Source organism: Phodopus roborovskii, unplaced genomic scaffold (assembly GCF_943737965.1).
Source record: "Phodopus roborovskii unplaced genomic scaffold, PHOROB, whole genome shotgun sequence".
Lineage (NCBI taxonomy): Eukaryota > Metazoa > Chordata > Mammalia > Rodentia > Cricetidae > Phodopus > Phodopus roborovskii.
The window spans coordinates 1-112,202 of NW_026126029.1; the positions used below are offsets into that span (position 1 = coordinate 1).

General features: G+C 40.2%; 1 pseudogene; it reads left to right on the forward strand.

Moving 5' to 3' along the window:
* Window positions 1–20,837: 20,837 nt before the first annotated feature.
* On the forward strand, window positions 20,838–83,478 carry LOC127218313 (E3 ubiquitin-protein ligase MSL2-like; annotated as a pseudogene).
* Window positions 83,479–112,202: the final 28,724 nt, after the last annotated feature.

Below are 112,202 nucleotides of genomic sequence, written 5' to 3' on the forward strand. Positions count from 1 at the left end.
TTAAACCCTTTTTGTATTCCTTATTCTTGTAATAAAACTTAGGTTTATAACAGGAATTACAGATAGAACTTTTTTCAGTCCTTTAACATTTAGTAATATTTAAAAAAATATTCTTTTATCTATCCTATCTTTATGAGTCTAAAGTCCTATATGTAACTTTTAATTCTAACTAAGGAAAACTATAACCTTAACTATCAGTCTTCAAGTCCATCAAAGACATAGAAGGATAATATATAAACTCTAGAATTGAAAGGAATAACTCACCGGGTCAGTTCCAACATTCTTCTGTGATATTCAATCTCCAGTCTATAGGTCATAGTGTGTCTGGCAGACTTCTCAGCAAAGCAAAACATTTAAAAATGTCCCATCTGGGTTGTAGGTTGTCAGTCACTTTTCTCTATCCTGCAGAATGTCTAGCAGACTCTTTGCCTTGAAGAAGGAACTCTGTAGCAATGTCCATCTTGTATCAGAGTCACTTTCCTGTAGGTCCTGCCTGTCCAGTTCTTAAAGCATAAAGTCAAACAGTACAGACAAGAACAGTATTTTGCCCAAATGGCTGGTCTTACTATATTAGAGGCAAACTCTAGAACTTTTTAACAAGTACCTATAGTTTTCTTTAGAGAAATAAAAGGAACATTTAAACAATTAACCTGGCATGGTCTAAATTTTTAACATATTACCTAATCTTAAATTTATATTTGTAGATATCAGAGCACACAACAAGTTTACATCTTCCTATGAACTTTCTACTACTTTTCTTTGAACCTCTATATCTTTTTACATTACCTTTAGTGTCTTTCTCTGATTTCTCAAACATAAAATTTATCATAGACAATACTCTCCTTTTCTATTTTCTTCTTTTCCTCTTATCAGTGACTCTTACTCTGAGGTGTGTGGCTGAAGTGAACATCTTATTTATTTATTTAAATCCTGAGTGTACCTTCTCAGTGTGGTGCCTTCCCCTGATTTCTCTGCGCCCTCTGCACTCTTAACTCTTGGTTCCTGTTTCTGCTCATGTGTGTACACCAGCTCTCCTTTATTGCTGTTTAATAATGATCCAGGAGAAACAACTAGGCTGAATAGATGTTTATTCTGAAGAAATATCGTACAATATAGAAAGAGGAATATGAGCAGGTTCCTTCCTGGTCCCAAGGATACCTCCAGATGTACTCCTGTCCCCATGCTGCAAGCAATGAGAGCTCCTCTGAGCCCCCTCCTCAGACTTAGTTCCCCCAGGTAATCTCCTGCCCTGTCTCCACAAAAATGTGCATGTGAACAAAGTGAATATCTCACTACAGTTCCCCTTTTAGTCCTAAGAAAAGATTTAGGCTTGATACAAAACTATAAAAACAGTGAATAACAATTGTGCTCCTAACTGACTGAGAACTGGAAGCCAGCATAGGACTGACTCAAGGACCACTAAATATGAGTCTCTGCCAGAAGGACTGAGCAGTCTAAGAGACCTCAGGCAGTGGAGCCAGGATATATCCCTAGTGCACACAAGGACCTTGCGAACACATCCCCATGGAGGGATAACTGCCTTAACCTAGATATGGGTGAAAGCCCTAGTTCCTATTTCAAATAACCTGTCAGATCCACATGATTCCAACTGGATGCCATTGCTCTACATATGGAATTGTGGTTGGGGATAGAGGGAGGGTGGTTAGGGTGCTGTAAGGCAGAGCCAAGGAAGGGAGAGAGGGGAGGAGGGAGAAGAGGGAAGAAAAGGGAACTGAGATCAACATGTAAAATAATAAATTAAATAAAAAGAAATTGTGCTCTAACAAAGAGAGAAAATTGAGAATATACAATCTTAAGACCTAACTATCCAGTCCTAGGGTGAAGTCAAAACAGTGTTTACAATAGAGTTGTCCTAAGCTGGAAAGAATAAGTCTAGAACCTGTTATATCTAACTAGGAAGAAAAATAATAGTTTTAATAATTTAATCTTCAACCTCATCAAAGACCTCAGAGGGAAAATAACAATACTAGGAGGCAGGAAGTGTGTATGGGCAACTTCCAAATGGTGCAGCAAGGACAGAAACAGCATGCTACCTGGACAGTCACCAAGGTCTCACAGCAAGGTTGGGCCTCCAGCCAGTTTTGGCTAAGGCCTGAGTACCCTGGACAGACCACAGCAAAAGGCAGGGAGGTAAAAAGGCTGTCTTACCCTGATTTGTCAGGGCTCATGAGCAGTCTTCTAAGGCCTGAAATCTATTCAGCATTTTGTCTTTGAGTGTATGATAATAGATCACATAACTTTCAGAGACTTCATTGAATCAGTAAGTCCCTTGCTTTCTCCAACTACTAAGATTCCATATTTTTAATATTCTCATTCTTTAGAAAAATCTGAATGAAATGTAAAGCTGCCTTCCAGACACAAAAGTTCTATCTGCTAGCTTTCAATTAATCCTGAGACATGGAACAGATTCTGCTAGTCTTTGCATCTGATGTTCCAGGTTTTAACTGTATTAGCAGCTCTGTTCAACCAGGAATCAGCTGTTCCTGTCAGCATGTTAATGCATTGCATTGTTTCTGTTTTGATTTTGGAAACGTGGGCATAAAAAAAAATTCTGTTTTCTAGTTGGTCATTTTTTTATGTTCCATGTTTTGTATTCTGTCAGCTCTCTATTTGCATGTCTAATATTCTGAATCTTTTTCTCTAAGTATTCTATGTTTGTCTTCTATTTTTAAGCTCTCCATTTTCATTTTCAATATTCTAAACAATTGTTTCCAAACATTGTTTTCTGTTCTTTTTCATCCTTCTATTATCATTTTCAATAGACTGAACTGTTTTTTCTAAGCATTGTATGTTTGCCTTCTAATATTGTCATTTTCAATATTCTAAACCTTTTTCACCTTCTATGTTTTCATTCTAATTGTCAGCTCTCCATTGTCATTTTCAATATTCTGCCATTTGGTTTTTTAGCTCTCTATTGTTATTTTTCCATATTTTGAACCCCTGTTACTAAGTCTCTGTTGGTTTTTTTAAAATTTTCTTATTGTTTGCTTTAAGCTCAAACCATTTAGAATATCTTAATGTTTATACCCATTGCTATTACAAAAACAAAATGTATATATTGGTTACGCCATGATTTTTCTTATGTTAAAATTCCTTCTATATTTGAAGTAAAAGAATTTCTAAAGTCTTGAATCATAAGATTATCCACCCTAGGTATGGAACAATTGATCTCATATTATATCATCTTAAATGGTGAAGAAGTTTGCAATTACTTAGGTATAATTCTGCTGTCCTCGGACTTTGATGGTTTTAGTTGTTGATCTCAATTTGTGGTGGAAGTGCCTGGCGGTGTCCCACCAAATTGCATCTGGCAGCAGACAATCCTTCTGATCGTTGTCCCTGTAGAATAGCTCTTAACAAACTAAGGCAAGCAAAATTTTGTTAAACTCATGAGTGAAAGGGAGCTTTGTGCAAATTTCTAGACCCCCAGGGCTAACAGGTGTTGCCACTTACTGGCACCTTTGGGCCACAGAAAACACACAAGCTGGGCAGGCACCATGTGCACCACAGCTGCAAATGCAAAGTGAGGAATAGACAAAAAATGAGAAGCAGTGAGTGCTTTCTCAGTGCCACAGTGGATGTAAAGTTTTAGGGCAGTGGCAAATGTTCCACATGCTGTGGTGTTTCCACCTGGTTACTCAAGGGACCCCTGCCCATTCGGGGATGGTGTGAGAAGTGAGCGGAGTCTGCCACCTTGGTGTAAACCAGGTCCGGTAAAAATCCGGATTCCGCTTCTGACACCAGATATTGATGTTCGATAAGGATCAGGAGAAAAAAAATAGGCTGACTAGATGTTTATTCAGGGAGACATAACTTACAACATATACAGATGAACTCCAGCAGGTTCCTGGTTCCAGAAAGCTGTTCCTGTGCTGCCGGAAAGAGAGCTCTCTCAGTATCCTCCTCAAAATCAGTTCCCCCGGGTCACATCCGGCCCTGTCTCCACCCCCCAATGGGCGTGGTCTATGCCACAGGCTGGGACAAGGTGAATATCTCACTATGAATACTGAATGCTGCGTTTAATTCATATGTCAAAATTTAGTCAACCAATGGTGGGGCAATGGCAGAGGTGTTCTATTAATATGTACAAAGAGTAAATAGGAATTGCTTCCCCTAATACTAAAGACACTCCATAACTGCACATATTATCTGCCTTAAGGAATCACATATTTGCATATATTCTCTGCCTGAAGGGTGTCTATAAGCCTGTATGTGCCCACATATATTGCTTTTAGATAGGAGATATTCACCAAAAAAAGGCCCAGACAACCTATGGTAAGAAAGGTAATATATTAGGGACAATAGATGTTATTTGTGCTCTCTCTGTACCCATGACAAGTTGGAATGGGTTCCCATATAGGATTTCAGACAGGACAGGCAGGCAGAGTGTGTTCCAGAACTGTCATAGCCACTAAGAGAAGCTTTACATGGAATTAGATGATGAGATCCATCTTTAACTACTTGGTGGCAGTGCACATGTTTAATATCAGAACTAAGGAGGCTGTCAGTAATCAAAAATGAAATACAATAATAAAACAAAACACATAAGGAAGAATTAGATTCACCTTAATATGAGTCACACCATCTGGTGGTATCCTGCATGTATAAAGGGAATTGAATGAGTAGGCTCTCCTTCAGTTGCTCCTTGCCCTATCTATGACTACCAAGTTTATAACTTTACTAGCTTTAGAGCTTTCTTCTTTGGACTTTAAGAGTATAACGATGACCAGGTGAGACATGCACCCTGGTGATTTAATCAACTGCTGTGGTCTTCAGATTCCCATTGCTGGCAGCCATTTTTGGACTACCTGGACCACAGCCTCTGAGACATTATAATAAATCCACATTATACATATATGGAGAGATTCATCCTACCATGCCTGTTCAAGCAGAGAACCTCGAAAAATGAAGTTACTTTTTGCTTTCTTTTGATTTTAACCTGCTACTGAACATGTGTCAACTAACAATATTGCTCACAAATGCAAACTTCCCTAGTTCTGTTCCTCTCCAAGTATTCAATTTTCTAGGAAGACTACTTTTTCCATTACTATGCATTTTCCAAGCATTTACTCTGATTTTCAGTGATAAAACTCCTTCATTCGTAGAGCCATCATCCAGCTTTCTAGGAGGAAAAGGTGATACTATCTTGTTTGTCATCTGAATGCAGCTTCTCTTTCCTGATTTAAGTGCCAGTGGTGGTCCAGTTTTCTTCTAGAGAAACACATAGTTCAGCCAGTTGGGCAAGATTAGCCCAGATGACAACTGTTTGAAAAGGTAAACACTGTTGTGTTGAGAGGTTGACTGAGCAAGCAAGACATCTGTTTAGGTCCTGACTCATAAAGAAGGAACATAGCTCCTTCTCAAACAAATCAATGAGCTTAGGAGATTCATTATCAGCCTGGTGACCTAGACTTAGACCCTCAGGTATTGACAATGAAATAGATTCAGTCCTTTAACATAATGAAGATGCTTAGGAGAAAATGCAATTGTTTAAATCCAGGGCCTTGGTGGAGGTGTTGCTTCATATCTTGTGAACACTACTTTTCCCACCACATGGAGCTGGGGTTATCGGTCCCAAGGGCACTGAGGGCTTATTCAGTAAAGTTCCTCAGATGCACTGTGTTCTCCTCATGATACAATGCATGAGGAGCCTTCGCATGAGCTGGTCAAATTGAAAGATGACTCCTACTGACTTCCTAAAAGTCTCCCATTTCTTCCAGCTCCCCCTCAAAGTAGGCAACTGGAAGATATTCCTGATAAGAAGCTTACTTAGAATAAGACATAAGTCAAGCAAGACATCCCTTCCCCAGGTTTAATCTTTTCTTTCTTCTGCCTTTCCTCTTTCACTCATCTTCACACACCTCTACCCCAAGACCTGTCAGTGAAGTGTGAACATCTCTTTCATGTTACTCATATACTATTAAATAATTATGGTACTAATTTTCTGTTGAAGAATTTAATTGCCTTCCTGGCCTTACTTGCTGTTTCTTATTAATATTTAAATTCTTCAAAGTTTCAGTTGTAATCTGACCCTGGAAAGAATTTTAAAATGGCATTACCTATGTAATGCAAAAGTCTGCTTTATAAGCCAGGTTTGTGGCTGTGCTTTCCTTTAACCCCAGTACTCAGGAGACCCAGGCAGCCGATTTCTGTGAGATTGACACAAGTGTCATAAACACAGCTAGTCTCACTACAAACAGCCAGTTCATGCATCTGGGATAGCTCCTGGTTGCACTGCCAGGGTTCCTTGAACGGATCAATTCAAATAATTATCACAGACATTCACAGGGTTTAGTCTGATGAAAGGAAAGTCCTCCAACTCTCAGTCCACAGTCTGTGAGTGCTACTAAAAGAGGATTAGGGGATGGGGGATTGTGGGAGTGGGCTTTTCTAGTTAGAAGAAGTATGTCACTGGATGTGGGCAGAGACAGGCATTGATGTTTCTTATATACAGGATGCTGGCCAGTGTGTTGGTGAACATTCTGTTAGCTCTGAGTGAAGATTTAAGGACACTAACCCCCAGTACCACATTCACCTGAAGGCTGCCTTGCTCCACCCATAATGATTATTAACTGAATCTTTGAAATATTAAGTGAGACAACTCAAATAAATGTTTTCTTTTTAAGAGTTCCCATGGTATGTAGTATCTCTTCACAGCAATAAAATCCTAACAAAGACAGATGTGGGTACCAGGGGCTAGGATATTTCTGTGAGAGGCTGGCCCTATCATAAAATTTCTTTGATTATTTTTTTATGAGTATAGTTGATCTGCTAGCTTGTGTCTCCCGTTATGTCTATTCATTTTGATTTTTTTTTCCGTCAGTGCTATAGGCTTTTTAAAGGGCCAAGGAAATGTCTATGTGAACTTCCAATTCAGTTTCCTTCTAAGGAAACTTGATGAATACATTATAATGTCCATGCAATGAAATAATGTGGGAAGCACCAGAATGATATGACTATATTGTCAAAGAAGCAGACATTTACAATGTGTTTATCACACTTCCTGTTTAACACAGTTATGATGGAGGACTCTGCATCGACCCCTGAGAGAACATGAGCAAGCCTGAAGCTGTTGGCTAGAACTCCTTGCCCCAAGGCTGTTTTGGTACTCCTCCTGTTTTGATAGCACACCTCATGACAGCACACCTCATGACAACACACAGCTCGTAGGGAGGAGCTAAGCCTAAAATTCCTGTAATTTTCCACTGTGCTATAAGTCAGTATTTAAGACCATTCTTTCCCCTCAGTAAACTGCATTTGGCATTTGGTGTTCCGTCATTGCCATTGAATGAATGACCCTCTGTCTTGTCTTTATTTCAATCTCTAGGCCTTCGCCCTATTTGTGGAACACTTCCTGGCACAGGTGCTACAAGTGTAGGTCCAACCAAGATTGGGAAAGAAAGGATCATCTATGAGATCACCCTTGAAGGCTGGCCTGCAAAAGTAAGTGAATGAGGGTGTATTGAAGGATGAGTGCCAGTAACTGTAAGGAAATGCTCAGTGGACTATGAGTGGCCCTATTGAAAAGACAGGGCAATAGGACTAAAACAAGACAGGTAAACAATTCATTGCAACAATTTAAAAGAAAAAAATGGCAGAGATGAATAGGACTTTTGAGGAATTACAAGATTTAGAATCTGAACAATCTCTCAGGGGAAAAGAGGGATCCCAACTAAGAGATGATAGTCATGTTGTAACTGATGAAGGGGATACTTTGGAATCAGAAACTGAAGCTGGTGAGCGCATATGCCAACCACCAAGACACAACCCCTTTTGTGATTCTGATTCTTTTGTAGGTCCTCTGTACCTCGAGTGTTAGAGGAAGAGGCCAAAAATTTAATAACCAAGGTAGAAGCATAAGAATAGGAAAGAAAAGTGTTTCCAGTGATTGAGACACTGAATCTGGAGGATACTATGGTAAGGGAGCACAGCCCATTAAATTTTAAGGATATAAAACAGGTTAAAGAGGCTTTCACTGTTTATGGGCCCCATGCTCCTTTTACTCAGAGAATTTTTGATTCTTTTGCAGCATTAAATTGCACCCTTAGTGATTGGATGCAGTTCTATAGACTTGTGCTGAGTGGGGGTGACTATTTGCTCTGGAGAGGCAAATTTCAAGAATTTTGCAAGGAAACCACACAAAGTAATGCTGCTACTGGATTTCCTGCTAGGAATTTAGATATGCTCACACGCACTAGGCAATATTCTACACTTGCAGCTCAAATTCTTTTTGACCCAAAAGTCCATGCACAAAATGCTGTTGCTGCTACTCGACCTTGCAAAGCCCTGCCTAATAAGGCTGCAGGAGATCAACTATCTAAGGTATGGCAGGGACTGTCTGAGCCCTATTCAGATTTTTCAGACCACCTCCTACAGCTGTCAGGCCACATATTTGGTGATGTTGGAAATGCCATGCCCATTGTTAAACAATTCACATTTGAAAATGCAAACAAGTTTTGTAAAGAGGCTTTAAGTCCCCCATAAGGCCAAAAGTCTTAATGAGTATGTATGCATATGTTGGGACATAGATCGTCATCACATTATGGGCCAGGTTATAGCTTCAGTCATGCAAATAGGTGGGAAGGATGGAGGAGCCAGACAAAAGAATTGCTTTGTGTGTGGACAACCAGGAAGTTTCAGAAGGAATTGCTGTGGCTCCAGCATGTAGTACTCAGTTTCCTAAATGGTCAGCTGATAGACATACAAGTCTTTTTTCAACTTTTGTAATAACTCATAACTCTGTTAATCTTTGGGGAAGAGATGTGCTTTGGCCATGGGAGCAGTTCTTACTACTGAGCCTGTGAAAAATATGCTGGCTGACCAAGGTTATATACAAGGAGGAGGACTGGGTAAATTCCCCCAAGGTGACCCTCAGTCTGTTGTATCTAAAAATTTAATTATCAAAAGCGTGTGAGATCACTCTGAGCTGGGAAATTTTCCCTAGGGCCTATTGCTATGCAGCCTGGTCCCATTTCTATCATCTGAAAAACTGATGACCCAGTATGGGTGGAGCAATGGCCACTATCTATTGAGAAATTACAGGCTGCACATCAATTTCTAAAGGAACAATTAGAGGCAGGACATATTGTTCCTTCTACTTCCCCATTGAATACTCCAATCTTTGTTATAAAGAAATAAATCTGGAAAATGGAGACTCCTACAAGATTTCTGAGCTGTTAATGATTGCATGCAAATTATGGGAGCCACATACCTGGCTTACCATCCCCTGTAGGTATCCTCAAGGTTATCATTTGTTATTTGTAGACCTAATAGATTACATTTTTAGCTTTGCCTTGCATCCTGAGGGTAGTTAGCGATTTGCATCTGGCATACCTTCTATTAATTTTAAAAAGCCTTATAAGAGATATCAATGGGTGGTGTTGCTTCAAGGAATGGCCAATGACCCACAATTTGTCAAATTTATGTATCATTGCCCATTGCCTCCATTACAGAGAAATTTCAATCCCTGTATATTTTACATTATATGGATGATATTCTTTTAGCCAGCCCGGATTCTAAGGAAATGAAAGAGGCTTTTGGAGAAATACAACATAATCTTCAACTAGCTGGCTTAAGAATAGCCCCAGAATTTCCCTATCAATACCTGGGTCACCAATTGTTATATTCTGGTATCAGTCCTCAAAAGATTACTTTAAGCCTGGATAAACTGACCAAAATTAATGATTTTCAAAAATTATTGGTAGATACAAATTGGGTTTGATCTAGTTTGGCCCTAACCACTGGACAGCTTAGACCCTTATCTGATATTTCACAAGGAGATTCTGATCCCACTTCTCCTCACTCCTGCTGCCTGCTGCATGAGAATACATACAATATTTGGCAATGGATGTCACTCATCTGCCTTAAGCTAGAAAATTAAAATATATGCAAGTTTCTGTGGATACATATTTTAAGGTGGTTTTTTGCATCTCTAACCTGGGGAGAAAAGATTAAAGATGTCATGTCTCATTGTTTACAGGCCTTTGCCGATATGGTGTTCCTGATATCTTAAAAACAGACAATGGTTCCACATATGCTAGTCATCGCTTCTTGGCCTTTTGCAAGGAACATCACATCAATCATGCATTTGGCATCCCACACAACTCTATGGGACAAGCCATCGTGAAAGACACTCATGCCACACTTAAACAATATTTTAATAAAATAAAAAAGGGGGAATATAGGCTCTCCCCCAATTCTCAGTTATCCACTATACTTTTTAATTTAAATTTTTTGACTGTAGATAAAATTAACATGCCTGCCATGGAGAAACATTGGAACAAACCCTCCCAACATTGGGATGGGTCAGATGGAAAGACATAATTACACGACTATGGCAACCGCCCACCCCCACTATTAGCTAGGGCCTGAGGGGCTGTTTGTGTTTTTCCCCCAGAAACAGAGAAACCTATTTGGATACCAGAACAACATGTTCGTCCTGTGGATCCTAATCAGGAACCTAATCCTGCTGTACTGGAATCCCTGGCCCATGGAGGAACAAGTGGTTTGGGCCTTGGTGAGGAAGCCCACATCCTGATGCCAGTTAGTCAGGAGAGAACATTCCGGGTGACTACTGGTTGCCAATGTGCCAATAGAAACTTCATTACTGAGTAATTTGACCTTCCTGACTCAGGGGAGCCTTGGCTTCCAAGAGAGTGCTTAATTTTTCTCAATTGCCCAATGGGTGATTCTTGGTTTTATGCATAGCTTTGAGTAATGACTCCCTTGCTGATTTTCACCCCAATGCAAGCATGAGCAATTGCTGGGGACTCAGAGAGGTCCTATAACATAAACTTCCAGCAGGAACAGGAAAATGCTGCTATGTGGCCCCTATATCAGGGCCCCTATGCTGAAAGCACCCCAGGAAGTTATGACTTGCATAGGCACTTGTCTTGGAGACACTGTGCTCCACCTTTAAAGGATCCTTGGGGGAGGGAAAATCTTTCAATAGTTCTTCCACAACCTTCTTCCTGAGCAATTTATGGCCCCCATGAGACACCAGTGACCTCGTAGTTCGAGTTGCTGACCTCGCCCCAATGATAATGGAAGACCGAGTTGGGGGAGAAGAAATTATCCTCTACAGCCAAGAAGGGACTTTGATTTCACTGCTGCCATCATTCCTGTCATTGCTGTGTAGGTGACTGTCGCTGTCATTGCAGGGATTGCTGTCGCTCAGTTCGCTGCCAATGTAGAGACTGTTAACCAGCTGGCGGGCAGAATCAGTGAAGCCCTAACTGCAGAGAATGTCCTGCTTGAAAGCTCGTATTGGATTTGGACTCTCATATTCAGTTTTGACTTAAATCACCAAACTGCCCCACTTCAGGAACAATTAGGGAATTTGGGTTGGTATAGCAGGCCTCCTGCTTTCATTCTGTCATTCCTCTTGTATCACCTTGATAGGAATGCAAATGTCTCTGTAGGGGTCAACAGCCTCAGTGCTGGCAGGGCCTTGTCTTTTGTAAATTTTACCAGTATTTTGGCTGACCAGAGAGTAGAGGTCAATAAGACCTGAATTACTCCTATTTCAGCAGATGGCAGGTGGAATGCCATGGCCCAGATTGGAGGTTGGTCACAGGTTTTGAATGGCACATTGTCTCTCAGCAAGTTGGAGCCAGTATTGGTTGGGGTAGGGATTCTTGTGCTATGCATGGTCTGACAGTTCTTTTCACAAAAGAAACACAGTCTGGCCCATGGCTCTCCCAATAATCATGAGGTCTGTTAACAGATGCTGCAGAAATGAGGTACCCCCTTGACGGGCAACTTGCAGTGAAGCCCCCAGCCTAAAACATGAGGTTGCTGGGGCCCCTGAAGACCGGTAAGGGGTGCCACACTCTGCGAGACCTAAGCTAGGGGTCTCTCATAGAAAATAAAAAAGGGGGAATTGTAAGAATTAAGACCTAGACTAAGAATTTACTCCCCCTCCTTCTGCCCTCAGGGCAGGCATCTGTAACAGCTGGAAAACAGGAGACATGTTTTGTAATGCAAAATGCTATTGTTCCTTTGGCTTCTGCAACCCTGAATGCACACTAACCTGTTCTTGGAACCTGAGATGACTAACCAAAGGTCTGGTTCCCCCTCCTCCATCTAGTGCTGTGGTATATAAGCTAGCCCCCCCCCAGACTAAAAGGGAAATACTGAAGAACCTTCTTAATATAAAGCAAGAGTCCTGTGTTCTTAACATCTACACAATCCCCAGCTTCTCGGGCTTTGACAGCAGCGCAGGCGCCACACAGAGGTGTGTCATTAGATAGCTACACACGTGGTTAAGCGCCAAGTCACACAAATAAGCCTTTACTTAGCCCACCCACACAAAGCCACTAGTTACTACATACACTCAATCACAAGTTAGTCACACACCTAAGACATTAGTTAGCCATACAGGCAGGAAATGAAGTATGCAAGGTCATCCATAAACAGGCAGCAGTGGGACACAGATTTAATCCCACCTTTTAGGAGAAAGATACATGTATCTATTAGCTCAGTGCCACTTTGGCCTATTAGAGAAAGAGTGATTGGAGAAAAAGGGAGAGAGTTAGTGAGATATCTACAGAGAAACATAGGGAGAGGAAGAGGGAAAGCCATTAATAAGGGGAGAGAGGGAGGGAGAGAGAAAGACTCCACCTAAAAGAGAAACTGCTAACAGAAATGTTATCCCAGCATTGAGATGGCATGCCTTTAATCCCAGCACTGTCTATGGTGAGATAGGAGGGATATGGCTGGACAGAGGGGAATATAATGTGGTAGGAGACAAGAGGGCTTGCAGTGAGGGTGTTCAGTCTGAGCAGTCATTCTGAGCTTTCATAAAGACAGCAGTCAATCGAGAAGGCCTTGTGACAACAGGATCGGTCCTTTGGTCTGAACACTGGTAGAGGTAAGAACTCTAGAGGCTCACATGGCTGTGCTTCTGAGATCCATCAGCTTTCACCATCTGAGAGCTGACTCCAAATTTTATTATTAATATCTATCAGAACTTGTGCTGCAAATGTTGTTCTCTCTAGGGAAGTGTGAAGTTTTTTGAAGTCAGTATAGGCAAGTTTTCAACATATTAAAAATATGTTATTTTGATTTTCAAAACTATCAATTATCAGTATCGTTTTAATATCTGATTTAAGTGCATTATTGCTTTTATCTGTGATTGTTTAATGCTGTCCAATATTTGTAGGTTTTACGTGTTTCATTTCCTTTCTCTAATGTGATGTTGGTTATTTATTTCTGTGTAGAAAATTCTCCTGTAGTTTAGACTTGCCTCATTAATGTAATTGATAATTGCATTAAACTTTTTTTTTTATTTTGGCAGAAAATTTTTTCTACAGATACTCAACCATTTATAGAATGTAACAAATAAGGATGATAAATATTGTATTCTCAAAGTAAGCTGCTTCCCTTTTTTAGAGAAATCTTGATCAAATATCAGTTCCCTTTAAGTTGGTTGCACTTTTTTGTGGGGGGAATATATGACAAGGGCAGGCAATAATTTTAGTCAATAGAAATGTAACATCTCAAGGGCAACAATTGAGGGAAATGCCATATATATATATATATTACATGTTGATACCAGTTCCCACTCCCCTCCCTCCCGCTGACACCCCCCCAACTTGTACCCTGACCTCCCTCCCCTCCCATCGCACAATGCACATTCCAAAGGTAGGGCTATGCTATCCAGGTGGGGTCATGTAGATCTGTCAAGTAATTTGAAGTAGGGACTAGGACTTCTCTCTCTAGGTTAAGGCCATATTGCTCCATGTGGGATGTGTCTGCAAGGTCATTTTGTGTACCATGAATACATCCTGGGCCCACTCTATCAGGTCCCTTAGACTGCTCAGTCCTTCTAGCTGAGAACCATATTCAGGGGGTTCTGAGTCAGTCCCATGCTGTATTCCCAGCTATAAATCTGGGGGGCCAATTAGCTCCTCCTAGTTCAGGTCAGCTGTCTCTAGGTGTTTGTGTAATCTGGTCTTGTTGTCACTCTCTGCATCTGGATTCTAGTATAACTCACTGTTTAGTTATGGGTGTTTTTTTCTGTTTCAAACAGTGTCTAGAGCAGGACCCCATGATGGTGGATAAGTCAGTTGTTGATCACACTATTAGGGAAGGACATTTATGGTGGCCTTTTCATGGTTGCTCTAATTATTAGTTGGAATCAGCCTTGTAGGTCTCTAGAACTTTATTTTGGTTCAGTTTTCTCTTCAAACCAATAATGGCTGCCTCTTTTATGTTCCCTCTGTCTCTCTGTCTCACTGTCTCTCTCACTCTCTCTCTCTCTTCTGTCTTTATTCCTATGCAGACTGAATTTTCCTAGTCACACATGCTTTCCTCTCTTCCCTTTCACTTTCTCCTATTTCTTTCTCCATTCACTGCCCCCTACCAATTCCCATGTGCTCTGGGGGATCTTCTCCCTTTCCCCCATGTGCGAGGGACCTTATAGGAATCTCTGTAGTCTTCTACACACAGTCATCCAATTGTTCCAGCACCGTTTGTTGAAGATGCTGTCCTCGCCCCCATTGTATAATTTTAGCTGTTTTGTCAAAAATCAGGTGTTCATGGGTGTGTGGGTAAATATCAGGATTTAAATTTGATTTCATTGGTCTACCTGTCTATTTTTTGCCAATACCAGGCTGTTTTCAGAACTATAGCTCTGTAGTAGAGCTTAAAGTCAGGAATGGTGATGCCTCCTGAAGTTCTTTTATTGTAAAGGGTTGTTTTGGCTATCCTGGGTCTTTTGTTTTTCCATACAAAGTTGATTATTATCCTTTCAAGGTCAGTGAAGAATTGTGGTGGGATTTTAATGGGGATTGCATTGAATCTGTAGATTGCTTTGGCAAGATTGCCATTTTTATTATGTTTATTCTACCTATCCAAGAACATGGGACATTTTTCCATTTTCTGGTATCTTCTTTAATTTCTTTCTTTAGAGCCACAACGTTCTTATTATATATGTCTTTTACTTGTTTTGTAAGCATTACACCAAGATACACCATTGTCCCATATATTAAGGGAGCATAGTTTAGTCTTATGTAGTTCCCCCATTATCAAATCAGATTCTGTGATCTCTCACTAGCTTGGGTCAGCTTATTTGGCAGGTTTTGCCATCATAGTCTTGAGTGCTTTGTTTTTATTATTGCTCCTTCCTCCCTGTGATTGTACTCCAGGAGCTTGGCCAAATGATTACCTGTGCATTTATTCATATGTTTCTATCTGTTTCTGCAAGAGTGTAATTGATTCTCAGCGGTTTTAGATTGGTGGTTGGGTATTATCTACTTTATATCTTCTACACACTTATGATTACTGTATATATTATGTATCTTTCTGAATTTTGGGTACTTCTCTTGGTAGTTATTTTGGTTCTGTCCATGTACCTAGAAATTTTAGGATGTTACTGTTTTTGATCACTAAAGAGTATGCCATTGTGTACATACTCTACATTCTCTTTATCTGTTTTTCATTTGATAGTCATATAGGTTGTTTCCAAGATCTGGCTATTATGAAAAATGTGGCTATGAACATAGATAATCTGTGGTATAGTTGAGCATGCTTTGGGTATACTACTTCACATCCATATATTGTTTACCTAGTCTTGTCCCATTGCCACACAAGCCCCAAATAACACACAGAGACTTTGTATTTTATATAATACGGTTGGCCTGTTACTTGTTTTTTCTTGGCTAGCTCTGTCTTAATTATTAACCCATTTCTGTTTATTTAAATATTTCCACATGGTTATCTTACTGAGAGCCGGCTGGCGTCCTGCTCTCTCCCAACTCCATCTTGACTCCTCCTTCCTCCTTCCTCTTTCCTCTTTGTCTCCTAGTCCCGCCTCTCTTGCTTTCCTATTGGCCAACAGTGCTTGATTACTTAACCAGTATGAGAAACATGTTTACAGCATGACAGGTCCCATCACTGTTGATGCTTTATCTATGTCGAAAACCCATATATGAGTGAGTACATACCATGTTCCTCATTTTTTTTACAGGGTTACCTCATTCTGGATGGTTTTTTCAAATTCCCTCCATTTGCCTGTGAACTTCAAGCTTCCAATTTTTTCCCACACAGAGTAGTATTTCATTGTGTTAATGTGCCACGACTTTGTAATCCATTCTTCAGTTGACGGGCATCTAGGCTGTTTTCAGGTTCTTGCTACAAACATAGTTTAACAGATCTTTTTGTTGAATGGATGTGGTTCATTTAGATATATGCCAACTAGTGGGATTTCCTGATCCAGTAATTGACTGATTTTGATTTTACTGAGCAACCACCATAATTCTCTCCAAAATGGCTGTACAAGTTTGCACCCCAACAGCATTCAAGGAGGGTTCCCCTTTCTCCACATCCTCTCCATCATAAGTTGTCATTGGTGTTAATAATTTTAGCAATTCTACCAGGAGTAAGACATTATCTAAGAGTTGTTTTTATTTGCATTTCCCCGGATAGCTAAGGATGATGAGCACTGTCTTAAGTGTCTTTCAGCCTTTTCTATTTCCTCTATTGATAATTTTTTATTCAGTTCTGTACCCCATTTTTTTTAAATGGTGATTTGGTGTTTTGGTGACTAGCTTCTTGTTTTCTCTATATATTTTTGAGATCATCTCTCTGTCAGATATAGGGTAATAGAAGACTATTTGCCAGTCTCTGGGCTGCTGTGTGATCTTACCAACTGTGTCCTTTGCCTTACATACGCTTCTCAGTCTTTCTGCAGTCTTATATACACACCAACAGCCAGTTATGCCAGCAAAAATTGTTAAAGATGTGATCCTCTTCCCATTGTATACTTTTAGCTGTATTGTTTTGTCAAAAATCAGATGATCGTAGGTGGGAGGGATATTATCAGGGTTTTTGATTTAATTCCTTTTGTCTACCTATATATTTTTGTGTCAATACAAAGCTGTTTTCAGAACTATAGTTCTATAGTACAGCTTCAAGTTGACAATGGTGATGCATCATGAAATTTGTTTATTGTACTTGGTTCTTTTGGCTATTCTCAGTCTTTTGTTTTTCCATTTAATATAGGTTATTATACTTTCAAGGTAAGTGGATAATTCTGCTGGGATTTTGGTGGGGATTGCAATGAATTTTTAGATTTCTTTTGGCAAGATTTCTATCTTTACTATATTTATCCTACATATCCATATGCATGGTAGATCTTTCTGTTTTATGGTATCTTCTTTAATTTACTTCTTTAAAGTGAAAGACCTAAAAAGTAATGTTAATGATGGACTAACCTAGAAACCAATATCTGTTCCTTGGAATTTGCTAGCTTCCTCTCACAAGGCACTGAGATAAGAAGAATTCACACTGCCCCTCCTTTCCTGTGAGTCAACAGGTGGTAAATAGTGTCAAGAGATAGCTGTAACTCTGGTTTGCCCAGATAAGATTAATTAGCACACCTGAGGCCCTAAGGTCTGCTGACCCTAATAGCACACCATCCGGCCTCCAAGGGTCAGGTACTCAATGGACAGAGGGTCCCACCCCCTCCCTAAGCTTGTGGGGTTGCTTTTAAAAACACCTGGGCCCAGGGGAGGGGGCTTCTCTCTAGCCTGCATGCTGGAGGAGCCCGTTTGTGCAAACGTTTCCTGTTCATTAAAGCCTCTTGCGTTTTGCAGCAACTGGACGGACATTGACTTCTTGGGGTATCGACCGAACCTGGAAGACTCCTCATTCTGAGGGTCTTACAAAAGACCCAATATTCTTGCTATATAAATCTTTCACATGTTTGGTAAGCATTAGTCAAACATAATTTATGTTGTTTGTGGCTATTGTAATGGGTAATATTTCTCTGATTTCTATCTGAGCCCCTTTGTCATCTGTATATTGTAGTATATTGTAGGGCTACTGATTTTTTTGATCTTCTCTTGTATCTTGCTCGTTTGCAGAATGTTTATGTCAGCTGTAGCAGTTCCCTGGTAGAGCTTTTTGTGTCCTTTATGTAAACTATCATATCATGTGCAAATAATGATAGTTTGACTCTTACTTTCCAATTTGCATCCAGTTGATCTCTTATTGTTGTTTTACTCCTTTTGCAAGAACTTCAAGGACAATATTGAAGAACTATGGACAGAGAACAGACTTATCTTGTTCCTGATTTTAGAGGAATCACCTTAAGTTTCTCTGCATTCTGTTTGATGTTGGCTGTTGGTTTACTGATTATCCCTGTCTCTCCAAGACCTTTATCATGAAATGGGGTTGAACTTTATCAAAGGCTTTTTCAGCATCCAGTAAGATGATCACATGGTTTTTCTTTTTCAGTTTGTTTATATGGTTGATCACATTGATAGATTTTCAAATGATAATGTAGAGAGCTGCGAAGTGCCATGCTTTAAAGATGGCACTGGCTTCCCCTTCCAACTTCCAGATGGTGAGCGCTCTCTGTCATAAACAAGTCCTTATTTGTCTAAGCCTGTTCAGCATGCCTGCTTCCCTATAAGAGCATCCTATCTGCAGGGTCCACATTGCTCACTAGCGTTGGTCTGCACAAGGGGATTTAACTCTGTTTCCCTGGAGTTAGAAGAAGAAGCATGTTCAAGGATCATGATTAAACTGCTAGAAGATCTCCCCTGAGTTGTGTCTTCCTTGTTGATTGAGGTTGGGTGTGACATGATAAACCATCCCTGCAATGCAGGAATGAAGCCTCCTTTGTCATTGTGGATGACTTCCCTCATGTGTGCCTGGATTTGATTTGCTAGTGTTTTATTGAGGCCTTTTTCATTCGTGTTCATGAGGGATATTAGTCTGTAGTTCTCTTTCTCGTTTGTATCTTTTTGTATCTTTGGTACCTAGGTACTTGTGGCCTCATACAGTGTGGTAATATGCCTTCTGTTCCTATTGTGTGGAACTATTGAGGAATATTGGTATTTGCTTTTCTTTGGATTTCTAGTAGAAGTCTGCACTGCAGCCATCTTGCCCTGGGATTCTTTTGGTTGGGAGGGTTTTGATGACTTCCTCAATTGTGTTAGAGTCTATTGGTCTATTATCCAGAGGTTCCGCCTCCCACATCAGTTGGTGAGACATGGGGAGGCCTGGCTGGGACCCCAGGCCTTGTACCATAGTGCACTACAGGACAGCCCAATAGAAGGGACAATATGCCTTCTATCCAATCCACCAAAACCTTGGAGAAAGAGAATTTGAGAGAACGTGTGGGAGGGGCATAGAGAGCTTGAAGATTGCACTGAGCATGCCCTGTTCTAGGAGCCAGAAGTGGAGAGCAGGTCATGAGCAGTGTGCTCATGTTTGATTGGGGGTGGTACGTGGGGGAAGGGGTTGCAGCTAGGCAGGCGGGGATGGTGTGCATGGGCTAATGTGTTTATAGGGTTTTCTAAATGGCCTGTCAAAGTGCACTATTAATGGCGAAAGGCTACATTTTCGGGCAGGGGAATATGATCTGTGAGGTGTGTTGCACATGGCATGGGCCAGTCGGTAGCTCCAGGAGGGCATAAAGGGGGCTTTTAGAGACAAATCAGGTGAAAGGGGAAGCGGATGGAAAGGAAGATGCAGGGATGGGGGGGGGAGCGATTGAAAGCATGCTTTGCCCATGCTAGCTAGGGCTAGCCACATCAGAGTCTCAAGGATGACAGTGTCTCTGCCCCTTGACATAATGATCTCAAGGCAGCTAGATATGGGGAGGCCCCCCCTGGGACCCTGGGCCCTGCACCACAGTGCACTACAGGGACAGCCCAAGTGAAGTGACAATGTGCCTTCTAACCAATCCACCAGAACCCATACAACCTAGGAGAGAGAGAATTTGAGAGCTCCTGGGGAAGGGGCAGAGAGAGCATGAGGCTTGCACTAAGCATGCTCTGTTCTAGGATACCAGGTGGGCCTGAAGCACTGCACCATCCACCACAACCAGAGCAGTATGTGCCCAAATGAGGTAGAGCTGTGCATGAAGTGAAGGTGAGGGCAGCCAGGCCCAAGGGAGGGGACTGCAGAAGGCCTGTTTGCTGGGCTGTGGTGGTGGCCTGGTGTGGTGAACTCACCTAAGCCATGGCTCAGCAGGCAGTGACAGTGGCAGTAGAGCTGGGATGAGTCATCAGTGCTGTGCTGAAAAGATGGCAGGGCTGTGAGTGGGCTGGGCTGTGAATGGCCTGCAATTGTGATGGTGATCCTGAGTTTGGAACCTAGGAATAAGCGGTGGAGCCACTGCTAGCTGGGCCTGTTTTCTGCCCACTCATAGAACCTTGGGCCTGCACATTTTCTTCCTGGTCTCTCTTTTGGGCAGGGGCCTCTTTCCTCCTGCTTGAGGCACAGAATGGACCCAATATCTAGTATTGCAAGATTACAGCAGCCACACCCACCACTGCCTAAGCTTCTGGCACTCCACTCCTGCATGGTAGTCCTTGTCATACCACTGCCCCTTCACAGGCACTGCAATGGAGTAAGGGCCCCTGGCTGAAGATATGGGTGTTCACCTGGAACCCATCAGGTCCATACTGATGCTCTGCAGCTCCATCCAGAGGTAAATCTGCTGCCAGATATGCTGCTCGAGCCCAGGCCACCAGGAGAGCTACAGGGCTAAACCAAGTGCCATTCCAGGCCAGATCATACAATCTGTGGCCACCTTGGTTGAACTTGAAAGCTGGTTGCTCACTAGTTTCCTCTCTCTTTGGTCTGCAGGACTAAGAGACAGAGGAGGGGCACCGAGGCCCCATGTGTGGGAGGAAGCTTTAGCTTTGCACACTTGCATGGATTTTAGTTGTTTTTTTGGCCTGTGGTTCGGCTCAGATTTCTCCTAATAGTTGTAAACTCGCCATTGTTCCCTGGCTGCTTAGAAACTTGCATCCGGATTTTTTTTTCAACTGAGAGCCATTGGTGTTCAAGTTTTGGCAATGAACCCCGTGAATGCTACTGCTCTCTACATTTCCACCAACCGCCTAGTGCTCAACCATGACCCTGGAGACCCCAAGGCATTTCAAAAGATTATCAGGATCCTGCCTTACTTGCGACAGTCCCTCTCTTGCTGTGTTTGTGGACATTTGCTACAAGATCCTATTGCACCCACCAAATCTACCTGCCAACACTATGTCTGCAAAACTTGTAAAGGCAAGAAAATGATGTTGAAAACTTCATGTAGCTGGTGCATAGACTATGAGCACTTTGAGGAAAACAAGCAGTTAAGCATCCTAGTAAACTGCTATAAGAAACTATGTGAATATATAACCCAGACAAGACTGGCACAGGACATAAGAGAAGCAGTTGACTGTTCTTCTTATATTTTAGCTTTACTCAATGAAGGATCATTGTTTTGTGAGGACACAGAGAAACCTTCAGACTCATCCTTCACTCTGTGTTTGACACATTCCCCTTTACCTTCAACCCTATAACCCACAGCAGATCCCCATGCTAATTTATCTCCAAAGTCTGAAATTGCCCTCAGCATTGCTATTGGCAGTTCTGTTGTCAATGATTTGCCTAATTACAAAGGAGTTTCAATAGATAGATTTGGTATAAATATCTCCTCACCCAAACATCCAAATATGATTGACATGTGTAATACTGTTGACATAAAAACTGAGGACCTGTCTGAGAGCCTGTCACCTGTCTGTGACATGGTAACCACTGACTTGTGCTCCACAGGTATTGATATCTGGAGTTTGAGTGAAGAGACAAAACCTGGTGACTCTTTTTTTGCTGAGTGATGAGGAAGTAATCTGCAGTTTGGATGTCCTAATTTGTATACAAAATTGGAAGCCACTGTATCCAATGAAACTTTTTTGAAGCTTTCTTGCAAGTCTCTTAACCATAATATTTTTATGTCTACCAGCCCTACACCTCATGTGTTAGCAAGTACAGCAGCAACTCCAAAGGTAGCAAAGTTGAATCGAAAAAGAACCAGATCTGAAATTGACAGTGAAAAAGTTCAGCCACTTCCAATTTCTACCATTATCAGAGGGACAACACTTGGGGCTTCTGCTCTTGTGATGGTGAAGCATGAAAGGAAAATCATCCTTCAACTTATAGCTACAGTTTCCAATGGAGGCATAACAACCAAGACCACCAAAAGTGTACTTTTATCTACTAAAAGCATGAAAAATAGTCATGAACATGGATCCTAGAAATCCCACTCTAAACCCAAGCCGGGAATTCTTAAAAAAGACAAGGCAGGAAAGGCAAAGATTCTTAGTCATCATGTCATGCCAGGAAGTCCTACCATGACTGTGTACAAAAAGCCTCAGGGAAAGAAAGGATGTAAATGTGGGCATGATATGCAAAATCCAAGTAATTTTACATGCAGCAGACAGTGCTGCCATTGTTACTCTAACCAGAGAGCCTGCGTACATTGCAGATGTTGTGTCTGTCAGAACTCCTACATGGCCAATGGGGAGAAGAAGCTGGAGGCATTTGCTGTGCCAGCAAAGGCCTTGGAGCAGAGCAGACTCACATTGGGCGTTAATGTGACCAGCAATGCTGTGCGCAACACAAGTACCAGTACCAGTGTACCAATGTCACAGGGACCCCAGTAATCACATTTGATGGGAGATGCCATTATGTAAATATGTTTCTCATACTGGTTAATGAATAAAGCACTGTTGGCCAATAGGGAAGGAAGATAGGAGGGACTAGGAGACAAGGAGGATAGAAGAAGTAGGAAGGAGGAGTCAAGATGGAGACTCTGGAGAGAACAGAACCGCAGTTCCTCTGCTCTTGGTAAGACGACATGGAAATACATAGAAATGGGTTAATACTTAAGACAGAGCTAGCTGATAAGTAACTAGTAACTGGCCAACAACATAATATCAAATACCGAGTCTCAGTGTGTTAATTGGGGCTGGTGCGGCTGCAGGACAAGACTGGCAGCAGGAGAAAAAAAAACACACTCCTTACGTATGGTGCCCATTTAAAATTTAACAAAAGCTTAAAAAGGTTTTAGAACAGAGACAAGCAAGGTTTTTTGGTAGCAGTGTTTTTCTCGGTTGGACTCTGCTTTGTGAGAGACAATTAGATATTTGCGCGGCTCCTTTAAGGGACGGTTCCTGACTCAGCAAAAGCTGCAAAAAACTGCATGGCTTTGTAGAATCACAGCTAACAATGTATTGGTGTGTATGAGAGATGCCAATGGCAGCGACCACATCTCCAAGCCGGCAGCATGCTTGCTGAATGGCAGTGCAGACCAAGGCCGTGGGCACAACTTTCAGTGCTGGCGGTAAAAACACCTGCCGCAATCTTTGGTAAACCACAGCAAGAACAAATATCACTTTCATTTCAGCAATATTGTTGTTTACCAGATAAAAGACTCATGGCCAGAAAAATATAAACATTTACAGTAAAGACAAAATCATATTAAGAAAAACCTCTAAAGGTTTTCATTGTGTTTTAAAATATACATAGACATAGTGAAAAAATTAAATGGTTTTAAAAAGACAAAGAGGAACTGGGTGTGGTGGCACACAACTTAAATCCCAGAATTTGAGAGACAGAGGCAAGCAGATCTCTTGTGATTTCAAAGTAAACCTGGTATGCAGAGTAAATTCCAGGACAGATAAGAGTTACATAGAGAAACCCTTTCTCAAAAAATAAAATGTAAAACAAACAGAGTAATAATAAAGCCACGTAAAGATGAAAAGCTCAGAGAGAATCTGGTTAGTATATGGTGTTATATTGTCTTTGTATCTTTTGACTGCTTAGGAAATAACAACTGTTAAAACAAATGGTGCTGGATCAATTCAATTTATATATTTTAAAAATGCTTTGACTCAAAAATTTAAGTTCATGTACAAGTTACTGGGGAAAAGGATTTCTATTTTTGTTTCCACAGAAAATGAAAAGCTGTGGATTCCTTCCAGACTAATGTGGTTTGAGCAAGCCAGACCCCCTGAAACAGCGTACCAGATGATCCTTCATTTAAAACAGCTTGAACAAGCCAGCCTTGCAGACTACAGCCAGGATTTCTGTGTCTTCTTAGGATCCCTATGACAGTGCCCCCTATCAGCAGGAAGTAGTTTGGAAAGAACAACGCCCAAATTCCAAAATATTGTTTATAAATGTTTGTTTTCATTTTAATGGGGTTGGTCATAAATGGTTAATGATCACAACCAATATGTCTTTAAAGGCAAAAAGGGGATTATGGTATAGATATGATTACTTTGCTTTGGAATGTATTTTCATTTATTGATACAAATTTAAGGTCAATTTTGTGATATGTATATTTCTCCTCTTGTTTAGGTATTGTGTTTATATAGCTCATTTATAAATGTAATGTATAATGTATGTATAATGTATTACAGATTATAAATAATTTCCTAGGATAGTCAAAGCTTAGAGTTAAGTTAGTTAGGTTTTTCAAGATACACAGAGATGTATTTGAGAGAGATAGGAATTCTTCAAACCTTTCAAAGACCTGCAGAATATGGCATTTAAAATGGTTTAGGGTTAAAGGCAAGCACCACCACAACCTGGATCCTAAAACAGACTTTAGCATTACAAAGTTACTGCCATTTTTAAGTTCTTTCAGGGTCAGATTAAAACTGACACTTTGAAGAATTTAAGTAGTAATAAGAAACAGCAAGTAAGGCCAGGAATGCCATTAAAGTTTTCAACAGAAAAATTAGTATAATAATTATTTAATAGTACATGAGTAATAATAAACAGAGGTTCACAATTCACTGACAGTACTTCGAGTATTGGTCCAGAACATGAGGAATAGAGGAAAGGCTGAAAAAAGAAAAGATAAAACTTGGGGAAGGGACATCTTGCTTATCCTTTGATATATTCTTAGTAAGCTTCTTATGAGGAATAGATTCCTGTTCCCTCCTTTTGGGGGTAGATGGAAGAAATGGGAGGCTTTTAGGAATTCAGTAGGAGTTATCTTTCAATGTGACCAGCTCATGAGCAGCCTACTCAAGCATTGCATCAAGAGGAGAAAACAGTTCATCTGGGGAACTTCAGTGATTAAGCCCACAGTGCCCTTGGGACCGATAACCCCAGCTCCATGTGGTGGGAGTAGTAGTGTGCACAGGACATGAAGCAACCTTGACATGAACCACAAATGCCCTGGATTTAGACAATTGCATTTTCTCCAAAGCATCTTCATTATGTTAAAGGAGGGGATCTATTTCATTCTCAATACCTGAGGGTCGAAGTCTAGGTCGCCAGGCTGATAATGGCTGTACTATGTTCATTTGTGGGTTTGAGAAAGAGCTATGTTCCTTCTTTGTGAGTCAGGACCTAAACACATGTCTTGCTTGCTCAGTCAACCCCTCAACAAAACAGTGTTTACCTTTTCCAACAGTTCTCCTCTGGGCTCATCTTGCCCTTCTGACTGAACTATGATTTTCTCTAGAAGAAAACTTGACCATCTGGCAGACCACTCCAATAATTCCCCCATAAGCAGCCTGAGAGTGACCTCTTCTATGATATGAGGATGGGCCAAGGGGCTGTTTGTAAATCAGGAGTTTCTCCTTTGACATGATTTGCAGCCAAACTCCTACAGAGGCATATGCAGATACAAAAAGAGATAATTGTTACATGGCTTAACATTGTGTTTAGGTCAACTGCATTTGCTTTTTACCTGGTTGTCACAGGCACTTAAAATCAAGAAAGAGAAGCAGGATCCAGATGACAAACAAGATATTAGCTTTTTCCCCTCCTAGAAAGCTAGATGATGGCTCTAAGAATGTAGGAGTTTTACCCTGAAACTCAGAGCAAGTGCTTCGAAAATGCATAGTAATGAAAACAGTAGACTTCCTAGAAGGTTTACTATTTGGAGAGAAATGAAACTAGGAAGTTTGTATTTGTGAGCAATATTGTTAGTCAACACATGTTCAATAGCAGGTTAAAATCAAAAGAAAGCAAAAACTAACTGCATTATTCGAGGTTCTCTGCATGAACAAGGATGGTAGGATGAATCTCTCCATGAATGTAATGCATGGATTTATTATAATGTCTCATAGGCTGTGGTTCAGGTAGTGCAAAAATGGCTGCCTAACAATGGGCATCTGAAGACTATAGCAGTTGTTTAGTTCATCAGGGTACATGTCTCAGCTGGTCATCATTATACTCTTAAAGTCCAAAGGAGAAAGCTCTAAAGCTTGTAAAGTAATAAACTTGGTAGCGGTAGCTAGAGCAAGCAGCAACAGAAGGAGAGCCTCCTCCTTCAATACCCTTTATACATGAAGAATACCACCAGATGGTACAACTCATATTAAGGTGAATCTGATTCTTCCTTATGTGTTTTGTTTTATTATTGTATTTAATTTTTGATTGCTGACAGCCTCCTTAGTTCTGATATTAAACATGTGCACTGCCATCAAGTAGTTAAAGATGGATCTCATCATCTAATTCCACATAAAGCTTCCCTGAGTGGCTTTGACAGTTCTGTAACACATTCTGCCTTTCTGAAATACTATATGGGAACCCATTCCAACTTGTCATGGATACAGAGAGCTCAAATAACAACTATTTTCCCTAAGATATTATCTTTCCTACCATAGGTTGTCTGGGCCTTCTTGGTGAATATCTCCTATCTAAAAGCAATATATCTGGGCATATACAGGCTTATAGACACCCTTCAAGCAGGGAATATGTGAAAGTATGCCATTCTTTAAGGCAGATAATATGTGCAGTTATGGAGTGTCTTTAGTATTAGGGGGAAGCAATTCCTATTTGCTCTTTATACATATTAAAAGAACACCTCTGCCATTGCCCTACCATTGGTTGACTAATGTTTGACAAATGAATTAAATGGAGCATTCAGTATTTGTAGTGAGATAATTGCCTTGTCCCTGCCTGCAGCACAGACCACGCCCATTGGGGGGTGGAGACAGGGCTGGATGTGACCCAGGGGAAATAATTTTGAGGAGCATACTGGGAGAGCTCTCTTCCCTGCAGCACAGGAACAGATTCCTGGGAACAGGAACCTGCTGGAGTTCATCTGTCTATGTTGTAAGTTATTTCTCCCTGAATAAACATCTATTCAGCCTATTTTCTTCTCCTGATCCTTACCAAACATCAATATCTGGTGTCAGAAGTGGAATTCGGATTTTTACCGGACCTGGTTTTCACCAAGGCAGCAGATGCTGCTCACTTCCCACACCAACCCCAAATGGGCAGGGTTCCTTGCCTAACCAGGTGGATATACCACAGCTTGTGGGACATTTGCCTCTGCCCTACAACTTTATCTCCACAGCGGCCCTGAGAAAGCTTGCACTGCTTCTCATCTTTTACCATTTCCCCACTTTGCATTTGCAGCTGTGGCGCACATGGCACCTGCCCAGCTGGTGTGTTTCCTGCAGCCCAAAGGTGCCAGTAAGAGGCAACACCTGTTAGCCCTGGGGTCCCCGAAATTTGCACAAGGCTCCTTTCACTTATTCATTTAACAAAATTTTGCTTGCCTTAGTTTGTTAAGGGATATTCTACAGGGAACAAGATCAGAAGGATTATCTGCTGCTGGATCCTATTTGGTGGGTCTCCTCCAGGCATTACCACCACAAGTTGAGATCAACAACTAAAACCATCAAAGTTCAAGGATAGCAGAATTACACCTAAGGTAAATGCAATAGTCTTCACAATTTAAGAAGATATAATATATGAGATCATTTGTTCCATACCTAGGGTGGATAATCTTATGATGCAAGACTTTAGAAATCCTTTTACTTCATATATACAAGGAATTTTAAGAGAAGAATATCATGGTTTAAAAAATATATACTTTTTTTGGTAGTAGAATGGGTATCAATGTTATGATAGTATAAATGGTTTGATATTAGTGCAAACAATAAGGAAATTTTACAAACCATAAGAGTCTTAGTAACAGGGGTTCAAAATATGGAAAATGACAATAGAGAGCTTAAAAACAAAATGCATAATATTGAAAATAACAGTGAAGAGCTCAAAATTAGAAGGGAAAATACAGAATGCTTAGAGAAAAATTCAGAATATTAGAGAGGCAAATAAAGAGCTTACAGGTAGAATACAAAACATGGAACATAAAAATGACCAACTAGAAAACAGAATTTGTTATATGTTAAATGCTTCAATAACCAAAGCAGAAACAGTGCAATGCAATAACATGCTGGCAGAAACAGCTCGTTCCTTATTGAATGAAGCTGCTAATAAGGTTAAAAAACAGGAACACCAGATGGAAAGTATAGCAGAAGCTGTTCCATGTCTGAGGATAATCAAAACCTAGCAGAAAGAACATTGTTTCTGGAAGGCTGTTTACATGCCATTCAGATAATATATTAGAATGGGAATATGTAGAATATGGAATCATTTGTAGATGGAGCAAGCAAGAGACTTATAGATTCATGAAGTCTCTAGAAAGTTATGTGGCTCAAGATCAGACACTCAAAGAAACAATGCTAAATAGATTTTAGACCTTTGAAGACTGCTGAACCCTGCCAAATCAGAGTAAGACAGGCTTCTTACCTTCCTGCTTTTGTTGTGGTCTGCCAGGTATTCTAGGCCTTAGCCAAAACTGGCTGTACCAACCTTGCTGTGAGACCTTGGGTGACTGCCTAGGTAACATGCTGTTTCAGTCCTTGCTGCACCATTTGGAAGTTGACCATCTACACTTCCTGCCTACCCTAGTATTGTTATTTTCCTTCTCAGGTCTTTCATGAGGTTGAATATTAAATTGTCACAACTATTATTCTGTCTTCCTAGTTAGATATATTACTTACTACACTTAAGCTTTCCAGCTTTGGAAAGCACTATTGTAAACCCTGTTTTGTCTTTATGCTAGTACTAGATAGTTAGGTCATAAGTTTATATTTACTCAATTTTCCTTTTCTTAGAGCACACTTCTTATTCATTGTTTTGTATATAGTTTTTGTATCATGCCTAAATAAATCTTTTCTTAGACTTAAAGGGGAACTGTAGTGAGATATTCACTTTTTTTCACACCTGCGGCATAGACCAGGGCAATTGGGCTGGAGACAGAGCAGGAGTTACCTGGGGGAACTAAGTCTGAAGAGGGGGCTCTGAGATCTATATTGCTTGCAGCATATAGAATCTCAAGGGAAAGCATCACAGTAAGATTTAAATAAATAAGCAAGATGTTAACTTTAGCCACAAAACCTCTGAGTAAGAGTGATTGATAAGAGAAAAAAATAAAAATAGAAAAGGAGAGAGTTGTTTATGATAAGGATGTCTGATAAAATGAGGGAGAGAATAAAGGTAATATAAAAGGATATAGAGGTTCAAAGAAATTTTGTAAAAAGTTCAGTGAAAGATGTAAACTGTTGGTTGTGGACTCTCATATCTATAAACATAAATTTAAGATTAGTAATATGCATCAAAAATTTTGACCATACCATTCTAATTGTTTAAAAGTTCCATTTATTTCTCTAAAGAAAATTTTATGTACTTGTTAAAAAGTTCTGGAGATTGCCTCCAATATGGCAAGACCAGCCATTTGTGCAAAATACTGTTCTTGTGTGGACTGTTTGACTTTGTGCTGTATGAACTGGATATGCAGAACCCACAGGAAAGTGACTGCTGTTACAACATACACATTGCTACAAGATTCCTGCTTCATGGAAGAGTCTGCTAGACAGTCTAACCAAAAGTTAAGATGCTCATTTTTTATGATACAAAAGGCAATGCGTCCTTGTTTTAGCTACATTTGGTAAGCGTAAGCTATTTAGGTAAATTGAGTCACATAGATGTTTCATATTTCCCTAAAAGGAGATTCAAATTAATATCAGTATTTTTAAAGCTAAAATGGGCAATACAAAGTTTTCGTTTTATAAAAGCTGTTTCACCTATTATAAAATGATATGAAACACAAGATACTGGCCATCCTTATAAATTAACTGTTGGCTATAATCAAACTAAGTATTAATGATTAATAACAGGGATAAACATCACTCTGTCTCCCATACATGTTCTAAAAGTTTAAGCTTAAAACAAGTAACTCATACAAAGTTGTCTATTTAGATATACCTAGACAGACTTCTAATACTACAGAGATCTGTATAGATAAGGTATTTGAATGTTAACTAAAAAGCTGTAATAATATCAGACAAAGAATCACTGGTAATAAAAATTAACCTAGGCCTGTAAAGAAGATTATGAGGCAGCATGGATTGTTAGGACACTGACCAGGGTGCAAGATGCTCAACTACAATGACTGCTGCCAGGTAGGACCAAGCTTAGGCATTGTAGAGTCTATAGGGTATTGAAAAATTGCTTGTACCAACTTTGCCTAGACAAAATAAGGTCAGAAATTTCCATGTCCCTCTTCCATAGAGGAAAGACAAAAAAAAAAAAAAAAAAAAAAAAAAAAAAAAAAAAACCCTCACATTATGTCCTTGGTGAAGAACTTCTGCCCTCAATGCCATAGACAATTGGTTATGGCTAGGAGTATATTGACTGGTCCCTGTCTTTTTTTTTTTTTTTTTTTACTATATTGAACAGTTAATTAAATATATCCTTCTCAGATCTGATAGTATTAATGGCTGGGCTAACCATAACATTGTCAGCTTGGCAGTATTAGGCAGCCTTAATATGGCTCCTCAATAAGGATCTAAAAATATAAAGACATATATGTCGTTTTTGAACATTTATTTATTAATTATGCATACAGTGTTCAGCCTGCATATATCAATGGCATAAGTACATTCCTTCTCTTTTACAGATACCCAATATCTACTTTTTCTACAATATGGATTTCAGCTAAGATCGGTAATAGTAATATATCTGAATCTTTTATGTCCTTTTATATAACACAGTTCATATTGGCTTCAGAGGATAAAATGTCATAAAGCTTGGATCCACTTCTTACATGTTAACAGGATTGCAGATAAGTACAGCCTTCCTGAGGATGGAATTTTCTCCCCGGTCTTCCTGTTCTTCACTAAAGGTAAGGAACTAAGATTTCCAATTAAATATATACATTTTAACTTCTGTTCCCACTTTGACCATGTCTCAGCCGATTTGTGCTTCTGGCAGATGAGCATCAGTTGCTGACTACAGCCTGCTCCTCAATATTGCTCTCCCTGGACTTAAGGTGAACCACTCCAGCGGTTGTGAATCTTCAACAGGGTGTAAAAACTAATGCCTTTGATAAATGTTTGATTTTTCTTAATTCCCTTTCCTTTTGATGGTATTGCCAACATTTTAGCATACTTGCCGCTCAGAAAACACTGCAAAAGTAAGCAGGAAGTAATATAGGCATATCTCTGACACATCAGTGTTTTGATTTTCAAACACCTGTCACCTGGAGTTCTGTTGACTATAAAGCCTCCTTGAGCAGATTATTACTATTATGCCTATGGGTTTCATCAACCTCCAAGGAAACGACTACTGACTGCAAAAGCAAAAGGTTTTTATTGCTAAAAAACAAGCCAGCTGGGACCTCACTCTGTCAGAAAAGTAAGGTAGTGGTTTAAATTTGTGAAGGGTTTTTAGCAGGGTAAACAGAAAGGGAAGGTTGAGACCACTAGTCTCATTTCACAAGGTTTCCAAGATCAGGCAGTTCATAGAGTACAAAGTTCATTTGCAAGGTCATCATGGATCTAAGTTAATAGTATCTCTCACTTGTTTATGTAAGATTGATAAGCACACCTGAAATGTTGTGGGTCTTCCTATGTTTTTACTTCTTCTGAGAACAGGGTGTGGGCTCTGTACTCTGTAGTCAGGGATTTATCTACTGGTAGAAATTATTTTTCTGTTTATTTTTTCCTTCTTGCAATAAGCCCTAATTTTATACCTTTTAGTTATGAATTTTTCCATCATATTCCCTCTTTGCTATGGACATTAGAGGCCCAATTTTTGTGCCTCCAATAGATAAAAGACTTCTGGTGTTTTTTTGGTGTACAGGTTAGTCACCTAGCCCCCTATGTATAGGAGTTTCCTTTTGATATAGCATCTCAAGCAGGGAAAAGGTGAAATGTATTCTTTCATGTACTACTTCCTGCTTACTTTTGCAGTGTGTTTTCTTGGGCAAGAGAAGGGTAAAATTCTATTCAAAACCAAAATAAAATAAAATAAAATAAAATAAAATGGGTGGGGGATTCAGGAAATGGAAGATTTATCAGAGGCATTAGTTTATAGACCCTGTTGAAGATTCACATTGGCTGTGCTGGTTCACACTAAGTCCAGAGCAGCATTTAGGAACAGGATGTAATCAGTAACTGATGCTCATTTTCCACAAGCAGAGATCTGCTGAGACATGTTTAGACTTGGGAACATAAGTTAAAACATATATATTAAATTGGATCTCTTTAATGATCAAGAAGGATAGCAAAGCCAATCTATACATGGATCTCTCGTGACAGAAGAAAAATGTAGAAGCTTCTAACCCAAATCTGTAGTTTTTTGCTAGGACTCAAAGGCATAAGTACATTCCTGCTGTTTTACAGATAACAAATATCTATGTTTTCGATACAGATTGGTGATGATAATATATCTAAAACTTTTATGTCCTTTTATACAACACAGTTTATATAGGATTCAGAGGATCAAATGTCATACAGCTTGGATCCACTTCTTACCGGTAAAAAGGACTGCAGACAAGTATAACTTTCCTGAGGATGGAATTTTCTCCCTGGTCTTGTTGTCCTTCTTGATCACTAAAGGTAAGGAATTAAGAGTTCCAATTAAATGTATATGTTTTAACTTATATTTCCAATTTAACCATGTCTCAGCAGATTTGTGCTTCTGGCAGATGAGCATCAGTTACTGACTCCAGCCTGCACATAAATACTTCTCTGGACTTTCTGTGAACCATCAGAGCCAATGTGATTCTTCAACAGGGTCTATAAACTAATGCCTCTGATAAATGTGCATTTTGCTGAATCCCTCCTCCTTTTTCTCCATTTCCTTTTCTTTTCTTTTTTTTTTTTTTTTTTTTTTTTTTTTGGTTTTGAATATCATCTGCAAATAGAGTTTAGTTCTTCCTTTCCAATATGGATCCCCTTGATCTCCTTTTGTTGTGGAAGTGTGTAGGGGAGAGTCCACCTGAATTGGTCCCAGAATCTCCTCTAGCTGAGGCCTGGCTATAGGGGACAAAGCCTGGGCTGATACTCAGGATGTTTCTGCATGGATAGCTGGGAATTTTCCCTTTCCGGCTGTTGAATAAGTTAATTATTCTAGTCTGCATTGTGTAATTGTATCTGCAACATCTGCATATTTTGTGGAAGAGGCAGATGATGATCTCACACACTGTAGGAAGAGATTGGGGTTGTCTATTTTAGACAGGGGTAAGTGACATTGAGATTTGCGTCTCTACAGGTATCTACAACGTCTGAGTCTTGAGTAGAAGCCAGGGCCTAGAAACCCTTTGGTGTGTCTTTAAGCACACTCTAACCCTTGAGGAAGTGCTCTTGCTGTTCAAGCTTAACCAGCCAATCAACAAGAGCTGGCCAACCTGACAGCCACAGGCATTGCAGAACACTTCCTGTAAATACACTGTAACCTTTTACTCTTGCTTCAGGCTTCGTTAAGCAGAACAAGTGCCAGTGCATTGATTTCTGTTCTGGGAGTGCTACTGTAGTAAATTGTGAGTGGACCATGGATGAACACAGAAGCCACAATATGGTGAGTGAGGAGATGCTATCCTCAGATAGGGAGGATGGGATGGGGAGGCCTGGGAGTTGGTGTGGCAGGCCCTCCAGGTTGCTTGGTGGGAAACTTTGGCCACATTCAGTGTTCTGTGAGGTACCATATGGTCCTAGCAACTCCCCAGACCTGGGTGCTGGAGTATGAATACTTCACTCAGTAGAAAGCATTTCATTTCCATCAGAGAGCTTTCTGTAGAAAGGCTTGTATAGTCAGCACCAGAGTTCTTTTTGTGCACAGTAAGACAAAGAGACAAACCTAGAGAGGCCTAATTTCTCCAGTGTCTTCTACAACTTCTGCAGTACACATTTAATGTTTAGGTACAAGATTCATGTTAAATTAATTGTGTGTATCGTGTAAAATACATTTTCTTTATTTCTTTACATACTTATATTTATTTATTTTTGATTTTTGAGATAGCTTTTTTCTTTTATTTTTACATATTTATTTTTTTTTTCTTATTTTACATATTGATCGAAGGTCCCTCTCCCTCCCTGCCATGCCTCCCAATTCGGCTCCTGTCCTATTTCTGTCCCCACTCCACAGGGAGGGTGATGTCTTCCAGGAGGAGTCAAAAATCTGTCAAATCATTTGGATTAGGGACTATGTCCTCCCTCCTGCCTCTAGGCTAAGGGAGTATCCCTCCATTTGACATGTGCTCCCAAAGTCATTTCATGATCCAGGAATGCATCCTGTTTCCAGGGAGACAACTTTTTTCTATGTATAGCACTGGAGCATGACATGAAAGTTGCACTGTAGAGCAGGCTAGTCCCAAACTCATAGTGACGTACATACTTCTGAATCCTCAGAGTGATATTATAGGCTTGAGACACTGAACATATCCATACATCCATACATGGCATTCTTGTGTTGGATTGCACTCCAATACTAAACTGTGATGTGGAAGAGTAGAATTGTTCATATAAAAGACGTACCAATTCATAGGGATATTGAGACCCACAAAATATGATTTAGCTGAGGGAGTGCTGCCTATAAAATTACACAAAGATGAGTAGTGTGCTAATAAGGCATGTTAGAGATTAGGATGCTAAAATATACATTTGATCTCTAAGATTGTCCCGGACATTTGGCTCCAAACCATGAAAAGGACAAACTCCTAATTCACAGAGAGCCCCCAGGCCCATCTCCTTCTACCAAAACAAGACTGTTAAAATCTGATCAGCAGACATTGCTTGGGCACATTGAACATTAGTGCCTGGTGTTCCAGAAAGGGCCAGTTTTCTACAGAAAATCATAGTCATCCCAGATGGGCAAGATAAACTCAAGTGACAACTGTTTGAAAGGGAAAACCCTTTTGTTTTGAGGGTTGGACTGAGCAAGCAAGACTCTCAATCATGGAGATGGATCAATGCTCATTCTCAAAACTTGAAAATTTATTGGCAGAAACAGTAACAACCTGGAATCTTTGCCTTAGGACTGTTCCATCATGCCCTGAGATATGCAGAATAAAATAGAGCTCCTCCTTTAAAACAAGGAAGATGCTTATGAGGGAATGCCATTGTCTGCGGCCAGAGCTTTTGTGTAGGTGTTATTTCAAATACTGAGAACACAACTCTTAGTTCTGCTGACTTTCTAGAATTCTCCCATTTCCTTCCATTTCCCCCTGGAAATCATAAAGAGGAGGCAATTCTTCATAAGATGATTACATAGAATAAGACATAAGTTAAGCAAGACCTCCCTGCCATAGGTTTTATCTTTTCTTTGTTCTGCCTTTCCTATCTTCCCCATCTTCTGGCACATCTGTGTTCAAAACTGTCATTAAAGTGTGACATGAGAGCATGTCACTAGTGTACTCTGAAATAATTATGGTACTATCTTTTCTGTTGAAATCTTTCATTGGCTTACTGGACCGACTTGCAGTTCCCTGACCCTTTTTAAATTTTTCAAAGTCTCAGCTGTCAGGTGACCCTGGAAGAACTTAAAAATGGCAGCATTAATGGAATGCAAATTATGTTTAAGAGCCAGACAATGATGATAAATGTGTTTAAACCCAGCTATCAGATTGCACATACAGGCATATTTCTGTGAGTTTGAGACTAGTGTGCTCTATAGAGCTAGCCCACTACAACTAAGGCTATAGCACAGGGAAACCAAGAAACACTGTCTCAAAAAAATATCTGTTGTAGGCTTTCTCCTATGTGTACATTAGTGAGAGATAGTTAAATGTTATCATTACAGAGACTATTTTTTTTTTCTTTTCTTTATTTACCTCTTTTGTCTATGGAGTTATTTGTTCACTGGAAAGACAAAATCTAGAACAGCTTTACTCCCAGCATTTTAGAATTAATTTTCTGAGACATGCTTTCTCAATTACAATGGTTGCTTTGATCTCAGCTCGTTGCTTTCCAGGGCAATTTACTTTCTTTCCTCTTAAATACACCTCATTAAATTAAGTGACTGTATGCCCTCAGAAGGGAGAAGGATGATTTTTTTTGTTTGTTTGTTTTGTTTTGTTTTTTGGACCAAGCATCTTAAGCACCTAATTTGAGGATACCAATTTCTTTTAAGGAAATATTTAATAAACAGAATCTGTAACACTGCACATTCATTTAAAATATAATCCACATCTACATCATAAACGATCTCAGTGAGAACAAGGTAAGAAAGTATGACCCCAGTGTTTTAAAATTGTCCATATGAGTCATGAAGTTGACTGTCCATTACACTTGCAACAAAAAGATTTGCATACTTTCATGTTGAGCATGTATGCTGCCTTCAGACCAGAGTAGAAAGAAGAGTTTATTGCGTGCACTGTAAGGAGAACCAGGGTAGGATATCAGCTGCTGTGTCCATCATTAAAAAGGCTGTGATTGCTGCATTGTGATGGTTTGAATGTGATTGCACCTATAATCTCATAGGGAATGGCAGTAGTAGAAGGAGGAGATTTGTTGCAGTGACTTTGGCATTTTGAGAAGAAGAGTATCATTGGTGATGGGTTTTGGGGTTTCCTATGCTTTGGATATGGAAAGTATATAAGATGTCTTACTGAGGCCTGCATATCAAGATGTAGCCAGCACCATATTTTTCTTCAAATCATGCTCCTTGCTATGATGAAAATAGATGGAATTTCTGAAACTGTGAGTCAATCCAATTACAACTTTTCTTTATAAAATTTGTGGGGGATCTCTTCCTTGCAAGTAGAGTGATGAGTATTCCACCCCTGATTGTCACTGGGGAGACTAGGGTTGGAATCCCTGATAGGGGGAGCTTTACCCAGGAGGCAGAGACAGGTTGACCTCTGTGAGTTAGGGTCCAGGCTGTTCTACAAGAGCTAGTTCCAGGACCACCTTAATGTCACAGAGAAACCCTATCTAAAGAACATCAACAAAAAGATTTGTGGTGGTCTTAGAACTTATACACAGCAATAAAAATCCTAACTAATGTAGGTTCAGTGATTTTCTTCTTTAGATACTCAGGGTGTATTGATTCATGTCATGTGAATGAAGACAGACTAGATTTGTTGGATAAAATTTGGAAGTTATATTGAGCTGGGTATAGCCAATGGTGTGATGTCATTGAGATTTGCATTGATCACAGCTACTCCAGATTTTGCTACCTAGTGCTGGGAAGAAACTGCTGCAATTTCTTTAGGGAAAGGCTTTGAGTGCTCATTAAGAAGGAAATAAATGTTACTTATTTACTCTTTTCCAATTCCCCTGGCTGGTATTGGGAATGCAAATGACTACAAGGATATGGTAGAATGGAGTTCATTTAAGATCTTTGAAGCTGGTGTAGGCACAGTGCAGAAAGAGGTGGGAGAAGGAAGGAACAGGAGCAATTTCTTGCTTTCCCTTGGTGGAAATATCAGTGTGGAGCCTATAATCAATTGTAGATGGTTTACAAAATGTCTGACTGGCCATTTCTTGGTGTCCATAGACAAGGACAATCAATAATCTTGATAAAGTACTGATGTGATAATGAAACCAAATTGCTGACTTTTGTGTAGAAGGTGCAATGAAATCAGCCCCACAGCATGGTCAGTGTGTAAGCTTCAGAGCAGGAGGAGCAGACCTGCCTAACTGTCATTGCTGCAGGGACAGGAAGGGAACATGTGCCCTGTGCTGACCTGGGCACTGGCCCTTTTCCTCTGAGCCTCTCTGTGTGTAGGTTCTCTTTGGGGAGTGAAATCTTTGTGTCCACACTGGGCTGTGGTGGGGCACAAGTTTTATTCAAGCACTTGATAGGCAGAGGCAAGAAGCTCTATGTGAGTTTGAGGCCAGTATGATTTTCAAAGAGAGTTCTAGTGTAGGTCCCAAACATAAAGAGACAGCCTGCCTTAAAAACCAAAAGAAAAACTAAAGGAAATAAAACAAAACAAACAAACCAAAACGAAACTAATATTGGTGTTCAATATGAAAGACAAAGTTTCTTTTAGTATGAGTTGGGAGCATCCAAGGGAAAAACTGAATGTTTGCTTCTGGAATTTATGAATATTGCAATCCACAATCAGACTTTTCTTACATTTGCCACACACAGTTTAGAAAACAGTGGAAAATGGTCATGAGAATCATCTTTCAGCAATACAAGATCACAGCTCTTTTAACTTTCCACACTCACTAGCTACAATAGCATGTCTCAGGAACGTTGAGCTCCTGGAGAAAAAAAGGAATTTCTTATCCGCTCTTTTCTCAAGTGTGCATGGTGTTTAGTGGGTGGACAGGGCAGTTTCCACATGCTGTGGCATTATACATGTGGTTGGAAGTAGAAATTAAATCATTGTTCTGTATTAAATTTTGTGTGGGCATGATGGGGCTGGTTTTGTCTTAAACCACAAGGAGCCTTGAGAGTTTGCAGAAACATAGAAAAAGATTACCACCATTTTTAGAGAGAACTCTAAACCATGAGGCATTTCTGTTGGGCAGAATGCCAGTACCTGGAGTGTCAGAAGAAGACAGCGAGCATTCTTCTGAGTTAATTTTGTGGGAGTTGTGAATTCTTTTTATGTAAGATCTAAATAACTAGCACGATGGGTAGCTGGTTAACATTGGTAAAGATCTCGGTTTTCCTGCCTGAATTTCCTCTGGTGTTTCGATAAAAATTTGATTATATTTTCCAGCTTTTGTTCTTGTCACTGTCTCTGCATCTTGGCTTTATCCTTTCCCAAACATTGTACACCTTCTTGATTACCATATATTTGTTTTAAATATAAAGGTCACAATATGTCAAAGTATAACCTGAACGTTTCCTGGATTTCCTCTGTGTCCATTGTTATGTCCTCCTTTTCATTTCTGATTTTGTGAATTTGCATGTTCTCTCTCTGCTTTTTCATTAGTTTGGATAGAGGTTTGTCTATCTTGTTGATGTTCTTGAAAACCCAACTCTTTGTTATATTGATTTTTTTGTATTGTTTCCCTAGTTTCTGTTTTATTGATTTCAGCCCTCAAATTGTTTATTTTCTGGCATCTACTCCTCCAGGGTGAGTTTGGTTCTCTCTGTTCTAAGGCTTTCAGTTGCACTGTTAATTCTCTATTGTGACTATTCTCTGTTTATGTTCATATGGGCACATAGTGCAATGAACTTCTCTGGTACCACTGCTTTCAAGGTGTCCCATTAGTTTTGGTATGTTGTGTCCTCATTCTTGTTGAATTTTAGGATGTCCTTAATTTCTTTTTTTTCTTCTTTGACACAGGTATGGTGCAATTGAACATTGTTGAGTTTGCATGAGTTTGTAGTGTTTCTTCATTTTGTGTTGTTGTATTCCAATTTTAAAGCATGCTGGTCATTTAAGATACAGGGGACTCTTCCAATTCTCTTGTAACTCTTGAAGTTTGTTATACCACCTACTATTTGGTTGATTTTAGAGAAGGTTTCATGTGGAGCAGAGAAGAAGTTTGTTCTTTTGTGTTTGGATGGAAAGTTCTATAGATGTCTGTTAAACCCAATTGAAACAAAACTTCTGTTAATTCTTTTCTTACTTTGTTAAGTTTATGACTGGTGGTCTTGCCTATTGATGACATTGGCATGTTGAAGTCTGCCACTATAAGTGTGTGAGGCTTTAGGTGACATTTGAATTTTAGTAGCATATCTTTTATGAATGTAGTTGCCTTTATATTTGGAGCACAGTTAGTCAGAATTGATACTTTGTGTTGATGGATTTCTCTTGTGATGAATATGGAATGACTGTTTTCATCTCTTTTGATTAATTTTGGTTTGAATTCTAACTTGTTAGATATTAGGACAAACACACCTGCTTGTGTTTTGGACCCATTTGATTTGAAGATCTTTTCTTATCCCTTTACCCTGAGTTTATGTCTATCTTTGAAGCTTAGATGCATTTCTTGTATGCAGTAGTGAGATGGATTCTGTCCTCATATCTACTCTGTTAACCTGTGTCTTTTTACAAGCAAGTTAAGACCATTAATGTTGAGGGAGTGTAAGGAGCATGGAATGTTAATGCTTGTTTGTTTTAGATTTGAATTTGGAAGTGGTATTGTGAATTTATTAGTCTTGCTTTACTCTTGATTTGTGGTGAAGTGGATTATCTGTTGCCTACATATTTGTGAGTATAGTTAACTTCCTTGGCTTGGAGTTTTCCTTCCAAATCTTTTTTATGGCTGGATTTGTAGATACATATTGTGAAAATCTGTCTTTGTCGTTAAATATCTTGTTTTCTCCATCTATAGTGATTAAGAGTTTGCTGGGTATAGTAGCCTGGGCGGACATCTGTGGACTCTTTCTCCTCGTAGGACATCAAAGCCAGGACCTTCTGGCTTTGAGGCTTTCCATGGAGTAGTCAGGTGTAATTTTGATAGGTCTGCCTTTATATGTTACCTGGTATTTTTCCTTTGTTGCTCGTAATGTAATTTCTTTATTTGTATGTTAGATATTTTGGTTATTATATGTCAAATGGGTCTTTGTTCTTTGGTCCAGTCTATTTGGTGTTTGATATGCTCATTGTACTTTCATGGGCATGTCCTTCTTCAGAGTGGGAATGTTTTCCTCCATGATTTTGTTGAATATGTTTTCAGTACCTTTGAGCTATGCTTCCTTACTTTCCTATATGCCTACTATTCTTATGATTGGCCTTTTCACTTCCCACACTTCCTTTTTTTGTTAAGAATTTGTAGGATTTATGATTTTCTTTGGCTGATGAATCTATTTCCTTTACTTTGTCTTCTGCACCTGAGATTATCTCTTCCATCTCTTAAATTCTGTTGGTTATGCTTTCATTTGCAGTTCCTGATCATTTGCCCAGTTTTTCTATTTCCAGCATTCCTTCATATTACATTTTATTTATTGTTTCCATTTCAGTTTTCAAGTCTTGAACTGTTTCCTCCACCTGCTTAATAGTTTTTTCTGGGTTTCTGTACTTGCTTCAGGATATTTCTTCAGTTCTTCTATTTTTTGTATGTTTTTTCTTCCACTTCTTTAAGGGATTTTCTGATATCCTCTTTGAGGGCCTCTATCATTTTTATGGCTATAATTTTTAATTCATTCTCTTGTACTTTATCTGCTTTGTTGTGTCCATTCGATTTGGTGTAGCTTCCATAGATTCTGGTGCTGTTATTCTTGTCGTTCTGTTGTTAGATGTTTTATTGTATTGCCATCTTCCCATAGCTTCTACCCTGGTGTGTTTTGGTGGGTGAGAAGTTTGATGTTTATAGCTCTGGGTTGTACAAGCTCTCTAGGATGTCTCACCAACAGGCAGGGGCCCAGCAGTTGGGCTAAAAGTTCAGACTCCAGCAGAAGACTGGCGATGCAAGTCAAAGATTTTGAAGGTTGGGACTCAGGATGTCCCTTAAGCCGATAGGCAGATCTAGCCTGGGCCTGGCACTCTCCAGCTGTGTCCTCTTTGGCATAGGCCCTACAATGGGGGTCAACGATCTACCCAGCAGAAACTCAGAGTGCTCATATGGACACAGGTGATTCTCAGGGAGGGGTCTGTAAATCCAGTAGAGGACTCTAGCCTAGGCCTGGCAATGAACGGCATATACTGGGCTGATACTCTGGATGTTTCTGCACCAATAGGCAGACCTAGCTGGGACCTGGCACTCTCCACCTGAGGCCCCTTTATCTGATGCCCTGAGATGGGGACCACTTCACTCATTACCTTAACAACATAGAAAGCCTCATTGAGATGATTGATTTATCTAAATCCAATCCTACACATTTGCTTTGTATTACATAAACCAATTCAAATTGGAGGAAACTCTTAATACTTTAAACACCTAAGTACCTGGGTTACAGGAATGAGTGCTCAAAATATTAAATATTCACAGGTAAAAATATGTTTGGTTAAAGATTTGATTTAATTTTAATTATGTAATGCCAGTGCATGGATTTGTGTCTGCTCACACTTGTTCCCAGGAATGTTAGCCTTTTGAGTTATTCTTGTAGCAGGAACTATAGAATGTTCTCAAAATCCTGACATAGGTCCTGGCAATGAATGTCCCATAATTTTTCTCATCCATATCTTTAACCTTGTCTCTATTCTTCTTCTATCATCTTTATATGAATTGATAGGGAAGAGCTCTTGAAAGAGGAAATTGAAGATTTTAGCCATCATACTTTTCTTTAATTTCAATAATCAAAATGGATTTTTGTGGAGCATGGTTCTTACTAAGTTCATTACAACCAAGATAAGTGACAAACTGGTCAGCCCTTCTGATGTAATCTGCAACCCAAGAGAGAGAGAGAGAGAGAGAGAGAGAGAGAGAGAGAGAGAGAGAGAGAGATGCAGAGAGAGAGAAATAGAGAGAGACAGAGACACAGAGCAAGAAAGAAAGCATGAGATGGAGAGGGAGAGGAAAGAGAGATAATGGGAGCAAGAGAGACATCAACCAAAGTTTCTCCACCTTCTGGTTTCATACTCTGTACACCCAGTCACAAAAAGAGGAACATGTTATGTACTCCTTAATATATGGATTTTAGACCTAGAGCAAATGATCACCAGCCTATAATTCATACCACCAGAGGAACTAGGATACAAGGTGTATTCTAAGAGATTCATCTAAAGTCACTCACAGAAGGGGGAAGGGACAAGGCCCCCAGATCACATGGGAAGTGGGGGAGCAGTGCCTGGAGAGGGAACTAGGAGAAAGAGAAGGGAAGGAGAGGAAAGCTAGTGTGACTAGGAAGATTGAGTCAGAGTAGGAATAGAAGACAAGAGGGGGGGGAGAGAAAGAAAGAAAGCATGAGAGAGAAAGAGAGAGGGAGAGGAAAGAGAGATAATGGGAGTAAGAGCATCATCAACCCAAGCTTCTCTGCCTTCTGGTTTCATAATGTACCAAAGGCACCACATATAAGACTGGTAAGAAACCTCCCCTATGACTGTTGGCTATGCTTGAAGCTCTGATGGGCGATGGAAGCCTGAGTTACAGGACTAAATAAGCAGAAAAGACACAGAACTTGAGGGCAGGTTTGGATCAGGGCTACCAAACATTCTAAACTCTTTGTATAGATACAGAAGCCATTAGGGTTTCCACGCAACAACCCAGCTTCCTTGGGTATGAAGGTGTTGGTTTAAGTATGGCTTCTTCCTTCTTGCCAGGAATGATATGGAGAGGAAGGACTCAAGAGTTGGTGGGATCACTTTTTGCGGGAGGTGTGGTTTACAAGGTTTCCCTTAGCTGCCATCCTGTAGCCCATCGGCACCTGTATCTTGAGATGGACAAAGCAGGTTGTGTAAAGCTTCAACCTTAATATTGAGCTGCAATTGGAGAGAGGATGGTTTGACTCCTGGCAGTGTTTGGTAGCACCATTACAAGCCCTGCCCTCATGGTGTCAAGGGGGGCCCTGCCCTGGATTAACCTCACTTCAGACTTCACCCTTAAAAGGACTGCTATTGTGTTTCCAGAGTAGTGGAAAGGGACAAGGTCTCCTGAGAAAACTGGGATCATTGTCTGCAGTGAGGGAGAGTTGGGAGAAAGAGAATGGGAGAAGCAGATGGGAGAGGAGGAAAAGAGGAATCAAGAAGACTGAATTTTGGAAAGAATAGAGGAGAGCAACAAAAGAGATACCATACTAGATAGAGATATTATAGGTTGTAAAAGAAATCTGGCATTAGGAAAATGTCCAGAGATCTACAAGGATGGCCACAAATAAGAATATAAGCAATAGTGGAGAGGTTACCTTAAATGCCCTTCTGTATAATGAGATTGATATCTACTTTATAGGATATTCTAGAGCCTTCATCCATTAGTTGACAGAAACTGAAGCAGAAACCCACAGCTAAGCACTAAGTAAAACTTCTGGAATCCAGTTGCAGAGAGGGAGGAGTGATAAGTACAGGGGCCAAGACCAGGTTGGAGATGCCCACAGAATCACCTAAGAAAAACAAGGGGGAGCTCATGCATACCAGTCTGATAGTTGGGAAACCATAATATGACTGACCTAAAACCCCTACAAGTGCATCTCATTTAGAAGGCCTGGTAAGTCTAAGGGACCTCTGGCAGTGGAATCAGGATGTATCACTGGTGTATGAAAGACTTCAGGAGCCCATTCCCCATGGACAGATATATCCATCCACACTGAATCGCTTAAAAAGAAAATGGGAGGTACTCTTGAACAAATTGGTACAGGAGACCACATGTAGACATAACTCCAGGAGCACAGACACTGAGATCAACAATTAATGAATGGGACCTCTTCAAACTTAGAAGCTTATGTAAGGCAAAGGACACAGTAGACAAGACCAAACCGCAGCCCACAGACTGTTTTGTGCATGGCAATAGACACAGGTCTAATTTTGGTCTTCTACACTCCCATCGTCCAGTTGTACCAGCACCATTTTGATGGGAGATGTCATTCTGAAAATATGTTTCTCATACTGGTTAATGAATAAAGCACTGTTGGACAATAGGACAGATAGATAGGCGGGACTAGGAGATAAGGAGGAAAGAGGAAGGAGGAAGGAGGAGTCAAGATGGAGAGACTGGGGAAACGAGATGCCTGCCCTATTCCCCGGCAAGAAGAGACACCGTGAAAATACATAGATCAACAGAAATGGGCTGATACTTATGACAGAGTTAGCCGACAAGAAACTAGTACCTGGCCAATAGCATTATATCAAATACAGAGTCTCTGTATATTAATTGTTGCTGGTGCGGTGGCGGGACAAGACCAGCCCTGGGCGGAAAACCTTACTCACCATTTGTTGAAGATGCTTTCGTCATTCCATTGTACACTTTTAGCTGTTTTGTAAAAAGTCAGGTGTTCCCTATGTGTGTGGGTTAATATCAGGATTTTCTATTCGATATCCTTGAGCTACTTGTCTATTTTTGTGCTAATACCAGGCTGTTTTCAGGACTATAACTCTCTAGTAGATCTTAAAGTCAGGGATAAAGATGCCTCCTGAAATTCCTTTATTATACAGGTTGTTTTGGCTCTTCTGGTTCTTTGGTTTTTCAATATAAAGTAGATTATTACCCTTTCAAGGTCAGTGAAGAATTGTGCTGGGATTTTAATGGAGATTGCATTGAACATGTAGATTGCTATTGGTAAGATTGCCAATTTTACTATGTTTTTTCTACCTATCCATGAGATTGGGAGATATTTACATTTTCTGGTATTTTCTTTAAAGACATATATTTTTATTATGTAGGTCTTTCACTTGTTTGGTAATTGTTACCCCAAGATACTTTATGATGTTTGTTGCTATTGTGCAGGGTGATATTTCTCTGATTTCTTTATCAGCCCCTTTGTTGACTGAATATGGAATGGCTACAGATTTTTTTTATTATTTAATCTTGTATCCTCATACTTTGCTGAAGGTGTTTTTCAGATGTAGGAGAACCTGGTAGAGTTTTTTGGTTGCTTATGTAAACTATCATATCATCTGAAAATAAAGTTTGAGTTCTTCCTTACCAATTTGTATCCCTCTTGATCTTTATTTCTTGTCTTATTTCTTTAGCTAGCCCTTCAAGTAAAATAATGAAGAGATATGGAGAGATAAGGCAGCCTAGTCTTTTTCCTGATTTTAGAGGAATCGCCTTAATCTTCTCTACATTCAGCTTTATATTTGCTCTGGGTTTACTATATATTGCTTTTATTATGTTTACGTAAATTCCTGTTATCCCTGATCTCCCCAAGACCTTTAACATAAAGGATGTTGAATATGTCAAAGGGTTTTTCTGCATCTAGGGAGATGATCATGTGACTTTTCATTTTCAGTTTGTTTATGTAGTGGTATATTTGATGTATTTTAATATGTGAAACCATCTCTACAACCCAAGGATGAAACCTTCTTCATCATGGTCCGTGATTTCCCTGATATAATCTTGGATTCGGTTTTCCTATATTTTCTTGAGTATTTTTGCATCAATATGCATGAGGGATATTGGTCTGTAATTTTATCTCTTATTTGTGTCTTTGTGTGGATAGGTATTAAGGTGATTGTAGCCTCATAAAAAGAGTTTGGTAATGAACCTTCTATTGTGTGGAACAATTTCAGGAGTATTAATATAGATCTTCCATGAATTTTTGGTAGAATTCTTCACTGAAGAAGACATCTGGCTCTGGGATTTTTTATGTTGGAAGGCTTTTCTTTATTACTTCTACTATGTTAGTTGTTATAGGTCAAATTAAGTTGCTTGTCTATTCTTGATTTAATTTTGGTAAGTAATAGTTATCCAGAAATTTGTTCATATACTTTGAATTTTCAAAGCTTGGATAATATAGGTTTTCAAAATATGACCTTAAAATTGTTTGGATTTACTCATTATGTACCACTTTTTGTTTCTGATTTTGTTAATGTCCATGTTCTCTCTATGCTTTTTCGTTAGTTTGGATAAAGGTTCGACTTCCTTGATAATTTTCTTGAAAAACCAACTCTTTCTGGCATTGAATTTTTGGATTGTTTTCCTGTGTTCTACTTTATTGTTTTTTGGAGACCCCATTTCTTTTTGGCTCTGCCGCCTGTGCTACAACTATATCTTGTAGACCAGGCTGGTCTTTAACTCACAGAGATAAGCTTCCATCTGCCTCCTGAGCTCCAGCATTAAATGCATTTGCTACCACCACCCAGCTATTGGTATCTTTTTAAATATCTTCTTTAAACACATTACTGCTTTTATCTCTATTTTGCTGCTCTCCTATGTTTCTTAGATTTTACTTATTTCATTAGTTTTCTCAAGTGATGCTGATTATTGATTTCTGTGTAGAGCAAAGTGTCTTCTAACTGTGGCTTGTCTTATGCTGTGTAATTGAGAATTGTTTTGAACTCCTAATCCTGCTTCTCCTGTACAGTGCTGGGAAGAAAATCTTACACTTCGTTCCACTCAGGCCCTTGCCTTGTCAGTGAGAAGGAAAATAGACCAGAAAATGAATGAACTCCCAAGATCTCTGATTATTTTGGTGTCTTATAAATGGAGAGGGATTTGTGCAATGATTGAGTTCATGTCCCACTTGGATACAGCTGGAGTCACAGTGCAGAAAGATAGAGGCAGGATGGAAGCTGAGATTTCCTCCTTCAACAGTAGTTGAGGTAAGCAATGTGGAATTACGTAATCATTCCTAGATAATCCATAATTGTGGATTGTATACATCCATAGATCCATAATTGTGGGCTGTATCTTGGAATCCACAGATGAGGGCTATCAAGATTCTGGATAGAGGAGAGACCTTATCATGTATCCAAATTGTGTTAATTACATTATTCAGCCAAAACCGGTCTGGGTGTACTCTTGTCGACTATGTAACAGGACTTTTATGTTTACTGGGTTTGGATGTACAATCTGAGAGAAAAGGTTTGAGGAATACTTGGTGTGCTCTAATTGAAACCCCTAGTCTCTGGAGCACATGGCCATGGAGCTATTTTCAGCTTTTCAAAATATTTTTTTTTATTTTAGATCATAACTACATCATATCCACTTACACTTTTCTGCCCACAAGCCCTGCTATGATTACTCAATGTTCTCTAATTCACAGCCTGCTTTTCTTAAACAGGAGTTTCACATTAAACACAGTGAATATTGGAAGGTGGCATACATTTGGCTGCAGTATTTCCTAGCTATTAGGTCAAAGGTTGCTGACCAGGAACAATGAGTATGTAACAATATGTGCACAGAAAGGTCACTGTGATTTTCATAATGAGCTGCTTGACTTACAGGATAGTAGAAGAATGTATACTAAAACACAAACTTTCTGGAATAGGCCACTATCTGCAGGGTGGGTTGTGCAGAGCTACAAGGACTATAAAATCTGAGTCATTGATTTCTGATTCCCTGGTAGTGGGCTGCAAAATTTTAGGTCCAACAGAGTGGTCCCAGACAATGCTGGACTCTGAGAAGGCTTCTTTCCATGATTCTCTTGTCCTTCTGCTCTATCGAGTTGTAAGGAAGAACACAGGTTGCACCATTCTGAATGTACGGTTTTCAAAGCAGGTCTGCTCAGATGTCATTTCTGCAAAATTTGTATGGACCATGAGACAGACTGGGGTTCTTTTGGTCCATGTGGTAACCTGGGCAGTTACCCTTGTCCTCTGAGCCTTCCTCTCCATGTGTTTCTTGGTTTGGGGGAGACTCCACATCTCTGGCATGGGTGGGTGTGTTGCTTATTATATAACTGTCCAGTGTGCATATTCATGTAATGCTGTTGGTGTGCAGTGGGGGCTGACGCTGGATAACTGAAGGTCTGATTTCTTGATGTTCTGAATATTCCACTCCACTTTCAGGTTTGCCTTATAAATATTTTAGAAAGTAGTAAAAAGTGGTGATGTGGATGTCTATCAGCAATACAAGATTATAGTGTTTTTAACTCTCTGCTACCAAGAGTTACAATACTGTACTGAGTGAAGATTAATTCCAGTGTACAAATTGTGTCTTTGTTCTACAGAGATTTCTCTGGTGTGTATGGTTTGGGACAGGGAGTTAGGTCAGGGTCTTCATCTTGGGCTTAAATCTCTTGGCAGGAAGCAGATTTTATTCTCCCATGTTGTTTGTGGAATGGGCATCAGTGGGGCTTAGTTTACCTGAATCCATAAAGAGGCATAAAGGTCTGCAGAGCCATAGCAGAAGATCAGCTCCATTTGCATAGAGAGCTCTAGAGCAGGGACATCCTGTCTTTGGAATAGATATCCATAGCTGCAGGGTCAAATTTTTGAAGGGTCACTTTGAATCGATTTATTTGGAGTGTTGAAGTCTGTGTTTATTTAATCTCTTTACACTTGGATGCATAGGTATTTGGATAACATTGGTCATGATCACACTTTTCATGGCTAAATTTCTTTTGTACTTTATATTAATAGTTGATATATTTTGACCTTTGTTCTTGGGTTATTCTCTCTATCTCTCTTATTCTTTTACAAAGAATATACATATTTTGATTGTTGTTACCTTGTGGTAAGTATAAAAGTCATATTATATCAGTTTGTGTATCTTGTTTTCCTAATTCCATTGAGCATTCTGGGTATTTCCAAAATAAAATGTTAATGTGCCTTTGTAATGTCCATTTTGTTATTAATTGTTGTTCATTGTCATTGGATTGTATTCATTTCATGTTACAAACTTAACATGTATAGGATCTTAAATTATGATACTTCATGTTCCTAAAGACCATTATTTAGTTCTTTATTTATTTTGGTTTTATTGTTAATCCACGGAAGAGTTTTGGCTCATCAGAAAAAAACATGTTGTGTATCTTGGCAAGAGACGCAGCACATCTTTTGGGGGATGACCAGAGTTCAGATACTGACATTCAACTTCACATAATTATCTACATCCCGTAACCTATATACTTATACAAACCATTTTCTCTCAAACTCATACATACAAAATATAGCAAGAAACTTGATAAAATGGTAAAGACTAGTACCATGAATATTATTGCCATAAATTCTAATCTTATACACTATAATTTAGCTTTGACACACTGCACTGGAAATTGTAAAGCTACTTCTAGTTGTTCTTTTTTTTTAATTTTATTTAATTTTATATAACAGTCCAATTAAATGAAAACAAACATTTACACACAATATTTGGGAATTTGGGCGTCGTTCTTTCCAAACTACTTCCTGCTGGTAAGGGGCGCTGTCTTGGGGGATTCGAAGAAGATTCAGATATCCTGGCTGTAGTCTGTAGGGCTGTTTTGTCCAGCTGTTTTGAATGTAGGATCAGCTTGTACTCTGTTTCAGGCAGTCTGGTGTGATCAAGCCACATTAGTCTGGAAGGAATGCACATCTTTTCATTTTCTGTGGAAACAAAAATAGAAATCCATTTCCCCAGTAACTTGTCCTTCAACTTAAATTTTGGAGTCAAAGCATTTTTTTTTTTTTTTTAGTTTAATATTTTAAATGTCAATCCCAGTTCCCTCTCCCTCCCTCCCTCCCTCCCTCGTTCCCTCCCCTTAGCTTTACCTCCCTCCTTCCCTCCCTTTTTACTCTCTCTGCCCTCTCACATGCACTCTAAACACCCTCCCCTCCCATCCCCCCACCCCAATTCCATATGTAGGGGAGTGCTATCCAGTTGGGGTCATGTAGATCTGACAGGTCCTGTGAAGTAGGGACTAGGGCTTCTCTCCTGTCTCTAGATTAAGGCAGTTATCCCTCCATGGGGGATATGTTCGCAAAGTCCTTTTGTGCACCAGGGATACATCCTGGCTCCACTGTCTGAGGTCTCTTTGACTGCTCAGACCTTCTGGCTGAGACACATAATCAGGGGGGCCTGAGTCAGTCCCATGCTGGCTTCCCAGCTATCAGTCTAGTGGCCATTAGCTCCTCCTTGTTCAGGTAAGCTGTGTCTATGTGTTTCTGCAGCATGGTCTTGTCCTCTCCATCTGCATCTGGGTTCTAGTTCGACTCAGTGTTTATGTATGGGTGTTTGATCCTGTTTTCAACAGGCATTTGTTGAGGGCTCCATGGAGAAGTTAGTTGTTGATCTCACTCTCCAGGAAGGACATTTATGATAGCCTTTCCACGTGAGCTCAACTTGTTAGTTGGGAGCAGTCTTATAGTTCTCTCGGCCTTTCTTTGTGTTCAATTTTATCTTCAAACAAATATTGGCTCCCTCTTTTATGTTCTCTCTCTCTCTGTCTCTGTCTCTCTCTCTTTCCTATCTACTAGTCCTAACCAGGCTCAATATTCCTGGTCGCACATGTTTTCCTTTCCTTCCCCTCATTTTCTCCTACTTCACTCTCCATTCGCTGTCCTCCCTCACTTCACCTGAGCTCTGGTGACTTGTTCCTTGCCAGTTCTGTGAGGGACTTTATATGAATCTCTTAGAATACACCTTGTAGCCTAGTTCATCTGGTGATGTGAATTATAGGCTGGTGATCATTTGATCTAGGTCTAAAATCCATATATGAGTGAGTACATACTGTGTTCCTCTTTTTGTGACTGGGTTACCTCATTCAGGATGGTTTCTTCAAGTGCCATCCACTTGCCTGCGAATTTCAAGATACCATTATTTTTTACTGCAGAGTAGTATTCCATTGTGTAGATGTGCCACATCTTCATTAACCACTCTTCAATTGAGGGGCATCTAGGTTGCTTCCAGGTTTTTGCTATTACAAATAGTGCTGCTATGAACATGGTTGAACAGATGTCTTTGTTGCATGGATGTGAATCCTTTGGGTATATGCCTAAGACGGGGATTGCCGGGTCCTGTGGTAAACTAATTCCCATTTTCCTGAGGAACCGCCATACTGATCTCCAAAATGGCTGTATGAGTTTGCACTCCCACCAGCAGTGGAGGAGTGTTCCACTTTCTCCACATCCTCTCCAACATAAGTCATCATTGGTGTTTCTAATTTTAGCCATTCTGGCAGGGGTAAGATGGTATCTCAAAGTTGTTTTGATTTGCATTTCCCTGATAGCTAAGGATGTGGAGCATTTTCTTAAGTGTCTTTCAGCCTTTTTGATTTCCTCTATTGAGAATTCTTTCTTCAGTTCTGTACCCCATTTTTTTAATAGGGTTATTTGGTGTTTTGTTGACTAGTTTCTTGAGTTCTTTGTATATTTTGGAGATCAGCCCTTTGTCGGATATACGATTGGTGAAAATCTTTTCCCAGTCTGTGAGCTGCTGTTTGGTCTTGTCGACTGTGTCCTTTGCCTTACAGAAGCTTCTAAGTTTGAAGAGGTCCCATTTATTAATTGTTGCTTTCAGTTTCTGTGCCCCTGGGGTTAATGTTCAGGAAGCAGTCTCATATACCAATTTGTTCAAGAGGACCTCCTACTTTCTCTACTAAGAAGTTCAATGTGGCTAGTTTGCTGTTGAGGTCTGTGATCCATTTGGACTTGAGTTTTGTGCATGGAAATGGACAGGGGTCTATCTGCAGCCTTCTACACACCCTCATCCAGTTGTGCCAGCACCATTTGTTGAAGATGCTGTCCTCGCGCCATTGTATAATTTTGTTTTGTCGAAAATCAGGTGTTCATAGGTGCGTGGATTGATATCAGGATTTTCAATTCGATTCCATTGTTCTACCTGTCTATTTTTATGCCAATACCAGGCTGTTTTCAGAACTATAGTTCTGTAATAGATCTTAAAGTCAGGAATGGTGATGCCTCCTGATGTTATTTTATTGTATAGGGTTGTTTTGGCTATCCTGGGTCTTTTGTTTTGCCATATAAAGTTGATTATTATCCTTCCAAGGTCGTTGAAGAATTGTGCTGGGATTTTAATGGGGATTGCATTGAATCTGTAGATTACTTTCGGTAAGATTGCCATTTTTACTATGTTAATCCTACCTAACCAAGAGCATGGGAAATCTTTCCAATTTCTGGTATCTTCTTTAATTTCTTTCCTTAGAGTCAGAAAATTCTTATTATATAGGTCTTTTATTTGTTTGGTAAGTGTTACACCAAGATACTTTCCAATCAAATGGAAATAAGAAGCAAGCAGGCGTAGCTATCCTAATATCTAACAAGTTACACTTCAAACCAAAATTAGTCAAAAGAGATGAAGACGGTCATTTCATATTCATATCAGGAGAAATCCATCAACACTAAGTCTCAGTTCTGAACATCTATGCCCCTAATACTTCTAGTTGTTCTTAATAATCAAAACCTGGATTCAGATATGTGATTAATGATGAAAGATCAGAGAAGCAGAGCAGCCAAGCCCTAGCTCTCACTTCTAATGAATCCTCAGACCAAAGGGGCGGGCTATTTTGACTCTAGGATTCTTCCCTCAGAAAACAATGAACTTTTGTCTTCTTCCCCTTATATTTCTCTTTCCTCCAACCATAACTACCTCCCAAGTTCAGGAATAAAGGAATGAAGCAACACTTGTCTCTCTCTTTTAGACTGGATCAATCTGGTGTACCTTGGGACAGCCATGAAATCCACCTGATTATGTCTCCCAACTGCTGGGATGAAAGGGTCCACCATGGCCTGTCATCTATGCCTAACTACTGCATAGCTCCACACTCTATTCTTAAAGCAAGTTTGTTTTTGTTTAGATGTGTTTATGGTTGAAGAAGAGAATCGTTTCAGTCTGCATCGTGTAATGATGGGTGCAAGCTCTGCACATTGCATGGAGTGAGAAAGAGAGTTTGTACTTGTGCACTGCAGGAAGAGAGCTAGGTCGTCTATTGGTGACATTGGTAACTGACATTGAAATCTGTGTCTGACTAGGCTGTGGTGGCTTTTGCCTTTGATTGCAGCACTGAGGAAGTAGAGACAAGTGGATCTCTCTGAGTTTGAGGACAGCGTGGTCTACAGAGTAAGTTCCAGGACAGCAGGGCCACAAAGGGAAACTCCGTTTCAAAGACCTAAATAAATAAATAAATAAATAAATAAACAATAGACAGTTAATGAAAAAAAAAATTTACTAGAAAACAAGAACAAGATTAATATTAATATTTAGGAAGGAATTCACCGGCACAGTTTAGTGATCAAGGCACAGGATGACAGGAGCCACACAGGGAAATTCTGTCTAAAAAAAAAAAAAAAAAAAAAAAAAACAAAAACCAAATAAGTTCCTATTTGTGCAGATCTCTAAAATGTCTAGGTCTAGAGTAAAATCCAGGGCCAAAGGAGGTGCTGGGCTTGCTGTGTCTTTAAGCACACTCTAACCCTTGAGGAAGAGCTCTTGTCACTCAAGCCTCATTAGCCAATCAGGGACATTGAGCCAACCCTCCAGTCTGAGGTCTGGAAGGAAACTTCCTGGAGCCATGCTGCAGGCTTGCTTTTATATCAGAACAGGCACCAGAGGATTGACTGCTGCTCTGTGAGTGCTGCTGTGGGGAATGTAGGAGAACAGAAGCTGCAGGATGGTGAGTGACAGGATTGGGGGGGGGGGTAGAATGGGGAGTCATGAAAGCGTGTTCCTCAGGCCCTCCAGGAGGAGGCTGGTTTGGAATGTGCTGCCACATTCAGTGTTCTGTTAGGCCCATTGTGGTTCTTGCAGCTTCCCCAACCAGGGTGTGGCCTGGGAATATTTTTCCATGTGGGCTGCTTCTGAGGAAAGGATTTCGATTATGCAGCATGGTGAATAAACTTCTTTGTAGTCAGCTCCATTATGCTTTTGGTGCAAGGGTTAGCAAGTTACCAAAAAGTTTGTCCAGTGCCTTCCAGAAGTTCTGCCCTTCACATCTAACATTTGTGGGTCAGATCCATGCAGAGTTATTATCATTTATTTTTTGCCATCAAAATAACTTTTCTTCTGTTGTTAAAAAATAAATAAAAAGATCTTATTTTACATATCGATCCCAGTTCCCTCTCCCATCCTCCTATTTCCCCCAGCGACCTCACCATCCCATCCCCCACACATTCCTCTGGGAAGCTGAGTTCTTTAGGAGGATTCATCAAAATCTGTCAAGTCATTTGGATTAGGCCCAGGCCCTCCTCCTTGTCTCTAGGCTAAGGGAGTATCCACATTTGGAGTTAATTTTGTGTATGTTCTAAATGGCATTTTTTTTCTTAATTAACATATATATGGAGTCTCATTTATAGCATGATCTGGAATTTTCTATGTGGAGCAAGCTAGCCCCAATCTCATAGTTAACTGCCTGCCTGTTTCCTAAGGGATAGTTTAAAACAAAGGGAAAATACACACATCTGTAAATGGCATTCTTGTGTTGGATTACATTCTCCCACTGAGCTGTGATGTAGAGGAGTGGAATTATTGATATAAAGGATTTACCAATTCTTGCAATATAGAGAGTCATAAAAAAATATTTAGCTGAGATAGTGCTGCCCCTAAATTAAAAAATAAAAAAGTGAGTTGTGTGCTAACCAGGCATGTTACAGAATAGGATGGAAAAATAGAAATTTATTCAACAGGATACTCCAGACATTTGGCTCCAAACAATGGCAATGGAGAAACCAACGATTTACAAACCCCCAAGAACCACCTCCATAACATTGAGTAGGGCTTTTACAAGTTGTACAAGGTTGCATTACTGGGTTCCAAAGAGCATTATGTGCTGATGTGCCATAAACATCCATTTTATTCTAGAGAAAATCATAGCTCTGTCATATGGGCAAGATGAGCACAGGTGACAACTTTTTGAAAAGAAAACAGAGATGTGTTGAGAGCTGGGCAGATCAAGCAAGACTTGCTGTTTAGGTCTTTGCTCATGGAGAAGGAACATAGATCCTTCTGAAAACCAGAGCCAATAACACCCATGGTTTCTAGAATTAGCATTTTTCCATCAGATCTTGAGCCACCAAGAATAAAGTAGAACTCTACCTTTAAAACAAGGAAGATGCTTGGCAGAAAATTCAATTTTCTGGCACCAGGTTCTTTGTGGAGGGGTTGCTTCAAATCATGAGAACAAAACTCTTCCCACCACATGAAGCTGTGTTTTTAGGCCCATGGCCACTGGGAGGCTTAGTTGGTAAAGTTTTTGGGAATCCCTGTGTTCCTCTTATACTGCACTTTTTGGGTATCCTTCTCCTGAGTTTGTCCCATTGAATGGTAACTCCTGCTGACTTCCTAGAGTCTACCATTTCCTTCCATTTTCCCATAGAAGTAGTATGCAAGAAGCTATTCCTCATAAGAAACATACTTAGAATATGGCATAGCTTAAGCAATAACTCCCTATCCCAGCTTTCAACATTTCTTTGTTCTGCCTTTCCTTCTTTTCTAATGTTCTGACACTTCTCCCTTAGGACCTGCCAGTAAAATGTGACCTGCTGTTTCACGTTACTCCTGTACTATGAAATAATTATGGTGCTATCTTAACTATTGAAAGCTTATATTGCTTACTGGCCCAACTTGCAGTATCCTGTCACTTTATAAATTTCTCAACGAATAAGCTGGAGTCAGAATTTGAAAGAACTTAAGGCAACATACATGGAATGTAAAATCTGTATTAGGAATGAGATTTTGGTGGTTAACACCTTTAATCCCAGCACTCAGGAGGCACAGGAAAGTAGATCTATGTGAGACCAAGGCCAGCATGGTCTACCAAGATATTCCTAAGACAACTAAGGCTATTTATTGCACAGAGAATCTCTGTCTCAAAACAAACAAACAAAACCAACAATAACACCAATGCCCCGACCAGCGGGGCCTAGTTATTCGTGGGTCGAGGTGGGCTAGAACCTGAAAATAATGGGAGAGAAAGAAGGAACGAGACCATGCAATCTTTGTCAAGGTCTAACTTTATTAGACACAAAGAGGGGTTTTTAAAGCAAAGCAGGGAGGAAATGGGAAGGGGTAGCTGTGCTGACTCTGGGGCTCTGGTATTTTCCCAGGCCAAAAATATCAGACCCTAGATGTCTGCCTATCTCAGTTCCTGGTGTCTTATTTCATCTCAGTTCCTGGGTTGAATGGGACATAAATATTAGACCATAAGTGTCTGTTACTGGTAAATAATGTGGGCACATATCACAGTGTTTGACAATCTGTTGAGCAGTCTCTGTAGTTAAACCAAACACTTTTCTTAGACTATTCCTATTTTGATGATGACGCCACCTTCTTAGGGGAGGCTGGAAATGAATCCAATATATAAGGCCATTTTTGCAAAAACTGGAGGAAAGTATAACTACAACAAGAAGCTGTTCATAATCTAGGTGCCAAAGATGGTCTTTTTCAATGCTTTTTAATAGAATTGGATGGCCTCTTTGGCCTTGGTGTAATTTGTCTGGGAGAGGTCTGAGCTGGATCCCCTGGAAGAATATTATATATTGGTCTAAGCTCCCCGTTTTAATGGAGAGAGAGGTGGATCCATTGAACATCTACCAAAAACTTTTTTGCCAATTGTGAAGAGTTTTTAAATTTGAACAATCAATTTGGAGTCTTTGAAGGTGGAGGACAGTCTGTTGGATTCGATAGCCTAGGTATGTGTAAGGAGGTTTCTTTTGAATATTCTCTCGAGCCAAAGTAAATCCATGAGCCTTCAGGTGTAGCACTGACCACGCCCATTGGGGGTTGGAGCGATGGGCGGAGGTGACCTGAGGAAGGAGGTTGGAGGGGGCCAGGAAGGCGCTCTCTCTTTCTGGCATGACTCGGACAGGAGAGGATCGGGTTGAATTTCCTGGTCTTCATCTGTCTAGGTTCTAAGTTATTTCTCCCTGAATAAACATCTATTCGGCCTATTTGTTTATCCTGATCCTTATTTACCGCAATATTCAGGAGTTCCTGTCATGTAGCAAACACTTTAAGACATCTCTCCTTAGCAGGCGCTTCCAGCAGAATATCATCCATATAATGGATAATGTAAAGATTAGAAAACCTCTACCTGATAGGATCCAGGCAAGCAGCCACATAAGCCTGGCATATTGTAGGACTTTAGCCATTCCTTGGGAGAGCACCACCCATTGAATGTGACGGGTGTGTTTCCCATTAGAAATTGAATCGAAGGAAGGCTAAATGCAAACCTGGGGCTAACTTGGGAGTGCAGAAGAATGGAAAAGAAGCAATCCTTTAAATTAATAACAATTAGATGCAGGGAGGAATTGGGGAGGGGTAACTTTGCTGACTTTGGTGCTCTGGTACATAAATGTCTGTTTATCTCAGTTCCTGGCGTCTTGGCTCATCTCAGTTCCTGGGTTGAATGGAACAGACTGCTTTTTTTAAGCAGTTTTCTGTTTTACCAAGATAAGGTTCAATTAGAGTTTTAATGTGTAAGTAATTCTGCAAGAGGATGTGACTCAAGGCCAGCTCCCAACAGAGTAGGACTTCTATCTTGTCTCTAGGTTAAGGCAGAATGCTCCATGGGGGATTTGTCCAAGGTCCTTTTGTGCACCAGGGATACATCCTGGTTACACTGTCTGAGGTCTCTTATACTGCTCAGGCCTTCTGTCTGAGACTCATATTCAGGGGGTCTGAGTTAGTTCCATTCTGGATATCCAGCTATCAGTCTAGGGGCCCCTTATCACCTCCTTGTTCAGGGCAGCTGTCTCTATGTGTTTATGCAACCTGGTATTGTCCTCTCCCTCTTTATCGGATTCTAGTTTGACTCAGTGTTTAGTTATGGGTGTTTGCTTCTGTTTTCAACAGGTACTAGATGAGGGCTCCATGATGGTGGATAAGTTAGTTGTTGATTTCACTATCTGGGAAGTGCATTCATGGTAGCCTTTGAGGAAAGGATTTCCATCACAGAGCATTGTGTAGAAACTTTTCTGTAGTCAGGTCCATTATTCTATTGGAGCACAGGGATGGCAATTTACCAAACAAGAAGAGGTTCTGTTTGTCCAGAACCTTCTAGAAGTTCTGCCCTTCACATCTAAAGTTTAGGGGTCAGATCCATGAGGAGTTACTATCATTTTTTTTTTTTTATCTTTTGCCATCAAAATTGCTTTTCTTCTGTTTTTAAAACAAAATAAATAAAAGATCTTATTTTACATATATCCCAGTTCCATCTCATCATCCCATTCCCCCAAGCGACCTTCCCATCCTATCCTCCATGCATTACTCAGGGAGGCTGAGGTCTTCCAGAAGGGATCATCAAAATCTGTCAAGTCATTTGAGCATTACCCCAGGCTCTCCCCCTTGTGTCTAGGCTAAGGGAATATCCATACTTAGAGTTAATTTTGGGCATGATCTAAATGATATTCTTTAATTCTTCTTTAATGTGTGTGTGTGTGTGTGTGTGTGTGTGTGTGTGTAATTTTTTGAAATAGGATTTCTCCTTGTAGCTTTGCAGCCTGATTTAGAATTTTCTATGTAGTGCAGGGTAGCCCCAAACTTACAGAGATCTGTGTGTCTCTGCCTCCCTAGTGCTAGGTTAAAGTCAAGTGCCAATAAAGACATGTATATTTGATATTCTTGTGTTGGAACACACTCCACCGTTGAGCTCTTTTGTGGCAGATGGGAATTGTTGATATAAAGGTTTACCAATTCTTGGTGGATAGTTAGTCTCTCAAGGGAATTTAGCTGAGGTAGTGCTGCCACTAAAATAAAAAAAAAAATGAGTTTCATGCTAACCAGTCATGTTAGAGATTAGGATGCTAAAATATGCATTTGCTCTCCAGGATATTCCAGATATTTTGCTCCAAATCATGGCAATGGACTAAGCACTGATTTACAAACAGCCCCAATGCCCATCTCCTTTCCATGGAGGAAGGCTTTTACAAGCTGTTCAAGGGTGCATTACTGGGTCACAATGAACATTAGGACCTCGTGTGCCATAAACATCCATTTTCTTCTTGAGAAAATCATGGCTGTCATATGAGCAAGATGAGCCCATGTGACAAGTGTTTGAAAAGGAAAATAGTGATGTGTTGTTGGCTGCTCTGAGCAAGCGAGAATTTTTGTCTAGGGCCTCACTCATGAAGAAATAACATAGCTCCATCTGAAACACAGGAAAGTGCTTGTCAGAGCAAACAGCCTCAGGGTTCTAGTCTTAGGTGTTCATCCTTTGAAACAAGGAAGATGCTTGGGAGAGAGTGCAATTGTGTATGACCAGGGCCTTTGTGGAGGCTTGCTTCAGATCCCAAGAACACAACTCTTCCCACTACATTGAGCTCTGGTTATTGGGCCCATCACAACTGAGGTCTTAGCTAGTAATGTCATTGGGATTCCCTTTGTTCCCCCTGCACTGCATTATTTGAGTAGCATTCTCTTTGTCCCTTTGAATGGTAACTCCTGTTGACTTCCTAGAAGCCCCCTACTTCCTTCCATTTCCACATGGGAGTAGTATACAAGACACTATTCCTCACAATAAGCTTACTCAGAATAAGACACAGCTTCAGGAAAACCTCCCTGACCAAGCTTGCATCTTTTCTTTGTTCTGCCTTCCCTACTTTTCTCATCTTCTGGCACTTCTTCCTAAGGACCTGTCAGTAAAGTGTGATCTGCTGTTTCATGTTCCTCCTGTACTATGAAATAATTATGGTGCTATCTTTTGTGTTGAAGGATTATATTGCCTTACTAGCCCAACGAGCAGTAACCTGTCACTATTTAAATTCCTGAAATTATAAGCTGGAGTCAGTCATTGAAAGAACTTAAAGATGGCAAAACATGTCGAATGCAAAATCTGTTTTAGGAGTCAGGTTGTGGTGGTCCACGCCTTTAATCACAGCACTCAGGAGGCACAGGCAAGTACATCAATGTGAATCAAGTTTAGCATGTTCTACACAGGTACGCCTGAGATTCTCTCTTCCATCTCTTGAATTCTATTGGTTATGCTTGTGTCCGTAGTTCCCGATTTTTTGCCCAGCTTTTCAATTTTCAGCATTCCTTCCGTTTGTGTTGCCTTTACTTTCTCAATTTCAGTTTTCAAGTCTTGAACTGTTTCCTTCACCTGGTTAATTGTTTTTTTCTTGGCTTTCTGTCCTTTCCATAAGAAATTTGTTCATTTCTTCCACTTTTTTTGGTTGTTTTTTCCTCCATTTCTTTAAGGGATTTTCTCACATCTTCTTTGAGGGCCTCTATCATTTTTATGATGGTAATTTTTAAGTCGTACCCTTCTGCTTCTTCTGCTTTGTTGTTGTGTTCCATTCTAGTTGGTGTAGATTCCCTAGATTCTGGTGGTGTCATGTTTGTCTTTCTGTTGTTAGGTGTTCTCTTGTATTGCCTTCTTCCCATAGCTTCTTCCAGTAGGTGTTGGTGGTGTCTCCCCCCCTCTCTCTATGGTACTTCCCCGATGGGCTTATGTGGGTCTGAGATTCAATATCTGTAGCTCTGTGTGGTCCAAGCTCTCTAGGAGGTTTCTCCACAGACCGGGATCCAGGGATGGGGTCAAGGATGAGGATCCAGAAGAAGATGCCAGCAGGTACTCACAGTGGTCCTCTGGCCAATAGCTCTGGCCAATAGCTCTGGCCAATAGCTGGCGGAAGAGGGCAAGGGCTGAGCTGGAACTTGAGAAGGTTTTGCAGGATGGTGGGATCTCCCTGGAAACTGGCGCTCTCCAGCTGAGACCTCATTCTTTGGCAGAGGCCAGGATTTGGTGGTCAAGGATCTTGCCTGCAGGAACTCTGAGTGGACCCACAGAGATAGGCAGATATCTGGGAGGGCCCCGGGACTCCAGCAGAGGACTGGAGGCGGGGTCAGAGACCAAGCCAGTGGAAATTACGGGTGGTCCCGCATGGATAGTCAGGTCTCCTTTGTTCAGAGTTGCTCCTAGAAGTCTCCGAAGTAGGGTGGACTGTTGGCTCCACCCTCTGTCCCAGTGCTTAAACCCTGGTATCATTTTTATAGATTTCTTTTATTTATTTATTTATTTATTTATTTATTTATTTATTTATTTATTTTTGAGACCCAATTTCTTTGTGGCTCTGGAGCCTGCCCCAGACTAGATCTTGTAGCCCGGGCTGATCTTGAACTTACAGAGATAGGCTTCCCTCTGCCTCCTGAGCACTAGCATTAAATACATGTGCCACCACCACCCAGATATTGGTATCTTTTTAAATGTCTTTTTTAAACATATTAATGCTTTTATCTCTATTTTGCTGTACTCCTCTTTCTTAGATTTTACTTATTTAATTCCTTTTCTCAAGTGATGTTGATGATTGATTTCTGATTAGAGCAAAGTCTCTTGTAACTTTGGCTTTTCATATGCTGAGCTATTGAGAATTGCTTTGAACTCCTCATCCCGCTTCTCCTTGACAGTGCTGGGAAGAAAATCCTACATGTCCTTCTAGTCTGGCCTTTGACTTGTCACTGAGAAGTAAAATAGACCAGAAAATGAGTGAACTCCTTACATGTCTGATTATTGTGGCAACATATAAATGAAGCGGGATTTATGCAAGAATTGAGTACATGACCCACTTTGATACTGGTGGAGTCACAGTGCAGAATGTGACAGGCAGGGTGGAGGCTGAGATTTCCTCCTTTATCAGTAGTCGAGGTGAGCAATGTAGAATTAGATAATCATTCCTAGATAATCCATAATTGTCCCAGTGGGTAGTTTCTTGGAATCCATGGATAAGGGCTATCAAGAATCTGGATGGAGAGAGACCGTAACGTGAATACAAATTGCTATAGTTACAGTATTCAGCCAAAACAGGTCCGGGTGAACTGTTGTGGACTAGGTAACAGGACTGTTACTTTTTGTGGTTGTAGATGTACAGTCTGAGAGAAAAGGTTTGAGAAATCCTTGTTGTGCTCTAAGAGAAACCCCTAGTCTCTGGAGCACATGACCATGAAGCGATTTCCAGCTTTTCAAAATATTTTTTTTTTTAGAACATAACTGCATCATATCCACATACTCTTTTCTGCCCCCAAGCCCTAGCATGATTCCTCATTATTTTCCAATTCACAGCCTGCTTTTCTTAAACAGGATTTACACACTGAAAACAGTGAACATTTGAAGTTTTCATGCCCAACTATGTGGTCAAGAGTTAAAAGCCATGAACAATAAGTGTGTAATAGAATGTGCACACAAAAGACACTGTGATTTTCCCAATGAGCAGTTTGTGTTCCAGGACAGTAGAAGAATGTATACTAAAACACAAACTTTCTTGACTAGGCCCCTGTCTCCTGGGTAGGTAGTGCAGAGCTACAAGGACTGTGCAACATGAGTCATTGACTTCTGATCCCCTGGTAGGGGGGCTGCAAAAATTATAGGTCAAACTGTGTGGTCCCAGCCAATTTGGGACTCTGAAAAGGCTTCTTTCCAGGACTCCCTTTTCCTTCTGCCCTATTGAGATTTAAGGAAGAACACAGGTTACACCATTTTAAGTGTAGGATTTTTAAAGCAGGTATGCTCAGCTGCCATTTCTGGAATAATTTGTATGGACTCTGAGACAGACTGGTTCTTTTCATCCATGAGGTAACCTGGGCAATTGCCCCTGTCTTCTGAGTCTTCCCATTCATGTGCTTCTTGGTTTGCTAGAGACTCTGTAGCCCTGGCATGGGAGGATGTGCTGCATATTATGTAACTGTCCAGTATGCACATGCATGCAATGCCGTTTGTGTGCAGTGGTGGCTGACACTGGAAAACTGAAGTCTTATTTCTTGAAGTTCTGTATATTCCATTCCACTTTCAGGTTTGTCTTCTAAATATTTTAGAAAGCATTAAAAAAATGATGATCTGTATGTCTATAAGCCATACAAGATCATAATGTTTTTAAATCTATGCTACCTCCCCTTATAAGACATGTTACATGAAATTTAATTCCAGGGGACAAAAGGAGTCCCTGTTCTGCAGAGATTTCTCAGGTGGGTATGGTTTTGGGTAGCGAGTTAGGTCAGGGTCCTAATGTTTGGCCATCTAACATGTGGCAGGAAAGCAGATTTTAAAATATTCTTCCATGTTATTTGTGGAATGGGCATCAGTGGGGATGGCTCCAGAGTCATAGCAGAAGATGAGCTCCTTTTGCATAGAGAGCTCTAGAGCAGGGACCTCCTGTCTTTGGAATAGATATCCATAGCTGCAGGGTCAAAAGTGTTGAATGGTTACTTTGGGTTGATTTAATTGGGGTGTTGAAGTCTGATTATTTAATCTCTGTACACAAGGTTTCATAGGTATTTGGATAACATTGATCAAGATCAAACTTTTCCTAGCAAACTTTCTTTTGTACTTTATATTAATAGTTGATGATATTTTCTGGCCTTTGTTCTTGGGTTATTCTATTTCTTTTATTCTTTTACAAATATTGTTCATATTTTTATTGTTGTAACTTTGTGGTAAGTATAAAAGTCATATTGTGTCAGTTTTTGTACTGTGTTTTCATAATTACATTGAGCATCCTGTGTATTTTCGAAGAAAAATGTTAATCTGCGTTTGTAATAAGCATTTTGTTATAAATTGTTGTTCATTGTCATTGGATTGTATTCATTTTATGTTGCAAACTTACCATGTATAGGATCTTAATTCTGATGCTTCATATTCCCAAAGACCATTATTTAGTTCTTTATTTATTTTGGTTTTATTGTTAATATGTGGAAGAGTGTTGGCTCATCAGATAAAATATGTTGTGTATCTTGGCAAGGGACTCAGCATATATTCTTTTGGGGGATGACCAAAGGTCAGATACTAACACTCAACTTCACATAATTATCTACATCCGATAACCTGTATATTCCTACAAACCATTTTCTCTCATGCTCAAACACACAAAATGTAGCAATAAACTTTATAAATTGATAAAGATTTATACCCTCAATCCTTGTCTTGTACACCATAGTTCAGCTTTGACACACTACACTGGAAACTGTAAAGCTAATTCTAGTTAGTCTTAATAGTCAAAATATGGACTCAGATATGTGGTTAATGATGAACGATCAGAGAAGCAGAGCAGTGATCCCCTAGTTCTTACTTCTACTCTATCTTCAGACCAAAGGGTCTGGCGATTTTGATCCTAGGAGTCTTCCATTAGAACACAATGAGCTTCTGTCTTCTTCACCCTTATATTTCTCTCTCCTCCCAGCCATATCTACCTCCAAAGTACAGGAATAAAGGAATGAGCCATGACCTGTCTCTCTTTCTCTTTTAGACAGGATAAATCCAGTGTAACCTGGGGTGGCCATGAAATTATATAGATCCCCCTGATCCAAACTTCTTTGATTAAAGGTGTGTTCCTCCATGGCCTGTCCTCTATGGCTAACTACGGCCTAGCTACACATTCTGTTCCTAAAGTTAATTTTTTTTTTTTTTTTTTTGATAGATTTATTTATTTTTTGTTTTTTTGGTGTTGTTTTGAGACAGGGTTTCTCTGTGTACATTTGGAACTCTACCGAAGACACAGAGATTCACCAGCCTCTGCCTCTCAAGAACTGGAAGTTAAGGCCTGTGCCACCACCATCTGGCAGGCTTCATTTGCTAAAGCACAAACAAAATACAACAACACTTGGAGTAAAATTTTACAGTCTCCACAAATACAATTCCATGTGGATCCTTCTGAGTCTACCCCTTTATAGCACTGAAGCGTATTTCTTTGAAATACTTGTGTATACTGAAGACCAGCTGGAAGATCCACACCCATAAACCAAACAAATACCGAATTCTTCAAATGTACATTGGTCAGCATGATTGATGTACTATCTCTCCCAGAGCCTGTAAGACATTCCAATAAAGCCACTTTCTACAGACATAGAGAGATATGTTCTACCAATCCTGCTCTAATGGAAAACATTGAGTAATGCAGCTGTTTCCTCACCTTCCTACTGAGGAACCTGTGCTGGTTCACCATAGTGCTCATAGATAAAGACATTTTTCTCAGCCACACTCTTTGAGTATTCAGCTTATCATGCAGATGACACTTGTTATTATTATTCACTTCTCAAGAATTTGACTCTAATTTCAGGAATAACACTCCAATATAATTGACCAATATCCCTGGCGTCTGTCAGGAGAAAGTTGTATCATCTTGTTTGTAATATTGCTTATGCCTTTCTCTCATGGTTTTCTGAGGGACCTGTAACAACCAGGTAAAGAGTCCCCTCAGGTCTCCTGACCTCAGCCAGATGGCACAGAACAAACATCACTTGTGTCCTAAAAAATTTCCCTATATTTTAATATTCTAGGGAGTCTTCCATCTGTTTAATAAGAGAATCATTTCAGTCAGCATTGTACAATGGTCTGAGCAGCTCTGCACATTATGTGGAGGAAGAAAGAGAGATTGAGTCTGTGCATGCAGGAAGAGAGCTGGACCGTTTAATGGTGACATGAGGAAGCGACATTGAAATTTGTGTCTGACTATGCAGTGGTGGCTGTCGTCTTTGATTCCAGCTCTCAGGAAGTAGAGAAAAGTAGATTTCTGTGAGTTTGAAGATAGTCTGGTCTACAGAGTATGTTCCAGAACAGCAGGGTCACACAGGGAAACTGTGTATCAAACACCAAAAGAAATGAATGAATGAATGAATTAATTAATTAATATTGAACAAGTAATGAGAAAAATCTACTAGAATGTAACAAAAACAAGATTAATAATAATAATTAGGAAGGAATTGACCAGCACAGTTTACTGAGTGAGTTCTTACACATCAGGGACCAACAGGGAAATTCTCAAAAAAAAAAAAAAAAATCAAAAAACAAAACAAAACAAACAAATAAGTTCCTGTTTGTGCAGCTCTCTGAAATGTCTAGGTCTAGCCAGGGCCAAAGGAGGTTCGGGGCTTGCTGTGTCTATAAGAACACTCTTCCCTTGAGAAAGAGCTCTTGTCACTCAAGCCTCACTAGACAACCAGGGACACTAAGCCAACCTGCCAGTTTCAGGTCTTGAAGGAGACTTCCTGGAGCCATGCTGCAAGCTTGGTTTTATATCAGAACAGGTGCCAGAGGACTGATTACTGCTCTGTGAGTGCTGCTGTGGGGAATTGGAAGGAGAGCATGGATAAGCACAGAACATGAGGTATGGTAAACAAGGGGCTGGGGAGGGTGGGGTGGGTAGTCATGAAAGTCGGTTTGGCAGGCCCTCCAGGAGGAGGCTAGACTGGAGTATGCTGCCACATTCAGTGTTCTGCTAGGCCATTATGGTCCTAGCAGCTTCCCTGACCAGGGTATTGCCTATGAATACTTCTCCATGTGGGCTGCCTGAGGAAAGGAATTCAATCAGGTAACATTGTGAATAATCTTCTTTGTAGTCAGCTCCATTATGGTTTTGGTGCACAGGGATGGCTATTTATAAAGAAGGAGAGGTTCACTTAGTTCAGTGCCTTCCAGAAGTTCTGCTCTTCACATGTAACATTTAGGGGTCACATCCATTCAGAGTTATCATGTTCTTTTTTTGCCATCAAAATAATTTTTCTTCTGTTGTTAAAAAATAAATATAAAGATATTATTTTACATATCGATCCCAGTTCCCTCTCCCTCCCATCCTCCTATTTCCCCCAGGGACCTCCCCATCCCATGGGCCATGCATTCCCCTGGGAGGCTGAGGTCTTTAGGAGGGATCATAAAAATCTGTCAAGTCAGTTGAGTTTTGGCCCAGGCCCTCCCCCTTGTCTCTAGGCTAAGGGAGTATCCACATTTGGAGTTAACTTTGTGCATGTTCTAAATGGCATTATTTTCTTCATTTCTCTGTGTAGCTTTGCAGCATGATCTAGAATTTTCTATGTGGAGCAAGCTAGACCCAATCTCGGGGAAAACTTCTTGCCTCTGTTTCTGAATTGCTAGGTTAAAGCAAAGGGAAAATACAAATATCTGTATATGGCATTCTTGTGTTGGATTACATTCTACCACTGAGCTGTGACATAGCGGAGGAGAATTGTTTCTATAAAGGATTTACCAATATTTGGGAGATAGGGAGTTGCAAAAAACTTATTTAGCTGAGATATTGCTACCCCCAAATTTAAAAAAAAAAAAATAGAAAAAAGTTAAGTTGTGTGCTAACCAGGCATGTTACAGAATAGGATGATATAATATACACTTGTTCCCCAGGATACTCCAAATATTTGGATCCAATCCATGTCAATTAGCAAAGCAATGATTTACAAACCCCCAAGGCCCACCTCCATACCATTGATTATGTCTTTTACAAGCTTTACAAGGGTTTATTACATGGTTCCAATGAACATTAGGTGCTGGTGTGCCATAAACATCCAGTTTTCTTCTAGATAAAATCATGGCTCTGTCATATGGGCAAGATGAGCCCAGGTGACAACTGTTTGAAAAGAAAACAGTGATGAGTTGAGGGCTAGACAAAGCAAGCAAGACTTTCTCTTTAGGTCTTCACTCATGGAGAATGAACAGAGTTCCTTCTGAAACCCAGGGCCAATAACACCCAAGGTTTATATAATTATGATGTTTCCATCAGGTCCTGAGCTATCGAGAATAAAGTAGAACTCCACCTTTAACACAAGGAAGATTCTTGGGAGAAAATTCAATTGTCTTGGGCCAGTGTCTTGTTGAGGGGTTGCTTCAGACTCTGAGAAGACAACTATCCCCACCACATGGAGCTGTGTTTATTAGACCCATGGCTACTGTGGACTTAGTTGGTGATGTTTTTGGAGATCCCTGTGTTCCCCTTGTACTGCACTTTTTGAGTATCCTTATCCTGAGTTTGTCCCATTGAATGATAACTCCCACTGACTTCCTAGAGTCTCAAATTTCCTTCCGTTTCCTCATGGAAGTAGTATACAAGAAGCTATTCCTTATAAGAAATGTACCTAGAATATGGCATGGCTTAAGCAATACCTCCCTACCTTACCTTTCATCTTTTCTTTTTCTGCCTTCCGTTCTTTTCTCATCTTCTGACACTTCTCCCTCATGACTTGCCAGTAAAATGTGACCTGCTGTTTCATGTTACTCCTGTACTATGAAATACTTATGGTGTTATCTTTTCTCTTGAATGCTTATATTGCCTTACTGGCATAACTTGCAATATCCTGTCACTAGTCAGACATTGAAAGTACTTAAAGAAGGCAACATATGTTGAATGCAAAATTTGTTTTAGGAGCGAGATTGTGGTGGTTCACGCCTTTAATCCCAGCATTCAGGAGGCACAGGAAAGTTGATCTGTGTGAGATCAAGGCCAGCAACGTCTAGCAAGATATTCCTAAAACAACTAAGGCTTTTTGTTGCAAAGAGAATCTCTGTCTCAAAAAAAAATCCCAACAATAACAACAAAAGTAACCATCTGTTGTAGGTTCTTTCCTCTTTGCTCATTAGCCAGAAATGAACGCAATTTGTCATTGCACACATATTTCTTTATTTATTTCTTATGTCTGTGGGTAATGTCCTTCTATCCTCTTGATTACTCCTTCTTACACTAAGTGACTGTATGTCCTCAGTCAGTTTTTGGGACCAAGCTTCTTAAAAAATTATTTGTGGATACCAATTATATTTACGGATATATTTAAAAAACAGAACACATTAATTTGTAACACTGTTCATTAAATTAAAATATAATTCTCTGAATCATAGCAGGAGATTACCCCATACGTATAGAAAGCTCTAGACTGTGGGGTGTCTCTATTAGCAACAAGTATCAATAGCTGGAATGTCAGAAACCGAACAGTGTAAATATCCTTTTGAGTTTTGTATGAGTCTATGTATTTAAGTTCTGAACACATAGAATCATGGGTAGCTGAGTAACATTGCTCAAGATCTAAGTTTATCTGGATGAGTTTCCCTTGTATTTTTGAGAGTAAAGTTGGCAGTATTTACCTCTTATTGTTCTTTTCTTTTTCACTTCCTCTCTTTGTTCTTTCCCAAATATTGTACACCTCTCAATCACTGCATGTTTATATTAGGTATAGAAGCCATGCTGTGTCAATATATGTACTATGTTTTTCGTAATCCTCCAGATATTCTAACTGTTTCCCATTTTCCTGAATCTTTCGAATCAGATATACTCTTATAAAGTGTCAGGAATATAATTTGCACTGTATTCAATTTATGTTGCAAATTTATCTCATACAGAATATAAATATTAACTCACCAAGTTCTCATTGATCATTTACTTTTCTATTCATGTACTCTCTTTTATTCTTATTGTTTTCAATCTGGAAATGATATTTACTGTTTTTCCTAAAAAGTTCAATGGGTCTTGGATGGTGGCACAGCACATATTCTACTTGGGGATGACCTGAGTTCATACCCCCAAACCCAAAATTCTAGGCTCAATACAACCTCACCTCCAGATGCAGTGTTTCTGACAACCTCTACTATGGTATGTAATAAGTACACATGGGAAATATCTCTCACACACAATCTGAATATAAAAAAACTAGGAATGAATTTGTTTTCAAAATCTTTGTTACTTAAAAAACAATGAGTGCAAAACCAGTCACATTTAGTACAAGATTCTAATAATATATTGTTTCATTTTTTAAATTTCATTTAAACTTTTATTTTTCATTTTACATACCATACACTCCCTTCTTCCCCATCTTCTTCTCCAATTTCCCTCCCTTCCCTTCCTCCCTTTAGTAGTCAGAGAGGGTAATGCCCTCATTCAGGACTCACCAAAGTCTGGCATACAAAGCAGAGGAAGGACCAAATCACTCTATTTTTTATCAAGACTGAGTAAAGTATCTCACTATAGGGTGCGGATTCCAAAAACACAGTTCAAGCAACTGGGATGGATGATGGTTTCACTTTCAGAGGCCCCCTAACACATCAAGTCACCTAAGTGTTTACTACTTTCAGAGGGTCCAGTTTGTTGACATGAAGGTCCTCCAGCTGTAAGTCAATATTCTATGAGTTCCCACTAGTGAAAGAAGATGTGTTGTGGCTTTGTTGGAGTGGCCTTCTCCCTGTTAGAAGAATCACATCATTGTAGGATCAGACATGAGGTTTCTTATTCGCAGAATACTGCCCAGTGTGTCAGACAACTCCCTGTTGCCTCTGAGTCATGCTGTAAGGACTATAACATCAAGGACTGCAGCAGCATATATGCTGACATGCCTGCTGCCATGATGATTAACTGAAGCTTGGAAATTTTAAGCGTGACACCTCTTTTCTTTGTAAGAGTTGCTCTGGTCCATGGTATCTCTTAACAGCAATGAAAACCTAACAAAGACAGATGTTGTTTCAAGGGCCTTCAGTATTTCTGTGATAGGCTGTTCCTATTGTACAATTTATTTCTGATGTGTTCTCAGTAGTGTTGTTCTTGTAGCTTGACACTTCCTTTATGTCTGTTTATAGGGATTTCTTTCTCAGGGCTATATGCTAATTAAAGGGCCAAGAAATGTTGCATGTGAACCTCCTATTCAGTTTCCTTCTAAATGGTTCATGTGAATGCATTATAATGTCCATGTCATGAAATAAGTGTGCAAGGCTCCAGACTTACATGAGTATGTTGTCAAAGTTGTTTATATTTACATTGTGAGTATCATATTTCTTTGTCAAACATGTTTGCGTTATTGTAGGATGCAGTGACCTATGACGATGTGTACATCCATTTCACTCAGGAAGAGTGGGCTTTGTTAAATCCTTCTCAGAAATGTCTCTACAGAGATGTGATGCTGGACACGTACAGGAACCTCACTGATACAGGTAAGATTGAAATTTCCTTCATGTTTTAAAATAAGGGACCAAATATTTCTTGGTTATTGATACTATTCTGTAATTTTGATTGAGAAAAAGGAAACTTGGTTGAATGAGGCATGGTTCTAAGGTTCATTAAAGTTATTAATTTAAGTTTTGTACAATTTACAATAATACATTGTATATTTTCTGTTATTTCAGGCTACATTTGGGATGACCATACCATGGAAGATCATTGTCCAAATTCTAGAAGACATAGAAGGTAAATTTTCACATGTAAATTTATGCAAATTTGGCTCTGAAGATATTTTAATGTATTCTGGAAATTTTATTGAAGAGACACACAAAAAGAATTACAAAAAATTAAGAAGATCAAAGTTGAAAAAGGTGCAGCTTAAAGTATAGTGATGGTTCTCATTTTCTAACAAAACCATGTACCTCAGTGAACGGTAGCTCTTCTGTGTTTGCAAGGTATTCATGTAAAAAGAGAAGGAAACAATGCCTTCACAGATACCACCATTTGAATTATAGCACCTGGAGATCTATGATATAGATATGCCAGTTTGTTGAGTTTAATAATATTCAGATATTTTAAACAATATATTTCTTGTATAGGTGATAATTATATGTCCAAGACTTTCTAAGAAAAATGTGTATAGTTAATCAGGCATTGCTTATATATTTGTGACTTTGCTATGTATATAGAAAGGGTCAGTTCATGAGTACCAAGAAGGTTTTTGTGGAGAAACATTAATCCCTGACACACATGTCTGTGAGCAAAAGAAAATCAAATTGCATGAGTGCAAAGTGGAAACCTTTTCTTTGTTATTCTTACTTTAATAAGTATATCATATGTTGAGTTAGGTAGTTGTGACCCATGCCCTTAATTCCAGCATTAATGACGAAGAACAAGGTGGATCTCTTAAGTTTCTGATCAGCCTGACCTACAAAGTGAGTTCGAGGCTAGCCGGGTCTACACAGAGATATTCTGTATCAGAAAACCTAGGGAAAAATAAAAACTATATGATACTCTAAATGCAAGCCATGTGAATTTAGAATGTGGACAGAAGCAACATACGTCTCTCTCTTAGGACATTGAGAAGAAAGGAAAGATGATTACTAGCCCCCACTTTGAGGATATTTGTTGAGTGTGAAAGAAGTTTAAAATTTATCAGTATTCCAACATCATCTGAAAGATATGAACAAACTCACACTGAAGTAAATCCCAATGAACATTGGAATGGGTGAATGCTTCCATTTTTACTGGTATATTTGGCCAATGAAGTATAATTTATACTGTGGAAAAACTGATAAATGCAATAAGTATGGAAAAGCTCTGAGTTGTTTTCAGTCTTTTTCAATTATGTGAGAATTCTCATGTAAATAAATGCCATAAATGAGGCCCGTGAAATAAAACCTCTTACTCTGAATCACAAGTATCTTCAAAGAAAACAAAACAACACCTCATGAGGGAAGCATTATAAATGTAAAACTTAAGATCGGATTCTTGTTCACAATTGGCCAAGTTATAAATTTATTTTATAAATATACTGTTTCTTTAGTATCATGCATGTGGTAAAGTTTTACATGTGCTAATTATCTTTGCTGGAATGCAAGAAGCCATAAGGTTTTGAATCCTGTGAATATACGCAATGAATGTGTAAAAAACTTTTTATGTTACAGGCATCTTCAAAGGCTTGAAAAATTTCATACTGGAGAGATACCATATAGATGTCTTCAATATGGTGAAGTCTCTGAATGCCACAGTTTCCTCCAACTCTGTGAAAGAACTCAAATGGTAGAGAAAACCTATGAATGTAGTCAATGTGGTAAATTATTTGCAAGACATACTATGCTTAAAAGACATATTAGAACACATACTGGACAGAAAACACAAGACTGTAATCAATGTGGTAAAGTCTTTTCCCTATGCAATAATCTCAGAAAACATAAAAGAACACATACTGGAGAGAAGCTGTATGAATGTAATCAATGTGGTAAAGCATTTGCAAGTAATGGTCAGCTTAAAATACATATAAGAACACATACTGGAGAGAAACCCTATGCATGCAATCAATGTGGTAAAGCTTTTTCACAAAACAGCAATCTGGTGTGTCATAAAAGAACCCATACTGGAGAGAAACCCTATGAATGTAATCAATGTAGTAAAGCTTTCACAACACATGGGTGGCTTAAAAGTCATATATTAACACATACTGGAGAGAAACCCTATGAATGTAATCAATGTGGTAAAGCATTTGCAAGTAATGGTCAGCTTAAAAGACATATAAGAACACATACTGGAGAGAAACCCTATGCATGTAATCAATGTGGTAAAGCTTTTTCACAAAACAGCAATCTGGTGTGTCATAAAAGAACCCATACTGGAGAGAAACCCTATGAATGTAATCAATGTAGTAAAGCTTTCACAACACATGGGTGGCTTAAAAGTCATATATTAACACATACTGGACAGAAACCCTATGAGTGTAATCAATGTGGTAAAGCATTTACAAGTAATGGTCAGCTTAAAATACATATAAGAGCACATACTGGAGAGAAACCCTATGCATGTAATCAATGTGGTAAAGCTTTTTCACAAAACAGCACTCTGGTGTGTCATAAAAGAACCCATACTGGAGAGAAACCCTATGAATGTAATCTATGTAGTAAAGCTTTCACAACACATGGGTGCCTTAAAAGTCATATATTAACACATACTGGAGAGAAACCCTATGAGTGTAATCAATGTGGTAAAGCATTTGCAAGTAATTGTCAGCTTAAAAGACATATAAGAACACATACTGGACAGAAACCCTATGAAAGTAATGAATGTGGTAAAGCATTTGGAAGAAATAGTCAGCTTAAAACACATATAAGAACACATACTGGAGAGAAACCCTATGTATGTAATCAATGATGTAAAGCATTTGGAAGGAATGCTCAGCTTAAAATACATATAAGAACATATACTGGAGAAAAACACTACGTATGTAATCGATGTGGTAAAGCTTTTTCACATCACAGCACTCTAGTATGTCATAAATGAACACATACTGGAGAGAAACCCTATTATGTAATCAATGTGGTAGATCATATTCCCGTGTCAGTACTCTCTAGTTTCATCATAGAACACATCGTGGGCAGAAACCCTATGGATGTAAGCAATGTGGTAAATCTTTTACATGACACAGCCATCTGGTACATCATAAAAGAACACATACTGTAGAGAGACCCTATGATTATAATCAAAGTAGTAAAATTTTTGCAACACATGTGCTTAAAAGTCCTACAAGAACACATACTGGAGAGAAGCCTTATGAATGCCATCAGTATGGTAAAGCATTTGCACATCCCAGCCATCTCTTAAGTCATAAGAAATGCATACTTGAAAGACACTGAATGTATCCCATGTGGTGAATCCTTTCTATGTATCATTAGTCTTTATAATCACACACAAAAAAATCATAGTGTATGGAAACCCTGTACATGTAATCATTGTGGTAAAGTTGTGCACTTTACTTATTGCAATAATCTTTGTGGTCCAAAGAAAACTCTTATAGAAAGGAATCTTACTAGAAAGGATGTTGTATGATCATCAGCCAACACACATTGAGTTACATAGGATTCTGGAAAGAACAATATTGGAAAAGTTTGAACAGTCAGTTCAAACATTGCAATATCTCTGTTTTGCTCTTAAAAGCAAAGTCACGTGGACAAAAGCCCTAGGAATTCACTGATAAGGGAACCCTGTTTCATTGTAATACTTGTCTTTATTTAAACAAAAACCTCATTCAGATTGATTGACTTCCATAAGCCCAATCCTTCATGCTTGCTTTCTTTTACATGAAGCAAATCATGTTGTAGGAAAACTTTGAAGACTTTAAGACCATAAACATGTGGGTTACACAAATGAGTCCTCTTAAGAGAAAATATTCGCACTTTGAAATCTGTTCAGAGATTCCATTTAATTTTAATCATGTGATGTCAGTGTGTGAGTTTCTGTCTGTTCATGGTTTTTTAAAAGCAGGTTATACCCTTGAGTATTCCTGTAGGAGGAACTACAGTATGTTCTCAGAAAACTGATATAGGTCAAGCAATGAACTTTTCATAATTTTGTTCATCTGTATTTCTTACCCTGTATATATTTAAATCCTTTTTTATCATCTTGATATAAGGTAATAGGGAAGCAATCTTGGAAGAGAAAACCCACATCATGCGTATAATTTTGTGAACATGTGAGACGTCACACTTGACTTTATTCTTAATAAATAAAATTGATTCATGTAGAGATGGTGTGTTACTGAGTTCAATAGAATGAAGACAAATGATAAATGAGTTTATTATTTGGGAACAACATAAACAGATGATAATAAAGAACTGTGGAGTTGATCCTGCTCAGGAGGATGCAGTCCCTGCCTTTCTGATTTGATCTGCAACATGGGAGAGAGAAGTGAGAGACAGAGAGATGGAAAGGAAGTGAAAATTGAGGGAGGGGGATTAAGAGTTACAGACAGATTGGGAATGACTGAGGGTCCACCCCAGTGTTCTCCATCTTCTCTTCATGTACACACAACCAAAGGCACTGCATAAGAAATAACTTTTAACTGTATGAGATGATCTTGAAAGACAAAAAAATGTAATGTTAAACCTGGAAACCAATATCTGTTCCTTGGAATTTGCTAACTTCCTCTCACAAGGCCCTGAGATAACATGAATTCACACTGCTCCTGCTTTCCTGTGAGTCAGAAGGTGGTGAATAGTGTCCTTAGGAAACAAAGAGATAGCTTTAACTCTGGTTTGCCCAGACAAAATTAATTAGCACACCCTGAGGCCCTAAGGTCTGTTGACCCTAATAGCAGACCGTCCGGCCTCCAAGGGTTGCATACTCAATGGACAAAGGGTCTCACCCCCTCCCTAAGATTGTGAGTTTGCCTTTAAAAAACACCTGGGCCCAGGGGAGGGGGCTTCTCTCTAGCCTGCATGTCAGAGGAGCCAAGTTGCACAAATGTTTCCTGTAAATTAAAGCCTCTTGTGTGTTGCAGTAACTGGACTGGACATTGAGTTCTTGGGGTACCGACCGAAACTGGAAGACTCCTTATTCCGAGGGTCTTACATTTTGGAAGTTCCACCAAGATCTGGTCAACCCCCAGACTCAATTCCATTGCCAGTTGGAGGTAAGAAAGAGCTCGCAACCTATATGTTTGATGTATGCCTGATGCATCTGATGTTACATGTTTTTGACTCAAGTACTTGACTCTGTGCCTAGCCTTCACAAGACTTGTATGTTATGTGTTTTTGACTCGAGTATTTGAATCTTTCCCTGGCCTGCACAGGACTTGTATAGGACTACAGGGGGAAGCAGTCGTATCCTGAGACCCTTGGTCCCGCCCTGAACGAAGTCCCGGGTTGTTTGGAGGAGGGAAAGAGACGAAGTTTCTTTTCTCCAGGGGACAGCAGGCCTCTGGACTTTCTTCCCTCCTGCTTTGTAACTTTGGTTTGGGCGCCATTTGTCTGCCGTGTGGATTTGTCCTCTTTGTTGGATTGTTCTGGTTTTTTTTTTTTTTTTTTTTTTTTTTTTTTTGTGTGTGTGTGTCCTTCTGTTCATAGTGTTTGTGTCCATTTCTATTCTCCCCATGGGTCAAAAACTAACTAACCTATTTAAGTTTGACTTTAGATCCACAGGAGAGCTGGAGACCCAGCTAGACAATGAGCATGCTCATCCCCTGCCCTCAGGAATGTGGCAGGGCAGCCAGAGCCACTGGGGCTGAGCTTCAGCAGAATGGCTAAACAGCCATGGGCCGCACATGGCCTGGGCAGATCCATGCTGGAATGGAGGGACAGGGATATGACTTATGACCCTGCCACCACACATGTTTCATTCCCAACATCAGCCTCCAGGGCTGACCCTTCTCCCCAGATCTTTGTAATTGGAAAAACTAATCACCCCCTTTTTTGAGTTCCTTATGTTCTATCTCTAGGCTATTTGAGATGATTATCAACAGTTTTTGCTTGAGGCTAGAAAAATATCCCTGGGGCCGATGGGCGGCCAGCACAGCTGAAAAAAAAAAAAAAAAAAAAAAAAAACAAGATTGACTTGGGATTCCTTTTGATGCGCCCCAGTTGGGACTTCAACACTGCTGAAGGTAGGGAGACCTTAAAAATCTATCGCCAGGCTCTGGTGGCAGGTCTCTGAGTTGCCGTGACATGGCCCACCAATTTGGCTAAGTTAAAGAAAACACTTTTTGACCCTAGTTCAGAAGCCCAGAGAGCTTCGGTGGCTCTGGTCTTCATGGGGAAATTGGGCCCCAGATATTAGGAAGGAACTCCATAGACTGGAAGAGTTAAGAGACAGAGAAAGTGTATTGAAGGGACAGAGAAGGGAAGGAGAGAAACAAAAGACAGTAGAGAGACAGAGAGCAGAGAAAAAGCATGACAGAAGACAGGAAAAGAATTTCACTAAAATACCTTGGCTGCAGTGGTTAAAGGAAAGTTAGGAAATTTAAAACAGGCTAGGAAACCTGGGCAACAGGACCCCACTTGACAAGGAGGAACAGTGTGCATATTATAAAGAAAAAGGACACTTGGCAAATGACTGTCCCAAGAAGACAAGGTATCGAAGGTCCTAGCCCTAAGAACGGATAAAATTAAAGGGAAACGGGGTTTGGCACCCCTCCCAAAGCCCAAGGTAATTCATGGACTACCCGAAGAACAGTGGACCTCGGCGTGGGCCGGGTAACCCACTCGTTCGAGGTTACATCCCACCAGCCAACTGCTTTTTGCCTTTGAATGGAAGGACCCTGACACGTGTAGAACTAGGCAGCTCATCTGGAGCTGACTGTCCCAAGGGTTTAAAATTCCCCAACGATGGCCAGACAAGTAGGAGAATTTCTGGGGACATCTGGGTTTTGCAGGCTGACTAAGGAAAAAATTCTCCTGGACCCCAGAGCACCAGGAGGCATTTGATGCCAATAAAAAGGCCCAGCTGAAAGCATTGGCTCTAAGCCTTTTGATATAACTAACCTTTTACCCTTTATGTGGATGAGCATAAGGGGGTCGCCTGGGGAGTTTTAACCAAATCCCTAGGGCCGTGGGACAGAACAGTTGCTTATCTGTCAAAGAAGCTTGATCCTGTAGCAAGGGGAGGGCCTGTCTATCAAAAAGATATCACTGCTGACAAGTTGACTTTGGGGCATAAAGCAACAATAATAGCCCCCATGCATTGGAGAGCATTGTCTGGCAGCCACCAACTGATGATGACCAACGCCCGCGGGACCCACCACCAAAGCCTGCTTCTCACTGAGAGACTGAGCTGATTGTGTTCGCTCCACCAGCCAGCCTCATCCCACCACTCTTCTGCCTGTGGAGACTGGTGAACCAGGGACTCATGACTGCCATCAACTGTTGGTTAAAGAGACTGGAGTTTGCAAAGATCTTAACGACATCCTGCTGGCTGGGGAGATGATGACCAGTTCACTGCCAGGATCAGTTACATTATAAAAAGTAAAGAAAGGACTGGGGCAGTGGTACTGCTCGACGAAGAGAAGTCCATAAACATTAACAGGCAACAGGTATGCTTTTTCAACTGTTCATGTGCATGGGACTGTCTCAACCATGTGGTTAAAAAAAATTACTGAAGAAAATTTTCTGAAGATTCAAAATACCTAAGGTAGTAAAATCAGACAATGGTCCAGGTTTTGTGACCCAGGTAAGTAAATCACTGGCCAAGATACTGGGGATTGATTAAAATTACATTGTGCATACAAAACCAACAATTCATGTAGAAAGTATAAATAAAACCATTGAGGAGACCTTCACTAAATTGACTGTGGAGACTGGCGTTAATGATCAGATAGCTCTCCTACCCTTTGTGCTTTTCAGGTTTAAAAACACCCCTGGACCGTTTGGGCTGAGCCCCTGTAAATGGCTCTTTGGTGGGCTCCCTCCACTGGTGGAAATTACCTCTGTACATAGTGCTGATGTGCTGTTTTCTTAAGCCTCTGTTTGCTAGGCTTAAGGTGCTCCAGTGGGTGAGACAGTGAGCAAGAAAGCAGCCCTGAGAGACCTACGTGGTGGGAGTCGTGGAAGCTTCACATTACTTCCAAGTTGGAGATCGAGATTTCATTAGATGTCACTGCACAGAAACCTTAAGATTCGGAGGGAGGGAGGGAAGGAGGAAGGAAGGGAGAGGGAACTGGGATCGACATGTATAATAATAAATTACAAAAAAAAAAAAAATATGCTTTGACTCAAAACATTAAGTTCAAGGACAATTTACTGGGGAAAAGGATATCTATTCTATTTTTTTTCCACAGAAAACGAAAAGCTGTGGATTTCTTCCATACTAATGTGGTTTGATCAAGCCAGACCACCTGCAACAGAGTACCAAGTGAGCCTACATTCAAAACAGCTGGAAAAAGCAGCCTTGCAGAATACAGCCAGGATTTCAGCATCTTCTTAGAATCCCCCATGAGAGCGCCCCTTACCAGCAGGAAGTGGTTTGGAAAGAACGACGCCCAAATTCCCAAATATTGTCTATAGATGTTTGTTTTCATTTAAATGGACTTGGTTATAAAAAATAAATAATAAAAAAGACAGAAAAATACTGTTAAAAGTTTATGACTATCCTCTAAACTTAGTAAAGCAATGCAAGAGTTCTTATCAATGCTTTTAACAGTTTACTGCTAAGAGACAATGACTTTTCTCTAACTCAGTAAACCAAATCTCTGGTACACTGACCACAGGCAGGTGAAAATAAGTGTTTTTTTTTTTTTTTTTTTTTTTTTTTTTTTTTTTTTTTATCTCATGCTTCAAAGGAATTACTGGCATTTTATAATATGTCTGTAAATTGTGACCAAAGATATGTTCCTTGTAATTTCTGTATAAAAACCCAATACTCTAAAGTAAAAATGGCAGCAGTTGCAAAACACCTCCAGTGTGTTTGTTTCTGTCAAGACGGAGCCACTCCTGACATGGTCATCGAGTTTTGGTACCCATGGGGGCACATCACCCACTCTGTAGCATGAGGTGTTATTGGCCTGGTTGTACAGGAACTTCCAACTGTAAGGAAATAAAAGCAGGAAGCAGATCAAAATGTTGATAATTTGTCTTTCTCTCATCAGAAGCTTGATCATTGCTCTATAACTGTAGGAGTTTTATTCCTGAACCTCAGAAAAACCACTTAACAAACACAAAATTATAAAAAGAGTATTCTTCATGGAAAGTTGAAAATTTAGAGAGGAATGGAGCTAGGAAGATTTTTGTGTATGACCACTACTGTTAGCCAGCACATCTTACTCAGTGAGCAGTTTTAAACAATCTGCATTATTCAAGAATTCAAGCTTTGTAAGACCCTCAGAATGAGGAGTCTCCCAGTTTCCATCGGTATCCCCAAGAACTCAATGTCCAGTCCAGTTGCTGCAACATGCAAGAGGCTTTAATGAACAGGAAACATTTGTGCAAAGGGGCCCCTCCAGCATGCAGACTAGTGAGAAGAAGCCATCTCCTCCCTCCACCCCTCCCCCCGGCACAGGTGTTTTTAAAGGCAAATACCCCATGCTTAGGGAGGGGGTGGGACCCTCTGTCCATTGAGTACATGACCCTTTTAGCTGGTCTCCCTATTAGGGTCAACAGACCTTAGGGCCTCAGGGTGTGCTAATTAATCTTGTCTGGGCAAACCGGAGGTGCAGTTATCTATTTGTTTCTTAAAGACCCTATTCAACACCTGCTGACTCACAAGAAAGGACGGACAGTCTGAATTCTGGGTATCTTGTTTTCTCAGGGCCTTGTGAGGGTAAGTTAGCAGATTCCAAGGAACAGATATTGCTAGGGGTTAACTTTCCAGTTTAGTCTGTCCTTCATTTAAAATGGGGCATTTCTCTAACTTTACTTTTTTGTCTTTCACGCCCTATATCTTATCTCTAGAGAGTAAAGTTCTAGTACTCTGATCTACAAAGCACCCCACCCAGAACCCGCACTTTCCCCACCCTGTGTCCTACTGCACCCACTGTTCCACTGGTCTGGTTGAGCACTGGGACAGAGAGCGGGTCAAAAAAACACCTCCACCTCCTGAAAATTTCTTGGACCTGCTTTGAAAATACTGGACCCATCTATCCCGCTGGAGCAACCAGAGTGCCCGCCTGCCTGATGTTTATCCGTCATTACTGAGGCTCTGCCGGGGGAGAGACCTCCTAGAGTGACTGGAACAGAGTTACAGACATTGAGCACCTCTCACAACTCTGTCCCCAGGAACTCCTTCTCAAACACACGGTTCCGGGACTGTCCCCTGCACCGCTCACAAGCGGCTGCGATCTCAGGACTTCCGCCTTCCGGTCACGAACTAAAGCTTCTGGTTCGTGGCTGTCAGTGTCCCCGGAAGACACAAAAGGAAAACAAGCTTCTAGTTCCACCCGGCCAAACTGACACACGATTTCCGCTTGTGAACCAAGGACGTCAGGCTTCCAGTCACTGACTTGAGCTTCCGGCCTGTCACACAAAATGGTCCCCAGGAAAGGTTGCAACGAAGAGATGCACAACTTGAGTTCCACCCATGAAGTAAACACGACGGAGTGCGCTGCAGCCTGAGTTCCGCTTCCGGCACATTACTTCCGCTTACGGATGGTGCAGCGTGCGATTCCCTGCCCACCGGGCGACGATTAAATTGGATCCGCTTTAAGCCCAGGATGGAAATTGATCGCATCGGACATTGCGGGCCCGATAGGAAACGCCTTAAGGGACTGGACTTCCAGGTCCAAGTGAACAGGTCAGAAACGGCACAAGAGGCAGCAGAGAGCATATTCCCTGTCACTCATCGAGGCGGTAGGTGGGACTTCCAGGTGCGGCGAACAGGGCAGAAACAGAGATCACAACCCTAGGTCCGTGCACCCCTCTGGTTTTCGCTGTTTCCCTGTTTATGCCACGGTTGGCAGCAGGGTTCCTGTTGCCGGGGAAACCGGGGTGGGACTTCCGGCAACATGGTAAAGCGGGGCGGGACTTCTGCGTGGGAGCATTGACCAGGAATTAATCACTTAGAGAGGTTCCCAGGGGATGGGCGGGGTCACGGGAGCGGTGATGTCAGAGGAGTTACAGGCGTGAAGTATAGGGGACACAGCTGTCAATCAAATACCCGTCATTCATTCATTCAGTCATTCATTCACTCATTCATTCAGTCATTCATTCACTCATTCATTCAGTCATTCACTCAACCACTCAGTTCGAGGTCCTACCCTCCCACTTCCAGGAGTCCCTGGAGAAGGCGGGGTTTCCGGCTCCGCCCGAATATGCCCAGGAGACAGCGAAGCTAAAGGTGCTGGAGGTGGCATCGTGGCTGCACAGGGTGAGGACGCTGCACAGGGTGAGGACGACTCCATCCCTTCTGGTCAGGTGGTAGGCCACACGCCTTCCTTTCGAGGCCCCGCCCATAAGCCTGCCCCGCCCTCTGCCCTTTAGGACCTGCACCCGCCTGATGTCATTATTGGAGCCTATACCGTCCTGGTGAGTGAGGCCCTGCCCCTCACTGACCCGGCCCCTTGGCGTCTGGCCCCGCCCACTGTAGGCCATGGATGGCTTCATCCTGGATAAGCCAAAGGACAAGGACGATGCCTACAGGATGCTGCGCAGGTGGGCGGGGCCTTAAGGGGCGGGGTAGACCCCCCCAAGGCATAGTGGGCGGGGCCTCTTCATGGAGCTCCAGCCTCTGCCCACCCCAGCCCTGCCCCTTGCCAACCACGCCCTGTCCCGCCTTCCCTGGCCCCGCCCAGGCTGAGTGGCCAGCAGCACAGTGTCATCACCGGTGTGGCCATCTTGAGGCCACTGTGGCAGAGGCAGCTTCAGGAGCCGAGTTCCACATGCCCAGAGGCCCCAGAGGCGGAAGGGGACCCAGAAGCAGAAGTGGAATTGTCACTGTTCCACGAAGAGACCCGTGTGACATTCTCGCGGCTATCGGAGCCACTGCTCTGTGAATACGTGGAGAGCAGGGAGCCTCTGTGAGTGGGTGCGGGGTGGGGTGGGTGGGGCCAGGAAACCTGGAAGTGAGGCCTGAAAAGGAAGAGTTGTCCCCGGCGGGCGTGGGTGTGGCTGAGCATGGCACCTGGTGTGACTTCGTCCCTGCCTTGCACCCAGGGACAAGGCTGGCGCCTATGGGCTTCAGGCGCGAGGCGGTGCCCTAGCAGAGCGCGTGGAAGGGGATTTCTTCAATACCGTGTGGTTTCCACTCAACCGCTGCATGCGTGAGCTGGCTGCCATCTTCCCGGATGTGGGACCACATGTCCCTGTCAGCCAGCATCCGGCCACACCCCAATAATGAGGATTGTAGATGGAGAATGAGTATGTGAGTGACTGTCCGGGCGGGTATTCTGGTGAGAGAGTTACTGAAGGGGCGGGACTTCTGGTGAGTTTGTGAAGCAGTGACCCATTTCCCATGATGCCCTTGGTGCATTGTGTTTGATTGACAGAGCAAGCTTCCCTCAAGTGCATCACTTCCCAGTGCTAGGACACAGGACATGGGGTGAGGTGTGTGGAGGCAGGGTTAGGGGACAGGCCCACCGAGGGGAGTACACCTAAACCCGCCCCTGTGGCCCCGCCCCTCCTGATGTCCCGCCCTCACCATCTCCATGGGCCCTGCCCTTGCCCTCACTGGGTCCTGCATGAGCAGCTTCACCATCAGATGCCTGTGATGGACATTTGACATCAGGAGCAGGGTCAGAGGAGGCCCCACCCCCTGCCTGCACTCTGATTTGCATATTTAAGAGCTGCCTGGAGACTCAGAAGACATCAAGTACAGAAACTGCTGGGGTTAATTTGCATGGCCACACCTCCAAATGACCTAACCTGCATGTATTTGCAGGTCAAAGTCCCAAACAGATGGGAATACTTGCATTCATTTGCATAGCAAAAGCATGCAAAGCAGCACAAATTTGCATATTAAAGTGTATTCCCGAAACTGGGGTTTGCTCATTTACATACTCAAATGTGAAGCCCCAATCAGACTTCCAGATTTCCAGGCACTGTGCTTATTTGCATAATCAAAATTACTAGTGCATCCTTTACATAACAGTTTAGTATCCTCATTTGCATATTTAAATGGTGGCAGGTTTTTACTGCTCAGCATCAGGCCCCACCCCTTCAGCACTACCCTAGCTCACCTGTCCCCTACCCCGAGGTCACAGTGTCCAAGGTCACAATCAGTGACCCTCTCCAGGCCCTGCCCTCAACCACACCAGGCCCTTCCCCACTTTCTCTCCTAGGGTCCCCGAGGGCAGGGCCGGGGTCTGGGTATTACCTATGGTGCAGACAGGACTTGGTCCTGGCAGTGACATCACAGGAAATTGTGACTGTGAGCAGGAATTGCCCTCCTTCCCTACCCTCACCATCTCCACCCCCAGCTGGGCATGGCAGGAGTCTCCTACCAAACTCTTAGGTTACTAAGCAGCAATGCTAGGACCCAGAGGGCAGTGGCCATGGTGAGCTGGTTATGAGAGTAAAAACCCTGAGGATGATGAGTGTGGCTCCTGTGACATCACAGAGCTCACCCCTCCAGGCCCTTGTAATGTCAGTCACCGCATACCCTGCCCCTCCAGCTGTCAATCACTACAGACCCCACTTCCTGCCTCTGGGCCATGAGGTCTGCTGAGGGTGTGATCTACAGGCTGACTGGGCAGGGACATGTCAGCTATCTTTATAAAGGTAGAGGGGCAGGCTGCATGCCGAGGGCTGGATTTCCTGGCAAGGGAAACCTGGCAGTAGAGACTCAGGTCAATCATCAAGGGTGGGGCATGACTTCTGCTCGCAGATCGCAGCCAAGGCTGACTTGAGCCAAGGCCATCAGGAACTTTTGTAACTGCTGTGGATGGGACTGCATTTCCCAGCATCCTATGCGGCCGCTTACTGCTTCGCTGCCCAGAGACTTCTGGGTTTGGATGTTCATGTCCAGGACTGCATTTCCTAGCATCCTGTGCAGTCGATTCCTGCCTTTATGCCCAGGGATTTCCGGTTTTTATCTGTACTGGCCAGGGACTGTAGTTCCCAACATGCTCTGCGGTGGCTTTCTGTTTTTCAGCAATGAAACTTCCAGTTTGTAGTTTTTGGAGGCCCAGGACTCCATTTCCCAGCATTCTCTGTGGCCACTTCCTGCTTCCCTGCCCAGGGACTTCTTATTTTCATCTTTGGCAGCCAAGGACTATATTTCCCAGCATGATTTGTGTCCGCTTTTCTATGAATGGACTTCCGGTTAAAAACTTTGGGGTCCAGAACTGCACTTCCCAGCATGCTGTGTGGCTGCTTCTTTCTTTTCTCCCCTGGACTTCAAGGCCCCTAACTACAGTTCCCGGCATGTGCTGGGCTTGTTTTGATCTTTTCAGTTCCTAAACTTCTTCTGGTCTCTGAGGCTCCAGGACTCCATTTCCCAGCTTCCTGTGGTGCTGCGTCCTGTTTTTCAGTCCTGAAATTCCACCATTTAAAGGCACATAATAATTTAGAAATATTTAAGACTTAGAACAGTTGAATTTAAGTTGTATGAAGTTAGCTTACATTTACATAAAGTTAAGTTGAAATCGAATGTACAGATATATTATTCAGGACTGGGTAAATTGAGAAGGACAAGAGTGTGAAGCTATGTATAACATAGTCAGAGAAAAAAGATATTACAAAGAATAAAAGGCAAACGGTAAATGACTTACAGGTTCTGTTGGTGGCAGAAGCTGGCTAGACTCTTTCTGCCTAGATGGCTGATGTAGCAGAAAGAAGAACCATGGTGGGTAAAGCTAGGCCACATGGTCAAGATGGTGGCTGCCATAAACATATTCCCAACAGCTGAAAGAAATCGTAAAGTTTTGAGATGTAATTTTGTCTTGAGCAGATGCTGCCTCAGCCCAGCCCACCATGCTGAGACAGGTTGCAGCTGGGGCAGGCAGGAGAATTTGAGCGTGCCAGGAAGAGAACCGAAACAAGTTTAGGGAAAGAGATTGTTTAGCAGAGATATTAAAAAAAACGCCTTCCATCTATCTGTTCCCTGGCAGTAATTTGAAAGATCCCATAAAATATCGGGATCTAGAGAGCCGTTACGTGGCCAATTTGAATTATTTTCTAGGGGATATCTAGGCTACTTTTCAGTACAAAGGTAAATAAGTCTGGGTGACTTTACAAGTGGCATTAAGTGAAAGGGTTTTAAATTTTCTATCAGGCATCCCAGTGGAGTGGTGGGGGATATTTCCTTGGTCGGTTTATTCCCCATGGGTGGAGTGAAAGTGACCATGCAGTCTTGGAACTCATCAGCCCAAGAGTGTGGCCACATGATTCGAGAGAATGGCAGAGTGTTATTCGAAGCTCGTTAGCCCGAAAACGTTGCCAGGACCAACAGAGGCCGGAAATACTCAGCAGTCTGAGAGCAGAGCCGATATACCACACTGGGCAGTATGTCTTCCACCCATGGAATGTACCTGACCTTAAGGAATTGGGTTAAAATGTAAAAGGGTACCTTACCTAATTGAAGCCTGTGTGGGATGGTATTTCCAGTGAACGGGGGGGGGGGGGGGATGGTGGTGGAACGCTGGTATCTGAAACAAGATCCTGAGTGTTTCTGGCTGGCCGCCCACCAGCAGACAGCTGTCAGTGACCCTCATGTAGAGCCTGCCTGGGTTTCGGCACCAATGTTGTTCTTTTGCTGTACAGCTAATGCCTAAGAAACACAAACGCGAGACTCAGCGCCCACGTGGAGATTGTTGAGAGAAGGGTGAGAAAGAAGGGGTAGCTGGTGGCCAACTGAAAGCACGAGAGAAAGAGGGGGGTGTGGGGCACTTGCTTTAAAAGGGGAGGCTTGCACATGTGTAACTGAGTCCTCTGGCTGCCAGGTAAACCTTGAGCCGTCAGGTAAAGCTGATGTAGCAATGACATGGCCATGAGGGTCCCGCCCATCTTCAGGGGGGGGGTCAAATGGCTGCTAGTTCCTAACAATCAGATTACTAAGTGGAGTCACTATTTAGCTACACATGTAGTTAAGTGTAAGCCACTAGTTAGAGACAAAGTAACCCACTAGTTAGCCACACATACTATCTCACTAGTACCCACACACACCATGCCACTTGTTAGCCACATACTTAACTCACTATTTAGCGACACATATGAAGTCACTAGTTAGACAAACACCTAAATCAATAGTCAGCCCCACACCTATGTCACTAGTTAGCCACAAAAACTAAGCCACAAGTCCATCACACAAATAAAGCAGTACTTAGCCCCACACACTAAGACAGTAGTTAATCATACACCTAAGTTAATATTTAGCTACATCCCTAAGCAGTAATTAACCACATTGACTAAGTCACTAGTTAGCCACAAAGCTAGGTTACTAGTTAGCCACAGTCTCTATGTCTCTAGTTAGTTACACACAATATATCACTACTTACCCACCCATACTAAGTCAGTAGTCAGCCACACATCTAATTTACTAGCTAGTCACAAACTCCAAGAAAATAGTCAGCCACACACACACTGAGATAGTAGTTAGCCATGCACCTATGTATTTCTATGTATTTAGTCAACTACACACCTAAGTTACTAGTTAGCTACCAACACTAGGTCACTAGTTATCCACACACATTAAATCAGTAGTTAGACACACACACTATGTCACTAGTTAGACACATACTAAGTCTGTCTAAAAGAAAAACAGCTCACACTAAGGTGGTCCCAGGACATGGGAATCAGGCCTTTATTCCCAGCAGCAGGGATTTGGAGATAGGAGTGACATGGCTGGACAGAGAGAGGAAGATGAGGTAGAGGAGCGAGTAGAGCATGCTGTGAGATGATTTTGTTTGAGAAGTTAGTCTGAGGGATTGAAGCGATAGCAGTCAATCTGAGTAGGCAGTGTGAGGACAGGAACACATCGCTTGTCTGAGAATAGGTAGAGATAACATCTCTAGTAGCCAGATACTCTGAATCTGTGATCCTTCAATTTTCACCTTCCCCTCCCTGTCAGATTACTGTGAGTTTTTATTATTAAGATCTATTAGAACTTGTGCTGGAAGTGATGTTCTCTCTGTGGAGGTGTGATATTTCAAAGTCAATAGAGGTAAAAATTTTCAATTATTAAAATATTAACTTTATTTTTTTGAAAATTACATTGGTATCTTTTTAATGTTTTTAATTTGTAATTTTTTTTATTATACTTATCAAACCAGTTCCCTCCAACTTACTCCCACCCTCCTTCCCGTCCCAACTTCCCAGGCCCCCAGCCACTCTCTCCTCCCATCCAACCAACACTATACACGTAGGTGGATGCCTTCCAGGAGGGGTCATCTAAATCCTTCAAGTCATTTTAAGTAGACACTAAAATGTCTCTCCTGTCTCAGGGTTAATGGAGTATCCCTCCATAGGGATTTTCCCCCAATGTCCTTTTTGCAACAGGGATACTTCCTGGTCCCTCTCTCTGAAGACCCTTAGACTGCACAGGCCTTTTAGCTGACACCCATGTTCAGGGGTCTGTGTCAGTCCCATGTTTGATTCCCAGCTATAAGTCTGGAGCCCCATTAGCTCCTCCTTGTTCAAATCAGCTGTGTCTTTGGGTTTCTGCAATGTGGTCTTGTCCTCCCTCTCCGCATATGGATTCAATTTTGGCTCAGTGTTTAGTTGTCCAAGGTTGCTTCTGTTTCCATCAGCTACTAGATGTGGTCTCCATGATGATGCATAGGTTAGTCATTGATCTCATTGCCAGCGAAGGGAATTTATGGTAGCCTTTACACTGTTGCTCAAATTGTTAGTTGGGGTCATTCTTGTAGGGCTATGTACATTTCTCTAGGTTCTGTTTCCTCTTCTAACCTATAATGGCTCACTCTTTTATAGTCTCTTTCTCTCTTTTCTCTCCTCTGTTCTCCTCTCCTCTCCTCTCTTCTCTTCTCTTCTCTTCTCAAGTCTATTCCTCCCCTGACCAAATGTTCCTAGACCCACAATCTTTCCTCTCCTCCCATTTTCCTTGTGCTAGTTCCCTCTCCACTCACTACCTGCCAATACCCACCCATATGCTCTGAGGACCTTGTCCCTTCCTGCTTCTGCGAGTGTCCTTATGTAAAACTGTTAGAATCCTCCTTCTATCCTAGTTTCTCTGGCAGTTTGATTTGTAGGCTGGTGAACCTTTGCAATATGTCTAAAATCCACATATGAGTGAATACATACCATGTTTCTCTTTCTGTGATTGGGATACCTCATTCAGGATGGTTTCTTCAAGTTCCATCCACTTGTCTGTGAGTTTCAAGATTCCATTGTTTCTACCCACCCCCACAGAGTAGTATTCCATTGTGTAAATGTGGCAAATCTTCTTTATTTATAATTCAGTTGAGGGGCATCTAAGTTGATCCCAGGTTCTTGCTATTATAAATAATATTGCTATGAACATAGGTGATCACAGGTCTTGGTTGCATGGATTGGGATCATTTGGGTATGTACTTAAGTGGGAGATTACTAGGTCTCGTGGTAGACTGATTCCCATTATCCTGAGAAACTGCCATGCTAGTCTCCAAAATGGCTGTACAAGTTTGCAGTTCCACCTGAAGTGGAGGTGTGTACCCACTTCTGCACATCCTCTCAAGCATAAGTTGGCATTGCTGTTTCTAATTTTAGCAATTCTGACAGGAGTAAGATGGTATCTCAAAGTTGTTTTAGTTGGCATTTCCTTGACAGCTAAGGATGTTGAATACTTTCTTAAGTGTCTTAAATCATTTTTTATTTCCTCTATGGAGATTTATATCAAATACAGAGTCTCTGTATATTAATTGGTGCTGGCTCAGCTGCGGGACAAGACCAGCAGCAGGTGGAAAACCTTACTCAGCATTTTTTGAAGATGCTTTCCTCATCCCATTGTATACTTTTAGCTGTTTTGTTAGTATGTGTTTGGGTTAATATCAGAATTTTCTATTCAATTTCATTGAGGTACTTGTCTATTTTTGTGCTAATACCAGGCTGTTTTCAGGACTATAGCTCTGTAGTAAATCTTAAAGTCAGGGATAATGATCCCTCATGAAGTTCCTTTATTATACAGGTCGTTTTGGCTATTCTGGTTCTTTTGGTTTTCAATATAAAGTAGATATTATACGTTCAAGGTCAGTGAAAGATTGTGCTGTGATTTTAATGGACATTGCATTGAATATGTAGATTGCTGTTGGTAAGATTGCCATTTTTCTATGTTTTTTCTACCTATCCATGAGATTGGGACATCTTTACATTTTATGGTATTTTCTTTAAAGACAAAATTCTTATTATATAGGTCTTTCACTTCTTTGGTAAGTGATACCCCAAGATACTTTATGTTTTTTGTGGCTATTGTGAAGGGTGATGTTTCTCTGATTTCTTTAACAACCCCTTTGTTGACTGAATATGTAATGGCTACAGATTTTTTTTTAATTTAATCTTGTATCCTCATACTTTACTGAATGTATTTTTCAGCTGTAGGAGAATACTGGTAGAATTTTTTGGTTGCTTATGTAAACTATCATATCATCTGAAAATAGAGAAAGATTGAGTCCTTCCTTACCAATTTGCATCCCGTTGAACTCCTTTTCTTGTCTTATTTCTTTAGCTAGCCCTTCAATTACAATAATGAAGAGATATGGAGAGATAGGGCAGCCTAGTCTTTTTCCTGATTTTAGAGGAAACACCTTAAGCTTCTCTACATTCAGCTTGATATTTCCCATGGGTTTACTATGTATTGCTTTTATTATGTTTACATAAATTCCTGTTATCCCTAATCTCCCCAAGACCTTTAACATGAAAGTATGTTGAATTTTGTCAAAGGTTTTTTTCTACATCTAGGGAGATGATTATGTGACGTTTCATTTTCAGTTTGTTTATATAGTGGTATATTTGATATATTTTCATATGTGAAACAATCCCTGTAAGCCAGAGATGAAGCCTACTTGATCATAGTAGATGATTTCTCTGACATATTCTTGGATTCAGTTTTCCCATATTTTCTTGAGTATTTTTGCATTAATGTGCATGAGGGATATTGGTCTGTAATTTTCTCTCTTATTTATGGCTTTGTGTGGATGGGCATCAAGGTGATTGTAGCCTCATAAAAAGAGTTTGGTAATGAACCTTCTTTTCTATTGTGTGGAACAATTTCAGGAGTATTAATATAGCTCTTCCATGATTTTTTGGTAGAATTCTTCACTGAAGAAGACATCTGGCTCTGGGATTTTTATGTTGGAAGGCTTTTCATTATTATTCCTACTTTGTTAGTTGTTATAGGTCAATTTAAGTTGCTTGTCTATTCTTGATTTAATTCTGGTAAGTAATAGTTATCCAGAAATTTGTCCATATCCTTTGAATTTTCAAATCTTGTGGAGTATAGGTTTTCAAAATATGACCTTAAAATTGTCTGCATTTCCTCAGTGTCTATTGTTATGTACTACTTTTTCTTTCTGATTTGGTTAATTTTCATGTTCTATCTATGCTTTTTGGTTAGTTTGGATAAAGGTTTCTCTACCTTGTTAATTTTCTCGAAAAACGAACTCTTTGTATCATTGATTTTTTTGTATTGTTTTCCTGTTTTTTATTTATTATTTTTTAGAGACCCCCCATTTCTTTTTGGCTCTGCTGCCTGTCCCACAACTATATATTGTGGAACAGGTTGGTCTTGAACTCACAGAGATAAGCTTCCATCTGCCTCCTGATCACCAGCATACTTGCCACCACCACCCAGCTTTTGGTACCTTTTTAAATGTCTTCTTTAAACATATTACTATTTTTATCACTATTTTGCTGCACTCCTATGTTTCTTAGATTTTACTTATTTCATTCTTTTTCTCAAGTGATGCTGATTATTGATTTCTGTGTAGAGCAAAGTTTCTTCTAACTGTGGCTTGTCTTATGCTGTGTAATTGAGAATTGTTTTGAACTCCTAATCCTGGCTTCTCCTGTACAGTGCTGGGAAGAAAATCCTACACTTCGTTCCAGTTGGGCCCTTGCCTGGTCAGGGAGAAGGAAAATAGACCAGAAAATGATTGAACTCTCAAGATCTCTGATTATTGTGGGGTCTTATAAATGAAGAGGGATTTGTGCAATGATTGAATTCATGTCCCACTTGGATACTGGTGGAGTCACAATGCAGAAAGGGAGAGGCAGGATGGAAGCTGAGGTTTCCTCCTTCAACAGTAGTTGAGGTGAGCAATGTAGAATTAGATAATCATTCCTAGAAAATCCATCATTGTCTCACAGGGCAGTTTCTTGGAATCCACAGATGAGGGCTATCAAGACTTTGGATAGAGGAGAGACCTTATCATGTATACAAATTACTATAATTACAGTATTTAGCCAAAACCAGTCTGGGTGAACTCTTGTGGACTATGTAACTGGACTTTTTTTTTTTTTTTTTTTTTTTTTTTTTTTTTTCGTTTGGATGTACAGTCCGAGAGAAAAGGTTTGAGGAATACTTGGTGTGCTCTAACTGAAACCCCTAGTCTCTGGAGCACATGGCCATGAAGCTATTTTCAGCTTTTAAAAATATTTTTTTCAGATCATAGCTACATCATATCCACATATACTTTTCTGCCCACAAGCCCTGCCATGATTACTTGTGTTCTCTAATTCACAGCCTGCTTTTCTTAAACAGGAGTTTCACATTAAACACAGTGAATATTAGAAGGTGTCATACATTTGGCTGCAGTATTTCCCAGCTATGAGGTCAATGGTTACTGGCCAGTAACAATGAGTGTGTAACAAAATGTGCACACAAGGTACAGTGTGATTTTAATAATGAGCAGCTTGACTTCCAGGACAGTAGAAGAATGTATACTAAAACACAAACTTTCTGGATTAGGCCGCTATCTGCTGGGTGTGTAGTGCAGAGCTACAAGGTCTATGCAATCTGAGTCATTGATTTCTGATTCTCTGGTAGTGGGCTGCAAAATTTTAGGTCCAACTGGGTGGTCCCAGCCAATGCTGGACTCTGAGAAGCCTTCTTTCCATGATTCTCTTTTCCTTATGCTCTATCGAGTTGTAAGGAAGAACACAGGTTACACTATTCTGAGTGTACAGTTTTCAAAGCAGGTCTGCTCAGATGTCATTTCTGCAAAATTTGTATGGACCATGAGACAGACTGGTGTTCTTTTGGTCCATGTGGTGACCTGGGCAGTTACCCTTGTCCTCTGAGCCTTCCTCTCCATGTGTTTCTTGGTTTGGGGGAGACTCTGCAGCCCTGGCATGGGTGGGTGTGTTGCTTATTATATAACTGTCCAGTGTGCATATGCATGCAATGCTGTTGGTGGGCATTGGGGGCTGACGCTGGATAACTGAAGGTCTGATTTCTTGAAGTTCTGAATATTCCATTCCTCTTTCAGGTTTGCCTTATAAATATTTTAGAAAGTAGTAAAAAATGGTGATGTGGATGTCTCTCAGCAATACAAGATTATAATGTTTTTAATTCTCTGCTACCAAGAGTTACAATACTGTGTTAACTGACATTAAATTCCGGTGTACAAAATGATTCTCTATTCTGCAGAGATATCTCAGGTGTGTATGGTTTTGGGTAGGGATTTAGGTCAGGATCTTCACCTTGGGCCATAAACCACTTGGCAGGAAGTTGATTTTAAATTATTCTCCCATGTTGTCTGTGGAGTGCGCATCAGTGTGGCTAGGTTTACCTGAAACAATAAAGGGGTGTAAAGGTCTACAGAGCCATAGCAGGAGGTCAGCTCCTTTTGCATGGAGAGCTCTAGAACAGGGACATCCTGTCTTTGGAATAAATATCCATAGCTACAGGGTCAAAAGTGTCTAAGGGTCACTTTTAGTTGATTTAATTGGAGTGTTGAAGTCTGTGTTTATTTAATCTCTGTACACATGGATTCATAGATATCTGAATAACATTGGTCAAGATCACACTTTTCTTGGCTAAGTTTCTTTTGTACTTTATATTAATAGTTGATATTTTTTGACCTTTGCTCTTGGGATATTCTCTCTATCTCTTTTATTCATTTACACATATTATACATATTTTGATTGTTGTTGCTTTGTGGTAAGTATAAAAGTCATATTATGTTAGTTTGTGTACTGTGTTTTCATAATTCCATTGAGCATTCTGAGTATTTCCAAAAAAATTGTTACTGTGCCTTTGCAATCTGCATTTTGTTATTAATTGTTGTTCATTGTCATTGGATTGTATTCATTTCATGTTAAAAACTTACCATGTATAGGATCTTAAATTCTGATACTTCATGTTCTGAAAACCATTATATAATTCTTTATTTATTTTGGTTTTATTGTTAATCTGTGGAAGAGATTTGGTTCATCAGGTAAAACATGTTGTGTATCTTGGCAAGAGACTCTGCACATTTTTTGGAGATGACCAGAGTTCAGATACTTACACTCAACTTCACATCATTATCTACAATCCATAACCTGTATACTTATACAAACCATTTTTTCTCAAACTCATACATACAAATTATAGCAATAAATTTGAGAAAATGGTAAAGATTAGAATATCAATATTATTGCCCTAAATTCTAGTCTTGTACACTACAGTTTAGATTTTACACACTGCGCTGGAAATTGTAAAGCTACTTCTACTTGTACTTAATAATCAAAACATGGATTCAGATATGTGATTAATGATGAAAGATCAGAGAAGCAGAGCAGTCAAACCCTAGCTCATATTTCTACTGAAGTACTCATACCAAAGGGGTGGGCAATTCTGATACTAGGAGTCTTCCCTCAGAAAACAATGAGTTTTTTTCTTCTTCCTCCTTATATTTCTTTCTCCTCCCATCCATATCTACCTCACAATTTCAGGGATAAAGGAATGAGCCACCACTTGTCTCTCTTTCTCTTTTAGACTGGATCAATGTGGTGTAGCCTGGGGTGGGAGTGAAAGTACAGACATGCACCTGATTATGTCTCCCATAGGGATTATGTATCCCTATGTGCTAGGATTAAAGGTGTACTCCACCATGGCCTGTCCTCTATGGCTAAGCACTGCATAGCTCCACATTCTATTCTTAAAGCAAGTTTGTTTTTTGTTTATATATGTTTATGTTTGAAGAAGAGAATAGTTTCAGTCTGAATTGTATAATGATCTTTGCAAGCTCTTCACATTGTGTGGAGAGAGAAAGAGAGTTTGAAATTCTCCTCTGCAGGAACAGAGCTGGGCCATCTACTGATGACATGGGAAAGTGACATTGAAATTAATGTCTGACTATGCAGTGTTGGCTTTTGCCTTTGGTTCCAGCACTGAGGAAATAGATGCAAGTGGATCTCTCTGATTTAGAGGTCAGCCTGGTCTACAGAATAAGTTCCAGGACAGTAGGGCCACAAAAGGAAACTCTGTCACAAAAATAAAAATAAATAAGTAAATAAATGTATCAATAAATATTAGACAGTTAATGAAAAAAAACTATTAGAAAACAACAACAACAAGATTAAAATTAAAATAAGAAATTCACCAGCACAGTTTACTAAGGAAGGAATAGGATGGCAAGAGCCACACAGGGAAATTCTGTCAAAAAAAAAAAAAAAACCCAAAAACCAAATAATTTCCTATTTGTGCAGATCTCTGAAATGTCTAGGTCTGGAGTAAAAGCCAGAGTCACAGGAGGTGCTGGGCCTGGTGTGTCTTTACGAACACGCTAACCCTTTAGGAAGAGCTCTTGGCAATCCAGCCTCACTAGCCAGGTACACTGAGCCAACACACAAGTCTCAGGTCTGGAAGGAGACTTCCTGGAGTCATGCTGCAGGCTTGCTTTTATATCAGAACAGGCACCAGAGGAATGATTGCTGCTCTGTGAGTGCTGCTGGGGAATGAAGGAGAACAGAAGCTGCAGCATGGTGAGTGAGTGTATTCAGAGGGTGGTATGGGGGAGTCATGAATGTCTGTTTTGCAGGCCTTCTAGGAGGACGCTGGGCTTGAAAGTGCTGTCAAATTCAGTGTTCTTTTAGGTCCATTGTGGTCCTAGGAGCTTCCCCAACCAGGGTGTGGCCCAGGAATACTTTTCCTTGTGGGCTGCATCTGTGGAAAGGATTTTGATTATGCAGCAAGGTGAATAAATACTTTGAAGTCAGCTCCATTATGCTTTTGGTGCACAGGGATGGCAAGTTACCAAAGAAGGAGAGGTTCAGTTTGTCCAGTGCCTTCCAGAAGCTTTGCCCTTCACATCTAACATTTATGGGTCAGATACATGCAGAGTTATTACCATTTTTTGCCATCAAAATAACTTAACTTCTATTGTAAGAAATGAATAGAAAGATCTTATTTTGCATATCATTCTCACTTCCATCTCCCTCCCTCCTCCAGTGACCTCCCCATCCCATCCCACATACATTTCTCTGGGAGGCTGAGTTCTTTAGGAGGATTCATCAAAACCTGTCAAGACATTTGGGTTTGGCGCGGGCCCTCCTCCTTGTCTCTAGGCTAAGGGAGTATTCACACTTGGAGTTAATTTTGTGAATGCTCTAAATGGCATTCTTTTTCTTAATTATTTATATATATATATATATATATATATATATATATATATATGTATATATATATATGGATTTTTGTGTTACAGCATGATCTGGAATTTTCTTTTTTTAATGCTTGTTGTATTTTACTTTTCATCCTTTAATCCATTTGTTTATGCTTACTGATACATCATCGGCAGCGCCTGAATCTCTGTTTGTGGTGTGGCAGGACCTGAGATAATGGGCCCATTCCTGGCATAGCAGTAGTAGCCAAAATGTTGATACCAGCTGAAAAGATGGCTGCAGCATGGGCATTAGCAGCTTTGCTTCTGGACTCTATCATCTAGCATCCCTAGTACAATGTGAGATGCATTGATCATTCAGAAAATGCTCTGCCCATGTCTACAACTTTCCTAAACTTCTCCCTGACAGATATTTGCACCCTAATCTTAATCGGTGATGGGTTGGCATTGTCTGTCGTTTAAACAATTCAAAGAATTAAATAAGTCAGTAATAGCTAACTGTCACAATAAAGAGGTGATGTAGCGTTTAACTGGCAGGGAAGCATGGCCAGACGCCAGTCGTGAAGGATGTCATCATCATCAATTGAAACAGTGAATCATGAAATGTGATGATATTGCACATTACCACCACAAGAGGGTGCTTTACAGGTCTCTTCATGGAATGGAACATTTTGGTTTACATAACTATACAAACATTTACATTATCTTGGGTATTAACAAGAATTGACAATATAAATACTTTATTTATGTAATTAGATGATCTGTGGCACCAAATTCCAGGTGTCATGGATGATATAATCATTGTTTTATATAATTTAATAATCAAATAATGAGTACATGTAACATCATCCACTTCCCTAACATGGCTCCAACCAGACTCGTGAACGATCCTGTCGTGATTAATTTTAATATTTTAACTACATAATTAAGACTTAGATGTTCTATAATAATTGACTCCCACATCGTGGAACCACAATCCACTGATCATGGATTATCTAATGTCCTATTTTAATAATCAAATAACAACATTATCAGAGGATGAAATGGTCTGCAATTTCAACTCGACACAGTTGACTCTCACTTGACTCCCACATGTTTCAGTGAAACAACCAGGTTCATCCCTTATTTAATCGCAGAGTTGAGTAGTAAGTGGTTTAAATGCTGATATGTCGTTGCGCATGCAGGGCTTTAGAAGACATCACATATTTAATGTTGGACGGCAGCCTGCAAAGAGATGGCTTCCAATTCAATAATCCCTAGGTCTACTCTAACAAATGGATTATCGACATCCTGAAGGAAGTTAACAATGGAAAACTCACCTTTTGATGAAAAATTGTGAGTCTTATTATCTTTTGTTCCATAGCTTTACTTCTTAGGATAGAGAACATTCATAAAGACAAACCTTTGGACTGTTTCTCCACAGACTATGTTCTCTGAAAATTAGGGAATCTTGAATTTGGTAATCAGTAAAAGCTGTAGGCAAAATTCCAGAGATTTGGCTATGACTTGGTTAGGCGTATCAAATGCTGTCATGAAAAGTTTTAGGAGATAGTTATCTTGGGAAACTGTAATGTCCCATGATAATACTTTCTCGAAGCTGCTCTCTTGTCCTTGGCCCATGATACCAGGATACAGAAAGCAAGCAGAATTGCCAGGCAACATTCATGATCCAACATTCTGTCACATTCTAGTGCCCCTCCCACATGCTAAAAGTAGTATACCCATGGATGAACTCACCTTACACCCTCACTGATTTTCTCACAAAAACAAAGCAGGGCTCTTTCCTTTTAGTTATACATCGTATTTACCAGTCTCTCAAACAACAACATGCCTATAGTGAAATAAGCATGAAAAGGAAAGCATCATTATGCCATTCAAGTACATTGATGAGTATTTTAAACCTGTTTTCTATGCTTCAATTTTCTAATTTCTGGAATGGAAACAATACAGTTAATCGCCTCTACCATATTCCTTTTCTCTTTATTGAAAATAAAATAAACTCCTCTGCATTCTCGTACCTTTAGAGGTGCTTGATCCAATGGTTTCTCAGAGTGGTTTCGATTTGCCTTTGGCTGATGACTAAGGATTTTGAGCAGTGTCTTATGTTTTTTCAGTCATTTTGAATTCCTCAATTGATAGTTCTCTATTAAGTCCTGTACCCCGCTTTTTAATATGGTTACTTAGAATTATTTATTGTTGGTAGTGTGTCATGTTCACAGCCGACAGAGTTCATTAGATGAGATTCCCTGATCAAGAGATTATTCAGTTAATCCATTTTTCAAATCGGTGGTGACTGTGTCCTTCATGGGTCAGTTCTGTTGCAACCTCGCAGATAATGATGATGTGAAACAATACAGTTTTTTTTTTTTTTTTTTGAATCGTGTATTCATTCGATTGTTAAAAATCTCCAATTACTTAATCAGTAATCACTGGGTAACACAGTGTCCCTCATAATCTGGGCACTGCTTCTGGTACAGACCTCCTGCTCTGTCAGTCCCACAGAGGCAAAATGACAGATGACACCATCATCCATTGAAACCATGAATCATAAACTGTGATGATATTGCATATTAAAGCCACAAGAGGGAGCTTTACAGGTCTCTTCATGGAATGGACAATTTTTGGTTTACATAATTACACACATATTTACATTATTTTGGGGATTAACACAGATTGTCAATTTAAATACATTAATTATGTAATTAGGTGATCTGTGGCACAAGATTCCAGGTGTCATGGACGATATAATCATTGTTTTATATAAATAAATAATCAAATAATGAGATCATGTAACATCATCCACTTCCCTAAGGTGGCTCCAAACCAGGCTCATGAACGATGCTGTCATGATTAATTTAAATATTTTAACTACATAATTGATATTAAGATGGTCTATAATAATTGCCTCCCACATCGCGTCACCACAGTCCACTGATCATGGATTATCTAATGTCCTATATTAAACAAACAAATAACAACATAATGAGAGGATGAAATGGTCTGCCATGCTCCACACAATTGAGTCTCAGTTGACTCCCACATGATTGTGGGAAACTCCCAGGTACATCCCTTATTTAATCGCAGAGCAGAGTAGTAACATGTTTAAATGCTGAACTCTCATTGTGTATACAGGGTTTTAGAAGATATCACATATTTAATGTTGGAGGGCTGCCTCAAAAGAAATGGACTGAAATCGAATATTCGCTAAGTCTACTCTAACAAACGGATTATCACCTTCCTGAAGGAATTCAACAATGTCAAACTCACCTTTTTGATGAATAATCATGAGTCTTATTATCTTTTGTTCCATAGTTTTACTTCGGAGGATAGAGAGTATTCATAAACAGAAGTCTCTGAACTGTTTCTCCACAGCCTATGTCCTCTGTTGAGGTAATCTTGCATTTCGTAACCAGTAAAAGCTGTAGGCAAACTTCCAGAGGTATGGCTATGACTTGGTTAGGCGAATCAAATGCTGTCATGAAAAGTTTTAGGAGATAGTTATCTTGGGAGACTGTAATGTCCCAAGATAACTCTTTCTCGAAGCTGCTCTCTCGTCCTTGGCACATGCTAACAGGATTCAGAATGCAAGCAGGTTTGTCAGGCAACATTTATGAACCAACATTCTGTCACATTCTAGTGCCCCTCCCACAGGCTTAAAGGAGTATACCCACCGATGAACTAACCTTACAGCCTCACTGAGTTTCTCACAAAAAACAAAGCAGGGCTCTTTCTTTTGAGTTCTACATATTTACCCGTCTCTCAAGCTACAACATGCCTATAGTGACATAAGCATGAAAACGAAAGCATCATTGTGCCATTCAAGTACAATGATGAGTATTTTAAACCTGTTTTCTATGCTTCAATTTGCTAATTTCTAGAATGGAAACAATACAGTTAATCGTCTCTACCATAATCCTTTTCTCTTTATTGAAAATAAAATAAACTCCTCTTCATCCTCTTACCATTAGAGGAGCTTGACCCCATGGTTTCTCAGAGTTGTGTAGATTTGCATTAGGCTGATGATTAAGGATTTTGAGCAGTGTCTTATGTTTCTTTCAGTCATTTTGGATTCCTCAATTGACTCTTCTCTATTAAGTCCTGTACCCCTCTTTCTAAGATGGTTATTTAGAGTTATTTATTGTTGGTGGTGTGTCATGTTATCAGCCCGACAGAGTTCATTAGATGAGATTCCCTGATCAGGAGATTATACAGTTATTCCATTTTTAAAATCGGTGGTCACTGTGTCCTTCATGGGTCAGTTCTATTGCAACCTCTCAGAAACTGATGATACAAAACAGTACAGTTTTTTTAAAATCGTGTAATCATTTGATTGTTAAAAATGTACTACTACGTAATCAGTAATCACTCTACGAGGCAGTGTCCCCCATTCTCTGGGCACTGCTTCTGTTACCGATCTCCTGCTCTGTCAATCCCACATGACGATCATTACTTACACAATCAAGTAAGTTAATAATTGGATAGTCCTCCATACTTAACTTTCATAAGACGGAACCAAACTCCAGTGATTGTCAAGGAAGGAGTACTTAGATGATTAAATAATGCTACGTGATTAAGTCCCATGGAGGAATGGCCCTACTCCAGTCAAGAAGAACAACATCTTCATCGATTCAAATAATTAATATATAATGAAAAATGATTGAATAATGTCATGGTGGTGCATATATAAATCCCACATGGAGTAGTTAGACTGACCTCTTCCTGGAATAATGATTTATTTATAAAATTAAATTGATAATTAATTAGCTGGCGTTTTATAGTAACACTGACGAGATGGCACCAAAGACCTAAAACTATCGCTGATGTAATGACCTACTTACAGAGCTAAATGATGAAGTAATGAGATGATGTTACATCGTCTACTCACAAAATCTGACTCCAAAAGGGACTTAGGGTCCATAACATTACCTGTTTATCAAATACGTTAATTAAATGATGAATTATTATTTAATTTCCTAGTTTAACAGGTAAATAAGTAAGTGTACTATTAGATGATGCTATGTTCTGGCACGATGGACTCCCCTAAGGAGGCTAAAATCTTCACTGGTAACTGAATACATAAGGACACATTTTCATAATTCAATGAATAAACATTAAACTAGTGGATGGTGTTTTATGTGTGAAACCTAAAGATTGATCAATACTGAAGAGTCATTGAGTTCTTAATCATACATTTGAACAATAAAATGAATGAATGAAAAGATAATTTCTCATAATTCACCCCTAGAGAGATAACAAAATGATATCAACATTGATTTCAATAAATAAATAATGAAACCACAAGAGACATTTTAACACCAACAAGGGGGCTCCAGACTCCACTCTTCCTGGAGTAGAAGAAGGCAGATTTAAATAATGAAAGCATCAGATTGTTAGATCGTCTGTCACACTTGAGACACACAAGGTGTCACCACACTTCAGGGTTCACAGATTATATAATGAAACAATTTAATGATTACATCTTTACATATCTAAGTCGTTGAACTTTTTCGTATCATCAATACCTGGGCAGACTTGCCAGATATGAAAACGGATGCTGTCATCACGGATTTTTAATATTCCATCAGTTAATCGTCAGATAATCATACTTTCTTGCCTGGTGAGTTCTGTTGGCCTGACATCCTCACCGGTGCCTGAATCTCTGTTGTGTTGCAGCAGGACCTGAGGTAATTGGCCCATTCCTGGCATACCAGTAGTAGCCAAAATGTTGATATCAGCTGAAAACGTGGCTGCAGCAGGGGCACCAACAGCATAGCTGAGAGAGAGATGTTCTTCCGTGTTCTGAGTCGTCATCCTTTTGCCAGGTCTCGGTGATGGTGCCGACCTGCTAGTGCCACTATATCTTCTAGACGTAGACCACAACCGATGTGAAGATGTGGAGGAAGAGCAAGTAGTCAACACCCAGACCACCATGCAGACCTTGGTAAAGTTCTTTTCCTTCTCGGAGGGCACCAAGCAATCTTCTGGACTCTGTTCTCCAGCATTCCTAGTGGTCTGGAAGACGCATAGACATTCAGAACATGCTCTGCCCATGTCTACAAGTTTCCTAAATTGTCGCTGACAGATATTTGCAACCTAAAAATGATCGGTGTTGGCATTGTCTGTCGTTTAAGTAATTTGAAGAATTAAATGAGTCAGTGATAGCTAACTGTCCCAATAAAGAGGTGATGTAGTATTTAACTGGCAGGGAGGTATGGCCAGACTCCAGTCATGAAGGATGTCATCATCATGGAGTCAATGAATCATAAAATGTGTAGATATTGCACATTATCTCCACAAGAGGGAGCTTTACGGGTCTCTTCATGGAATGGAGGATTGTTGTCTACATAAGTATACAAATGTTTACATTATCTTGGGGATTAACACAGATTGTCAATTTAAATTCATTAATTATGTAATTAGATGATCTGTGGCACCAGTTCAGGTGTCATGGACGATATAATCATTGTTTTATCTAATTAAATAATCAAATAATGAGTTCATGTAACATAATCCACTTTCCTAGGTGGCTCCAAACCAGGCCCATGAATGATGCTGTCGTGATTAATTTAAATATTTTAACTACACAATTGATATTAAGATGGTCTATAATAATTGCCTCCCACATCGTGTCACCAAAATCCACTGATCATGGATTATCTAGTGTCCTATTTTAATAATCAAATAAAAACATAATGAGAGGATGAAATGGTCTGCCATGCTCCACACAATTGCCTCTCAGTTGACTCCCACATGATTGTGGGAAACTCCCAGGTTCATCCCTTATTTAATCGCAGAGCAGAGTAGGAACATGATTAAATGCTGAACTGTCATTGTGTATGCAGGGTTTTTAGAAGATATCACATATTTAATGTTGGGCGGCTGCCTCAAAGAGATGGACTGAAATATAATAATCACTAAGTCCACTCTAACAAACGGATTATCACAATCCTGAAGGAAGTCAACAATGGCAAACTCATCTTTTGATGAATAAATGTGAGTCTTATTATCTTTGTGTCCATAATATTACTTGTTAGGAGAGAGAATTCATAAACAGAAGACTTTGAACTGTTTGTCCACAGACGATGCTCTCTCATGATTAGGTAATCTGGAATTTGGTAACCAGTAAAAGCTGTAGGCAAACTTCCAGAGATTTGGCTGTGACTTGGTTAGGCGAATCAAATGCTGTCATTGAAAGTTTTTGGAGATAGTTATCTTGGGAGACTGTAATGTCCCATTATAACTCTTTCTCGAAGCTGCTCTCTGGTCCTTGGCCCATGCTACCAGGATACAGTATGCAAGCAGGGTAGCCAGGCAACATTTATGAACCAACATTCTGTCACATTCTAGTGCCCCTCCCACATGCTAAAAGGAGCATACCCACCGATGAACTAACCTTACCACCCCACTGAGTTTCTCACAAAAACAAAGCAGGGCTCTTTCTTTTGAGTTCTACATATTTACCCGTCTCTCAAGCTACAACACGCCTATAGTGAAATAAGCATGAAAACGAAAGAATCATCGTGCCATTCAAGTACAATGATGAGTATTTTACTCTTGTTTTCAATTCTTCAATTTGCTAATTTCTAGAATGGAAACAATACAGTTAATCGCCTCTACCATAATCCTTTTCCCTTTCTTGAAAATAAAATAAACTCCTCTTCATCCTCTTACCTTTAGAGGACCTTGATCCCATGGTTTCTCAGAGTTGTGTAGATTTGCATTAGGCTGATGATTAAGGATTTTGAGCAGTGTCTTATGTTTCTTTCAGTCATTTTGGATTCCTCAATTGACTCTTCTCTATTAAGTCCTGTATCCTGCTTTCTAATATGGTTATTTAGAGTGATTAATTGTTGGTGGTGTGTCATGTTATCAGCCCGACAGACTTCATTAGATGAGATTCCCTGATCAGGAGATTATTCAGTTATTCCATTTTTAAAATCGGTGGTCACTGTGTCCTTCATGGGTCAGTTCTGTTGCAACCTCTCAGAAACTGATGATGCGAAACAGTTCAGTTTCGTGTAATCATTCGATTGTTAAAAATCTACTATTACGTAATCAGTAATCACTGCATAAGGCAGTGTCCCCCATTCTCTGGGCACTGCTTCTGGTACCGATCTCCTGCTCTGTCAATCCCACAACAGCCACATGAGGGATGACACCATCATTACTTACGCAATCAAGTAAGTTAAAAATTGGATAGTCTTCCATACTTAACTTTTAAAAGATGGAACCATACTCCAGTGATTGTCAAGGAAGTAGTACTTAGATGATTAAATAATGCCACGTGATTAACTCCCATGGAGGAATGGCCCCCACTCCCGTCAAGAAGGAAAACATCTACATCGATTGAAATAATTAATATATAATGAAAAATGATTGAAAAATGACATGGTGGTGCACACTTAAATCCCACATGGAGTAGTCAGAATGATCTCTTCCTGGAATAATGATGTTTTTAAAAAATTAAATTGATAATTAATTAGTGGGCCTTTTATAGTAACACTGACGAGATGGCACCAAAGTCCTAAACCTATCGCTGATGTAAAGATCTATTTACACAGCTAAATGATGAAGTAATGAGATGATATTACATCATCAACTCCCACAATCTGACTCCAAAAGGGACTTATGGTCCATAACATTACCTGTATTGTAAATATGTCAATTAAATGATGAATTATTACCTAATTTCCTAGTTTAACAGTTAAAGAAGCAAGTGTAGTATTAGATTATGTGATGGTCTGGTACAACGGTCTCCCCTAAGGAGGCTCAAAACTCCAGTGATCACTGAATACATAATGACAGATTTTCATAATTAAATGAATAAACATTAAACAAGTGGATGGTGTTTTATGCGTGAAGCCTAAATGATTGCTCAATACTGAATAGACATTGAGTTCTTAATCTTAGATTTGAACAAAAAATGAATGAATAAAGAGAAAGTTTCTCATAATTCACCCTTAGAGAGATAACAAAATGATATCAACATAGATTTAAATAAGGAAAGGAAGAAAGAAAGAAAGAATTCACAAGATACAATTTAACACCAACATGGTGGATCAAGACTACACTCTTCCTGGAGTAGAAAAAGACAGATTTGAAGACTGAAATAATCAGATATTTAGATAGTCTGTCACACTTGAGTCACACAAGGTGGCGCCAAACTTCAGGGATCACAGATTATATAATGAAAGAATTTAATAATTACATCTTTAAATATGTAAGCCGTTGACCTTTTTTTGTAACATCAATTCCTGGGCAGACTTGCCAGGTATGAAACTGTATGCTGTCATCACACAATTTTAAAATGCCATCAGTTAATCGTCAGATAATCATACTGTCTTGCGTGATGAATTGGCTTGAACTCATCACAAGCGCCTGAATCTCTGTGGTGTTGTGGCAGGACGTGAGATAATGGGCCCAATTCTGGCATAGCAGTAGTAGCCACAATGTTGATAACAGCTGAAAAGATGGCTACGGCAGGGGCATCACCAGCATAGCTGAGAGAGAGAGATGTTCCTCCGTGTTCTGAGTCGTCATCCTTTTGCCAGGTCTCGGTGATGGTGCCGACCTCCTAGTGCCACTCCTTCTTCTCATGGCAGATCACAACCAGTGTGAAGATGTGGAGGAAGAGCAGGTAGTCAACACCCAGACCACCGTGCCGGCCTTGATGAAGTCCTTGTACTTCTCGGAGGGCACCGTGCAACATTCTGGACTCAATCACCCAGCATCCCTCGTACTCTGGGAGATGCATAGATCATTCAGAAAACGCTCTGCCCATGTCTACAACTTTCCTGACCTTGTCCCTGACAGGTATTTGCACCCTAACCGTAATCGGTGATGACACTGTCCTTCGTTTGCATAATTTAAAGAATTAAATAAGTTAGTAATAGCTAACTGTCACAATAAATAGGGGATGCAGCATTTTACTGGCAGGGAAGCATGGCCAGACTCCATTCATGAAGGATGTCATCATCACCACTTGAGTCAATGAATCATAAAATGTGTAGATATTGCACATTATCTCCACAAGAGGGAGCTTTACAGGTCTCTTCATGGAATGGAGGATTGTTGTTTACATAACTATACAAATATTTACATTATCCTGGGGATTAACACAGATTGTCAGTTTAAAGTAATTAATTACGTAATTAGGTGATCTGTGGCACCAGATTCCAGGTGTCATGGACGATAAAATCATTGTTTTATATAACTAAATAATCAAATAATGAGTTCATGTAACATCATCCACTTCCCTAAGGTGGCTCCAAACCAGGCTCATGAACGATGCTGTCGTGATTAATTTAAATATTTTAACTACATAATTGATATTGAGATGGTCTATAATAATTGCCTCCCACATCGCGTCACCACAATCCACTGATCATGGATTATCTAATGTCCAATTTTAATAAACAAATAACAACATAATCAGAGGATGAAATGGTCTGCCATGCTCCACACAATTGAGTCTCAGTTGACTCCCACATGATTGTGGGAAATTCCAAGTTTCATCCCTTATTTAATCGCAGAGCAGAGTAGTAACATGTTTAAATGCTGAACTCTCATGGTGTATGCAGGGTTTTTAGAAGATATCACATATTTAATGTTGGACGGCTGCCTCAAAAGAGATGGACTGAAATCTAACAATCGCTAAGTCTACTCTAACAAACGGATTATCACCTTCCTGAAGGAATTCAACAATGTCAAACTCACCTTTTTGATGAATAATCGTGAGTCTTATTATCTTTTGTTCCATAGTTTTACTTCTGAGGAGAGAGAGTATTCATAAACAGAAGTCTCTGAACTGTTTCTCCACAGCCTATGTCCTCTGATGAGGTAATCTTGCATTTGGTAACCAGTAAAAGCCGTAGGCAAACTTCCAGAGGTATGGCTATGACTTGGTTAGGCGAATCAAATGCTGTCATGAAAAGTTTTAGGAGATAGTTATCTTGGGAGACTGTAATGTCCCAAGATAACTCTTTCTCGAAGCTGCTCTCTCGTCCTTGGCCCATGATACCAGGATACAGAATGCAAGCAGGGTTTCCAGGCTACATTTATGAACCAACATTCTGTCACATTCTAGTGCCCCTCCCACAGGCTTAAAGGAGTATACCCACCGATGAACTAACCTTACAGCCTCACTGAGTTTCTCACAAAAACAAAGCAGGGCTCTTTCTTTTGAGTTCTACATATTTACCCGTCTCTCAAGCTACAACATGCCTATAGTGACATAAGCATGAAAACGAAAGCATCATTGTGCCATTCAAGTACAATGATGACTATTTTAAACCTGTTTTCTATGCTTCAATTTGCTAATTTCTAGAATGGAAACAATACAGTTAATCGCCTCTACCATAATCCTTTTCCCTTTCTTGAAAATAAAATAAATTCCTTTTCATCCTCTTACCATTAGAGGAGCTTGACCCCATGGTTTCTCAGAGTTGTGTAGATTTGCATTAGGCTGATGATTAAGGATTTTGAGCAGTGTCTTATGTTTCTTTCAGTCATTTTGGATTCCTCAATTGACTCTTCTCTATTAAGTCCTGTATCCTGCTTTCTAATATGGTTATTTAGAGTGATTAATTGTTGGTGGTGTGTCATGTTATCAGCCCGACAGAGTTCATTAGATGAGATTCTCTGATCAGGAGATTATTCAGTTATTCCATTTTTAAAATAGGTGGTCACTGTGTCCTTCCTGGGTCGGTTCTGTGGCAACCTCTCAGAAACTGATGATGCGAAACAGTACAGTTTTTTAAACTCGTGTAATCATTCGATTGCTAAAAATCTACTATTACGTAATCAGTAATCACTGCATAAGGCAGTGTCCCCCATTCTCTGGGCACTGCTTCTGGTACCGATCTCCTGCTCTGTCAATCCCACAACAGCCACATGAGGGATGACACCATCATTACTTACGCAATCAAGTAAGTTAAAAATTGGATAGTCCTCCATACTTAACTTTCAAAAGATGGAACCATACTCCAGTGATTGTCAAGGAAGTAGTACTTAGATGATTAAATAATGCCACGTGATTAACTCCCATGGAGGAATGGCCCGACTCCCGTCAAGAAGAACAACACCTTCATCGATTGAAATAATTAATATATAATGAAAAATGATTGAAAAATGACATGGTGGTGCACACTTAAATCCCACATGGAGTAGTCAGAATGATCTCTTCCTGGAATAATGATGTTTTTAAAAAATTAAATTGATAATTAATTAGTGGGCCTTTTATAGTAACACTGACGAGATGGCACCAAAGTCCTAAACCTATCGCTGATGTAAAGATCTATTTACACAGCTAAATGATGAAGTAATGAGATGATATTACATCATCAACTCCCACAATCTGACTCCAAAAGGGACTTATGGTCCATAACATTACCTGTATTGTAAATATGTCAATTAAATGATGAATTATTACCTAATTTCCTAGTTTAACAGTTAAAGAAGCAAGTGTAGTATTAGATTATGTGATGGTCTGGTACAACGGTCTCCCCTAAGGAGGCTCAAAACTCCAGTGATCACTGAATACATAATGACAGATTTTCATAATTAAATGAATAAACATTAAACAAGTGGATGGTGTTTTATGCGTGAAGCCTAAATGATTGCTCAATACTGAATAGACATTGAGTTCTTAATCTTAGATTTGAACAAAAAATGAATGAATAAAGAGAAAGTTTCTCATAATTCACCCTTAGAGAGATAACAAAATGATATCAACATAGATTTAAATAAGGAAAGGAAGAAAGAAAGAAAGAATTCATAAGATACAATTTAACACCAACATGGTGGATCAAGACTACACTCTTCCTGGAGTAGAAAAAGACAGATTTGAAGACTGAAATAATCAGATATTTAGATAGTCTGTCACACTTGAGTCACACAAGGCGGCGCCAAACTTCAGGGATCACAGATTATATAATGAAAGAATTTAATAATTACATCTTTAAATATGTAAGCCGTTGACCTTTTTTTGTAACATCAATTCCTGGGCAGAATTGCCAGGTATGAAACTGTATGCTGTCATCACACAATTTTAAAATGCCATCAGTTAATCGTCAGATAATCATACTGTCTTGCGTGATGAATTGGCTTGAACTCATCACAAGCGCCTGAATCTCTGTGGTGTTGTGGCAGGACGTGAGATAATGGGCCCAATTCTGGCATAGCAGTAGTAGCCACAATGTTGATAACAGCTGAAAAGATGGCTACGGCAGGGGCATCACCAGCATAGCTGAGAGAGAGAGATGTTCCTCCGTGTTCTGAGTCGTCATCCTTTTGCCAGGTCTCGGTGATGGTGCCGACCTCCTAGTGCCACTCCTTCTTCTCATGGCAGATCACAACCGGTGTGAAGATGTGGAGGAAGAGCAGGTAGTCAACACCCAGACCACCGTGCCGGCCTTGATGAAGTCCTTGTACTTCTCGGAGGGCACCGTGCAACATTCTGGACTCAATCACCCAGCATCCCTCGTACTCTGGGAGATGCATAGATCATTCAGAAAACGCTCTGCCCATGTCTACAACTTTCCTGACCTTGTCCCTGACAGGTATTTGCACCCTAACCGTAATCGGTGATGACACTGTCCTTCGTTTGCATAATTTAAAGAATTAAATAAGTTAGTAATAGCTAACTGTCACAATAAATAGGGGGATGCAGCATTTTACTGGCAGGGAAGCATGGCCAGACTCCATTCATGAAGGATGTCATCATCACCACTTGAGTCAATGAATCATAAAATGTGTAGATATTGCACATTATCTCCACAAGAGGGAGCTTTACAGGTCTCTTCATGGAATGGAGGATTGTTGTTTACATAACTATACAAATATTTACATTATCCTGGGGATTAACACAGATTGTCAGTTTAAAGTAATTAATTACGTAATTAGGTGATCTGTGGCACCAGATTCCAGGTGTCATGGACGATAAAATCATTGTTTTATATAACTAAATAATCAAATAATGAGTTCATGTAACATCATCCACTTCCCTAAGGTGGCTCCAAACCAGGCTCATGAACGATGCTGTCGTGATTAATTTAAATATTTTAACTACATAATTGATATTGAGATGGTCTATAATAATTGCCTCCCACATCGCGTCACCACAATCCACTGATCATGGATTATCTAATGTCCAATTTTAATAAACAAATAACAACATAATCAGAGGATGAAATGGTCTGCCATGCTCCACACAATTGAGTCTCAGTTGACTCCCACATGATTGTGGGAAATTCCAAGTTTCATCCCTTATTTAATCGCAGAGCAGAGTAGTAACATGTTTAAATGCTGAACTCTCATGGTGTATGCAGGGTTTTTAGAAGATATCACATATTTAATGTTGGACGGCTGCCTCAAAAGAGATGGACTGAAATCTAACAATCGCTAAGTCTACTCTAACAAACGGATTATCACCTTCCTGAAGGAATTCAACAATGTCAAACTCACCTTTTTGATGAATAATCGTGAGTCTTATTATCTTTTGTTCCATAGTTTTACTTCTGAGGAGAGAGAGTATTCATAAACAGAAGTCTCTGAACTGTTTCTCCACAGCCTATGTCCTCTGATGAGGTAATCTTGCATTTGGTAACCAGTAAAAGCCGTAGGCAAACTTCCAGAGGTATGGCTATGACTTGGTTAGGCGAATCAAATGCTGTCATGAAAAGTTTTAGGAGATAGTTATCTTGGGAGACTGTAATGTCCCAAGATAACTCTTTCTCGAAGCTGCTCTCTCGTCCTTGGCCCATGATACCAGGATACAGAATGCAAGCAGGGTTTCCAGGCTACATTTATGAACCAACATTCTGTCACATTCTAGTGCCCCTCCCACAGGCTTAAAGGAGTATACCCACCGATGAACTAACCTTACAGCCTCACTGAGTTTCTCACAAAAACAAAGCAGGGCTCTTTCTTTTGAGTTCTACATATTTACCCGTCTCTCAAGCTACAACATGCCTATAGTGACATAAGCATGAAAACGAAAGCATCATTGTGCCATTCAAGTACAATGATGACTATTTTAAACCTGTTTTCTATGCTTCAATTTGCTAATTTCTAGAATGGAAACAATACAGTTAATCGCCTCTACCATAATCCTTTTCCCTTTCTTGAAAATAAAATAAATTCCTTTTCATCCTCTTACCATTAGAGGAGCTTGACCCCATGGTTTCTCAGAGTTGTGTAGATTTGCATTAGGCTGATGATTAAGGATTTTGAGCTGTGTCTTATGTTTCTTTCAGTCATTTTGGATTCCTCAATTGACTGTTCTCTATTAAGTCCTGTACCCCTCTTTCTAAGATGGTTATTTAGAGTTATTTATTGTTGGTGGTGTGTCATGTTATCAGCCCGACAGAGTTCATTAGATGAGATTCCCTGATCAGGAGATTATACAGTTATTCCATTTTTAAAATCGGTGGTCACTGTGTCCTTCATGGGTCAGTTCTATTGCAACCTCTCAGAAACTGATGATACAAAACAGTACAGTTTTTTAAAATCGTGTAATCATTTGATTGTTAAAAATGTACTACTACGTAATCAGTAATCACTCTGAGGCAGTGTCCCCCATTCTCTGGGCACTGCTTCTGTTACCGATCTCCTGCTCTGTCAATCCCCACATGAGGACGATCATTACTTACACAATCAAGTAAGTTAATAATTGGATAGTCCTCCATACTTAACTTTCATAAGACGGAACCAAACTCCAGTGATTGTCAAGGAAGGAGTACTTAGATGATTAAATAATGCTACGTGATTAAGTCCCATGGAGGAATGGCCCTACTCCAGTCAAGAAGAACAACATCTTCATCGATTCAAATAATTAATATATAATGAAAAATGATTGAATAATGTCATGGTGGTGCATATATAAATCCCACATGGAGTAGTTAGACTGACCTCTTCCTGGAATAATGATTTATTTATAAAATTAAATTGATAATTAATTAGCTGGCGCTTTTATAGTAACACTGACGAGATGGCACCAAAGACCTAAAACTATCGCTGATGTAATGACCTACTTACAGAGCTAAATGATGAAGTAATGAGATGATGTTACATCGTCTACTCACA